This window comes from Ranitomeya imitator, chromosome 3 (genome assembly GCF_032444005.1).
Source record: "Ranitomeya imitator isolate aRanImi1 chromosome 3, aRanImi1.pri, whole genome shotgun sequence".
In the NCBI taxonomy this organism is placed as follows: domain Eukaryota; kingdom Metazoa; phylum Chordata; class Amphibia; order Anura; family Dendrobatidae; genus Ranitomeya; species Ranitomeya imitator.
In genome coordinates, this window is record NC_091284.1 from 450,365,749 (window position 1) to 450,509,927 (window position 144,179).

Below are 144,179 nucleotides of genomic sequence, written 5' to 3' on the forward strand. Positions count from 1 at the left end.
CCGGGTTCTGGTTTTTTGAGGGACACAAGTGACGTGGATTTGCCTGAAACTGCCCCTCAACCAAGCACAACCGCAGATTTGAGAACTGGAACTTTGGCCCACATGGCAGATTATGCCTTACGTATCCTCAAAAGGGACACACGCATAACTAAAATGATGAATGATGACGATTACTGGTTGGCCTGCCTCCTTGATCCTCGCTATAAAGGCAAATTGCAAAATATAATGCCACATGAGAACTTGGAACTAATATTAGCAACCAAACAATCAACTCTTGTTGACCGTTTGCTTCTGGCATTCCCTGCACACAGCGCCCGTGATCGTTCTCACACGAGCTGCAGGGGCCAGCAGACCAGAGGAGTTAGAGGGGCAGAAATCAGAAGTGGCGTTGGCCAGAGGGGTTTTCTGACCAGGTTGTGGAGTGATTTTGCAATGAACGCAGACAGGACAGGTACTGCAGCATCAATTCAAAGTGACAGGAGACAACATTTGTCCAGTATGGTTACAAACTATTTTTCATCCCTTATCGATGTTCTCCCTCAACCGTCATTCCCATTTGATTACTGGGCATCAAAATTAGACACCTGGCCAGAATTGGCAGAATATGCATTGCAGGAGCTTGCTTGCCCGGCAGCTAGTGTCCTATCAGAAAGAGTATTCAGTGCTGCAGGTTCAATACTAACCGAAAAAAGGACTCGTCTGGCTACCCAAAATGTAGATGATCTAACCTTCATTAAAATGAACCACAACTGGATTTCGAAATCTTTTGCCCCACCTTGCCCGGCTGACACCTAGCTTTCCTATGAAAAGGTCTTGCCTGTGGACTATTCTGAATGCCTTTTCCAATCTCGTAATTTTCTGCACCTGATTGTCCAGCATACGACATGTTTACACCTCACTAAATGGCCAAACTCCCCACACGGGGCCGTGGTATCGACACTTGGCGACAGCACCCGTGAGAGTGCATTTTGTCTGAAGAGGTGGGTGAGCCCGCTTTTGGTCGACGGCACTGCCACTGGGTCCCTCCTAGTACAATAAAGTGTCTCTGGCGGTGGTGGTGCGCACCCAACGTCAGACACACCGTTGTAATATGAGGGGCCCTGGGCCTGTACCGCCGGCCACAAGACAGTTCCCCCCCCAGCTCAAACAGTGCTCTACCACTTGCAAAATTATCTCACAGCTCCACCAATGTTTAGTCTATGCGCTGACATCCTTCAATGCCTGCCACTGACAATACCATTGTATTGACATTTTTGTTATGTTAGGCCTTCGATGCCTGTCTGTGGTCACTCCTTCCACTAGGCCTCCACTGACCACACCACTGCTGCCCGTGTACCCCTGGAACCAATTTAAAATTGCCTACAGCCATGTGTTATTATTTTAGGCCTTCGATGCCTGTCTGCGGTCACTCCTTCCACTAGGCCTCCACTGACCACACCACTGCTGCCCGTGTACCCCTGGAACCAATTTAAAATTGCCTACAGCCATGTGTTATTATTTTAGGCCTTCGATGCCTGTCTGCGGTCACTCCTTCCACTAGGCCTCCACTGACCACACCACTGCTGCCCGTGTACCCCTGGAACCAATTTAAAATTGCCTACAGCCATGTGTTATTATTTTAGGCCTTCGATGCCTGTCTGCGGTGACTCCTTCCACTAGGCCTCCACTGACCACACCACTGCTGCCCGTGAACCCCTGGAACCAATTTAAAATTGCCTACAGCCATGTGTTATTATTTTAGGCCTTCAATGCCTGTCTGCGGTGACTCCTTCCACTAGGCCTCCACTGACCACACCACTGCTGCCCGTGTACCCCTGGAACCAATTTAAAATTGCCTACAGCCATGTGTTATTATTTTAGGCCTTTGATGCCTGTCTGCGGTCACTCCTTCCACTAGGCCTCCACTGACCACACCACTGCTGCCCGTGTACCCCTGGAACCAATTTAAAATTGTCTACAGCCATGTGTTATTATTTTAGGCCTTCGATGCCTGTCTGCGGTGACTCCTTCCACTAGGCCTCCACTGACCACACCACTGCTGCCCGTGTACCCCTGGAACCAATTTAAAATTGCCTACAGCCATGTGTTATTATTTTAGGCCTTCGATGCCTGTCTGCGGTCACTCCTTCCACTAGGCCTCCACTGACCACACCACTGCTGCCCGTGTACCCCTGGAACCAATTTAAAATTGCCTACAGCCATGTGTTATTATTTTAGGCCTTCGATGCCTGTCTGCGGTCACTCCTTCCAGTAGGCCTCCCCTGACCACACCACTGCTGCCCGTGTACCCCTGGAACCAATTTAAAATTGCCTACAGCCATGTGTTATTATTTTAGGCCTTCGATGCCTGTCTGCGGTCACTCCTTCCACTAGTCCTCCACTGACCACACCACTGCTGCCCGTGTACCCCTGGAACCAACATCAGAAAATATAAAAATAAGTATTTTGCTTATAAAAAAGAAAATACTGGAGAGATATCAAATGCAGACATTTTAACATTAAAAACAAACACATACAACAAAAATCTGGTACAGTACTAAAAATGGCCACCAGCTACAATAACTTTCTCCTGCAAGTAGTTAACTGAAAGGTTTTTTCAATTTTAAACACAGATATGGCATCCACCGAGTGTTGTCCTGTCGCGTCTTCTTTATATTATTGCCAAGAAGATGCAAAACAATGAAAATAATAAAATCATTATTTACCAAAAAAATAGAGTAAGTCAAAACCACATTGCAAATAAACATTCATTACAAATAAAGAAGCAGGGCGCGTCCGAGGGTGAGTATATACCTAATAAGAATATAATCACCCTCGGACGCGCCCTGCTTCTTTCCGACAGCCTTCCTTCCTAAGAATCAGCCCTTCCGTGGTGTAGAGAGAGGGTTTGTTACACTCCAAGGTGTTCCCCAGGTTGCCTTTCCTGAGCTTCGATCTTCCGGCTCTCGTTTAGTAGTTGTTGGAAACTACGCTGCATTAGGCCTACAAATTGGGTATGGGGTGTAGAGAGATGGTGTGTTCCACTCCAAGGTGTTCTCCAGGTTGCCTTTCCTGAGCTTCGATCTTCCGGCTCTCGTTTAGTAGTTGTTGGAAACTACGCTGCATTAGGCCTACAAATTGGGTATGGGGTGTAGAGAGATGGTGTGTTCCACTGTAGAGAGATGGTGTGTTCCACTCCAAGGTGTTCCCCAGGTTTCCTCGCCAATGCTTCGATCATCATGCTCTCGTTTAGTAGTTGTTGGAAGCTACGCTGCATTAGGCCTACAAATTGGGTATGGGGTGTAGAGAGATGGTGTGTTCCACTCCAAGGTGTTCCCCAGGTTGCCTTTCCTGAGCTTCGATCATCATGCTCTCGTTTAGTAGTTGTTGGAAACTACGCTGCATTAGGCCTACAAATTGGGTATGGGGTGTAGAGAGATGGTGTGTTCCACTCCAAGGTGTTCCCCAGGTTTCCTCGCCAATGCTTCGATCATCATGCTCTCGTTTAGTAGTTGTTGGAAACTACGCTGCATTGGGCCTACAAATTGGGTATGGGGTGTAGAGAGATGGTGTGTTCCACTCCAAGGTGTTCCCCAGGTTGCCTTTTCTGAGCTTCGATCTTCCGGCTCTCGTTTAGTAGTTGTTGGAAACTACGCTGCATTAGGCCTACAAATTGTGTATGGGGTGTAGAGAGATGGTGTGTTCCACTGTAGAGAGATGGTGTGTTCCACTCCAAGGTGTTCCCCAGGTTTCCTCGCCAATGCTTCGATCATCATGCTCTCGTTTAGTAGTTGTTGGAAACTACGCTGCATTAGGCCTACAAATTGGGTATGGGGTGTAGAGAGATGGTGTGTTCCACTCCAAGGTGTTCCCCAGGTTTCCTCGCCAATGCTTCGATCATCATGCTCTCGTTTAGTAGTTGTTGGAAACTACGCTGCATTGGGCCTACAAATTGGGTATGGGGTGTAGAGAGATGGTGTGTTCCACTCCAAGGTGTTCCCCAGGTTGCCTTTCCTGAGCTTCGATCTTCCGGCTCTCGTTTAGTAGTTGTTGGAAACTACGCTGCATTAGGCCTACAAATTGGGTATGGGGTGTAGAGAGATGGTGTGATCCACTCCAAGGTGTTCTCCAGGTTGCCTTTCCTGAGCTTCGATCTTCCGGCTCTCGTTTAGTAGTTGTTGGAAACTACGCTGCATTAGGCCTACAAATTGGGTATGGGGTGTAGAGAGATGGTGTGTTCCACTCCAAGGTGCTCCCAGGGTTTCCTCGCCAATGCTTCGATCATCATGCTCTCGTTTAGTAGTTGTTGGAAACTACGCTGCATTGGGCCTACAAATTGGGTATGGGGTGTAGAGAGATGGTGTGTTCGACTCCAAGGTGTTCCCCAGGTTGCCTTTCCTGAGCTTCGATCTTCCGGCTCTCGTTTAGTAGTTGTTGGAAACTACGCTGCATTAGGCCTACAAATTGGGTATGGGGTGTAGAGAGATGGTGTGTTCCACTCCAAGGTGTTCTCCAGGTTGCCTTTCCTGAGCTTCGATCTTCCGGCTCTCGTTTAGTAGTTGTTGGAAACTATGCTGCATTAGGCCTACAAATTGGGTATGGGGTGTAGAGAGATGGTGTGTTCCACTGTAGAGAGATGGTGTGTTCCACTCCAAGGTGTTCCCCAGGTTTCCTCGCCAATGCTTCGATCATCATGCTCTCGTTTAGTAGTTGTTGGAAACTACGCTGCATTAGGCCTACAAATTGGGTATGGGGTGTAGAGAGATGGTGTGTTCCACTCCAAGGTGTTCCCCAGGTTTCCTCGCCAATGCTTCGATCATCATGCTCTCGTTTAGTAGTTGTTGGAAACTACGCTGCATTGGGCCTACAAATTGGGTATGGGGTGTAGAGAGATGGTGTGTTCCACTCCAAGGTGTTCCCCAGGTTGCCTTTCCTGAGCTTCGATCTTCCAGCTCTCGTTTAGTAGTTGTTGGAAACTACGCTGCATTAGGCCTACAAATTGGGTATGGGGTGTAGAGAGATGGTGTGTTCCACTGTAGAGAGATGGTGTGTTCCACTCCAAGGTGTTCCCCAGGTTTCCTCGCCAATGCTTCGATCATCATGCTCTCGTTTAGTAGTTGTTGGAAACTACGCTGCATTAGGCCTACAAATTGGGTATGGGTGTAGAGAGATGGTGTGTTCCACTCCAAGGTGTTCCCCAGGTTTCCTCGCCAATGCTTCGATCATCATGCTCTCGTTTAGTAGTTGTTGGAAACTACGCTGCATTGGGCCTACAAATTGGGTATGGGGTGTAGAGAGATGGTGTGTTCCACTCCAAGGTGTTCTCCAGGTTGCCTTTCCTGAGCTTCGATCTTCCGGCTCTCGTTTAGTAGTTGTTGGAAACTACGCTGCATTAGGCCTACAAATTGGGTATGGGGTGTAGAGAGATGGTGTGTTCCACTGTAGAGAGATGGTGTGTTCCACTCCAAAGTGTTCCCCAGGTTTCCTCGCCAATGCTTCGATCATCATGCTCTCGTTTAGTAGTTGTTGGAAACTACGCTGCATTAGACCTACAAATTGGGTATGGGGTGTAGAGAGATGGTGTGTTCCACTCCAAGGTGTTCTCCAGGTTGCATTTCCTGAACTTCTATCTTCAGGCTCTCATTAAATTGTGGTTAAACGGAACAACTGCATTTGGCGTACTAGTTGGTTTGGGGCCTACTATCGGTGTCTGCCGCTCCTTGCTGTTCTCCTGGTTTCCTGTCCTGAAATTCCGTTTTCAGGCGCTCGTTAAGTAGTTGTTAATGTTAGACTGCATTTGGCCTACTAGTTGGGTTGGGGCCTACTATCGGTGTCTGCCACTCCTTGCTGTTCTCCTCCACTGAACAAAGCTGTGCCGCCTGTTTACTACTGTTGCCAATTTTGAACTGCATTTCGACTACTTACTGATTTGGGCCTACTCTCTGTGTCAGCCTCTCATTCCAGTTTTCCTCCACTGCAATGCCCCCTGATTAGTCCTGTGTTACCAATTTTGAACTGCATTTAGCCCACTTTATTCTTTGGGCCTATATCTGTGTTTCCTCCTCATCCTGCCCATTGCCCAGCCAGTGATAGATGAGTCTGCTGGTACATTGACCCATAGCGCAACATTTCCCGTGCACGCTACACTGCAAGATTGTGACCCTGCTGAAAGTCAGGTCCCCCTTCCCGTATACCATACCACCTTACACGGGGACAAAGAGGAAGGTGCAGATGAAAGTGCAGGTTCCTTCATCAGGTGGGGGGAGGAATACTAGTTGGCGACGTCACTGGCACAGGGCCTCTCATAGTACGCAAAAGTGTTGCTGCCGGTGGGAGGCGCCCCCGCCGTGCAAACACACCGCTGTACTTTGAGGGGCCCTGTGCCAGTGCCAATGCCAACGAGTGGGCCCCCCCTGCTTGCTCAGGTTCACAGCACTTGCAAAGTTGAAATACTTACCTCTCCCTGCTCCACTGCCGTGACGTGGTCCAGATTTCCTGGGCCCACTAATTACTTGAACCAGCCCTACCCACCACAACTTTAGCCAAATGACCCCCAATTTCAAATGCCTTCCAATTATTATAAGGTAAATTACGCTTGACAAGCTTCATTAAGAAGAATGGATGGTTTTGACATTAAAATGGGCACTCTAGGTGTTTTCCTGGCCCCCACTCACTGCCGACTATGCTGCCCCATTGACTTGCATTGGGTTTCGTGTTTCGGTCGATCCCGACTTTACGTCATAATCGGCCGATTTCACTCGACCCGACTTTTGAGATAGTCGGGTTTCGCGAAACCCGGCTCGACTCTAAAAAGGTCAAGGTCGCTCAACTCTAGTCTTAACCCCTTCCCGACCTGTGACACAGCGTATGCGTCATGAAAGTCGGTGCCAATCCGACCTGTGACGCATATGCTGTGTCACAGAAAGATCGCGTCCCTGCAGATCGGGTGAAAGGGTTAACTCCCATTTCACCCGATCTGCAGGGACAGGGGGAGTGGTAGTTTAGCCCAGGGGGGGTGGCTTCACCCCCTCGTGGCTACGATCGCTCTGATTGGCTGTTGAAAGTGAAACTGCCAATCAGAGCGATTTGTAATATTTCACCTAAAAAAATGGTGAAATATTACAATCCAGCCATGGCCGATGCTGCAATATCATCGGCCATGGCTGGAAATACTAATGTGCCCCCACCCCACCCCACCGATCGCCCCCCCAGCCCCCCGATCTGTGGCCCGCTCCCCTCCGTCCTGTGCTCCGCTCCCCCGTCCTCCTGTCCGCTCCCCCCGTGCTCCAATCACACCCCCCGTGCTCCAATCAAACCCCCCCGCACTCCGATCCCCCCCCGTGCTCCGATCCACCCACCCTGCACACCGATCCACCCCCCTGCACACCGATCCACCCGCCCGCACACCGATCACTCTCCCCCATGCTCCGATCCCTCCCCCCCCGTGCTCCGACGCCCCCCCGTGCCCTGATCTCCCCCCCCTGTGCCCTGATCTCCCCCCCTTATACTTACCGATCCTGGCGGGGTCCATCCGTCTTCTTCCCCGGGCGCCGCCATGTTCCAAAATGGCGGGCGCATGCGCAGTGCGCCCGCCGAATCTGCCGGCCGGCAGATTCGTTCCAATGTGAATTTTGATCACTGTGATATAATCTATCACAGTGGTCAAAATAAAAAAACAGTAAATGACCCCCCCCATTTGTCTCCCATAGATAGGGACAATAATAAAATAAAGAATTTTTTTTTTTTTTCACTAAGGTTGGAGTTAGAACTAGGGTTAGGGGTAGGGTTAGGGGTAGGGGTAGGGGTAGGGTTAGGGGTAGGGGTAGGGTTAGGGGTAGGGGTAGGGGTAGGGTTAGGGGTAGGGTTAGGGGTAGGGTTAGGGTTAGGGTTAGGGTTAGAGTTTCGGTATGTGCACACGTATTCTGGTCCTCTGCGGATTTCTCCGCAGCGGATTTGATAAATCCGCAGTGCTAAACCGCTGCGGATTTATGGCAGATTTACCGCGGTTTTTCTGCGCATTTCACTGCGGTTTTACAACTGCGATTTTCTATTGGAGCAGTTGTAAAACCGCTGTGGAATCCGCAGAAAGAAGTGACATGCTGCGGAATGTAAACCGCTGCGTTTCCGTGCAGTTTTTCCGCAGCATGTGTACAGCGATTTTTGTTTCCCATAGGTTTACATTGAAATGTAAACTCATGGGAAACTGCTGCGGATCCGCAGCGTTTTCCGAAGCGTGTGCACATACCTTTAGAATTAGGCTATGTGCACACGGTGCGGATTTGGCTGCGGATCCGCAGCGGATTGGCCGCTGCGGATCCGCAGCAGTGTTCCATCAGGTTTACAGTACCATGTAAACCTATGGAAAACCAAATCCGCTGTGCCCATGGTGCGGAAAATACCGCACGGAAACGCTGCGTTGTATTTTCCGCAGCATGTCAATTCTTTGTGCGGATTCCGCAGCGTTTTACACCTATTCCTCAATAGGAATCCGCAGGTGAAATCCGCAGTAAATCCGCAGGTAAAACGCAGTGCCTTTTACCCGCGGATTTTTCTAAAATGGTGCGGAAAAATCTCACACGAATCCGCAACGTGGGTACATAGCCTTAGGGTTAGGGTTGGGTTGGAATTAGGGTTGTGGTTAGGGTTAGGGGTGTGTTGGGGTTAGGGTTGTGGTTAGGGGTGTGTTGCGGTTAGGGTTGTGGTTAGGGTTACGGCTACAGTTGGGATAAGGGTTAGGGGTGTGTTGGCGTTAGAATTGAGGGGTTTCCACTGTTTAGGCACATCAGGGGGTCTCCAAACGCAACATGGCGCCACCATTGATTCCAGCCAATCTTTTATTCAAAAAGTCAAATGGTGCTCCTTCCCTTCCGAGCCCCGACGTGTGCCCAAACAGTGGTTTACCCCCACATATGGGGTATCAGTGTACTCAGGACAAACTGGGCAACAATTACTGGGGTCCAATTTCTCCTGTTACCCTTGAGAAAATAAAAAATTGCTTGCTAAAACATCATTTTTGAGGAAAGAAAAATGATTTTTTATTTTCACGGCTCTGCGTTGTAAACGTCTGTGAAGCACTTGGGGGTTCAAAGTGCTCACCACATATCTAGATAAGTTCCTTGGGGGGTCTAGTTTCCAAAATGGGGTCACTTGTGGGGGGTTTATACTGTTTAGGCACACCAGGGGTTCTGCAAACGCAACGTGACGCCCGCAGACCATTCCATCAAAGTCTGCATTTCAAAACGTCACTACTTGACTTCCGAGCCCCGACATGTGCCCAAACAGTGGTTTACCCCCACATATGGGGTATCAGCGTACTCAGAACAAACTGGGCAACAATTACTGGGGTCCAATTTCTCCTGTTACCCTTGAGAAAATAAAAAATTGCTTGCTAAAACATCATTTTTGAGGAAAGAAAAATGATTTTTTATTTTCACGGCTCTGCGTTGTAAACGTCTGTGAAGCACTTGGGGGTTCAAAGTGCTCACCACATATCTAGATAAGTTCCTTGGGGGGTCTAGTTTCCAAAATGGGGTCACTTGTAGGGGGTTTCTACTGTTTAGGCACACCAGGGGCTCTGCAAACGCAACGTGATGCCCGCAGACCATTCCATCAAAGTCTGCATTTCAAAAGTCACTACTTCCCTTCTGAGCCCCGACGTGTGCCCAAACAGTGGTTTACCCCCACATATGGGGTATCAGCGTACTCAGGAGAAACTGGACAACAACTTTTGGTGTCCAATTTCTCCTGTAACCCTTGGGAAAATAAAAAATTCTGGGCTAAAAAATTATTTTTGAGGAAAGAAAACGTATTTATTATTTTCACTGCTCTGTGTTATAAACTTCTGTGAAGCACTTGGGGGTTCAAAGTGCTCACCTCACATCTAGATAAGTTCCTTTCGGGGTCTAGTTTCTAAAATGGGGTCACTTGTGGGGGGTTTCTACTGTTTAGCCACATCAGGGGCTCTGCAAACGCAACGTAACGCCCGCAGAGCATTCCATCAAAGTCTGCATTTCAAAATGTCACTACTTGACTTCCGAGCCCCGACATGTGCCCAAACTGTGGTTTACCCCCACATATGGGGTATCAGCGTACTCAGGAGAAACTGTACAACAACTTTTGGGGTCAAATTTCTCCTGTTACCCTTGGGAAAATAATAAATTGCAGGCTAAAAAATCATTTTAGAGAAAATAAAATTTTTATTTTATTTTCATGGCTCTGCGTTATAAACTTCTGTGAAGCACTTGGAAGTTCAAAGTCCTCACCACACATCTAGATTAGTTCCTTTGGGGGTCTAGTTTCCAAAATGGGGTCATATGTGGGGGATCTCCAATGTTTAGGCACACAGGGGCTCTCCAAACGTGACATGGTGTCCGCTAATGATTGGAGCTAATTTTCCATTTAAAAAGCCAATTGGCGTGCCTTCCCTTCCGAGCCCTGCCGTGCGCCCAAACAGTGGTTTACCCCCACATATGGGGTATCAGCGTACTCAGGACAAACTGGACAACAACATTTGCGGTCCAATTTCTCCTATTACCCTTGGCAAAATAGGAAATTCCAGGCTAAAAATCATTTTTGAGGAAAGAAAAATTATTTTTTATTTTCATGGCTCTGCATTATAAACTTCTGTGAAGCACCTGGGGGTTTAAAGTGCTCAATATGCATCTAGATAAGTTCCTTGGGGGGTCTAGTTTCCAAAATGGGGTCACTTGTGGGGGAGCTCCAATGCATAGGCACACAGGGGCTCTCTAAACGCGACATGGTGTCCGCTAACAATTGGAGCTAATTTTCCATTCAAAAAGTCAAATGGCGCGCCTTCCCTTCCGAGCCCTGCCGTGTGCCCAAACAGTGGTTTACCCCCACATATGAGGTATCGGCGTACTCGGGAGAAATTGCCCAACAAATTTTAGGATTCATTTTATCCTATTGCCCATGTGAAAATGAAAAACTGAGGCGAAAATAATTTTTTTGTGAAAAAAAAAGTACTTTTTCATTTTTACAGATCAATTTGTGAAGCACCTGAGGGTTTAAAGTGCTCAATATGCATCTAGATAAGTTCCTTGGGGGGTCTAGTTTCCAAAATGGGGTCATTTGTGGGGGAGCTCCAATGTTTAGGCACATGGGGGCTCTCCAAACACGACATGGTGTCCGCTAACGATGGAGATAATTTTTCATTCAAAAAGTCAAATGGCGCTCCTTCCCTTCCGAACCTTACCATGTGCCCAAACAGTGGTTTACCCCCACATGTGAGGTATCGGTGTACTCATGAGAAATTGCCCAACAAATTTTAGGATCCATTTTATCCTGTTGCCCATGTGAAAATGAAAAAAATTGAGGCTAAAAGAATTTTTTTGTGAAAAAAAAGTACTTTTTCATTTTTACGGATCAATTTGTGAAGCCCCCGGGGGTTCAAAGTTCTCACTATGCATCTAGATAAGTTCCTTGGGGCGTCTAGTTTCCAAAATGGGGTCACGTGTGGGGGAGCTCCAATTTTTAGGCACACGGGGGCTCTCCAAACGTGACATGGTGTCCGCTAAAGAGTGGAGCCAATTTTTCATTCAAAAAGTCAAATGACGCTCCTTCCCTTCCAAGCCCTGCCGTGCGCCCAAACAGTGGTTTACCCCCACATATGAGGTATCAGTGTACTCAGGACAAATTGGACAACAACTTTCGTGGTTCAGTTTCTCCTTGTACCATTGGGAAAATAAAAAAAATGTTGCTAAAAGATAATTTTTGTGACTAAAAAGTTAAATGTTCATTTTTTCCTTCCATGTTGCTTCTGCTGCTGTGAAGCACCTGAAGGGTTAAAAAACTTCTTGAATGTGGTTTTGAGCACCTTGAGGGGTGCGTTTTTTAGAATGGTGTCACTTTTGGGTATTTTCAGCCATATAGACCCCTCAAACTGACTTCAAATGTGAGGTGGTCCCTAAAAAAAATGGTTTTGTAAATTTTGCTTCCTAGCAAAAAAAAATTTTGTTTCCAAAATTGTGCTGGTGTAAAGTAGACATGTGGGAAATGTTATTTATTAACTATTTTGTGTCACATAACTCTCTGGTTTAACAGAATAAAAATTCAAAATGTGAAAATTGCGAAATTTTCAAAATTTTCGCCAAATTTCCGTTTTTATCACAAATAAACGCAGAATTTATTGACCTAAATTTACCACTAACATGAAGCCCAATATGTCACGAAAAAACAATCTCAGAAGCGCTAGAATCCGTTGAAGCGTTCCTGAGTTATTACCTCATAAAGGGACACTGGTCAGAATTGCAAAAAACGGCCAGGTCATTAAGGTCAAAATAGGCTGGGTCATGAAGGGGTTAATGATAAGCTCAATATGGCGGTATTTTTATAAATGGTGTTCTGATGAATTTAAATATTATCTATATAGTTCTTTGATAGTATTAAAATAGTCATATTTTGTCTTGTATAACATTTCTATTGCAAATTGAACGTTTTTATTTTCCCTGTAATCTAGCACGTTTAGTCATGTGATTGTCCATCCCCTTAAAAGGAAGTGACGTGTGTTGTTTGCACTTGGACCCGTTGAAGCGCACAGCGCGAAACAGCCATTGTCCTCACCTGTTTCCCCGCACCCTCTCATGTTCATTCCCCGCCGCCTCTCCATGTGTACCTGAGCGCTGATTTCAGCGAATAAAGGATTTTTCTGCAACAGCATCGTTGGGGTGAGTGCCGCATTGCTTTTTACATATATTACTGCAAGTGAAGTCTCTGATCCACTGTTTGGTGTGCACCACCCCTGAATGCTTTCATCTGGCTAAGTGTTAAAAGTCTGTATGCCTCAGCTTGCTGAATTGCCTGTGAAGATTTACTTACCTGGTGCCGCACAGTCTCTGTATCTTGGCTTGTTTCGTATCAATACTTTTGGCCACAACTGTATAACAATCAGATTGGTGAAGCCTCGGGAAACTCTCCATTCTACATTGTGCTCAGTCGGTAACCCAAGGTTCCCCTCCCGGTGACGGTTCCTTCTGATGTTCCTGTGGCAGATGTCCTCTCCAAGGATTTTGTGAAGTTGTGGGAGGACAACAAAGCCACTTTAGAAGCATCCTCCAACAGTATGAAGAGACATATAGACAAAAGGCGTCTGGATCCTCTGTGCTTCGGTTCTGGTGACAAGGTATGGCTTTCATCCAGGTACATCAGGCTGAAGGTTCCTTCTTGCAAGTTGGGTTCTCGTTTTATTGGGACTTTCAAGGTGATGAAGTGGTTCAACGAGGTCTCCAATAAATTGAAGCTGCCTCCTTCTCTGCGGATTCCAAATTCCTTCCATGTTCAGTATCTCTACTGAAGTCGGTCATCTTGAGTCCCGTCTTCAAGGATCCCAGTACCACGCCAATGCCAAAAGCCTCAGATGATGTTTTTAATGTGGAGAACATCTTGGCCATGAAGAAGGTGAAAGGCAAGACCTTTTTCCTCGTTGATTGGAAAGGATCCTGAAGAAAGATCCTGGGAGCCTAAGGAGAATATTCACAATACGGTTCTTCTTCGGAACTTCCTAGATGGCTTGAGGAAGAGGGGATGTAAAGGGGGTATTGTTAGCGCCATGGCGGATCCCTGCTCTGACAGGCAGGGTCTCTGGCGAGTCTCTTCACTCACCCATGCTGCAGACAGTTCTTCCTTTCCTCATGGTCGGCATTCTTCCAGCCAGTCCTCTAGCCATGTCCCTAGGGCATGCGTGTGCGCTCCTGCCCTCTTAAAGGGCCAGCACGTGCACTTTCTGTTTCCTCCCAGCCACTAACTGTGGGACATTATGTATATATTACTTCCTCCCCACTGAGGAGGTGCCTGAACAACCTTCTTGTTTCACAGTCTAAGTTGTGTAAGGTTGCATACCAGTACCTGCTGCACTCATTTGCAGACCCTGCTTGCTGAACTCTAATGCAGATCCTGCCTGCTGAACTCTAATACATACCGCGCCTGCTGCACTCTTATGCAGATCCTGCCAGCTGCACTCTAATACAAACACTGCCTTCTGCACTCTGATACAAACACTACCTAATGCACTGATACAAACACTGCCTGCAGCACTCTGATGTGATTTTTGTCTGCTGCACTCAGATGCAAACAGTCTGCTGCATTTTAATACAAACTCTACCAGATGCTCTCCCCAGTCTGTCCTCTGGGTTCAGCTGCTATGCATCCGTTGGTCTGTCCTGGAGTGGCATCTGACGATCATTGGGAGCCAAGTCAAATCTCACCATCAGATGGTCTAGTGAACAGTCAGGTGTTCACTTAGTCACACTCCTCCAGGCTCTCCATGGTCCATGGCACAGTGGTTCCACAAACCACATCTGTGACATCCTCTTAGTCATAGCCGACTTTGTCCCTTTAAGGAGGTCTGCCTTTCGTAGAGCATCAAGTATCACCTGCACCTTGCTCAGATGGCTTACCCAATCCTGGCTGAAGATTACAATGTCATTCAAGTAGGCCACTGCATACCTTTTGTGGGGAGCTAGGATCCAGTCCATGACTCTCTGTAGGGTTGGAGCGCCTTGTAACCCAAATGGCATCCTAGTTTACTGGAAGAATTCTTCTGTTGTTGAAAAGGCAGTCTTCTCCTTGGCAACTTGGAACATGGGAATATGCATTACCCTTTTGTGAGGTCAAGGCTAGTAATGTGCCGAGCCAGCCCTATCCTCTCAATTAACTCATCTACACAGGGCTTTCGGTATGTATAGAACTTATGGACCTCATTTAATGTCCTATAGTCATTACAAAACCGCCATTCTCCATCTGGTTTTGGTACTAAGACTATTGGACTGGACCAGCTCAGCCTCCACTTTACCTTTTTTGAGATCACCTCTCAATGGGCTTCAGGAATCCGAAATGGCTCCAAATGAACCCAGACATTACGCTTCGTCAGACCCTCATGCTCTATGACCTTTGTATAACCTGGCAGTTCCAAGAACAGCTATATGTTCTGCTGTAGCAACTCTCAGCACTGTTGCTTTTGAACACATGACAGCGTCTCTGCTGCCTTGATTTCTCCCATATCAGCTTCAGGCTTGGTAACCAAAAATTCAGTTTCCATGGGCTCCCCATCTCGCCATGGCTTAGTTTGTTTGATGTAACATACCTGGTAGGGCTTCCTTCTCCCTGGTTGGTGGACTTCATATTTGACATCCCCAACATTTTTAACTATTTCGTATGGGCCCTGCCACTTGGCCAGGAATTTACTCTCTACCATAGTTACCTACACCAGTGCTCAATCCCCAGGGTTGAAGTATCTCACCCTCACCAACCTATTGTACACCCTTGACTGCACCTCTTGTGCTTTGAGGAGATGTTCTCTCACGATGGGCATCACCTTGGTAATCCTCTCTTGCATCTGGGCTATGTGCTTGATTACACTCCAGTAGGGTGTAGACTCTGCCTCCCATGTCTTTTTTCTTACTTCGAGGAGCCTACAGAGTGTTGGCCATACAAAACTTCAAAAAGGGAGAACCCAGTAGATGCCTGTGGAATTGTAGTAGACAGTCCCAGTCCTGGCCTAACTTCACTACGACCTTCTATAACATTGTATTCAAGACTTTATTGAACCTTCTTACCAAGCCATCCATCTGTGGATTGTAGATTGAGGTCCAGAGTTGTGCGACTTGCAGGAATTTGCACAACCCCTTCACTTTTTACATAAACGGGGTCCCTTGGTTCATCAGGATCTCTTTAGGCAACCCTGTTCTAGTTAACATATGTACTAACTCTCGGGCGATCACTTGGAGGAATAGCATAGTGGAATGGTCTCCAGGTATTGCAAAGCATAGTCTTGTATCACCAAAATATACTGATGCCCTCTGGCAGACTTGACTAGGGATCCCAGTAGATCCATGGCTATGCAATCGAATGGCATCTCAATAATAGACAATGGCACTAAAGGGCTATGAAAGTGGGCCATTGGAGAAGTCAGCTAACAGGTGGGACTTGACTTACAATAGTTTAGGATTTCTTAGTGACAAGTGGACGAATAAAACTTCAGGAGAATCCATTCCTGGATTTTTGCTATGCCCTGGTGACCACCTAACACATGTATTTGGGCCATGTCTAACACCCTGTGTCTGTATAGCCCTGACACCAGTGTCTGCTCAATTACATCTCCTTTCAGCTGGGTGACCTGGTTTAGTAACTCCCCATTTACACCAAAGTACAGGCAACGTGTGTTAGCCCCGGGTTTTTGAGCAACACCATTAAGTACCGCCACATTGTCAAATACCCCTTTTAGAGTTAAATACCTAAGTTGTGCGGTTTCAAAGTTTCCCCCAAACACTTCCAGCTCAGAGATGTTGGCCACTGGGGATGCGTCTTCATCCTTATCACCAACAAGGACACGAAAAGGAAACCTGTCAGCTGTGGCCTACGATGAGGTTTCTTTGGGAGAGACCTGGCTTTTGTCTGGGCAGCCAGGCGTATTCCCTTTCCCCCACAAGTCCCAAAACAATGCAAAGTCCCACCCTATTAAAATAGGGTACAATGGTTCCTTGGCTACACCCACCACATGGGATATGGTACTACAGTTTGTATATGACCACTCGGGCCACAGGTTTATTTTTAGCATCTCCATGGATACAGCTGACACCCACCATCTTCTCAGGAAGCAGCCGATGAGATATTATAGCCCTCAGTGGGGTTACCAAGCTACCGAAGTCCAGCAGGCCAGTCATTGGCACTCCGTTAACTGTTACGGGGCATGCCTGCGGTCCATCGCCTGGTTGAGGGACAGCACTGCGGGTAGGATATACCACATAAGAGCAGCGCTATCCTACACTGCAGTCCATTGTCTCAGTAGTCATTGGGCAATGGGCAGCTATGTGTCCTGGGGTATGACACCTCCAACAATTTAGTCTATGGATGGGGCCTTGGACAATAACTCAGATGCCTCCTGGGCTCTTGGATGTTCCCCAGATGTGGCTCTATTTCCCCTCTTTTGGGTGTCCACCCACCTTTGAGAACCCCAATGTGGAGATGTTAAATCCCCCTGCTTCCTCAAGGAGCACTTGACTGCCTGGTACCTTTCGATTAGACCCACCAGTTCATTGGCATTCTGGGGATTTCTATGGGCAACCAAGGATTTCACTGGCCTTGGAAGGGAATGTATGAACCTGTCCATGATGACTCTCTCCACCCTCTGTTCTGGGGAAGAAGATTCAGATTGTAACCATCTTTGGACCAGGTGTAGGAGGTCAAACATTTTTCGACCGGGCAGGTTTGTCACCGCAATAGGCCCAATGGTGCACCCACTGTGATCTGACAGTCAGCATTACTCCTAAGCATTCCAAGAACTCAGTCTTCAACTTTACAAACTCCTTTGTGTCCTTAAAGCCAGGTCATAATAGGCCTTCTGTGGTTCACCTGTTAAATATGGCACCAGAACCTCCACCCACTGATCCAGAGACAATTTCTTCCGCTCCACCACACTCTTGAAAACCGTCAGAAACACCTCAACGTCATCCCCAAGGGTCATCTTTTGCCCGCTCCAGATAGTGTCCGGTTCTTTCGGTCTTAGCACTGACCAATAAATAGAAGATCCACATATCTCCAGGTGCAGACATTGAGCGAGATACACGATCTCCATTTTATTTTCCAAACAACACCCCTGGGGTAGGGATGAGTGAGCAGTCATTCCCACGCATCTGTTATGACTGTTTAAACCTGGTCCTGGAAAGGTCTAAGAACTCTCTCAGCACTATACGTGCTAGAACATGCTTCCAAGCTCACATCACTGCAGCTAATTACCACGATGACACATAGCTCCCCTCAAGGACCTGTCCCGTTGCCATGTTACAATATATACAGTAAATATATATATATATATATATATATATATCCTGTATATATGTATATACAGTGCCTTGCGAAAGTCTTCGGCTCCCTGGGACTTTTCAACCTTTTCCCACATATCATATATCAAACATAAAGATACCAAATGTAATTTTTTGGTGAAGAATCAACAAGTGGAACACAATTGTGAAGTTGAACAAAATTCATTGGTTATTTTAAATTTTTGTGGAAATTCAAAAACTGAAAAGTGGGGCGTGCAATATTATTCGGCCCTTTTACTTTCAGTGCAGCAAACTCACTCCAGAAGTTCATTGTGAATCTCTGAATGATCCAATGTTGTCCTAAATGCCTAATGATGATAAATATAATCCACCTGACTGTAATCAAGTCTCCATATAAATTCACCTGCTCTGTAATAAAGTCAGGGATCTGTTTGAAGCACAGAGAGCATCACGAAGACCAAGGAACACAACAGGCAGGTCCGTAATACTGTTGTGGAGAAGTTTAAAGTCGGATTTGGATACAAAATGATTTCCAAAACTTTAAACATTCCAAGGAGCACTGTGCAAGCGATCATATTGAAATGGAAGGAGTATCATACCACTGCAAATCTACCAAGACGCGGCCGTCCCTCTAAACTTTCATCTCAAACAAGGAGAAGACTGATCAGAGATGCAGCCAAGAGGCCCATGATCACTCTGGATGAACTTCAGAGATCTACAGCTGAGGTGGGACAGTCCGTCCATAGGACAACAATCAGTCGTACACTGCACAAATCTGGCCTTTATGGAATAGTGGCAAGAAGAAAGCCATTTCTCAAAGATATCCATAAAAAGTGTTGTTTAAAGTTTGCAATAAGCCACCTGGGAGACACACCAAACATGGAAGAAGGTGCTCTGGTCAGATGAAGCCAAAATCGAACTTTTTGGCAACAATGCCAAGTGATATGTTTGGCGTAAATGCAACACAGCTCATCACCCTGAACACACCATCCCCACTGTCAAAAATTGTGGTGGCAGCATCATGATTTGGGCCTGCTTTTCTTCAGCAGAAACAGTGAAGATGGTTAAAATTGATGGGAAGATGGACAAGACCATTCTTGAAGAAAACCTGTTGGAGGCTGCAAAATACCTGAGACTGGGACAGAGATTTGTCTTCCAACAAGGCAATGATCCCAAAGCATAAAGCAAAATCTACAAAGGGGTGGTTCACAAATAAACGTATCCAGGTGTTAGAATGATCAAGTCAAAGTCCAGACCTCAATCCAATCAAGAATCTGTGGAAAGAGCTGAAAACTTCTGTTCACAAACGATCTCCATCAAACCTCACTGAGCTTGAGCTGTTTGCCAAGGAAGAATGGGCAAGAATTTCAGTCTTTCAATGTACAAAACTGATAGAGACAAAAACCAAGCAACTTGCAGCTGTAATTGCAGCAAAAGGTGGTGCAACAAAGTGTTAAGTTAAAGGGGCCGAATAATATTGCATGCCCCACTTTTCAGTTTTTGAATTTCCACAAAAATTTAAAATTTCGTTCAACTTCACAAATGTGTCCCACTTGTTGTTGATTCTTCACCAAAAATGTACATTTGGTATCTTTATGTTTGGAGCATGATATGTAGGAAAAGGTTAAAAAATTCCAGGAAGCTGAATACTTTCGCAAGGCACTGTATCCCAAGTATCAAAAGTAATGTTGACAAGAGAAGCAAAATTGTAATCCCTTTGTTTGCAATCTCGCTGGTAAAGAAATTCACAGTTTGAAATAATTACAGTTTTAAAAGATTTAAATATAACAATTCATTTTTAAAGAGGTTTTCTGTAATTCTTGTTTAGCTGATTGAATTGTTCCTACTAAAAATTGTTGTTGACGTGCTTATAATGATAGAGAGTAATCCAAATGCGTTTTACTGAATACCAAATTCTTATAATTATATTGAGATTACAGCTGTGAATCTGTTAATCATCGCAAACCTAAATTTGTTCCATTCAAGCTCCCTCTATTATGATATGTGCCACAGGCTAAGCAAGAATGGGATGAATGTCTTGTCAGTGATACAGTTTGCATACTCTTCCATCTTCTAAACATTTCCAGCAGATAATCATCCATAAGAGAACATTATTTTCAGCCTAAGAATGGTTCATTATAAAAATGACGCACATCAAACTGACAAAGCTGTAAATGAAACTTGATAGATGTTGTTTATATCAATCTTGTTCTGGTATAAATTTTCAAAAACAATCAGATGCAAATAAATACTTTGCACGTTGCTGGAATAGTTGATTGCCATGTTTCATATCATGATGACATATGATGTAACCATTTTCTTCATCCAATGGATATTCTCTAGTATTATGTTATGTTGGTAATTCATTATAAGAATTTTTGAAGTCAGTATTGCTTCTGGCTGCATTGCTATCATAAGTGCCGATTTACCAAAGTAATGCACAATGTTTAATACATTTTGGTGACATTAAAAATTGTCACAATGGTGATATTGATAGACATATTCATGTGTTATCTTGAACAACAATTTAAACTACTGATTTTTCAACCATTTGCTGACAATTTTCATTTTTACATGTGCATTTTTGACCTCCATTCTTCCAAGAACCATAACTTTTTTATTTTTCTGACTACATAGCAATATGAGGACTTTTTTTTTGCTACATGAGCTCAAGTTTTAAATGACACCATTCATTTTAGCTTATACAACAGAATACAGATACCAATCTTTATTAAAACAAAGTCTTTATTAGCAAGTATGTAAAGAAATTAAATTAACAAATTACGGTACATCTCCATGACAGTGAAAAAGAGATATACACAAGACAAGAGAGGCACAGGAAATTCTTATAATGCCAGGGCAAGTATAGTTACACCTAAACCAGCCAAGATTTATAATGTAATCTCTACCAATAGAGGCCTTTAAAAGTCACATACATATTTAGACATAGGTCATATAGTTATGGTAGCAGCACCATAAAACTATGTATCTGCATCTAATGCACAAGGGCATAGTATATTTTAGTTCCCAGAGTGATCACAGTATATTTGTATAAAAAGTGTAGATGGTTTAGTTAATAGAAAAATCTGTAAGATATGTAAATTTGTAGATATTCTGTCTCTAACTGGACCCTTATTCATCTGTTTCTTACCTAGCAGAGGATGGAGTCCTAAAATTCAATATAGTGACTACACTCCTCAATGGCTAATTCAGGAGAAGACCATAAAGTATCCTAAAACCATTCCAACATATTATTTATTTAAGCTCTGGAGTAGTGCTACTAATGTAAGGTCCCTGCCCCTAATCTCAGACTTACCAGCCGCTGTCTTCTTTTGTTATTAGTGCCGCTGTGGTAGTCTTGTGTCTGACAGGTGAGTCAGAAGTCACTATTCAATGTAATAGACAAAGGTGGGTTAACCCCTTAGCGACCGCCGATACGCCTTTTAACGGCGGCCGCTAAGGGTACTTAAACCACAGCGCCGTTAATTAACGGCGCTGTGGAAAAAGTCCATAGCGCCCCCCAGAGGCCGATTTTCTCCGGGGTCTCGGCTGCCGAGGGTAGCCGAGACCCCAGAGAACATGATTCGGGGGGTTTTTAACCCTCCCCGCATTTGCGATCGCCGGTAATTAACCGTTTACCGGCGATCGCAAAAAGAAAAAAAAAACGAGATCTCTTTTTAATTTCTCTGTCCTCCGATGTGATCGCACATCGGAGGACAGAGAAAAGGGGTCCCAGGTGGCCCCCCAATACTCACCCAGCTCCCCCGATGCTCCTCGTGTCTCCCGGTGGGCGCCGCCATCTTCAAAATGGCGGGCGCATGCGCAGTGCGCCCGCCGGCCGGCATCGGGAAAATCTTTGGGGTCTCGGCTGCCGGGGGTAGCCGAGACCCCAAAGAGCATGATCGGGGGCGGTATTACCGACCCCTGTTTTGCGATCGCCGGTAATTAACTGTTTACCGGCGACCGCAAAAAAAAAAAAAAAAGCCAAGTGTAATTCTCTGTCCAATGATGTGATCGCACATCAGAGGACAGAGAAATAGGGGGATTCGGGGACCCTAGCATACTCACCTAGGTCCATGGATCCTCTTGCTGCTCCTCCTGGCCGCCGGCAGAAGAACATGGCGGACGCATGCCCAGTGCACCCGCCATCTGTCTCCATCTGCCGGCCGGCAGGAGAACAGCAGTTGGTGCTAAAATTAGGGTTAGGGTTAGGGGTTGGGTTAGGGGTAGGGTTAGGGGTAGGGTTAGGGGTAGGGTTAGGGTTAGGGGTAGGGTTAGGGGTAGGGTTAGGGGTAGAGGTAGGGTTAGGGTTAGGGGTAGGGTTAGGGGTAGGGTTAGGGGTAGGGTTAGGGTTAGGGGTAGGGTTAGGGGTAGGGTTAGGGTTATGGGTAGGGATAGGGGTAGGGTTAGGGTTAGGGTTAGGGTTAGGGGTAGGGCTAGGGTTAGGGTTAGGGGTAGGGTTAGGGCTAGGGTTGGGGCTAAATTTAGGGTTAGGGTTGGGGCTAAATTTAGGGTTAGGGTTGGGGCTAAATTTAGGGTTAGGCTTCTTTCACACTTACGTCGGTACGGGGCCGTCGCAATGCGTCGGCCCGACATACCGACGCACGTTGTGAAAATTGTGCACAACGTGGGCAGCAGCTGTAGTTTTTCAACGCATCCGCTGCCCAATCTATGTCCTGGGGAGGAGGGGGCGGAGTTACGGCCACGCATGCGCGGTCAGAAATGGCGGATGCGACGTACAAAAAAACGTTTCATTGAACGTTTTTTTGTGCCGAGGCTCCACCAAAACACAACTGATCCAGTGCACGACGGACGCAACGTGTGGCCATCCGTCACGATCCGTCGGCAATACAAGTCTATGGGCAAAAAACGCATCCTGCGGGCACATTTGCAGGATCCATTTCTTGTCCAAAACTACGGATTGCGACGGAATGCCAAACGACGCAAGTGTGAAAGTAGCCTTAGGGCTAGGGTTAGGGTTGGGGCTAAAGTTAGGGTTGGGTTGGGGCTAAAGTTAGGGTTAGAGCTGGGATTAGGGTTAGGGTTTGGATTAGGGTTGGTATTAGGGTTAGGGTTGGCATTAGGGTTACGCTTGGGATTAGGGTTAGGTTTGGGATTAGGGTTAAGGTTAGGGTTGTGATTAGGGGTGTATTGGGATTAGGGTTATGTTTGAGGTTAGGGTTGAGATTAGGATTAGGGGTGTGTTGGATTTAGGGTTTTGATTAGGGTTATGGTTAGGGTTGACATTATGGTTGTTTTGGGGTAAGGGTTGTGATTATGGTTAGGGTTAGTGATTAGGATTATGGATCAGGTTGGGATTAGGGTTAGGGGTGTGTTGGGGTTAGGGTTGGAGCTAGAATTGGGGGGTTTCCACTGTTTAGGTACATCAGGGGGTCTCCAAACACGACAGCCAATTTTGCGCTCAAAAAGTCAAATGGTGCTCCCTCCCTTCTGAGCTCTGCCGTGCGCCCAAACAGTGGGTAACCCCCACATATGGGGCATCAACGTACTCGGGATAAATTGGATAACAACTTCTGGGGTCCAATTTCTCTTGTTACCCTTGTGAAAATAAAAACTTGGGGGCTACAAAATCTTTTTTGTGAAAAAAAAAATATTTTTTATTTTCACGACAATGCATTCTAAACTTCTGTGAAGCATTTGGGCATTCAAAGTTCTCACCACACATCTAGATAAGTTCCTTGGGGGGTCTAGTTTCCAAAATGGGGTCACTTGTGGGGGGTTACTACAGTTTAGGTACATCAGGGGCTCTGCAATCGCAACATAATGCCCACAGACCATTCTATCAAAGTCTGCATTCCAAAAAGGCGCTCCTTCCCTTCCGAGCTCTGCCGTGCGCCCAAACAGTGGTTTACCCCCACATATGGCGCATCAGCGTACTCGGGATAAATTGGACAACAACTATTGCAGTCCAATTTCTCCTGTTACCCTTGTGAAAATAAAAACTTGGGGGCTACAATATCTTTTTTGTGGAAAAAAAAAATATTTTTTATTTTCACGACTCTGCATTCTAAACTTCTGTGAAGCACTTGGGCATTCAAAGTTCTCACCACACATCTAGATAAGTTCCTTGGTGGGTCTAGTTTCCAAAATGGGGTCACTTGTGGAGGGTTTCTACTGGTTAGGTACATCAGGGGCTCTGCAAACGCAACATAATACCCGCAGACCATTCTATCAAAGTCTGCATTTCAAAACGGCGCTCCTTCCTTCCGAGCTCTGCCGTGCGCCCAAACAGTGGTTTACCCCCACATATGGGGTACCAGCATACTCAGGACAAATTGTACAACAACTTTTGCGGTCCAATTTCTCCTGTTACCCTTGTGAAAATAAAAACTTGGGGGCTACAATATCTTTTTTGTGGAAAAAAAAAATATTTTTTATTTTCACGGCTCTGCATTATAAACTTCTGTGAAGCACTTGGGCATTCAAGGTTCTCACCACACATCTAGATAAGTTCCATGGGGGGTCTAGTTTCCAAAATGGGGTCACTTGTGGGGGATTTCTACTGTTTAGGCACATCAGGGGCTCTCCAAACGCGACATGGCGTCCGATCTCAATTCCAGCCAATTCTACATTGAAAAAGTAAAACGGCACTCCTTCTCTTCCAAGCTCTGCGGTGCGCCCTAACAGTTGTTTACCCCCACATATTGGGTATCAGCGTAATCAGGAGAAATTGCACAACAACTTTTGTGGTCTAATTTCTCCTGTTACCCTTGTGAAAATAAAAATTTGTGGGCAAAAATATCATTTTTGTAGAAAAAATGCGATTTTTTTTTTTCACGGCTCTACGTTATAAACTTCTGTGAAGCACATGGGGGTTCAAAGTGCTCGCCACACATCTAGATAAGTTCCTTAAGGGGTCTAGTTTATAAAATGGTGTCACTTGTGGGGGGTTTCCACTGTTTAGGCACTTCAGGGGCTCTCCAAACGCGACATGGCGTCCAATCTCAATTCCAGCCAATTCAACATTGAAAAAGTAAAACGGCGCTCCTTCACTTCCAAGCTCTGCGGTGCGCCCAAACAGTGGTTTACCCTCACATATGGGGTATCCACGTATTCAGGAGAAATCGCACAACAACTTTTGTGGTCTAATTTCTCCTGTTACCCTTGTGAAAATAAGAATTTGTGGGCGAAAAGATCATTTTTGTGTAAACAAAAGCGATTTTTTATTTTCACGGCTCTACATTATAAACTTCTGTGAAGCACTTGGGGGTTCAAAGTGCTCACCACACATCTAGATAAGTTCCTTAAGGGGTCTAGTTTCCAAAATGGTGTCACTTGTGGGGAGTTTCCACTGTTTAGGCACATCAGGGGCTCTCTAAACGTGACATGGCGTCCGATCTCAATTCCAGCCAATTCTGCATTGAAAAAGTCAAACGGCGCTCCTTCACTTCTAAGTTCTGCGGTGCGCCCAAAAAGTGGTTTACCCCCACATATCGGGTATTGGCGTATTCAGGAGAAATTGCATAACAAAATTTATGGTTACATTTCTGTTTTTACACTTGTGAAAATAAAAAAAATGGTTCTGAATTAAGATGTTTGCAAAAAAAAGTTAAATGTTCATTTTTTCCTTCCACATTGTTTCAGTTCCTGTGAAGCACGTAAAGGGTTAATAAACTTCTTGAATGTGGTTTTGAGAACCTTGAGGGGTGTAGTTTTTAGAATGGTGTCACACTTCATTATTTTCTATCATGTAGACCCCTCAAAATGACTTCAAATGTGATGTGGTCCCTAAAAAAAATGGTGTTGTAAAAATGAGAAATTGCTGGTCAACTTTTAACCCTTATAACTCCCTAACAAAAAAAAATTTTGTTTCCAAAATTGTGCTGATGTAAAGTAGACATGTGGGAAATGTTATTTATTAACTATTTTTCATGACATATCTCTCTGATTTAAGGGCATAAAAATACAAAGTTTGAAAATTGCAAAATTTTAAAAATTTTCGCCATATTTCCGTTTTTTTCATAAATAATCGCAAGTAATATCGAAGAAATGTTACCACTAACATGAAGTACAATATGTCACGAAAAAACAGTCTCAGAATAAGCGGGATCCGTTGAAGCGTTCCAGAGTTATAACCTCATAAATTGACAGTGGTCAGAATTGCAAAAATTGGCCTGGTCATTAAGTACCAAATTGGCTCTGTCACTAAGGGGTTAATCAACCTCTAATTTCTGTTTTAAAGTAGAGACTGGTTGTCTATTCCATGGGAGCAGGCCACATTACTCCCTACTTGGACCAAAACAAAGGCAATCAAGAGTGTAGAAATTACTTTTGCCCATAGAAGGAACCTAGTCACACTACATTGCTCTAAATTCATAAAGTGCTGTACCTCTAGCTTCCTTCTCGTAAGGGTAATACTACAGTAATTTCCACACTCTTTGGATACCTAGACAGTCCAGTGAATTCAATCCTTCATATACTGGTACAAGTGGATATTTTGCATTTTTTTTCAGAAAAGAAAGACATTTAACACATACCCTATTCTCAGCCTGATGAAGGTCATATTACCAAAATGTTGCTATGCTTCAATCTACACTGTAATACATATTTTGGGATAGTAGGGTAGAAAATGAAATGCATTCAAAAATATTTAATTTTGAGCATATTCTTAGTGTTCTATTCCCTGTACAATTACTATTCAATGTAAGTCATTGAGAGACAACACAAGGCTCACAAATACTTACATTGAGAAATATAACTAGAGATGAGCAAACCTTTTAAGATTTGGTTTGGCTTTGGTGCCGAACTTTGATGTTCGCCGAATATAACCGAAAACCAATGAATTCCATGGGAGGCAAAACCAAACGCACAGACAGCACCTTCAGTGGATCCCAAAAGCAGCCAAAACAGCTCAAATTAGGGGCAGACACCAGGAAAAGTGCCATCAATTGATTTATCAATTGTGCTGTTAATAAATAAAAAAAAAAAAATAGATGCGGGTTCCCCTGTATTTTTGACAACCAGCCAGGCAAAACTGACAGCTGCAGGCCGCAACCCTCATCTGTCAGCTTTAGCAAGGCTGGTTCTCAAGAATAGAGGTATATCCACACCATTTTTTAATTATTTAAATAAAAAAAATGGCGTGGGGTCCCCCTCATCTTTGACAACCAGCAAAGCAAAAGCTGGCAGCTGTGGATTGGTATTCTCAGGCTGGTAGGGGGCCATGGATTTAGCCCCCAGCCTAAAAATAGCTGGCCACAGCTGCCCCAGAAAAGGCACATCTATTAGATGCACCAATTATGGCACTTTCCCCTCTTTTTCCCACTAGCCCTGTGGCAGTGGCAAGTGGGGTTCATGTTTATGGGGATGATGCTACCTTTGTATTGCCGGTGACAAAAGCCCAGAGATTAATAATGGAGAGGAGTCTATAATGAACCCCCTATACCAACCCCACAGTGATACTGTATAAACCACACACCCAGAATAAAGTCCATTATTTAAGTAATGCAGTAAAGAATAGTAATAACGGTCCTAGAAGCACTGGAAATGAGACCAAAACAAGGATTTTAGTGTTGAACCACAACGCGTTTCAACGGTTAAACTGTCTCCATCAGGTGAAAGTAGCTTCCACCTGATGAAGATGGTTTAACCATTGAAACGCATTGTAACAACTCTGCTGGCATCACGGCATGGCCTCTCATCTCTCATACTATCTTACCCACTGCTCCAGGTCATGATGTGGTTTCTGTTTCTTGCCAGCTCCATATTCTGTGCCTCTGCTCTCTGCATGCTTCCTGGCTGTGTGCATAGGGGGCGGCACCTGAACTCACTGGTTCTTATAGGAATCAGGTGCACTTGTCTAATCTGTTCCTAACCAATTACCAAGAAGCCTCCAGTATTTAGTGCAGCTCCACCCAGTGGACTGCGCCTGTGCAATGTGTTAGCTCAGATTGTGTTTAGCTTCGGAGTTTGCCAGGCCTTGCTCTGTGTTACTCCTTCTCTAGAGGCTTTTCTCTTTCCCTTGCCTTGATCTTGTTTGTCCGCCCTCCTGGAGGCAGAATATCCTGGTCCCTGTGTCTTTGTTCTTTTACCTTGTCTTGTTCCATTACTTTGTCTGAACTTTGTGCTACCTCTGTCTCCTTGTCTGTGGTTTTCTTCCCTGCTGTGTCTTTCCTTGCTTCCTTTCTGTTTGCTTTTGATCTGCACTCTTGCGGCTCTTGTGACTTTGCTTGTGCTCCGCTCTCTTGCAGCTTTACCTCAGCTCCGCACTCCTGCAGTTCTGCTCCGTTCTGCTCTGCTCTGCTCCTGTTGCTGCAAGAATCTCTTGCTGCAGCTCCTCTCGACATTCCTTGTGGCTCCGCTCTGCTTAGCTTCTGCAGAAATCTCTTGCTGCAGCTCCTCTTCGCATTCCTTGTGGTTCCACTCTGCTTAGCTTCTGCTGCTGCAGTAATCTCTTGCTGCAGCTCCTCTCTGCATTCCTTGTGGTTCTGCTCTGCTTAGCTTCTGCTGCTGCAGTAATCTCTTGCTGCAGCTCCTCTCTGCATTCCTTGTGGTTCCGTTCTGCTTAGCTTCTGCTGCAGTAATCTCTTGCTGCAGCTCCTCTCTGCATTCCTTGCAGTTCCGCTCTGCTTAGCTTTTGTTGCTGTGCTATCTCTTGCTGCTCTTATCTGCAGCCTTGCACTTCTCTTCCTGTGTGAACAGGTCCCAACCTGTTCCTTCATACTCCTTTCCTTCATACTTCATATCCATACCTGCATCTCCCGTGTGAACAGGTCCCAACCTGTTTCTTCATACTCCTTTCCTTCCAGCTTGCATTCATACCTGCACCTCTTGTGTGAACAGGTCCAAACATGTTCCTTCATACACCACACCAGCCAGCCCTGTGTCTCTGCCATTCCTGCCAGCCCTGTGTCTCTGCTGTTCCTGCCAGCCCTGTGTCTCTGCCGTTCCTGCCAGCCCTGTGTCTCTGCCATTCCTGCCAGCCCTGTGTCTCTGCCGTTCCTGCCAGCCCTGTGTCTCTGCTGTCTCTGCCAGCCCTGTGTCTCTGCCAGCCCTGTGTCTCAGCCGTGCCAGCCTACTCATCTCAGTTTCATCTGTGCTCATCTGCCAGTCCTGCCTGATACCCGCACCTGTCCTAGTGTTCCTGTTCTCCAAGTGGGATCAGCAGCCACAGCCAGACACCACCCTAGAGTAGCACCTGGCAGCTGCCTGCCGCACAAGTCTGACCTCACCATCAGAGGCTCCAGCGAAGACCAGGGCAACGGTCATAGTCATGCCCCTTCCAGGGTTGTTTGGTTTGTGGCACAGTGGGGCCACACCCGCCGAGCTCACGCCCACCAGGCAGGGCGTAACATGACAAGCGTTGTGGTTCAGCATTAAAATACTTGTTTTGTTCTCATTTCCAGTGCTCCTAGGACCGTTATTACTATTCTTTACTGCATTTTGTATCTTCCTAGAAGGTTAATGGCTGGAGCTGCGGTGGACCTTTTGCCTTCAATTTTAACTGTGACCCTCACAGCGCTCTCTAGTGACCACTTTCTTTTCCCTTGAATTTCATTATTTAAATAATGACACAGACACCAATATTGACTCTAATTTAAACTATACGCATGTCAGAGCTTAGTCTATTGACACCAATGTACCTTGCAATGGAATAATAATAATAAATAATAATATTCTTTACCTGTCCAAACTGAAGAGATAATCCATAATGTCCCACAATAATCCTGATGATTTTGAGAGCAGTCACAAATGTGACTGCTCTACTTGGCAGCCGGTTACACACTGACTGGAGCGTGTAATCACCGGAGTTCATCAGCTGAGGAATTCCAGTGATCTCACTTTTGCCATCTCAGCGCTACACACTGCAGGAGTGATTACATGCTCCAGTCAGTGTGTAACCGGCTACCAAGTAGAGCAGTCGCATGAGCGGAGGTGACTGCTCTACAAGTGATCCAAATTGTCTTGGGACAGTATGGATTACAGCGGATAGGTGAGGGATATGGAGGTTTATTATTTTTCCTCTTTTCTAGGTGACATGTTCATCGGGGATTAGGCGTTAAGTGTAATATTTGTTGTTTTCTTATTTTTTACAGTGGACAAGGACATCAAGGATTAGGTAACTGTATACTGTGTTTTTTATTTCAATGCTTATTTCAACTTTTTTTTTTTCACTGAGCACAGGCGCCACCCATCAACCGCCGCGTGCTTACGCTGTTATCAGCTACAGCAGGTGTAGATTCATGGGAGTAGTAGTCTCTCATCAGCTGACGCCTGTAACCTGCTGTAAGCTTTTTACCACAGATCCAAGTCACAGCTGCAGGGTCACGCTGACCTCTGACAGCATGTCACCACAGTGCTCTGACCGACGGTAACGATCTTACCGACAGTAACATTACCGCCAATCAAAGACACAGTGTGCACACAACCTTAGTGGAAACTTGCTAATTTACCTAACATTGGCAGAATTTTGCCAATTTTGAGGAAAATACTAGAGAATCTGAACGTGAATCCAAATGTGCATCATTTGTGCCGACTTTGAGATTGGAATACTTTTTCCGAACAAGTTTGTTTTATGCACTCTCTCTTCTGTTCAGTGAGAAGTTACATTCTCCATACGGTAGCGCAGAAGCAGCATGGCACCGGGAACAGCTGAATGGCTGGTAAGTATAATACTAAGGTCAGAGAACTTATATTAGTAACACCACCTCAGTGCTGTAATGAAAAAAAACTGCTGGAGTGGGGCTTTAAGCAATAAACCAGATGGTCAATAAAGTTACCTGTAATTCATCAGGTGACGTTACCTATTAATCTATTTTTCACCCTAATTATTATTGATACACGAAGAGTCAAAGAATTTGACAGCTCAATGAGGAACCAAGGAACTAGGAAAGTTGTGCCTGTATAGTTGCACAACTCTGAAAGGTGAGCAGAACATATAGTAAAGGTGAAAGCTGCCTAGCTCCAAAAACTACTCTTCAATGTGAGAGACACTTTTTTTTAATCTTTTATATAATAACTTCCAGAATTGTTGGAATTGTCTGACGTTTAGCATTCCACCAGTTTTTAATGCAAAAAAACAATCCTAAACCAGCACTGTGCGCTTCCCACTTTCAGCATAGTATTACCTATATAGTATGCATTTACAGTACCAAAAAGTATTTCTGTAAACGGCTTTGTAGTTACCAGTGTCTTTATTTTAAATATCTCTTTCAGCCATCTAAACTTTCAAAAATTTGTTTACAAAAATATGATGGACATTTCTACCAGTGTTATCACGTTGCAAATGAGAATGAGTTTCCATATTGCTTTGGAGCTATTATTGCAACAAGTAGTTGGTAAATTGAAATATCTTCATGCATTAATCCCCATGTTCTCTCAAAATCTTCTTTTCGATTTCGGCATCTCTTTGGGGGTGCATACACAATACAACCATCACTTTTATTTATTAAGTGGTATAATAGTCAACAGGACATCTTAAAAGTTATTCTTAACCCCTTAGTGACAGAGCCAATTTGGTACTTAATGACCAGGCCAATTTTTGCAATTCTGACCACTGTCAATTTATGAGGTTATAACTCTGGAATGCTTCAACGGATCCCGCTGATTCTGAGATTGTTTTTTCGTTACATATTGTACTTCATGTTAGTGGTAACATTTCTTCAATATTACTTGCGAATATTTATGAAAAAAACAGAAATATGGCGAACATTTTTAAAATTTTGCAATTTTCAAACTTTGTATTTTTATGCCCTTAAATCAGAGAGATATGTCACGAAAAATAGTTAATAAATAACATTTCCCACATGTCTACTTTACATCAGCACAATTTTGGAAACAAATTTTTTTTTGTTAGGGAGTTATAAGGGTTAAAAGTTGACCAGCAATTTCTCATTTTTACAACACCATTTTTTTTTAGGGACCACATCACATTTGAAGTCATTTTGAGGGGTCTATATGATAGAAAATAATGAAGTGTGACACCATTCTAAAAACGACACCCCTCAAGGTTCTCAAAACCACATTCAAGAAGTTTATTAACCCTTTACGTGCTTCACAGGAACTGAAACAATGTGGAAGGAAAAAATGAACATTTAACTTTTTTTTGCAAACATCTTAATTCAGAACCATTTTTTTTTTATGTTCACAAGTGTAAAAACAGAAATGTAACCATAAATTTTGTTATGCAATTTCTCCTGAATACGCCAATACCCGATATGTGGGGGTAAACCACTTTTTGGGCGCACCGCAGAGCTTGGAAGTGAAGGAGCGCCGTTTTACTTTTTCAATGTAGAATTGGCTGGAATTGAGATTGGACGCCATGTCGCGTTTGGAGAGCCTCTCATGTGCCTAAACAGTGGAAACCCCCCACAAGTGACCCCATTTTGGAAACTAGACCCCTTAAGGAACATATCTAGATGTGTGGTGAGCACTTTGAACCCCCATGTGCTTCACAGAAGTTTGCAATGTAGAGCCGTGAAAAAAAAAATCGCATTTTTTCTACAAAAATGATTTTTTGCCCACAAATTTTTATTTTCACAAGGGTAACAGGAGAAATTAGACCACAAAAGTTGTTGTGCAATTTCTCCTGAGTACGTCGATACCCAATATGTGGGGGTAAACCACTGTTTGGGCGCACCGCAGAGCTTGGAAGAGAAAGAGTGCCGTTTTACTTTTTCAATGTAGAATTGGCTGGAATTGAGATCGGACACCATGTCGCGTTTGGAGAGCCCCTGATGTGCCTAAACAGTAGAAATCCCCCACAAGTGATCCCATTTTGGAAACTAGACCCCCCATGGAACTTATCTAGATGTGTGGTGAGAACCTTGAATGCCCAAGTGCTTCACAGAAGTTTATAATGCAGAGCGGTGAAAATAAAAAATATTTTTTTTTCCACAAAAAAGATATTGTAGCCCCCAAGTTTTTATTTTCACAAGGGTAACAAGAGAAATTGGACCCCAAAAGTTGTTGTCCAATTTGTCCTGAGTATGCTGGTACCCCATATGTGGGGGTAAACCACTGTTTGGGCGCACGGCAGAGCTCGGAAGGAAGGAGCGCCGTTTTGGAATGCAGACTTTGATAGAATGGTCTGCGGGTATTATGTTGCGTTTGCAGAGCCCCTGATGTACCTAACCAGTAGAAACCCTCCACAAGTGACCCCATTTTGGAAACTAGACCCCCCAAGGAACTTATCTAGATGTGTGGTGAGAACTTTGAATGCCCAAGTGCTTCACAGAAGTTTAGAATGCAGAGTCGTGAAAATAAAAAATATTTTTTTTTCCACAAAAAAGATATTGTAGCCCCCAAGTTTTTATTTTCACAAGGGTAAGAGGAGAAATTGGACTGCAATAGTTGTTGTCCAATTTATTCCGAGTACGCTGATGCGCCATATGTGGGGGTAAACCACTGTTTGGGCGCACGGCAGAGCTCGGAAGGGAAGGAGCGCCTTTTTGGAATGCAGACTTTGATAGAATGGTCTGAGGGCATTATGTTGCGATTGCAGAACCCCTGATGTACCTAAACTGTAGTAACCCCCCACAAGTGACCCCATTTTGGAAACTAGACCCCCCAAGGAACTTATCTAGATGTGTGGTGAGAACTTTGAATGCCCAAGTGCTTCACAGAAGTTTAGAATGCAGAGTCGTGAAAATAAAAAATATTTTTTTTTTCCACAAAAAAGATATTGTAGCCCCCAAGTTTTTATTTTCACAAGGGTAACAGGAGAAATTGGACTGCAATAGTTGTTGTCCAATTTATCCCGAGTACACTGATGCGCCATATGTGGGGGTAAACCACTGTTTGGGCGTACGGCAGAGCTCGGAAGGGAAGGAGCGCCTTTTTGGAATGCAGACTTTGATAGAATGGTCTGTGGGCATTATGTTGCGATTGCAGAGCCCCTGATATACCTAAACTGTAGTAACCCCCCACAAGTGACCCCATTTTGGAAACTAGACCCCCCAAGGAACTTATCTAGATGTGTGGTGAGAACTTTGAATGCCCAAGTGCTTCACAGAAGTTTAGAATGCAGAGTCGTGAAAATAAAAAATATTTTTTTTTTCACAAAAAAGATATTGTAGCCCCCAAGTTTTTATTTTCACAAGGGTAACAGGAGAAATTGGACTGCAATAGTTGTTGTCCAATTTATCCCGAGTACGCTGATGCCCCATATGTGGGGGTAACCCACTGTTTGGGCGCACGGCAGAGCTCAGAAGGGAGGGAGCACCATTTGACTTTTTGAGCGCAAAATTGGCTGTCGTGTTTGGAGACCCCCTGATGTACCTAAACAGTGGAAACCCCCCAATTCTAGCTCCAACCCTAACCCCAACACACCCCTAACCCTAATCCCAACCTAATCCATAATCCTAATCACTAACCCTAACCATAATCACAACCCTTACCCCAAAACAACCCTAATGTCAACCCTAACCATAACCCTAATCAAAACCCTAAATCCAACACACCCCTAATCCTAATCTCAACCCTAACCTCAAACCTAACCCTAATCCCAATACACCCCTAATCACAACCCTATCCTTAACCCTAATCCCAAACCTAACCCTAATCCCAAGCATAACCCTAATGCCAACCCTAACCCTAATACCAACCCTAATCCAAACCCTAACCCTAATCCCAGCTCTAACCCTAACTTTAGCCCCAACCCTAGCCCTAACTTTAGCCCCAACCCTAACCCTAGCCCTAAGGCTACTTTCACACTTGCGTCGTTTGGCATTCCGTCGCAATCCGTAGTTTTGGACAAGAAATGGATCCTGCAAATGTGCCCGCAGGATGCGTTTTTTGCCCATAGACTTGTATTGCCGACGGATCGTGACGGATGGCCACACGTCGCGTCCATCGTGCACTGGATCAGTTGTGTTTTGGCGGAGCGTCGGCACAAAAAAACGTTCAATGAAACGTTTTTTTGTACGTCGCATCCGCCATTTCTGACCGCGCATGTGTGGCCGTAACTCCGCCCCCTCCTCCCCAGGACATAGATTGGGCAGCGGATGCGTTGAAAAACTACAGCTGCTGCCCACGTTGTGCACAATTTTCACAACGTGCGTCGGTATGTCGGGCCGACGCATTGCGACGGCCCCGTACCGACGTAAGTGTGAAAGAAGCCTAACCCTAAATTTAGCCCCAACCCTAACCCTAAATTTAGCCCCAACCCTAACCCTAAATTTAGCCCCAACCCTAGCCCTAACCCTAGCCCTAACCCTAGCCGTAACCCTACCCCTAACCCTACCCCTAACCCTAACCTAACCCTACCCCTAACCCTACCCCTAACCCTAGCCCTAACCCTAGCCCTACCCCTAACCCTACCCCTACCCCTAACCCTAACCCTAACCCTACCCCTAACCCTAACCCTATCCCTAACCCTACCCCTAACCCTAACCCTACCCCTAACCCTAATTTTAGCCCCAACTGCTGTTCTCCTGCCGGCCGGCAGATGGAGACAGATGGCGGGCGCACTGGGCATGCACCCGCCATTTTCTTCTGCCGGCGGCCAGGAGGAGCAGCAAGAGGATCCAGGGACACAGTTGAGTATTGTAGGGTCCCCAAATCCCCCTATTTCTCTGTCCTCTGATGTGCGATCACATCAGAGGACAGAGAATTACACTTTACTTTTTTTTTTTTTTTTGCGATCGCCGGTAAACAGTTAATTACCGGCGATCGCAAAACAGGGGTCGGTAAAACCGACCCCGATCATGCTCTTTGGGGTCTCGGCTACCCCCGGCAGCCGAGACCCCAAAGATTCTCCCAGTGCCGGCCGGCGGGCGCACTGCGCATGCGCCCGCCATTTTGAAGATGGCGGCGCCCACCGGGAGACACGAGGAGCATCGGGGGAGCTGGGTGAGTATTGGGGGGGCCACCTGGGACCCCTTTTCTCTGTCCTCCGATGTGTGATCACATCGGAGGACAGAGAAATTAAAAAGAGATCGCGTTTTGTTTTTTTTTTTGTTTTTTTTTGCGATCGCCGGTAAACGGTTAATTACCGGCGATCGCAAATGCGGGGTGGGTTAAAAACCCCCCGAATCATGTTCTCTGGGGTCTCGGCTACCCCCGGCAGCTGAGACCCCGGAGAAAATCGGCCTCTGGGGGGCGCTATGTACTTTTTCCACAGCGCCGTTAATTAACGGCGCTGTGGTTTAAGTACCCTTAGCGGCCGCCGTTAAAAGGCGTTTCTGCGGTCGCTAAGGGGTTAATTTATAGTGTGGTGACTTGATATTATTTTCCTGTTGATTGAATGTTCTTCTTAGAGCAAAAGAATAAAAATGTGAGAACCGAGAAGCATTATATTGACAAATATGTGACTAGTTAATTTGATATATGACTTGTTGCCAATGTCTAAAAATAATTTAAAACTGCGAGCTAATAAACAACAGTTCAGTTCCATGGAGACAGTATGTTGAAGAATACAAGTATGTGCAATTATTTCCTTACTTTCCAATAGTGTAGATTCCTCTGGTTTTACTGATTTTACAATGCTCAATATAAGATACTTTTCTGGTGGAAAAAATATGTCAAACGAGTTTTATTTTTCTTTACGTGTTTTATTTAAAGAAAATTATTTGGGGACATATTACAATCATCAGGGCAGGTGAATAGGTTATATGCGACAATATAACGAGTTGAAATTCAACATATATAATATTAATGGTGTATGACGAAAAATACCATATAAACTATATAAAACTATATGAAGGATATGAATACAACATTGGACAGGATAGTGGGGAAAAGAGGAAAGGGAAAAAAGGTAAGAAAAAAAGAGGGAGGGGAGGAGATGAACTTGGATACGGAAGGAAAAAGGGGAAATTAGGGATAAAACAAGGGAACAGAACAAAACAATGGTCCATTGAGAGTGGTGACATGGTAAAGAGCAACAATCTTAAATGATTTCTGCCTGACAAATTCACTGGCTGTAGATCCATATCAATCTGTTATAAAAGACCCTGCATGTGGGAAAAAACTGAATTCCATAATGTCCATTTAGATTTATACTTTGTAAGGGAATTGTTGTTCACGGCAAAAACTAATTCAAAGGTGTTATGTTATGGGAAGCCAATCTGGCCTTAGCATATTGATACTAGGAATGATCTCAGTTTTACTCAGCATTTTGGCAACAGAGAAAATGTGAAAGGAGATTAATTTAATATTTTGAGGAAGTGAGTCAGAGTCCATGGACGAAAGAGAAAGTTGAAGAGACATAATTCATTTGTATTTCCCTATTTTAAAAATTAGATCATAAACCTTCTTCCAAAAGGGTTTTATTTTTGGGCATAATCAAAAATGTGCATTATATTGCCTTTAGATCCACATCCTCTCCAACATGTGTCTGGATAAGGCTGGTTTCACACTTGCGTTTTTGAACGCATGCGTTTTTTATAAAAAAACGCATGGTGCAAAAACGCATGTAAACGCGTGTAAACGCTGCGTTTGCGTTTTTTTTTTAGCAGTTTCCAAAAAAAAAAAAGGAAAAAAAAGGTCACCAGACACAACCAATGGGAATACAGAGGGCGTATATGATTGTCTCTCAATATATAGACCCTAGGGGTACAGAAATGTTCAGAGCTTGCTACTGTTTCCGGTGTCAAGATGGATCTTTCAATGGAGAACTTTTATTTCAAACTGGAGTTCAGCTTCAAGATTTTCCTTGCCTGTGTTTTTGCTTGGGAGCAAGACCGAAACCGCCAAAGATGGAGAAGGAGACAGCGTCGGCATTTTTGGAGGCACGCCATCATTGAAGTGCGTGAGAGCCGTGGAGCATATCACACGCTCTATGCAGAGCTGAATGGCAACCCGGAGAAATTCCAGGATTACACGAGAATGTCTCAAAATTCTTTCCGTGATTTACTGTCTCGTGTCGAATGATTCCATACGGCGACAGGACACACGGCTCCATAGAGCGATTCCACCTGAGGAACGTCTGTTAGTGACATTACGGTACGTTCCCAAACTAAACCAATGACCGTGAAATTTTTGGTTATGACATGTTTTTTATGTTGTTTTTTTCTTTTTTGTTTTTTAAACACACCATTAAAAGAGCCGATTTTAAATGTTTTTTTTTTGTTTCTTTTTCTTCTAGATTTCTTGCCACAGGAGAGAGTTTATCTTCCCTCCACTTCCAATACCGCCCTGGAATCTCAACCCTGTCCGGAATTGTTGTGGACACTTGTCGTGCGTTATGGAATGTACTCCGTGAGGAGTTTATACCAGTACCCACCGTGGACATGTGGTGGGAAATTTTCTTCAACGTGTGTGATTTCCCCAACTGTATAGGGGCGGTGGATGGAAAGCACATCCGCATTATAAAACCTGCCAGAACCGGATCTGAGTTTTTTAACTACAAAAAATATTTTTCGGTAGTTCTCATGGCAATAGCGGATGCGGAGTGTCGCTTCATCGCCATGGACATTGGAGCTTTTGGCCGTGGCAATGATTCCCAGACTTTTAAGAGCTCTGATATGGGTCGTCGTGTGTATGGCAACAATTTTAATTTTCCCACTCCACAGCCTCTCCCCAACACTCAAGGCCCACCGCTGCCATTTGTTATCTTTGGGGATGAGGCCTTCCAGATGTGTGAAAATCTCCTGAAGCCATATTCTAGTAGGGACTTGGACCACACTAGAAGAATATTCAACTGCAGACTGACCAGGGCCCAGAAGAACCGTAGAGTGCGCCTTTGGCATTCTGGTTGCTAAATGGCGCATTCTTGCAACAGCCACCAATCTAAAAGTGGAAACAGTGGACGAGGTGGTCAAAGCCTGTGTGGTTCTACACAATTACCTCATTGCTAAGGAGCGACCACACATTGAACTTGATGAACCAGTTTCACACCCATTGCCTGACTTTCAGCATCACCTGATGCGGTCAACTGCAGCCGTTGGTCTTATGCGGGACCAATTTGCGGCCTATTTTGTGTCCGATATTGGACGGGTGTCATGGCAGGACAATGTTGTTTAAATGTCCTGTTGTATGTTTATCTTTACAAATTATTAAATACAGATACAAATTTTAAAAATTAATAAACTTGAGTGTTGGTTGTGTTGACCATGTCTCCTATCTTTTTCCTCTACAAACAAAGGTTGACCAAAGATGGGCAGTAGATATGTATATCATATTTTGTAATCCAAAACCAGGAGTGGGTGATAGATGATGAGGTAATTTTTTTTTTTTTTTTATCATAATTGACCTCTTGTTGCACTCCCTATTTTGGTTTACAAATAATGATATACAACACAGGCCACATACTTATAATAATGGAAAAAAATGTAGATTTATTGGTAATCTTCTTGACATCATTGCGTCAAGACTGTCACGCTATCTATACCCATCAAGTCAAGTGTAAGAAATAATGAATTCATGATAAACATATACATGCTCATGAATTCACAATTTCTTACACCTGGCCAGGTGAGCATAGATATGTAGCGTGTGACAACCATTGTCCCATCAGTTTGACAACCATTGTCACATAATTTGCTATATAAATAAGAGAATATGGTGAATATACAAGGCAGTACTCAACTAAATAGGTCAGGTGTCTATTTTGACATCTGACCGGTTCAGTTGAGTACTGAACTTGATTTCCACTTTCCATTCCATTTTCTCTTTGTACAGTGACACTACACTAGGTACAATAATAAGAGTATGGAAATAACTAATATTTTTTTGGCCAACTCATATCTGTATACTGAAGAAACACATATAGATGTAGTCTTGTATTTTATACTACTGGAGATATGTTTTGGCCAAAAGAATAAGTGTGTGGCGAAGTTTATTGGTGTGTATTGAGAGCGCTGAAAGACACAATAAACCAAGCATAATTGTTGCAAATAAACCTTTTTTTATTGAGTTTTAACAACCAAATGTATTTTTTGGTACCGCGACGGGTTGTACCGCGACGGCTTGGGGTAGAGTGACGTAACCGGGGGGAGTTGAGAACTGACGCCTGGCTCACCGTGGAGGAGGCAGAGGTGGCAGGAGAAGGGGCAATAAAACTGGAAGGGTCTGGAAGTTCGGGGATGGGGCTTAAAACATGAGGGGCTTGAGACACACTGGAAGGGTGAGACACAACAGACAATACAGACACATCGGTAGGTGATGGGGGAGGAATAGTCAGAGTTTTTTGTGTGTTTTGGGGGTTTTCTTTTGGGTTTTTTTTGGAGGGGGATGTCTTCTTTGGGTAATTGGCTGTTGAGTGTTGGCGGGAGACACGTCAGGATCCGGCTCCACAATAACACAGTCCGTCTCCATTGTGGAGCGCTCGGCAATGTCAGAGTCCAACTGCATCGCAGTGGGGGGGAAAGATAAAGCCCTGCCAGGGTCCTGGTGCCTCGTTGGGGGGGGGAACATAAAACCCTCCCAGGGTCCTGGTGCATTGTTTGGGGGGGGAACATAAAACCCTCCCAGGGTCCTGATGCATCGTTGGGGGGGAACATAAGCCCATACCAGGGTCCTGGTGCATCGTTGGGGGGGGACCTAAACCCCTCCCAGGGTCCTGCTGCATTGCTGGTGGGGGGGAACATAAAGCCCTGGCAGGGTCCTGCGGCATCGGGGTGGGTCCTGCCTGGAAAGCCATGGCTTGGTCCTGCTGCATCGTGGGGGGGCCGGTGCGATACGCCATGCCTGGGTCTTGCTGCATGGGGGTGGGGGCCGTCCTATACGCCTGGCCTGGGTCCTGCTGCATCGGGTGGTGTCCTGCCCGGAAAGCAATGCCTCGGTCCTGCTGCATCGGGGGGGCGGTCCGATATGCCATGCCTGGGTCCTGCTGCATCGGGAGGGGGCCGGACCGATAAGCCACGCCAGGGTCCTGCGTCATCGTGTTGTCAGCGGAGGAGGTCCAAGCCGGAGCAGCGGTTGTCATGGTGGTGGCGGTGGGATGTCCAACAGCACTCGTCATCGCGTTGGCGCTGTAGTGGAGTACACCTGTGGAGGGAATAGAGGTGGCCGTGCAGTGGTATGCAGCAGAGGTAGGAATGGTGGTTAATCGTGACAGTGACGGCACAGTTGGATATGCCGCCACATTACGACTCTGACTCTGCTGCATAACCTGCACAAAAGCAACATTGCAGGCCTGCATCACACTCAGCTGGAGATCAGGGCTAAGGTGTTCCGACATGCCCTGTTGAATTTGATTAAAAAAATGATGAGCTGGCTTCTGGAGGTCGGCTTTAACTTGATCAATGCTTTTGGCGACATCCTGGATGCGGCAATCCAAGAGATTATGGGACACATCCATTCTGTCACCTGAAGCCTTGATTGCTTTGTGTAAAACCGAGCTCAAATGCAAAAACTCGGGCATGAGGGACCTATCCGAAGCCCTCTGTCGCTGCCGGGATGAGCCCACAAAAATGGGTGCAGTGAAAGAGGACTGCGAAAGGAGAAGACCTGATGGGCCAGCCCCCTGGTCTCCAGTGAGTGTGGAAGACCCACCTGCTGCTGCGCTGCTGGATGGCTGGGACGGGTCCGTGGCTGCCGGCTGAAGGACCACTCCAGAACCTGTTGCGACAGTGGTGCAGTGTGTGCTGTGAAAAAAGAACACAGAAAATTCATACCAAAATATTACAAGACGTTACATCCTGTGGAATTTAAAATTACAGATTATGTCAATGCAATACAACCGGAAGCATGTGAGAAATACTTTCGTTCTCATGAGAAGGACCGGTCTTAAAAAGGCCAGCACACGGTGGTATTTGTAGAGCCGGTGCCTTGCTCCAGAACCACTAGCTGCACTCTTCTCTGCACGCAGGTCCTTGTTGAAGCGGTCCTTCATGGAACGCCAACTTGTTCTTATTTTGTCCACTGTGAAATAACAAAAACATATAATGGTCAGAAAAAGTTCTTTGGGCCGTGCTCTCTTGACTGTGTGTGATGACAGAAACTCCAAAAAGTTTCTTTCATCACACACAGTCAAGAGAGCACGGCCAAGGTTTCTGCTGCTTCACACTGCAGTGCAATACTTACCAAATGCATTACGGACCCGTGGCGGGGCATTCTCCCAGCCATCCCACAACGCTTGGGCCACCTCACTCCACAACCGACGTAGCGTACTATTGACTGCGTGCTGTGGATCCCGGCCGTCCCACAACGGGACTCGCTCCTGGACCAGGGTGATCAGGAGGTTGTTATCGATCCGGTCATCATCCCGTTGTGAAACCTAAAAGTAAAAGAAAATCATATAAGTTTGCTCAATCACATTGGGAAACAAGTAAAAAAAAAGGAGATGAGAAAGGGCAGGAATATGAAAGTTAACTTTCAGAAAGGCTCATACAAGAAAAATTAAAAGAAAATCAAGGGTACAGAAAGGAAGATTCAAGAATATTACAATGAGGACAGTCTGCCTTGTATACATACCCGCTGACGTCTTCCCACCAGACCTTGACTCCGCTGCTCCGTCCCTCTCTGTCCCTCAGTTGAAGTGCTCTATAAAAAAAAAAAATCAAATTGTCTCGTGTCAATGTGACAGTCAATACTTACCAAGCTGAAGGATAAAAAACTAACCTCACTGACATGATCCACTTCTGACTGACGTGGCTCAAACTCCTCATCAGATGAAGACTCCGCAGAAGACATTCTGATGCATGTTGAAATAAAAAAAAAGAAATTAGGACATGTAGATACAAAAAATTAAAAAAAATGCATTGGCTAGGATATACTCACATTGCTCTGGGTCTTGTCCACCAATGCGTCCGAGCAGGGTCTTGTCTTCTTTGGAGTCTGATGACAAGTGACCAAAAACTTCCCCCAACCTTCCTTTTATAACCCTGCTGCTATGGGGGAGGCTTATCAGTGTTTAGACAACCTTATCTACAGTCTATTCAACCTTTGTTAAAAAAACGCATGCGTCAAAAAAACGCATGAAAACGCATGTACAAAAAAACGCATGCGTTCCCATTGACGCCAATGCATTTTTGGTCCAAAAAAAACGCATGAAAACGCATGCGTTTTGTTGAGCCCAAAAAACGCCTCTCAAAAATACTACAAGTTGCATTTTGGAAAATGAACGCATGCAGTAAAAAAACGCATGCGATTGAAAACGCGACCAAACGTGTACACAAAAAAACGCATGCGTTTTCAATGTTAAGTACAGGAAAAAAAACGCTGCAGACAAAAACGCAAGTGTGAAACCACCCTAAGACGGGAAAGCAGAGTTGAGCCTGACAGGGGTAAGACACCATCTTGCAAGAATTTTAAAATCATTTTCCTGGAGTTGATATTGTTTTTATACATTAATTTAAAGGTTTGGTGCAAAGTTTCATTAGAATTTTTTTTATTTACATCTTGTTCCCAATTGATTATGTGATTTTGCTTGAAAAATTCCGTGTCTGAATTAAAAAAAGTATATATATTTTTCATATTCCATACTGACAACAAATGGGGATTTCTTAAAAGAGTATTAATAGCCTTAGGTAATACTATGGTGAGTGATATTTTACTGCTAATACATTTTCTAAGATTTAGGAGGTTCAAGTGTTCCTTGTCTGGCAGTGGTTTACCTCCACATATGGAGTATCGGCGTACACAGGACAAATTGTACAACAACTTTTGGGGTCCATTTTCTCCTGTTACCCTTGGTAAAATAAAACAAGTTGGATCTGAAGTACATTTTTTGTGAAAAAAAGTTAAATGTTTATTTTTTTTATGCAAATTGCCTCTTCTGAGAAAAAGAGGACTTAAACTCTATAGCGCCACCTGTTGGAAGTAGCGATCCTACAAGTCACAATCAACCCTTTAACGAGTCGTGCAATATGAAATCCAAATCAGTATCTCAATTCTCAGACATGGTGTTTCGGGCTGTTGGCCCTCGTCAGTGCGAAGCATGAGAACTGATTTGGCTAGGTGAGAGGCTCTGGACTGGGGTCTAAGGGGTAACGTTTCTCCTTATGGAGAGTGACATACCAGCTTAAAAATTTTATGAAACATTCCAAAAATTCCTGTGAAGCATCTGAAGGGTTAATAAACTTATTGAATGTGGTTTTGAAATTGAGGGGTGCAGTTTTTAGAATGATGTCACTTTTGGCCATTTTCTGTCATATAGGCCCCTCAAAGTCACTTAAAGTGTGAGGTGGTCCCTAAAAAAAATGGTTTTGCAAATTTTGTTGTAAAAATGAGAAATCGCTGGTCAACTTTTAACCCTTATAACTTCCTAACAAAAAAAATTTGGCTTCCAAAATTGTGCTGATGTAAAGCAGATATGTGGGAAATGCTATTTATTCACTACTTTGTGTGATATGGCTCTCTAATTTAAGGGTATAAAACCTAAAAGTTTGAAAATTGGAAATATTCAAAATGTTTACCAAATTTCCGTTTTTTTTTACAAATAAACGCAAATCACATTGAAGAAATTTTACCACTATCATAAAGTACAATATGTCATGAGAAAACATTCTCAGAATCACCAGGATCCATTGAAGCGTTTCAGATTTATTACCTCATAAAGTGACAGTGGTCAGTAGGGCTGAGCGAAATGGATCGGTCATTTTCATAAGTCGCCGACTTTTGGCAAAGTCGGGTTTCATTAAACCCGACCCGATCCCTGTGTGGGTCGGCCACGCGGTACGCGACTTTTGCGTTTCAATGACGCAAAAAGTGCCATTCCTCAGCCAATGAAGGTGGACGCAGAGTGTGGGCAGCGTGATGACATAGGTCTCAGTCCCCACCATCTTAGAGAAGGGCATTACAGTGATTGGCTTGCTTTCGGCGGCGTCACAGGGGCTATAATTGGATGTTCCCGCTGACCGCCATCTTACTGCTGCTGATCTGAGCATAGGCAGAGGTTGCTGCCGCTTCGTCAGAAGCAGGGATAGCGTTAGGAAGGGTACATTAACCTCCAAACCGCTTGTGCTGTAGTGATTTCCACTGTCCAACACCACCTTTTGTTTGCAGGGACAGTGGAGGCTACATTTTTTTTCCCTCAGCGCTGTAGCTCATTGGGCTGCCCTTGATGGCTCCCTGATAGCTGCATTGCTGTTTGTACACCGCTGTGCAAACCAACTGCTTTTTTAAAGCACAAATCCTGTTGCTCCTTCCTTTCTGCACAGCTATCTTGTTTGTTTGTCCACACTTTTGACTTTTTTGTGCAGCAGTCCACTCCTTGTTATTGCTGCCTGCCATACTTTGCTGAGATTACTGCAGGGAGATAGTAATTGTAGGACAGTCCCTTTTTTTTCGTTATATCTCTTCAAGCCACTTTCTGCCACAGAAAATATACTCTAATGCAGTGGCCCAGATTTATTCACTAGTCTCCCTGAAGAAAAAAAAAAGGGTACAGATTAAAATTAGCAAATCTGCATCAGTGGCAGTCCTATGTGTGGCATCTGTGTCTCATTTTCTGGCACAGAAAACATACAGTCTAACAGTGGGCCTGATTTCTTGCCAATTCTCCCATAAATAAAAAAAAAATAGTGGGAGATTAAGATTGGCAATTCTGCCTCAGTGCCAGTCGTGTGTGTGGCATCTGTCTTTAATTTTGTGCCACAGAAAACCTAGTGTGTAACACTGGGCCAGATTTTTTTAAAATTCTCCCAGAAAAAAAAAATAGTGGGAGATTAAGATTGGCCATTCTGCCTCTGTGCCAGTCCTGTGTGTGGCATCTGTCTCTCATTTTGTGCCACAGAAAACCTAGTGTGTAACACTGGGCCTGATTTCTTGACAATTTTCCCACAATAAAGTTACAAAAAAGTGGGGGATTAAGATTGTCATTTCTGCCTCAGTGCCAGTCCTGTGGCATCTGTCTCTGATTTTGTGCCACAGAAAATATACAGTCTAACAGTGGGCCTGATTTCTTGCCAATTCTCCCATAAATAAAAAAAAAAAGTGGGAGATTAAGATTGGCAATTCTGCCTCAGTGCCAGTCGTGTGTGTGGCATCTGTCTTTCATTTTGTGGCACAGAAAACCTAGTGTGTAATACTGGGCCAGATTTTTTTTAAATTCTCCCAGAAAAAAAAATAGTGGGAGATTAAGATTGGCCATTCTGCCTCTGTGCCAGTCCTGTGTGTGGCATCTGTCTCTCATTTTGTGCCACATTAAACCTAGTGTGTAACACTGGGACAGATTTTTTGACAATTCTCCTAGAAAAATAAAAGTGGGAGATTAGGATTGGCATTTCTGCCTCAGTGCCAGTCCTGTGTGTGGCATCTGTCTTTTATTTAGTGCCACATAAAACCTAGTGTGTAACACTGGGCCTGATTTCTTGACAATTCTCCCACAATAAAGTTACAAAAAAAGTGGGAGATTAAGATTGGCATTTCTGCCTCAGTACCAGTCGTGTGTGTGACATCTGTCTTTAATTTTGTGCCACAGAAAACCTAGTGTGTAATACTGGGCCAGATTTTTTTTAAATTCTCCCAGAAAAAAAATAGTGGGAGATTAAGATTGGCCATTCTGCCTCTGTGCCAGTCCTGTGTGTGGCATCTGTCTCTCATTTTGTGCCACAGAAAACATACAGTCTAACAGTGGGCCTAATTTCTTGCCAATTCTCCCATAAATAAAAAAAAATAGTGGGAGATTAAGATTGGCAATTCTGCCTCAGTGGCAGTGCTGTGTGTGACATCAGTCTCTAATTTCGTGCCACAGAAAACCTAGTGTGTAACACTGGGCCTGATTTCTTGACAATTTTCTCACAATAAAGTTACAAAAAAGTGGGAGATTAAGATTGGCATTTCTGCCTCAGTGCCAGTCCTGTGGCATCTGTCTCTCATTTTGTGCCACAGAAAATATACAGTCTAACAGTGGGCCTGATTTCTTGCCAATTCTCCCATAAATAAAAAAAAAATAGTGGGAGATTAAGATTGGCAATTCTGCCTCAGTGCCAGTCGTGTGTGTGGCATCTGTCTTTAATTTTGTGCCACAGAAAACCTAGTGTGTAATACTGGGCCAGATTTTTTTTTTAATTCTCCCAGAAAAAAAAATAGTGGGAGATTAAGATTGGCAATTCTGCCTCTGTGCCAGTCCTATGTGTGGCATCTGTCTCTCATTTTGTGCCACAGAAAACATACAGTCTAACAGTGGGCCTGATTTCTTGCCAATTCTCCCATAAATAAAAAAAAAAAATAGTGGGAGATTAAGATTGGCAATTCTGCCTCAGTGGCAGTGCTGTGTGTGACATCTGTCTCTAATTTCGTGCCACAGAAAACCTAGTGTGTAATACTGGGCCAGATTTTTTTTAAAATTCTCACAGGAAAAAAATAAATAGTGGGAGATTAAGATTGGCATTTCTGCCTCAGTGCCAGTCCTGTGTGTGGCATCTGTCTCTCATTTTGTGCCACAGAAAACATACAGTCTAACAGTGGGCCTGATTTCTTGCCAATATTCGAATAAATAAAAAAAAAAATAGTGGGAGATTAAGATTTGCAATTCTGCCTCAGTGCCAGTCGTGTGTGTGGCATCTGTCTTTCATTTTATGCCACAGAACATATACTGTATAAGTGTGGGCCACATTTCTTCAATATTCTCCCAGAAAAAATAAAAAGGGGGAGATTTTATTGGTAGTGTCTGCATCTGCGTCATGTTATGATACGGTGGTCTAGGAGCAACATGGAACGAGCTCTGAAGGAAGTGGTAACTGTACTGACCGCAGTCCCTAAGCTCAACACAACACTAGAAGTAGCCGTGGAATGCTCCTAACTCTCCCTAGGCATCTCGTCACAGCCTAAGAGCTAACTACCCCTAAAGAAAGAAGCAGGAAAACTATCTTGCCTCAGAGAAAATCCCCAAAGGATAGATTAGCCCCCCACAAATAATGACTGTGAGTGGAGAGGGAAAAGACATACACAGAATTAAACCAGGATGAGCACAGGAGGCCAGTCTAGCTAAATAGATAGGACAGGATGGAATACTGTGCGGTCAGTATAAAACACTACAAAAATCCATGCAGAGTTTACAAAAAATCTCCACACCTGACTAAAGGTGTGGAGGGCAAATCTGCCTCCCAGAGCTTCCAGCAAGACAGAATTAATTAACACTGATAAGCTGGACAAACATAGAAAGCACAGAATGGATAAGTCGCCAATCTATGGACAGAAAAGAGCAAGCAAAAACTTAGCTAAGCTGAACCTGTCAGGATAACAGGGAACTCCAAAGAGATGTGAATCCAACCAGGAACAATTTACAAGTGGCACTGGCTGAAGAAAGAGCCAGACCTAAATAGCCGAGCAGAAGAGAAGATAAGTGGAGGCAGCTGATGACAGCTAACTCCAAGGAGCAGCCATATCACAAGAGAGAGCCCAAGAGCAGAACTCACAAAAGTGCCACGTACAACCACCGGAGGGAGCCCAAGAGCGGAATTCACAACAGTACCCCCCCTTGAGGAGGGGTCACCGAACCCTCACCAGAGCCCCCAGGCCGATCAGGACGAGCCAAGTGAAAAGCACGAACCAAATCGGTGCCATGGACATCGGAGGCAACAACCCAAGAATTGTCCTCCTGGCCATAACCCTTCCACTTGACAAGATACTGAAGCCTCCGCCTCGAAAAACGAGAATCCAAAATCTTCTCAACCTCATATTCCAACTCTTCCTCAACCAACACCTGGGTAGGAGGGTCAACCGAGGGAACAACGGGCACCACATATCTCCGCAACAAAGATCTATGGAAAACATTATGAATGGCAAAAGAGGCAGGAAGAGCCAAACAAAAAGACACCGGATTAATAATTTCAGAAATTTTATAAGGACCAATAAACCGAGGCTTAAACTTAGGAGAAGAAACCTTCATAGGAACATGACGAGAAGACAACGAAACCAAATCCCCCACACGAAGCCGGGGACCAACAGACCGACGGCGATTGGCAAAACGTTGAGCCCTTTCCTGAGACAATGTCAAATTGTCCACCACATGAGTCCAAATCTGCTGCAGCCTGTCCACCACAGAATTAACACCAGGACAATCTGAAGGCTCAACCTGCCCAGAAGAAAAACGAGGATGAAAACCAAAATTACAAAAGAAAGGTGAAACCAAAGTAGCCGAACTAGCCCGATTATTAAGGGCAAACTCGGCCAACGGCAAGAAAGCCACCCAATCATCCTGATCAGCAGACACAAATCATCTCAAATAGGTATCCAAGGTCTGATTAGTTCGCTCAGTTTGGCCATTAGTCTGAGGATGAAACGCCGAAGAAAAAGACAAATCAATGCCCATCCTAGCACAAAAGGCCCGCCAAAATCTAGAGACAAACTGAGAACCTCTGTCAGACACAATATTCTCCGGAATGCCATGCAAACGAACCACATGCTGAAAAAATAATGGAACCAGATCTGAGGAGGAAGGCAACTTAGGCAAAGGTACCAAATGGACCATTGTAGAGAACCGGTCAAAAACAACCCAGATAACAGACATCTTCTGGGAAACAGGAAGATCCGAAATAAAATCCATGGAAATATGCGTCCAGGGCCTCTCAGGGACCGGCAAAGGCAAAAGCAACCCACTAGCGCAGGAACAGCAAGGCTTGGCCCGGGCGCAAGTCCCACAGGACTGCACAAAAGCGCGCACATCGCGCGACAAGGAAGGCCACCAAAAGGACCTAGCAACCAAATCTCTGGTACCAAAAATCCCAGGATGACCAGCCAACACTGAACAATGAACCTCAGAAATTACCTTACTTGTCCATCTATCAAGAACAAACAGCTTCCCCACTGGACAGCGGTCAGGCCTATCAGCCTTAAATTCCTGAAGCACCCGCCGCAAATCAGGGGAGATAGCAGAAAGAATCACCCCCTCCTTAAGAATGCCAACCGGCTCAAGGACTCCAGGAGAATCAGACGAAAAACTCCTAGAGAGGGCATCAGCCTTAACATTCTTAGATCCTGGAAGATACGAGACCACAAAATCAAAACGGGAGAAAAACAGGGACCATCGAGCCTGTCTAGGATTCAGCCGCTTGGCCGACTCAAGGTAGATCAGATTCTTATGATCGGTCAGGACCACAACACGGTGTTTAGCTCCCTCAAGCCAATGTCGCCACTCTTCAAACGCCCACTTCATAGCCAACAACTCCCGATTGCCGACATCATAATTGCGTTCCGCAGGCGAAAACTTTCTGGAAAAAAAAGCACACGGTTTCATCAAAGAACCATCAGACTCCCTCTGAGACAAAACGGCCCCTGCCCCAATCTCAGAAGCGTCGACCTCAACCTGAAAAGGAAGAGAAACATCCGGTTGACGCAACACAGGGGCAGAAGTAAATCGGCGTTTATCTCCTGAAAGGCCTCAACAGCCTCAGAGGACCAAATCGTCACATCAGCGCCTTTCTTCGTCAAATCAGTAAGGGGCTTAACCACACTGGAAAAATTGGCAATGAAACGGCGATAGAAATTAGCAAAGCCCAAAAATTTTTGAAGACCCTTCACAGATGTGGGTTGGATCCAGTCATGAATAGCTTGGACCTTAACAGGATCCATTTCTATAGACGAGGGAGAAAAAATAAAACCCAAAAAAGAGACCTTCTGAACTCCAAATAAGCACTTAGATCCCTTCACAAATAAAGCATTATCACGAAGGATCTGGAACACCATCCTGACCTGCTTCACATGAGACTCCCAATCATCGGAAAAAATCAAAATATTATCCAAATATACGACCATGAATTTATCAAGATAATTGCGGAAAATATCATGCATGAAAGACTGGAACACAGATGGAGCATTAGAGAGCCCAAATGGCATCACAAGGTATTCAAAATGGCCTTCAGGCGTATTAAATGCAGTTTTCCATTCGTCACCCTGTTTAATACGAACAAGATTATATGCCCCTCGGAGGTCAATCTTAGTAAACCAACTAGCCCCCTTAATCTGAGCAAACAAATCAGTAAGCAAAGGCAAGGGGTATTGAAATTTGACCGTGATCTTTTTAAGAAGACGATAATCAATACAGGGTCTCAAGGAGCCATCCTTCTTAGCAACAAAAAAGAAACCCACTCCCAATGGTGACGAAGAGGGCCGAATATGCCCTTTCTCCAAAGATTCCTTAACATAGCTCCGCATGGCGGCATGCTCTGGCACAGACAGTTTGAAAAGTCGGCCCTTAGGGAACTTACAACCAGGAATCAAGTTAATAGCACAATCACAGTCCCTATGTGGAGGAAGGGAACTGGACTTGGGCTCATCAAAAACATCCTGGAAATCGGACAAAAACTCAGGGACCTCAGAAGAGGGGGAAGAGGAAATTGACATCCAAGGAACGTCACTATGTACTCCTCGACAACCCCAACTAGTCACCGACATAGTTTTCCAATCCAGCACCGGATTATGTTCCTGTAACCATGGAAATCCCAGTACAACAACATCATGCAGGTTATGCAACACCAGAAAACGGCAATCTTCCTGATGTGCTGGAGCCATGTATATAGTCATCTGTGTCCAGTACTGAGGTTTATCCTTGGCCAAGGGTGTAGCATCAATGCCCCTCAAAGGAATAGGGCTCTGCAAAGGCTGCAAGGAAAAACCACAGCGCCTGGCAAATTCTAAGTCCATTAAGTTCAGGGCAGCGCCTGAATCCACAAATGCCATGACAGAAAAGGACGACAATGAGCAAATCAGGGTCACAGATAAGAGAAATTTAGGCTGTATAGTACTAATGGTAACAGACCTAGCGACTCTCTTAGTACGCTTAGGGCAATCAGAGATAACATGAGCCGAATCACCACAGTAAAAACACAGCATATTCTGACGTCTGAATTCCTGCCGTTCTATTCTAGTCAAAATCCTATCACATTGCATAGGTTCAGGATTTTGCTCAGAGGATACTGCCATATGGTGCACAGCTTTGCGCTCGCGCAGACGCCGATCAATCTGAATGGCTAGAGACATAGATTTGCTTAAACCGGCAGGCGTAGGAAAGCCCACCATAACATCTTTAAGGGCTACAGAAAGACCTTTTCTGAAAATAGCAGCCAGAGCATCCTCATTCCATTTAGTGAGCACAGACCATTTCCTACATTTCTGGCAGTACAACTCTGCCTCTTCCTGACCTTGACACAAGGCCAACAGGGTCTTTTCTGCATGATCCACAGAATTAGGTTCGTCATACAACAATCCGAGCGCTTGAAAAAATGCATCTACATTCAATAATGCCGGATCCCCTGTTTCAAGAGAAAAAGCCCAGTCTTGAGGGTCACCACGCAGCAAGGATATGATGATTTTTACTTGCTGAATGGGATCACCAGAAAAACGGGGTTTCAAAGCAAAAAACAATTTGCAGTTATTTTTAAAGTTCAAAAACTTGGATCTGTCCCCAAAAAACAAACCAGGAGTAGGAATTCTGGGCTCTAAAGCCGGAGTCTGGACAACATAGTCCTGGATACTCTGTACTCTTGCAGCAAGTTGATCCACACGAGAAAACAAACCCTGAACATCCATGCCAAAGCATATATCCTGAACCACCCAGATATCAAGAGGAAAAAAAAAGACAAACCAAAGCACAGAAAAAAAAATGGTTCAGAACTTTCTTTTCCTTCTTTTAAGATGCATTTAATTCATTTTTGGCCACTTGTACTGTTATGATACGGTGGTCTAGGAGCAACATGGAACGAGCTCTGAAGGAAGTGGTAACTGTACTGACCGCAGTCCCTAAGCTCAACACAACACTAGAAGTAGCCGTGGAATGCTCCTAACTCTCCCTAGGCATCTCGTCACAGCCTAAGAGCTAACTACCCCTAAAGAAAGAAGCAGGAAAACTATCTTGCCTCAGAGAAAATCCTCAAAGGATAGATTAGCCCCCCACAAATAATGACTGTGAGTGGAGAGGGAAAATACATACACAGAATGAAACCAGTATGACCACAGGAGGCCAGTCTAGCTAAATAGATAGGACAGGATGGAATACTGTGCGGTCAGTATAAAACACTACAAAAATCCACGCAGAGTTTACAAAAAATCTCCACACCTGACTAAAGGTGTGGAGGGCAAATCTGCCTCCCAGAGCTTCCAGCAAGACAGAATTCATTAACACTGATAAGCTGGACAAACATAGAAAGCACAGAATGGATAAGTCCACAATCTATGGACAGAAAAGAGCTAGCAAAAACTTAGCTTAGCTGAACTGGTCAGGATAACAGGGAACTCCAAAGAGATGTGAATCCAACCAGGAACAATTTACAAGTGGCACTGGCTGAAGAAAGAGCCAGACCTAAATAGCCGAGCAGAAGAGAAGATAAGTGGAGGCAGCTGATGACAGCTTACTCCAAGGAGCAGCCATACCAATAGAAACCACAAGAGGGAGCGCAAGAGCAGAACTCACAAAAGTGCCACTTACAACCACCGGAGGGAGCCCAAGAGCGGAATTCACAACAGCGTCAGTCCTGTTAGTGGCATATCTGTTTGCCACTGAAGCTGTGTACTGTTATACATTGGGCCTGATTTTCCCTGCAGTCTCACCCACCTATAAAGGGATTGAGTTCACCTTGTAACTGGTTTTACCATAACAAATACCGTTAGTTTTTGTTACGTTTTTCAAACAATGAGGAAATCTGGTCGAAGAGGTCGTGGCCGTGGGCGGTCAATGCCAGGTGGTAATGATGGTAGTGGTGGTGGAGCATCAGGTGGTCATGGGAAAAAGCAATATAGCACCTAAGTCTCGAGTTGTTGAGCCAGGTTTGTCGTCTAGCTACACAAGGCCTCGAACGCTCCCTTTTCTGGGAGTAGGAAAATCGCTTTTAAAGCCGGAGCAGCAAGAACAAGTTTTGGCTTTCCTTGCTGACTCAGCCTCTAGCTCTTTTGCCTCCTCTTCTGAAACTGCTAAATGTAAAAGCAGCACGTCGTTAGTGGATGTTCACGGTCAGGGACAAGTCGCTTCCTTGTCTTTTTCACCAAGAACAACAGAGAAGGATGCATCAGGCGACACAACGGGTTACTCCATGGAGCTCTTTAGACATACCGTTCCTGGGTTAGAAAGTGAAATAGTTAACAGGCCATGCCCATTACAAGTTGAATCGGACATGGAGTGCACAAATGCACAGCCACAGCCAGATTACTATGCTGTTCCTTTGACTCAGACCAGAGCATTGCCCTCGCAGTGTACTGATCCAGAATCAGACCCTGATGAGACTATGGTACCCTCTCACGAATGCTATACCACCGGCTTACACAGTGACACAGACGAAGTTGCACACAAGATAGAAGAGGAGGTCATAGATGACCCAGTTGTTGACCCCGATTGGCAGCCATTGGGGGAACAGGGTGCAGGCCGCAGTAGCTCTGAAGCGGAGGAGGAGGAGCCGCAGCAGGCATCAACATCGCAACAGTTTCCATCTGCCAGGCCCGTATCTGGCCAAAAACGCGTGGTAAAACCAAAACCAGTTGTAGGACAGTGTGGCCATCCGGTTAAGGAAGCTCAGTCTGCAATGCCTGAAAAGGTATCCGATAGTAGAAAGAGTGCAGTCTGGCATTTTTTTAAACAACATCCAAATGATCAGCGCAAAGTCATCTGTCAAAAATGTTCAACTACCTTAAGCAGAGGTCAGAATCTTAAAAGTCTAAATACAAGTTGCATGCGTAGACATTTAACCACCATGCATTTGCAAGACTGGACTAACTACCAAATGCCCCTTAAGGTTGTAGCACCCTCGGCCAATGAAGCTAGTCAGCAACGTTACATCCCTTCCCCCACTGTAAGCCCACCATTTCCCGCACCACCTACAGTAAATGTGCAGGTTTCGTCGCCAGGCCAAAGCAGTCAGGGAATCACCAGGTTCGTGGTAGGAAACACTGCATGTAGGGCACCAGCAAGAATACCATCTCCAACCCTCTCTCAGTCTGCCATGTCCACCGGCACCCCCGCTAGTTCCACAATCTGCAGCTCTCCAGTCCAGCTCACCCTACATGACACTCTCGTTAGGAAAAAAAAGGACTCATCCTCGCATCCACGTACACAGGGTTTGAACGCCCACATTGCTAGACTAATCTCGTTAGAGATGATGCCCTACCGGTTACTTGAAAGCGAAGCTTTCAAAGCCCTGATGGACTACGCTGTACCACGCTATGAGCTACCCAGTCGACACTTCTTTTCTAGAAAAGCCATCCCAGCCTCCACCAGCATGTAAAAGACCGCATCGTCCATGCACTCAGGCAATCTGTAAGTACAAATGTGCACCTAACAACAGATGCATGGACCAGTAGGCATGGCCAGGGATGTTACATGTCCATCACGGCACACTGGGTTAATGTGGTGGATGCAGGGTTCACATGGGACAGCAACATTGGTACGGTTCTGCCTAGCCCACGGTCTAGGAAACAGTTGGCTGTAGGCGTTCGCCCCCCCTCCTCCTCCTCCTCGTCCTCCTGCAGAAGCGAGAGCTCGTCCACAGATCGCAGTCGCACGAGCACTCCATCCGCAGCTGCCACTGTTGCACACGAGGTGTCCCATTATGGGACAGCTAGTGGCAAGCGTCAGCAGGCTGTATTGGCAATGAAGTGTTTGGGCGACAACAGACACACCGAGGAAGTTCTGTCCGAGTTCTTGCAGCAAGAAACTCAGTCATGGCTGGGCAGTGTACATCTTGAGGCAGGCAAGGTAGTGAGTGATAACGGAAGGAATTTTATGGCTGCCATAGCCCTTTCACAACTGAAACACATTCCTTGCCTGGCTCACACCTTAAACCTAATGGTGCAGTGCTTCCTGAAAAGTTATCCGGGGTTACCCGACCTGCTCCTCAAAGTGCGCAGACTTTGCTCGCATATCCGCCGTTCGCCCGTACACTCCAGCCGTATGCAGAACCATCAGCGGTTTTTGAACCTTCCCCAGCATCGCCTAATCATCGACGTTGCAACAAGGTGGAACTCAACACTGCACATGCTTCACAGACTGTGCGAACAGAGGCGTGCTGTTATGTATTTGTGGGAGGATACACATACAAGGGCAGGCAGTTGGATGGCAGACATGGAGTTGTCAGGTGTGCAGTGGTCGAAAGTACAAGACCTGTGTCAAGTCCTTCAGTGTTTTGAGGAATGCACATGGCTGGTTAGTGCAGACAACGCCATAATAAGCATGAGCATACCCCTAATGCGTCTGCTGATGCAAAGTTTGACGCACATAAAGGAGCAGGCGTCTGCAGCCGAGGAAGAGGGAAGCCTTGATGACAGTCAGCCATTGTCTGGTCTGGGCAGTCTACAGGATGAGGTAGCGGGCGAAGAGGAGGAGGACGAGGAGGATGATGGGGATGAGTATTTTTTGAATGAGGAAGCTTCTCCGGGGCCAATAGAAACTGATGGCGTTGCAAGGCCGGGTTCAGGCTTTTTGAGGGAGACAAGTGACTTAGATTTGCCAGACACTGCCCCTCAACCCAGCACAAGTGCAGATTTGACAACTGGAACTTCGGCCCACATGGCGGATTATGCCTTACGCATCCTCAAAAGGGACCCACGCATTATTAAAATGATGACCGATGACGATTATTGGTTGGCCTGCCTCCTTGATCCTCGCTATAAAGGCAAATTGCAAAATATCATGCCACATGAGAACCTCGAACAAATATTAGCAACCAAACAAGCAACTCTTGTAGACCATCTAGTAAAAAAGGCACTGTTTGCGCTGGAAAAATCCACTTAGAGAGCCATTAAAAACTAACAGTAATACTAAAATAAATACAGGATAACAAGTTATGCCTTATCGGTACAAAAAAACGATTTACCTGCTACTGAAAAACAAGTAAAGAGAGTAGGAAGATGAAATATAACTACCTTAGGGGGCAGTCCAAAGGGAATATAGCTATCTTCAGTGTATGGAGCTCCAGTCACCCAGAGGAAATAAGGTACAGCCGATGTCCGATGATAGCTGCGCATACACTGCTTCCCAGAGTCATGCGACGTCTTCCAATATAGTCCTTCCACTTGCGACGTCAGGAAAAAGGATGAAGTGAGGTCTAATCCACGAGTTATCCTAGTAGTCCGGACTGCAGGCACTGCCCCGGCCGGTGGCAGAATCTGCCTGCATATACTGGACTTTGTCCACGCTGCTTGACTAAGCCGTTAGGTCAACTGAGTAGCAGGACCTAGTGTGACGTCACAGTCACGTGAGGGATCACGTGACCGGCTACAGGAAGAGCTTAGGGCCAAATCTAGTCCTACGCGTTTCGGAGATACGATCTCCTTTTTCAGGCCAGTATATGCAGGCAGATTCTGCCACCGGCCGGGGCAGTGCCTGCAGTCCGGACTACTAGGATAACTCGTGGATTAGACCGTACTTCATCCTTTTTCCTGAAGCCGCAAGTGGAAGGACTATATTGGAAGACGTCGCATGACTCTGGGAAGCAGTGTATGCGCAGCTATCATCGGACATCGGCTGTACCTTATTTCCTCTGGGTGACTGGAGCTCCATACACTGAAGATAGCTATATTCCCTTTGGACTGCCCCCTAAGGTAGTTATATTTCATCTTCCTACTCTCTTTACTTGTTTTTCAGTAGCAGGTAAATCGTTTTTTTGTACCGATAACGATAAGGCATAACTTGTTATCCTGTATTTATTTTAGTATTACTGTTAGTTTTTAATGGCTCTCTAAGTGGATTTTTCCAGCGCAAACAGTGCCTTTTTTACTAGATTATTTATTTAGTTTACGGAGGGGTGGTACCGTTTTTCTGTTTGCTGCAGGTGCATTTTAGTGGGAGCGCTACAGGTTTTTCTTTTGTGTATTAACTCTTGTAGACCGTTTGATTCACGCATTCTCAGCACACAGCGCCGGTGATGGTTCTCACACGAGCTGCAGGGGGCAACAGGGCAGAGGTGTTAGAGGTGCACAAATCAGAAGTGGCGTTGGACAGAGGGGTTTTCTGACCAGGTTGTGGAGTGATTTCGCAACGACCGCAGACAGGACAGGTACTGCAGCATCAATTCAAAGTGACAGGAGACAACATTTGTCCAGCATGCAAACAATAAAACAAACACACTGGCGCTAAGATAAACACCCCGAAGTAAAGCTGCAGGCACCTGGGCGGACTGTGTGCAAAACCCTGCCAGACAAGAACTAAATCTGTAAAACAAACAAACAAGAGGCGCCGCGCTGCACAAAGGCTATAGCTGTATGGTGAGTAAGTTCCAATGTCCTACCTCACAGACGGAGGCTGACAAATGTCTTGGGTTAGAAGGTGGCTGCCACAGAACTGTATCCTCCGAAGTGTGAGAGGGCTGCAGCGTCAGCAGTACATAACTGAAAAGGGAGCGTCCTCCCGTAGTGCAATAGTCCCCTATACGCTCGCCGCTGGAGATCCCGGCTGACCGCCTCGGCCGATGGCGCCGCCGAACAGTAGCGAAACGAAAAGGGGGCGTGGCTAAACGGTGACGTCACCAGTCCATAAGACGGACACAAACAAGGGCCAATCCCGACGCGTTTCGAGGGTAACGACCCTCTTCCTCAAGGTATGGCTGCCCTGCATGTGCTAGTTGTTTACATAGCCACAAACACCCAGTGTCGTGCACAGCATAACGCCCACCTCCAACAGAGCCCACCCACATATACAAGAATACAAGGATCCAAGCCTGCCCGCTGGACCCTCCCAGATATATAGAAAGCTACTAAACCCTATGGTGATACCCAAATAAAAAACATATAAATGAATGAGAATGCTAATGCTGTGTTGCCAGTTAAAAACAAGGTATACCCCCAACCCCACAAAAATTAAAAACTGCAACCTTTAATAATATCTTTAAAACTGATAACTACATGGAAAAATACCCAACCCTTTTTAAAAAACAACATACTTTAGATGCTTACTTATTTAAAAAAAAAAAAAAAAAGAAAAAAAAAAGAAAAGGGGGGCTGTGATGTTTAATCGTTACTACCAGTGTTCACAGTAAATGTGGACTCCTCGAATAAAAGATGCCCTGTCCCCTCCCCCTCTAAGTAAAATAGACGCTAGTGTGAACAGCACAAGAGCTAATTAAAAAACCCCTGCTCCTGTTTACAGTAACACTGCACATAACAGTACTCCAAATTTACAGAAATCCTTCTCCTTATAGGGCATACAATTCAATCTCAAATTTTAATCCCTTAGGGGCCAAACTATCCAACGTGAAAATCCACTTCGATAAATTTGGAGTACGGTTATGTGCAGTGTTACTGTAAACAGGAGCAGGGGTTTTTTAATTAGCTCTTGTGCTGTTCACACTAGCGTCTATTTTACTTAGAGGGGGAGGGGACAGGGCATCTTTTATTCGAGGAGTCCACATTTACTGTGAACACTGGTAGTAACGATTAAACATCACAGCCCCCCTTTTCTTTTTTTTTTCTTTTTTTTTTTTTTTTAAATAAGTAAGCATCTAAAGTATGTTGTTTTTTAAAAAGGGTTGGGTATTTTTCCATGTAGTTATCAGTTTTAAAGATATTATTAAAGGTTGCAGTTTTTAATTTTTGTGGGGTTGGGGGTATACCTTGTTTTTAACTGGCAACACAGCATTAGCATTCTCATTCATTTATATGTTTTTTATTTGGGTATCACCATAGGGTTTAGTAGCTTTCTATGTATCTGGGAGGGTCCAGCGGGCAGGCTTGGATCCTTGTATTCTTGTATATGTGGGTGGGCTCTGTTGGAGGTGGGCGTTATGCTGTGCACGACACTGGGTGTTTGTGGCTATGTAAACAACTAGCACATGCAGGGCAGCCATACCTTGAGGAAGAGGGTCGTTACCCTCGAAACGCGTCGGGATTGGCCCTTGTTTGTGTCCGTCTTATGGACTGGTGACGTCACCGTTTAGCCACGCCCCCTTTTCGTTTCGCTACTGTTCGGCGGCGCCATCGGCCGAGGCGGTCAGCCGGGATCTCCAGCGGCGAGCGTATAGGGGACTATTGCACTACGGGAGGACGCTCCCTTTTCAGTTATGTACTGCTGACGCTGCAGCCCTCTCACACTTCGGAGGATACAGTTCTGTGGCAGCCACCTTCTAACCCAGGACATTTGTCAGCCTCCGTCTGTGAGGTAGGACATTGGAACTTACTCACCATACAGCTATAGCCTTTGTGCAGCGCGGCACCTCTTGTTTATTTGTCCAGTATGGTTACTAACTATTTTTCATCCCTTATCGATGTTCTCCCTCAACCGTCATTCCCATTGGATTACTGGGCATCCAAAATAGACACCTGGCCTGAATTGGCAGAATATGCATTGCAGGAGCTTGCTTGCCCAGCAGCTTGTGTGCTATCAGAAAGAGTATTCAGTGCTGCTGGTTCAATATTGACCGAAAAAAGGACTCGTCTGGCTACCCAAAATGTTGATGATCTAACCTTCATTAAAATGAACCACTCATGGATTTCGAATTATTTTGCCCCACCTTTTCCGGCTGACACCTAGCTTTCCTATAAAAAAGGTCTTGCTTGTGGACTGGTCTTACTGACTGTTCCAATCTCTTAATTTGCAGCAGCTGTTTGTCCAGCATACGACATGTTTACACCTCCCTAAATGGGCTAACTCCCCCCACGGGGCCATGGTCTCGCCACTTGGCGCAAGCACCCGTGAGAGTGCCGTTTGTCTGAAGAGGTGGGTGTGCCCGCTTTTGGTCGACGGCACTGCCACTGGGTCCCTCATAGTACAATAAAGTGTCTCTGGCGGTGGTGGCACGCACCCAATGTCAGACACACCGTTGTAACATGAGGGGCCCTGGGCCTGTACCGCTGGCCGCAAGAGAGTTCCCCCCAGCTCAAACAGTGCTCTACCACTTGCAAAATTATCTCTCACAGCTCCACCAATGTTTAGTCTATGCGCTGACATCCTTCAATGCCTGGCACTGACAATACCAATTTGTTGACATGTATGATGCTAGTTAAAATAGTCAGGGTCAGTTGTTGTGAATTCTGCTTTTGGGCTCCCTCCGGTGGTTGTAGGTGGTAATGCAGTTGTCTCTGGGCTGCAGTCCTGGACAGGTGTATCTGCTGATTGCAGTTCTGACTGGAGTATTTAGGTTTGCAGGACTCATTAGTCCTTGCCAGTTGTCAATGTTTCTTGGGAAGGATTTGATCTCTGTCTGGCTTCTCCTGCTTAGCTGCCAATTCAGCAAAGATAAGTGTCTGTTTCTTTTTCTATGGCACACAAGCTGTGTGCTTGTTTTTTATTGCATTCCTGCTCTGAGTTTAGTAGTCTCTGGAGTTGCAGATATACGTTCCACGTCTTTAGTTAGATGGAGGAATTTTTGTATAATCTGCTGTGGATATTTTTGGAAGGGTTTTAATACTGACCGCACAGAACTCTGTCCTATCCTTTCCTATTTTAGCTAGAGCGGCCTCTTGTGCTTAATCCTGTTTTCTGCCTGTGTGTGTCTTTCCTCTCCTACTCACAGCCAATATTTGTGGGGGGATGCCTATCCTTTGGGGTTCTGCTCTGAGGCAAGATAGTATTCCTATTTCCATCTTTAGGGGTATTTAGTCCTCCTGCTGTGACGAGGTGTCTAGGGCTTGTTAGGTACACCCCACGGCTACTTCTAGTTGCGGTGATAAGATCAGGATTTGCGGTCAGTATAGTTACCACCTACTCCAGTGAAAGTTTTCATGCTGCTCCAAGGTCACCGGATCATACCAGTCAGTGTCCTATATTGACACCAGTAAATACTTAGCGCCAAATTACTATGTCTGAAACTCAGCAGAGGAGCCCACCCTTGTACCTAAGTATGCCATCCTTTTGTTTTTTGGTTTTGTTGTTTTGTGAGACATTAACATCTATTTTTTGGGGGGAGTACTAACTGTGTCAGACACTCCTTCCAATCGTTCTCCGCTGACCACACCAATGCTGCCTGTGTACCCCTGCCACATAATCGAAGGTGCTTTGAGCCTATCTTTTTTTAATTTTAGGCCTACTAAGTGTGTCTGCGGTCCCTCCTTCAAATTGTCCTCCGCTGACCACACCAATGCTGCCTGTGTACCCCTGCAAGATAATTCAAACTGCTTTGAGCCTATTTTTTAAAATTTTAGGCCTACTAAGTGTGTCTGCGATCCCTCCTTCAAATTGTCCTCCGCTGACCACACCAATGCTGCCTGTGTACCCCTGCAAGATAATTCAAATTGCTTTGAGCCTATTTTTTAAAATTTTAGGCCTACTAAGTGTGTTTGCTGTCCCTCCTTCAAATTGTCCTCCGCTGACCACACCAATGCTGCCTGTGTACCCCTGCAAGATAATTCAAACTGCTTTGAGCCTATTTTTTAAAATTTTAGGCCTACTAAGTGTGTCTGCGGTCCCTCCTTCCAATTGTCCTCCACTGAGCACACCAATGAAGACCGTGTACCCATGCAACCTTTTTTAAAACTGCGTCGAGCCAACTTTGTGGTGTAAGGCCTACTAACAGTCTCTGGCAGCGCCACTCAATACAGCTGTCCTCTTTAAAAAAAATTACCTGCAATTATCAGGTTTTCAGCCTATCGGAATTTTACAACTGCTGTGGGGCTACTAGTTTGGTTGGGGCCTACTAACAGTGTCTGCTGCTCCAAGGTGTTCTCCTGGTTTCCTGTCCTGAACTTCCATTTTCAGGCTCTCGTTAAGTAGTTGTTAATATTACACTGCATTTGGCCTACTAGTTGGGTTGGGGCCTACTAACGGTGTATGCCGCTCTGTGCTGTTCTCCTGGTTTCCTGTCCTGAACTTCCATTTTCAGGCTCTCGTTAAGTAGTTGTTATTAGTTAATATTACACAGAATTTGGCCTACTAGTGTGGTTGGGGCCTACTAACGGTGTATGCTGCTCCTTGCTGTTCTCCTGGTTTCCTGTCCTGAAATTCCATTTTCAGGCTCTCGTTAAATAGTTGTTGAAACAACACTGCATTAGGCCTACAAGTTGGGTCTTTGGTTGTAGAGACGGTGTCTGCCGCTCCAAGGTGTTCTCCAGGTTGCCTCTCCATAGCTTCTATCTTCAAGCTCTCGTTAAGTAGTTGTTGAAACAACACTGCATTAGGCCTACAATTTGGGTCTGGGTTCTACAAACTGTGTCTTCCGCTCCAAGGTGTTCTCCAGGTTGCCTTTCCCTAGCTTCTATCTTCAGGCTCTCTTTAAATTGTTTTTAATATAACACTGCATTTGGCCTACTTGTTTTGTTGGCCCTACTAACGGTGTCTGCCGCTCCTTGATGTTCTCCTACACTGAACAAACCAGTGCCGCCTGTTTACTTCTGTTACCAGTTTTGAACTGCATTTAGCCTACTTACTGATTTGGGCCTACTCACTGTGTCAGCCTCTCATTGCAGTTGTACTCCACTGAGCAAAGCAATGCCCCCTGGTTAGTCCTGTTACCAATTTTGAACTGCATTTAGCCCACTTTACTCTTTGGGCCTATATCTGTGTTTCCTCCTCATCCTGCCCATTGCCCAGCCAGTGATAGATGAGTGTGCTGGTACATTGACCCATAAAGCTACATTCCCCGTGCACGCTACACAGCAAGGATGTGACCCTGCTGAAAGTCAGGTTCCCATTCCCGCATACCATACCACCTTACATGGGGACAAAGAGGAAGGTGCAGATGAAAGTGCAGGTTCCTTCATCAGGTGGGGGGGGGAAACTCGTTGTCGACGTCACTGGCACAGGGCCCCTCATAGTACGCAAAAGTGTCGCTGCCGGTGGGAGGCGACCCCGCCATGCAAACAAACCGTTGTACTTTGAGGGGCCCTGTGCCAGTGCCAATGCCAACGAGTGGGCCCCCCCTGCTTGCTCAGGATCACAGCACTTGCAAAGTTTAAATACTTACCTCTCCCTGCTCCACTGCCCTGACATGGTCCAGATTTCCTGGGCCCACTAAATACTTGAACCAGCCATACCCCCCACAACTTTAGCCAAATGACCCCCAATTTCCAATGCCTTACTATTATTATAAGGTAAATTAAGATTGACAAGCTTCAGTAACAAGAATGGATGTTTTTGCCATTAAAATGGGCACTGTACGTGTTTTCCTGGCCTCCACTCACTGCCGACTATGCTTCCCCATTGACTTGCATTGGGTTTTGTGTTTCGGTCGATCCCCGACTTTTCGCGATAATCGGCCGATTTCTCTCGACTCGACTTTTGAGATAGTCGGGTTTCGTGAAACCCGACTCGACCCTTAAAAACTAAAAGTCGCTCAACCCTAGTGGTCAGAATTGGCCTGGTCAGGAAGTTGAAAACAGGCTTCGGGGTGAAGAGGTTAAAGTCTGATCTTAGTTTTAGAAGATTGACGTGAGTTAATGAAGAAGGATTTTTCTGCTGTTTTTTTTTCTTCAATTTTTATTTTATTTGACATGTCTAAAATTTCCTCTTTAGTTTTCCTCTGGTAAATAGAATTGAGAAAGACAAGAGGGATATATTTCTGAAGTGGTGTTTTATTTAAAGAAATTAATAACAGCTTCTTCTATTTTTCTATTATAAGTAGGATGGTTTAATATAAACGAATTTCCTTTCCACTTTCGGAAATTACTTTTAGGTGGGAATAAATTTATTTTGCAGGATATTATGGCATGGTCAGACCAAGTGATGTTACCAACAGTAGTGTCTGAGAAATTTTGTGTGGATGAGATATCTGTGAGATTAAAGTCAATTCTAGATGATGATTTATGATAATTAGAATAAAAGGTGAAATATTTAGATGTAGGATTTAAACAACAAAAAATATCAAATAGTTTTTCTCCTAATAACCAGTTATTCAGAGTTGCCTCATTACTCCTGCAGGAAGCTGTTGTGTCCAAGCTTCTATCATTGATAATATTAAAAGTCTCCTAAAAGAATAAGAGAACCTTTCTTATGTTTATTGACTTTTTATATTAGTTTATTTAAAAAGGAAATTTGACCCTTGTTGGGGGTGTATATATTTACTATTGTATGCATTACAGATTCTAACTCACAAATTAAAATGTGGAATCTACCCTTGGGATCATTAATCTACTATATAATTGTCTAAGGGTCACTTCCATCTTTCTGTCTGTCCTTCTTTCTGTCATGGATATTCATTGGTCACGGCATCTGTCTGTCATGGAATCCAAGTCGCTGATTGGTCGTAGTAAAACGCCCACGACCATTGCCACGACCAATCAGAGACGGCCACAGTCCGGCAGCAATGTGGCCGCTCTTTCCTCCCGCAGTCAGTGCCCGCTCCATGCTCCCCTCCAGGCATCCAGTCAGCCCTGACACAGGGTTAATGCCAGCTTTATCGGAGCCCAGTGTAACACACTCCAGTTACGCAGCTATTAACCCTGTGTGACCAACTTTTTACTATTGATGCTGCATATGCCTATGCAGCATCAATAGTAAAACGATCTAATGTTAAAAATAATAATAATTAAAAAAAGGTTATTCTCACTCTCCGACGTGCGTGCTGTCCTCGGCAGTGCAAGCGACAGGTTCCGGTTCTAAAGATGCTATGCGAGAAGGACCTTCCATGACGTCACGGTCATGTGACTGCGATGTCATCACAGGTCCTGCGCTCATACCAACCCTGGGACCGGAAGCTGCCACATGCATCGGAGAGTGAGTATTTATTTTTTAACCTGTTACATACGTGGCTGGGCAATATACTATGTAGCTGGGCAATATACTACGTGACTGGCCAATATACTACATGACTGGGCAGTATACTACGTGTCTCTGTGCTGTATACTACGCCACTGTGCAATATACTACATGGCTGGGCAATATACTATGTGGCTGGGCAATATACTACGTCACTGGGCAATATACTACGTAATTGGGCAATATACTATGTGACTGGGCAATATGATATGTGATTGGGCAATATACTACATGGCTCGGAAATATACTACATCACTGGGCAATATACTACATGGCTGGGCAATATATTACGTGGCTGGGCAATATACTACGTGACTGGGCTATATACTACGTGGCTGAGCAATATACTGCGTCACTGGGCAATATACTACGTGGCTGGGCAATATACTATGTGGCTGGGCAATATACTACATCACTGGGCAATATACTACGTAACTGGACAATATACTACGTGACTGGGCAATATACTACGTGGCTGGGCAATATAATACGTGACTGGGCAATATACTACGTGGCTGGGCAATATGCTATGTCACTGGGCAATATGCTACATGGCTGGGCAATATACTACATGGCTGGGCAATATACTACGTAGCTGGGTAATATACTTCGTCACTGGGCGATATACTACATGACTGGGTAATATACTGCGTCACTGGGCAATATACTAAGTGGCTGGGCAATATACTATGTGGCTGGGCAATATTCTACGTGGACATGCATATTCTAGAATACATGATGCATTAGAATCTGGCCACCATCTAGTTTCATTTATATATTGGAATGAGGTGGTGTCTCTAAAAGCTGTTTAAAACATCAGCTTTTTTTTACAAGTGAAGACAATCTAAAGGAATATGGAAAAGATTTATGAACAAATTTGGGTGGATTTTATCCTTGAATTTGATTTCTTGGAAAGTTATGATATCAGTTTTGGACTGACCAGTTTCCCGCCATGCAAAGAACCTTTTCAAGAGACTGTTAAGTCCCTTGACGTTTAAAGAAATAATTTTTAAAGACATATTGGCTAATGAATAAAATTAGAACCCTAGCCAGTGGGAACAAGAAACCATGAAATGCACCTAAAAATACAATATAATCCGTGTTATACCAGAAGACAAAGGTGGAAAACAATTTAAATTTACTACAAAAAAACACACCATAAACAACAGTAATAGAAAAATCTAAATACAACTCAGTCCTTGAAACATCTTAGATAGACTGAGAGGATGGGAAGGGATAATTAATAATAATAATAATAATAATGATCTTGATTTATATAACATATTCTGCAGTGCTTTACAGTTTCAAACACAACAGTCATAAGTAACAACGTTAATAATACAATAATTAAAGCGAAATAAGATGACCCTGCTCGTGAGAGCTTACAATCTACAATGAAGAGGGGGAGATACAAAGTACAGGTGTGTATTTACAGTGATGTATTCACAATGATAATTCTCCAAAATCCAACCTAAAAAAAAGGGCAAAAAGTTAAGCAATGGTCTGCAGATGAAACCTAGAAAAAAAATATGAATGTCCAAAGACATACTGATAGGGAATTTAGATTGTGAGCCCCATCGGGGACAGCGATGATAATTGTATGTAAAGCACTGTGGAATATGATAGCGCTATATAAAAATAAAGATTATTATTAATATTGTTATTATATTAAACTGCATTCTTGAACCTTCCTATGAATGATTTGGATCTATAGAGCAGCTTGGATTCTGGACTTATTCTTTGTCAAAGAGGTTAAATTTTTTCAAAAAGTTCCAACCTTCATTTGTGTCGGTGATTATATGTGTTTTCCGATGAAAGAAAATAATGAGCTTCAATGGGAAACCCCATTTATGTTGGATGTTATTTATGTGTTTATTTATGTGTTTTAGAAACATATACATTACGAATCAATGAATCCTAAATAACCTTATTTCAGAAATCATTAGATCATACTGAACTACAGCTTTTTTACTGACATCCTATCCACCATGTATGATTAATAACTATTCCTTTACTCAAAAAATGCTTTAATTGCTTTCTAAACAGTTTTTCAATTATTTATATATTCTTGAAGACCTGATAAACTTGAAAATCTGATAAATAAATAAAAAAATCGTTTGAGCTTCATAAAACTGTCTATTTGTCTATGTTAATCAATTGGCAAAAAATGAAAATCAATAGAGCTTTATGTGGAGTAACTTTAACTAAAAATAAAAAGTGTTTTATTTAATTTAAAATGGCATGTTTCTGTTATGGAAAAAAATCACACTAAGAAGAATAATTTCTAAACTTTTCAACCTTTTATATTGGTCATACTGTGCTCAAATCTTATGAGAAGCAAACTGAAATTATTATGAGTGGGGACATAAAAATAACTAAACTAAAATAATCTATATATATAATTGTCTAAGGGTTTTTCCGTCTGTCTGTCTGTCTGTCCTGGAAATCCCGCATCTCTGGCGGCCTCGACCAATCAGCGATGGGCACAGCATGGCGACGATGATGTCATAAAGGTTGCCTCGACCAATCAGCGATGGGCACAGTCTGCAGTGAATTCGCCTCAACCAATCAGCGACAGGCACAGTATCAACGTAGATGTCATAATGGTTGCCATGGCGACGATGATGTCATAAAGGTTGCCTCAACCAATCAGCGACGGGGACAGTCTGCCGCGAATTCTGGAATCATCATTGTCCATATACTACGAGGACATGCATATTCTAGAATACCCGATGCGTTAGAATCGGGCCACAATCTAGTGTTATTATAAAAGTATAAACATCGTCTTACACTACTGGATATGGTTGGTTCAGAATTAGCAAATCACATTTATAGTCATGCTAAATGGTAATCAGTAGAGAATGTTAGACGTCAGGATTCTCCTGCTGCGCGGGATAGCTCCCAAGTATTATCTGCTTCTGTGGTCTCCTATTCAGGTCCGGCCGCTGCGAGTGCTGCTCAGCACAGATGTCAGTCCGAGTGTCTTGCTCAGGCTTGTAGTATATGTTTGGTTACCGCTGGCTCTCCAGTCAAGTCTATGGTAACCAGTGATATGAGGTGCAGCCTTGTGCTCTGGAGTCAAAGTCCAGAGATCACCTTACTGAGCATGTCCGTGATGTGGTGTCTTCTCATTGGTGGTTGGACATTAGCTGTTTGGATGATGTGGCAGCTCAGGATTTGCCGACGGTGATGTCTCGGCCAACTGGGCATGAGTGTTAGGGGTGGAGCCTAGCGTGTAAAAGGCTCTCAGTGGTGCACGCGGGCGCGTTAGTGTCATTCATGTTTGGTGTGTGTGGGTGGATATGCTACCACTCAGTCTGCACATGGGTGTGTGTGTGTCTTTGCTCAGAGACTATACATGCTGGCAGGCAGGTTGCACACTGATGCGGTTTTGAACCCTTGGCTCAACACCTGAATCTCTAGTCTTCTTCATGCTTTGGTTGCCAGCCAGGCATAGGTTCTGCAGTGTCAGGACTGGGGTAACTAGCCACTTGGCATAACATCTGTTTTGGTTTTGTGTGCAGTTAGCACAGTCCAGTTACAGAGCAAGCTCAACCCTTATGCTATATTTTTCGATAGAGCGACAGGGTATTGTACCTAGCATCGAAGAGCTCAGCTCTGCATCTGCTTCATTCAGGTGTGCAGTTATCACTGTTTAGTTGCAGAGCTAGTCCAAGCCACGTGCTAATATCTCTGTGATGTTAACAGAGTATAGCACTGCGGATATTTGTGCCATACCTCTCCGTGAAGTAACTGAGCTTGGTATTCAGTGTTCTGTTCACACTGAGTGGCATTAACTCAGTGTGCTCAATGTAACGCTTGCTGTATTCTTCTATCATTTTTCACACTAGCAACAGGGTGCTTCTCTGCACGGTGGACCCCGGTTTGCGATTGCACTTCATTTTATATTTTATTTAGTGCAATCCGCCAGCCCTAACAGAGTTAAGCAAACCTTTCAAGGTTTGGTGCAAAAATCACATGACACACATCGACGCGTTCCACGACTAAGAGTTCACAGGCACTTGAAACAACGTTGATGTGGGTCGTGTGAATTTGTCTCACTGACTTTGCATGTCCACTGAATTTCTTATGTGAATAAAAAATCACAGTTCATAGAGCTGGAGTCTCTTCATTTTTGCATTATCCACACCTTGACAAGGTGCCTCCGGGCTCCAAAAACCCTCAAGATGCAATCACGGTGAGCTGGATTTTATGTTACCTTTCTAACATGCAATAAAACATATATCTCTATTCTGGTTATACACATTACCCATAATGATATTTATTTGATTTTAAACCAGCATACAGCATATGTTGATTTATCTTATACTATTCTTGTGTGGTCCCTGATCATTTTTCCTTATCTTGCTTTAATTTACTTGCATAATTTTTCATATTTATGAAAGTGCGGGCATTCTCTTGTGTGTAGTACCATCAATTACCACCCATTGTTTAATAAAGGTATTTTATTCTTCTACCTAATATCCCACAATTTTTGACCATATGTTCGATGTTCTCTTCTTGGTTTCTAATTGTTATAGCAGGTACACTTCAACTGTGAGAGACAGAATCTTAACCAAAAATCCAGAAAATCACATTGTATGATTTTTACATAAAATTCTGGGAGGATACCTGACGTTTCTCAGAATCATCCTTAGCCCACGAGTCGAGATCTTTCATGGAGCCCCAGACCAAAGAAGATTGACAGTCATAGTGTGTTTCTTCCATTTTCTAATAATTGTGCTGACATTTGCTGCCTTTTCACAAATCTGTTTGCCTATAGTCCTTTAGCCCATCCCAGCCTTGTGCAGGTCTACAAATTTGTGTGCTTAGAGAGCTCTTTGGTCTTAGCCATAGTGGTTAGGTTGGAGTGTGATTGATTGAATGTGTGGACAGTAGGGTAGCAATGCATTCTGTAGAAAAAATTATAAAAAAATAGTTTTATTCAAGCTCTAACACACTATAATTATCTACTATATACTGTAATTGTCTAAGGGTCACTTCCGTCTGTCTGTCCTTCTGTCACGGTTATTCATTCACTGATTGGTCTCGCCAGCTGCCTGTCATGGCTGCCGTGACCAATCAGCGACGGTCACAGTCTGGAAGAAAATGGCCGCTCCTTACTCCCTGCAGTCACTGCCTGTCGCCCGCATACTCCCCTCCGGTCACCACTAACACAGGGTTAATGCCGGCGGTAACGGACCGCGTTATGCCGCAGGTAACGCACTCCGTTACTGCCGCTATTAACCCTGTGTGTCCCCAACTTTTTACATTGACGCTGCCTATGCGGCATCAATAGTAAAAAATGTAATGTTAAAAATAATTTAAAAAAAAAAAAACCTGCTATACTCACCCTCTGTTGCAGCTCGCGCCAGCTGCCATCTTCCATTGCAGGTTCCGGTGGCAGAAGGACCTGCAATGACGTCACGGTCATGTGACCGCGATGTCATCACAGGCCCTGCGCGCCTGCGCGACAAGGACCTGCCATGACGTCACGGTCATGTGACCGCGATATCATCACAGGTCCAGCGCTAATACCAACCCTGGGACCGGAACCTGCTGTGGACTACAAGGGCTCCCTCGGAAAGGTGAGTATATGTTTATTTTTTATTTTTTCACCTGTTACAAACCTGGCTGGGCAATATACTACGTAGCTGGGCAATATACTACGTGACTGGCCAATATACTACGTGGCTCTGTGCTGTATACTATGTGACTGGGTAATATACTACATCACTGGGCAATATACTATGTGAATGTGCAATATACTATGTGGCTGGGCAATATACTACGTGACTGTGCAATATACTACGTAACTGGGCAATATACTATGTGGCTGCGCAATATACTACGTAACTGGGCAATATACTACGTGACTGGGCAATATACTACGTGGCTGCGCAATATACTATGTGACTGGGCAATATACTATGTGACTGCGCAATATAATATGCAACTGGGCAATATACTACGTGACTGGGCAATATACTATGTGGCTGCGCAATATACTACATCACTAGGCAATATGCTATGTAACTGGGCAATATACTACGTGGCTGGGCAATATACTACGTCACTAGGCAATGTACTACGTGGCTGGCCAATATATTACGTAACTGGGCAATATACTACGTGGGCTGTGCAATATATAACATAGCTCGGCAATATACTACGTAACTGGGCAATATACTGTGTAACTGGGCAATATACTACGTGGCTGGGCAATATTCTACGTCACTAGGCAATATACTACGTGGCTGGCTAATATATTACGTCACTGGGCAATATACTACGTGGGCTGTGCAATATACTACGTAGCTCGGCAATATACTACGTAACTGGGCAATATACTACGTGGCTGGGCAATATGCTACGTGGTTGCGCAATACACTACGTCACTAGGCAATATACTACGTAACTGGGCAATATACTACGTAACTGGGCAATATACTATGTGGCTGCGCAATATACTACGTAACTGGGCAATATACTACGTGACTGGGCAATATACTACGTGGCTGCGCAATATACTATGTGACTGGGCAATATACTATGTGACTGCGCAATATAATACGTGACTGGGCAATATACTACGTGACTGGGCAATATACTATGTGGCTGCGCAATATACTACATCACTAGGCAATATGCTATGTAACTGGGCAATATACTACGTGGCTGGGCAATATACTACGTCACTAGGCAATGTACTACGTGGCTGGCCAATATATTACGTAACTGGGCAATATACTACGTGGGCTGTGCAATATATAACATAGCTCGGCAATATACTACGTAACTGGGCAATATACTGTGTAACTGGGCAATATACTACGTGGCTGGGCAATATTCTACGTCACTAGGCAATATACTACGTGGCTGGCTAATATATTACGTCACTGGGCAATATACTACGTGGGCTGTGCAATATACTACGTAGCTCGGCAATATACTACGTAACTGGGCAATATACTACGTGGCTGGGCAATATGCTACGTGGTTGCACAATACACTACGTCACTAGGCAATATACTACGTAACTGGGCAATATACTACGTGGCTGAGCAATATACTACGTCACTGGGCAACATACTACGTCACTGGGCATTATAATACGTGGCTGGGCTATATACTACGTGGCTGGGCAATATACTATGTGGCTGGGCAATATACTATGTGGCTGAGCAATATACTACGTGACAGGGCAATATACTACGTGGGCTGTGCAATATACTACGTGGACATACATATTCTAGAATACCCGATGCATTAGAATCAGGCCACCATCTAGTTACACATAATGATCTTTAAGATCCTTTAAAAAATTGTTTCATTTAGTTGTGTTTAAAAGGTGACACAATGTTAGCCTTTGAACATTAACAGCTGTTAAAATAGGATTTGGGTACTTTTAATACAGAGCAGCAATAAGGGCCCCACCACTCCTTGAAACTCTCTCCAATTTACCTTTTTCAATTTGAAAAGTATATTTAATATTAATATTAGTAATATTTGGCAAAAGTGTGGGATAAAATTTGCGCTGCCACTAAAGTATTTCCAGCATTTTGACTACGATAATGGTGATGTATTATGAGCGTTTGCATGTGTTTGATGAGGGGAGGGGGTTTGCGAAGCTCAGAGGCGTGGTGTGCTTGTATACAGTATTTTTTTCCCTATCTTTGTGTGCACATTTTGACTAGCCAATCAAGGTGCAGGAAACATCCACAATGTCCTGACACGACTTTTGTCATTGGCTGCTTAAATCATATTTCCCTCTCCATATAAAGAGTGGACATCTTATTTTAGTGCCAATTTGACACTGTAACAGTGCAGAGAGGCTCCTTCTGATGCTGGCAGTGCTAGCAGCTAGATTTTAAGTAACTAACTAGCTTGGCAGTTGTTTCTTACTCATATAATGTAGCCAGGCAGTGTCCTGTGTGGCTGTGAAATGGACCTTACAACTATATATATATATATATATATATATATATATATATATATAATATATATTTTGCCATTACTGATGTCCACAGACAAGCACAGCAGGGCACATGTCATTCAAGTGTGTTGTGCACTGGTTTTATTGTGTTACATGCATGAGTCTACCGTTCTAAAACTTATTTTTTCACTAGCTAAATGTGAAACAGCATGCCATCTCACATTTCATCATTTAATGCTGTGGTGATATTGTTCTAAGATTTGAGCTGTTGTGCATGAAGAAATATTGTTTTTGGACAGTTGCTACTGTGATTCACCATGCCATATCTCACCTTGTTATTTAGTGGCAGTGAAATTCCACACTGTGTATAGCTCATGCACAGTAAAAAAATAATATTTTTTTTCTCTTGCAAAACATGATACAACCTGCCATATCCCATATTGTCATTTTATGACGGTGATATGAAAATGTCTGCAAACCTCATGCACATTAAAATAAAATCTGATGGTAAATGTGATACAGCCCACTCTATCCCACATTGTAATTTTTTGGTGTTGAAATTAAGCTGTCTTCAAACCTCACTCACACAAAAAATATTTTTTTTCTATTGCTAAACATGATACAGTCTGCAATATCCCACCAAGTAATTTTGTGGCAGTGAAATTGTTGTGTATGCAGAGCTGTTGCAAATAAAAAAAAAACATTTTGGGGTTTTTTACGAATATAATGCAACAGGGTAAATATGATTTTAAAATTGTTTGAAGCATATCTTCTAGGTTATACAGGTGTAACAGTAACAAAAATATTGTTCAGCTACTAACGTTGTACAGTAGTGGACATCTTACTTTCAAATTGTTTGTAGCAGCTAGTCTATGTTATAGAGGGCTCATCCACAGGCTCTAAAAAAATTATTCTGCTTCTAATGTCATACCACAGGGGACATCTCACTTTTAAATTGTTTGTAGCAGCTAGTCTGTTATAGAGGGCTCATCCACAGGCCAAAAAAATATTCTGTTACTAATCTTCATACAGTAGAGGACATCTCGCTTTCAAATTGTTTGTAGCATCTAGTCTATGTGATAGAGGGCTCATCCACAGCCGCCCCCAAAAATCCTTCTGTTACTAACCTCAATGTATACTAAGCTGCTCCACCAATCGTCAAAGTATACCCATATAGAGCAACAGAGTATTTTTGGCCTCACTGTACTCTTTTGTGTCTTCAAGTTTCTTGGTGGTGTGTGAACAGGTTCCTACAAACTTGTTCAATGTGCAAGTAGCCCATGTGTTTCTGGTCCTATAAAATAGATACTCAGTCTCAATACAATGTGACCACAGAAGATGAAAAGCTCCAAAGCACATGCAATATAACATGCAGATAATTCCTGCAAATAGTCTTGCTTGATAAAAGTGCAATAAATGTAGAGCCAAAATTCCAAAGTGTTACAGGTAGGACATAACAGTCTCTTACCGTTGGGAAAGGTGCACAGTCCTGTCTGTGGAAGATCCAAGGTTTCCTTTTAAGGATGGCACAGTGTGGTAGTAAAATGCTCAGCAGATCTGCAAATCAATATCGGAGAGCTGCCCCGGCCGATGGTGGCTACTCCATAAAGTGTCTCCAGTAGATAGCATGGTTCCAGGTCTTGAGCACCAGATGCAGTGTGCTGAGTTGATCGGTAAGTTATCCAAAAACCATACATATACCTGCTGATGGGAGGATTGCCGTGGGGAGGATAACCCCCCCACGGCAATCCTCCCATCAGCAGGTATATGTATGGTGTTATTATTCTGTCCATGACTCCTGTATGTCCCTTACACTAATGTGCATAGACTTTAATTTAAACCTATGAAATGCACTAGCACCTTATTAAGACCCATAATTGTATTGCTACTATAGTCAGCACACTGTGCTATGTGTCATAAACCCCTTATCTGATTGTGTGACTATTAATACACATAGCGTATGGAATGCACTGACACTTTACTAATATTCATCCTATATTGGTGTAGGTATTATTACAAGTACACCTTATTATATCCTATATCCCTCATTTAACATGGGACTATTGACATCTTTATGAGTTACACCAACATGTATGTATATATATATATATATATACATATATATATATATATATGTATATATATATATATCTATATATATATATATCTTTGACATTGTTGTGTTTATTCAGTGGATATTGTTTATTACAAATCCTGAGCCTGCTGTTGCATGTGTTTATAACACTCATTAAATACTACCTTTTTTACGTATATATATTCGATTGTACAACCTATACATGGATTGCTTTGGGGCAACTCTGCTTTGTTCCCATTTCTCTTGTTTTGTATAAACTCTAAAATATGAATTACTTTGTCTTTTAATTGTTATCAATAAAATATTTTATATTTTATTTTTTGGTTTGTTGATTGGTAAGTGCGGCCAGTATGAAGGACCTGTGTGTCGTAGTGAATCACGTGGTGCCCGCTTGACTGAAGTAAGAGACGGATCACAGTAAGGACCAATAACTGACACATTTCAGAAACAACTGCTTCTTTCTTGATTGCACTGAGCAGTCTTACTCATGACAGAGTTAGGCTATGTTCACATTGCGTTTAGTACAATCCGTTTAACGGATCCGTTAAACGCATGCACAGAAATTCTTTCTTGGTATATCCACATTATCCGCGGGTCTTAGGGGACTCCTGCTGGAACTACTGGAGTTCATCCTCACACATAATTTCTTTGTCTTTAAAGTGTCCTTCTACCTGCAGCTCCAGGGGACAGCCATGGCTGCGTCCTTCACGCCGGCCTATGCTAATCTGTTCCTGGGGCTGTGGGAGAGGGACCTCTTCCTGTCAGACAGGCTGTCATCGATGGACCGTATCCCCTTTTGGATATGGTACATCGATGACATCCTCTTTGTCTGGCAGGGTGAGGCCATTGACCTGGAGCAGCTCATCGGGTATCTCAACTGGAATGATCTCAATATTAGCCTTACTTGTGAGTGGGATAGGACAAAGATCAGCTTTTTGGATGTGATGATTGGCAAATATGATGCGGGAAATGTACGTACGGACATTTTCCGTAAAGCAACGTCAAATAATATGGGAAAACCAGGGATTCAAGCTTGAGGAGGCTAATTTGCATATTCCAGGTGCCTTCTGGGAAAGCGAAGAGTCTCCCTAAGCTAGAAGATCGTTGGGTACAGCCGGGACCAGCTGCTTGGAAAGAATCACCAAACCGCGCGCCTGACGCAGGGAGGATATTAGCGAAGGAAATGAGGATGTCGAGTCCATATGGGTCGAAATTCATGGAGGGAAAAATGGTAACAAAATTCTCATTGGGGTCTGTTACAAACCCCCAAATATAACAGAAACCATGGAAAGTCTACTTCTAAAGCAGATAGATGAAGCTGCAACCCATAATGAGGTCCTGGTTATGGGGGACTTTAATTACCCGGATATTAACTGGGAAACAGAAACCTGTGAAACCCATAAAGGCAACAGGTTTCTGCTAATAACCAAGAAAAATTATCTTTCACAATTGGTGCAGAATCCAACCAGAGGAGCAGCACTTTTAGACCTAATACTATCTAATAGACCTGACAGAATAACAAATCTGCAGGTGGTCGGGCATCTAGGAAATAGCGACCACAATATTGTACAGTTTCACCTGTCTTTCACTAGGGGGACTTGTCAGGGAGTCACAAAAACACTGAACTTTAGGAAGGCAAAGTTTGACCAGCTTAGAGATGCCCTTAATCTGGTAGACTGGGACAATATCCTCAGAAATAAGAATACAGATATTAAATGGGAAATGTTTAAGAACATCCTAAATAGGCACTGTAAGCGGTTTATACCTTGTGGGAATAAAAGGTCTAGAAATAGGAAAAACCCAATGTGGCTAAACAAAGAAGTAAGACAGGCAATTAACAGTAAAAAGAAAGCATTTGCACTACTAAAGCAGGATGGCACCATTGAAGCTCTAAAAAACTATAGGGAGAAAAATACTTTATCTAAAAAAACTAATTAAAGCTGCCAAAAAGGAAACAGAGAAGCACATTGCTAAGGAGAGTAAAACTAATCCCAAACTGTTCTTCAACTATATCAATAGTAAAAGAATAAAAACTGAAAATGTAGGCCCCTTAAAAAATAGTGAGGAAAGAATGGTTGTAGATGACGAGGAAAAAGCTAACATATTAAACACCTTCTTCTCCACGGTATTCACGGTGGAAAATGAAATGCTAGGTGAAATCCCAAGAAACAAAGAAAACCCTATATTAAGGGTCACCAATCTAACCCAAGAAGAGGTGCGAAACCGGCTAAATAAGATTAAAATAGATAAATCTCCGGATCCAGATGGCATACACCCACGAGTACTAAGAGAACTAAGTAATGTAATAGATAAACCATTATTTCTTATTTTTAGGGACTCTATAGCGACAGGGTCTGTTCCGCAGGATTGGCGCATAGCAAATGTGGTGCCAATATTCAAAAAGGGCTCTAAAAGTGAACCTGGAAATTATAGGCCAGTAAGTCTAACCTCTATTGTTGGTAAAATATTTGAAGGGTTTCTGAGGGATGTTATTCTGGATTATCTCAATGAGAATAACTGTTTAACTCCATATCAGCATGGGTTTATGAGAAATCGCTCCTGTCAAACCAATCTAATCAGTTTTTATGAAGAGGTAAGCTATAGGCTGGACCACGGTGAGTCATTGGACGTGGTATATCTCGATTTTTCCAAAACGTTTGATACCGTGCCGCACAAGAGGTTGGTACACAAAATGAGAATGCTTGGTCTGGGGGAAAATGTGTGTAAATGGGTTAGTAACTGGCTTAGTGATAGAAAGCAGAGGGTGGTTATAAATGGTATAGTCTCTAACTGGGTCGCTGTGACCAGTGGGGTACCGCAGGGGTCGGTATTGGGACCTGTTCTCTTCAACATATTCATTAATGATCTGGTAGAAGGTTTACACAGTAAAATATCGATATTTGCAGATGATACAAAACTATGTAAAGCAGTTAATACAAGAGAAGATAGTATTCTGCTACTGATGGATCTGGATAAGTTGGAAACTTGGGCTGAAAGGTGGCAGATGAGGTTTAACAATGATAAATGTAAGGTTATACACATGGGAAGAAGGAATCAATGTCACCATTACACACTGAATGGGAAACCACTGGGTAAATCTGACAGTGAGAAGGACTTGGGGATCCTAGTTAATGATAAACTTACCTGGAGCAGCCAGTGCCAGGCAGCAGCTGCCAAGGCAAACAGGATTATGGGGTGCATTAAAAGAGGTCTGGATACACATGATGAGAGCATTATACTGCCTCTGTACAAATCCCTAGTTAGACCGCACATGGAGTACTGTGTCCAGTTTTGGGCACCGGTGCTCAGGAAGGATATAATGGAACTAGAGAGAGTACAAAGGAGGGCAACAAAATTAATAAAGGGGATGGGAGAACTACAATACCCAGATAGATTAGCGAAATTAGGATTATTTAGTCTAGAAAAAAGACGACTGAGGGGCGATCTAATAACCATGTATAAGTATATAAGGGGACAATACAAATATCTCGCTGAGGATCTGTTTATACCAAGGAAGGTGACGGGCACAAGGGGGCATTCTTTGCGTCTGGAGGAGAGAAGGTTTTTCCACCAACATAGAAGAGGATTCTTTACTGTTAGGGCAGTGAGAATCTGGAATTGCTTGCCTGAGGAGGTGGTGATGGCGAACTCAGTCGGGGGGTTCAAGAGAGGCCTGGATGTCTTCCTGGAGCAGAACAATATTGTATCATACAATTAGGTTCTGTAGAAGGACGTAGATCTGGGGATTTATTATGATGGAATATAGGCTGAACTGGATGGACAAATGTCTTTTTTCGGCCTTACTAACTATGTTACTATGTTACTATGTTACATGCCTCTTCTTGCCATCCTCGCCATACGGTTTCATCGATACCTGTGGGACAGTTCCTCCATCTCCGAAGGATCTGCTCAACAGATGTTGATTTTGAAAAGCGGGCTGTTGAGCTATCGGCACGCTTCACTGAACGGGGGTACAGCAGACGGATTATTAAAAAGGCCTACCATAGGGCCAAATATTCCACCTGTAACCATCTGCTGTATAAACCCCAGGAGAATGTGGTTAGGACTGGATTGGACCAACTTAGGTTTATCACCACGTTCCATCCACAGGCGGTTAGAGTTAGATCAGCACTCACTAAGGCTTGGCCTATCTTACAGGCTGATCCCATCATTAGTAAATTTCTCCCTAAAAGGCCAATACCTTTAAGCGACCTTTAGAAGGGCAAAAAATCTAAGAGATCATTTGACAAGAAGCCACTATATGGAACCTGGATCAAGGACATTTCTGGATGATATCCCATGTTTAGGGGGATGTACCCCATGCGGCTGCTGTGTTGCGTGCCCAAATGTGGATAGGTGTGGTACAATCACTAATTCGAGTGGTACAAAAAACTATACTATCAAAAAACGTATTACATGTACCTCTAGGTACATTATCTACTATGCCACTTGTCCCTGCGGGCTAGTTTACATCGGGATGACAACTAGGCAGCTGAAAGTGAGGATTAGGGAGCATGTCCTGGGGATTGAGGCGGCCACCACTCAAAAGGATGTAACCGTGCTAAGGACAATCCCGAGGCATTTGAAGACCTTACATTAAAGTGACAGCTCCCTTTTTAGAGTGCGTGGCATTGATATACTAAATGTTAACATCTGTGGTGGCAGTCTATTTAAACGCATGGGTCAGTTGGAGACACGCTGGATATGGTCCCTCAACACTGTGCATCCAATGGGACTAAACGAGAATAGTAGCTATGCGCCCTTTCTTTAGTCACCACACTGCTGTGTTGGGTTTGTGTATCCGCATTGTGTGTGTTTTTATTAGTTTTTAATTCTCTTTCCTTGTTATTTAGGACCTTTGTATGGGTATAATGAATTGGGTGTTCATCTTCATCTGGAATCTGGGAAGACTTTGAAGCTTGAAGTTAAAAGGACTGTCATCATATATGCCAATTCGTCGTATTTGGCTATTAAGGGTTATGGGGGGGGGTGTATTTTGTTTATCCTAGATTGCTTATTTATATATTTGGTTTGGTCTTTGTAACCATGTATAATTCCAACAGTATTGCCTTTACATCTGTTGTATATATTTGTTGCATATAGAATATCTATCTGTCCCTTCTACATATTGTTATATCATTAGGCTCACTGTATGTTATACTGCTCTATTTATTCATGGTATAGATAGTTTTCCATAATGCGGCTAGTAATGCACTCCTGCATCTCTTCACATATATATACATATATATTATAACATTTGATATCCCCTGATACCTACACCTTTTTTGTATATCTGTATGGGGGTTATAGCACATCTATCTCCCTTCCTGATCCTTGCGTCCTTATACCGCTTTATTCATATAGTTTCTTCCTACTTCCCTCCACACTAATTCCGCTTTACTGCCCTTTTATTTGCCCTCAATAGAGATGGCATTGTTATACTTACACATTACTGCGCGTGCGCCACTTTGTCGTCGTTGTGTCTGATTCCCAGTGACCGCGCACATACTTCCTGATCACGTGGGGCCTCAAGCGTTTCCGGTCATCGTCTGCCTGGCTCGCTGGGACCGGGCGGAAGTGAGGCAATGCGGGGCTGCGCCGTGTCATTTACGGGTCCCTATTTATTTCCCCATTGCCCCTGTATGTTCATGTGCCCCTTTAGGAAGGTACCAAACTGAAACGTGCATCGGGGTGGACAGGTGTCCCTGCGTTATTTACCATCTTCATCAGGTGATGTGCACGCTCTAACATTATTACAACCATTGCATTTACAATTGGATTTTTGACGAGCTACTGGTATTGGTTGTACTGTTTCTGGTTTTGCCACTGCTATCACATGTTGCACTTTGCACTTTATAGTCTACCTGTATGAGTTTACTTCCATTCAGAGATTACCCTACCTTGGGCTAAGCATGATGTTGGTGACATCCCTTGTCATCTTTTAGCCCTGTTGTGCACTGTTTGTCTGGTTTTTATTCTGTTTAATATAATAAAAGTGTTTTTGATTTTGAATTCCATGACTGCTTGGTGCTTCCTTTCCTGACTAAACTGTGTTTTGCAGTTATCCATATATCCATGCATAGGTGGTGGTTTGATAGATGGACATGCAGGTGTGTGTGTACATATATATATATATATATATATATATATACAGTGGGGCAAAAAAGTATTTAGTCAGTCAGCAATAGTGCAAGTTCCACCACTTAAAAAGATGAGAGGTGTCTGTAATTTAAATCATAGGTAGACCTCAACTATGGGAGACAAACTGAGAAAAAAAAAAATCCAGAAAATCACATTGTCTGTTTTTTTAACATTTTATTTGCATATTATGGTGGAAAATAAGTATTTGGTCAGAAACAAAATTTCATCTCAATACTTTGTAATATATCCTTTGTTGGCAATGACAGAGGTCAAATGTTTTCTGTAAGTCTTCACAAGGTTGCCACACACTGTTGTTGGTATGTTGGCCCATTCCTCCATGCAGATCTCCTCTAGAGCAGTGATGTTTTTGGATTTTCGCTTGGCAGCACAGACTTTCAACTCCCTCCAAAGGTTTTCTATAGGGTTGAGATCTGGAGACTGGCTAGGCCACTCCAGGACCTTGAAATGCTTCTTACGAAGCCACTCCTTCGTTGCCCTGGCGGTGTGCTTTGGATCATTGTCATGTTGAAAGACCCAGCCACGTTTCATATTCAATGCCCTTGCTGATGGAAGGAGGTTTGCACTCAAAATCTCACGATACATGGCCCCATTCATTCTTTCATGTACCTAGATCAGTCGTCCTGGCCCCTTTGCAGAGAAACAGCCCCAAAGCATGATGTTTCCACCACCATGCTTTACAGTAGGTATGGTGTTTGATGGATGCAACTCAGTATTCTTTTTCCTCCAAACACGACAAGTTGTGTTTCTACCAAACAGTTCCAGTTTGGTTTCATCAGACCATAGGACATTCTCCCAAAACTCCTCTGGATCATCCAAATGCTCTCTAGCAAACTTCAGACGGGCCCGGACATGTACTGGCTTAAGCAGTGGGACATGTCTGGCACTGCAGGATCTGAGTCCATGGTGGCGTAGTGTGTTACTTATGGTAGGGCTTGTTACATTGGTCCCAGCTCTATGCAGTTCATTCACTAGGTCCCCCCGCGTGGTTCTGGGATTTTTGCTCACCGTTCTTGTGATCATTCTGACCCCACGGGGTGGGATTTTGCGTGGAGCCCCAGATCGAGGGAGATTATCAGTGGTCTTGTATGTCTTCCATTTTCTAATTATTGCTCCCACTGTTGATTTCTTCACTCCAAGCTGGTTGGCTATTGCAGATTCAGTCTTCCCAGCCTGGTGCAGGGCTACAATTTTGTTTCTGGTGTCCTTTGACAGCTCTTTGGTCTTCACCATAGTGGAGTTTGGAGTCAGACTGTTTGATGGTGTGCACAGGTGTCTTTTTATACTGATAACAAGTTTAAACAGGTGCCATTACTACAGGTAATGAGTGGAGGAAAGAGGAGACTCTTAAAGTAGAAGTTACAGGTCTGTGAGAGCCAGAAATCTTGATTGTTTGTTTCTGACCAAATACTTATTTTCCACCATAATATGCAAAAAAAATGATAAAAAAACAGACAATGTGATTTTCTGGATTTTTTTTTCTCAGTTTGTCTCCCATAGTTGAGGTCTACCTATGATGTAAATTACAGACGCCTCTCATCTTTTTAAGTGGTGGAACTTGCACTATTGCTGACTGACTAAATACTTTTTTGCCCCACTGTATATATATATGCACATATATGGTATAATCATTGTGTTAATTACTGTCCACCACCGATAATGTACATTGGAATTTTGTATGTGCAGAAATGAGCCAAATTTGGTGAAAATTTAGCTTCACGTTAATGCTTGCGTTAACGCACGTGACTGCGCTTATCATTTTGATGTCCATTCATGAAGCATCCATTTGTCTGCCTTCAGGCACTGTAAATAAAGTTTTTTGTTTTTTTGCTCTTTTGTCAGCGTTGGGTGTGTATGGATAACATTCTCCATTTTGAAAGCATCGAGTGAATTTCTGCTAGCAAGATGTTTGTGTCTGAGCTTGTTAGATTTCACTTGATGCAGTTGCGACTTCAGCAGAGAAGGAGTATTTCCCAAAGGAAATATTGGATCCATGAAGTGAATTTTTTACGGAATATATATGGTGCCTTTCACACCCTGTATGTTCAGCTTCGGGATCATCCCTTTAAATTTCAACATTATCTTCGGATGTCCATTGAGACCTTTGATGATCTGCTCTCGCATGTGAAGGATGAGATACATCATCATCGCAGCACTTTCTGTGATAGTATTTGCACGGAGCAACGTTTAGTGGTGACTCTGAGGTAATTATCCTTTCTTTAACATTGTTCTATTGACAAAGACAGGATGTAATTTATCGTGGAGCATGTCTTATAATTATGTACACTTTGGCAATTGTCCGATTCCATTTTAACTTGCCTTTATTTTAGTTGTCCTTTAACCCCTTCATGACCCAGCCTATTTTGACCTTAAAGACCTTGCCATTTTTTGCAATTCTGACCAGTGTCCCTTTATGAGGTAATAACTCAGGAACGCTTCAACGGATTCTAGCGCTTCTGAGATTGTTTTTTCGTGACATATTGGGCTTCGTGTTAGTGGTAAATTTAGGTCAATAAATTCTGCGTTTATTTGTGATAAAAACGGAAATTTGGCGAAAATTTTGAAAATTTCGCAATTTTCACATTTTGAATTTTTATTCTGTTAAACCAGAGAGATATGTGACACAAAATAGTTAATAAATAACATTTCCCACATGTTTACTTTACATCAGCACAATTTTGGAAACAAAATTTTTTTTTGTTAGGAAGTTATAAGGGTTAAAATTTGACCAGCGATTTCTCATTTTTACAACGAAATTTACAAAACCATTTTTTTTAGGGACCACCTCACATTTGAAGTCAGTTTGAGGGGTCTATATGGCTGAAAATACCCAAAAGTGACACCATTCTAAAAACTGCACCCCTCAAGGTACTCAAAATCACATTCAAGAAGTTTATTAACCCTTCAGGTGCTTCACAGCAGCAGAAGCAACATGGAAGGAAAAAATGAACATTTAACTTTTTAGTCACAAAAATTATCTTTTAGCAACAATTTTTTTATTTTCCCAATGGTAAAAGGAGAAACTGAACCACGAAAGTTGTTGTCCAATTTGTCCTGAGTACGCTGATACCTCATATGTGGGGGTAAACCACTGTTTGGGCGCACGGCAGGGCTTGGAAGGGAAGGAGCGCCATTTGACTTTTTGAATCAAAAATTGGCTCCACTCTTTAGTGGACACCATGTCACGTTTGGAGAGCACCCGTGTGCCTAAAAATTGGAGCTCCCCCACAAGTGACCCCATTTTGGAAACTAGACGCCCCAAGGAACTTATCTAGATGCATAGTGAACACTTTGAACCCCCAGGTGCTTCACAAATTGATCCGTAAAAATGAAAAAGTACTTTTTTTCACAAAAAAATTCTTTTAGCCTCAATTTTTTCATTTTCACATGGGCAACAGGATAAAATGGATCCTAAAATGTGTTGGGCAATTTCTCCTGAGTACACCAATACCTCACATGGGGGGGTAAACCACTGTTTGGGCACATGGTAAGGCTCGGAAGGGAAGGAGCGCCATTTGACTTTTTGAATGAAAAATTATTTCCATCGTTAGCGGACACCATGTCGCGTTTGGATAGCTCCTGTGTGCCTAAACATTGGCGCTTCCCCACAAGTGACCCCATTTTGGAAACTAGACCCCCCAAGGAACTTATTTAGATGCCTAGTGAGCACTTTAAACCCTCAGGTGCTTCACAAATTGATCTGTAAAAATGAAAAAGTACTTTTTTTTCACAAAAAAATTATTTTCGCCTCAATTTTTTCATTTTCACATGGGCAGTAGGATAAAATGGATCATAAAATTTGTTGGGCAATTTCTCCCGAGTACGCCGAAACCTCATATGTGGGGGTAAACCACTGTTTGGGCACTCGGCAGGGCTCGGAATGGAAGGCGCGCCATTTGACTTTTTGAATGGAAAATTAGCTCCAATTGTTAGCGGACACCATGTCGCGTTTGGAGAGCCCCTGTGTGCCTAAACAATGGAGCTCCCCCACAAGTGACCCCATTTTGGAAACTAGACCCCCCAAGGAACTTATCTAGATGCATATTGAGCACTTTAAACCCCCAGGTGCTTCACAGAAGTTTATGACGCAGAGCCATGAAAATAAAAAAAAATTTTTCTTTCCTCAAAAATGATTTTTAGCCTGGAATTTCCTATTTTGCCAAGGATAATAGGAGAAATTGGACCCCAAATATTGTTGTCCAGTTTGTCCTGAGTACGCTGATACCCCATATGTGGGGGTAAACCACTGTTTGGGCGCACGGCAGGGCTCGGAAGGGATGGCACGCCATTTGGCTTTTTAAATGGAAAATTAGCTCCAATCATTAGCGGACACCATGTCACGTTTGGAGAGCCCCTGTGTGCCTAAACATTGGAGATCCCCCAGAAATGACCCCATTTTGGAAACTAGACCCCCAAAGGAACTAATCGAGATGTGTGGTGAGGACTTTAAACCCCCAAGTGCTTCAAAGAAGTTTATAACGCAGAGCCATGAAAATAAAAAAAAAAAAAATTATTTTCTCAAAAATGATCTTTTAGCCTGCAATTTTTTATTTCCCAAGGGTAACAGGAGAAATTTGACCCCAAAAGTTGTTGTCCAGTTTCTCCTGAGTACGGTGATACCCCATATGTGGGGGTAAATCACTGTTTGGGCACATGCCGGGGCTCGGAAGTGAAGTAGTGACGTTTTGAAATGCAGACTTTGATGGAATGCTCTGTGGGTGTCACGTTGCGTTTGCAGAGCCCCTGATGTGGCTTAACAGTAGAAACCCCCCACAAGTGACCCCATTTTGGAAACTAGACCCCCAAAGGAACTTATCTAGATGTGTGGTGAGCACTTTGAACCCCCAAGTGCTTCATAGAAGTTTATAATGCAGAGCCGTGAAAATAATAAATACGTTTTCTTTCCTCAAAAATAATTATTTAGCCCAGAATTTTTTATTTTCCCAAGGGTTGCAGGAGAAATTGGACCCCAAAAGTTGTTGTCCAGTTTCTCCTGAGTACGCTGATACCCCATGTGTGGGGGTAAACCACTGTTTGGGCACACGTCGGGGCTCAGAAAGGAAGTAGTGACTTTTGAAATGCAGACTTTGATGGAATGGTCTGCGGGCATCACGTTGCGTTTGCAGAGCCCCTGGTGTGCCTAAACAGTAGAAACCCCCCAAAAGTGACCCCATTTTAGAAACTAGACCCCCCAAGGAACTTATCTAGATATGTGGTGAGCACTTTGATCCCCCAAGTGCTTCACAGACGTTTACAACGCAGAGCCGTGAAAATAAAAAATCATTTTTCTTTCCTCAAAAATAATGTTTTAGCAAGCATTTTTTTAGATTCACAAGGGTAACAGGAGAAATTGGACCCCAGTAATTGTTGCGCAGTTTATCCTGAGTACACTGATACCCCATATGTGGGGGTAAACCACTGTTTGGGCACACGTCAGGGCTCGGAAGTGAGGGAGCACCATTTGACTTTTTGAATACGAGATTGGCTGGAATCAATGGTGGCGCCATGTTGCGTTTGGAGACCCCTGATGTGCCTAAACAGTGGAAACCCCTCAATTCTACCTCCAACACTAACCCCAACACACCCCTAACCCTAATCCCAACTGTAGCCATAACCCTAATCACAACCCTAACTCCAACCCTAACCCTAAGGTTATGTGCCCACGTTGCGGATTCGTGTGAGATATTTCCGCACCATTTTTGAAAAATCCACGGGTAAAAGGCACTGCGTTTTACCTGCGGATTTTCCGCGGATTTCCAGTGTTTTTTGTGCGGATTTCACCTGCGGATTCCTATTGAGGAACAGGTGTAAAACGCTGCGGAATCCGCACAAAGAATTGACATGCTGCGGAAAATACAACGCAGCGTTTCCGCGCGGTATTTTCTGCACCATGGGCACAGCGGATTTGGTTTTTCATATGTTTACATGGTACTGTAAACCTGATGGAATACTGCTGCGAATCCGCAGCGGCCAATCCGCAGCCAAATCCGCACCGTTTGTACATAGCCTAATTCTAAAGGTATGTGCACACTGCGGAAAACGCTGCAGATCCGCAGCAGTTTCCCATGAATTTACAGTTCAATGTAGACCTATGGGAAACAAAAATCGCTGTACACATGCTGCGGAAAAACTGCACGGAAACGCAGCGGTTTACATTCCGCAGCATGTCACTTCTTTGTGCGGATTCCACAGCGGTTTTACAACTGCTCAAATAGAAAATCGCAATTGTAAAACCGCAGTGAAATGCGCAGAAAAAACGCAGTAAATCCGCCATAAATCCGCAGCGGTTTAGCACTGCGGATTTATCAAATCCGCAGAGGACTAGAATACGTGTGCACATACCGAAACCCTAACCCTAGCCCTAACCCTACCCCTAACCCTAGCCCTAGCCCTAACCCTAGCCCTACCCCTAACCCTAACCCTACCCCTACCCCTAACCCTAGCCCTACCCCTAACCCTAACCCTACCCCTAACCCTACCCCTAACCCTACCCCTAACCCTAGCCCTAACATTAGTGGAAAAAAAAAATTTCTTTATTTTTTTATTGTCCCTACCTATGGGGGTGACAAAGGGGGGGGGGGTCATTTATTATTTTTTTTATTTTGATCACTGAGATATAATCTATCTCAGTGATCAAAATGCACTTTGGAACGAATCTGCCGGCCGGCAGATTCGGCGGGCGCACTGCGCATGCGCCCGCCATTTTGGAAGATGGCGGCGCCCAGGGAGAAGACGGACGGGACCCCGGCAGGATCGGTAAGTATGATGGGGTGGGGGGGACCACGGGGGGGGGGATCAGAGCACAGGGGGGAATCGGAGCGCGGCAGGCGTGGAACGGAGCACGGGGGTGTGGAACGGAGCACGGGGGGCTGGAACGGAGCACGGGGGGGCGGAACGGAGCACGGGGGGGTGGATCGGAATGCAGGGGGGGTGATTGGAGCACGGGGGGTGATTGGAGCACGGGGGGAGCGGACAAGAGCACGGGGGGAGCGGAGCACTGGATGGAGGGGAGCCGGAGCAGTGTACCGGCCAGATCGGGGGGCTGGGGGGGCGATCGGTGGGGTGGGGTGGGGGCACATTAGTATTTCCAGCCATGGCCGATGATATTGCAGCATCGGCCATGGCTGGATTGTAATATTTCACCCGTTAAAATAGGTGAAATATTACAAATCGCTCTGATTGGCAGTTTCATTTTCAACAGCCAATCAGAGCGATCGTAGCCACGAGGGGGTGAAGCCACCCCCCTGGGCTAAACTATCACTCCCCCTGTCCCTGCAGATCGGGTGAAATGGGAGTTAACCCTTTCACCGGATCTGCAGGGACGCGATCTTCCCATGACGCCACATAGGCGTCATGGGTCGGATTGGCACCGACTTTCATGACGCCTACGTGGCGTCAAAGGTCGGGAAGGGGTTAAAATCTTAACAATATGTCCATAGTGCTAATTTTGTTTTTGTGATTGCTGACAGATATCTGGCTACCGAAGAATCTTTTGCGTCACTGCATTTTCAATTTCGACTGGGGAAATCAACCATTTGCCAACTAGTTCGTGAAACTTGGGATGCCATTTGGAACAACTTACAAACACTTGTGCTACCAACCCCGACAACAGAAATGTGGCTATCGATTTCCAAACATTGTGAGGATGTGGCTAATTTCACGAATTGTATTGGTGCCGTGGATGGCAAGCACTTTCGGATTCAGAAACCAGTGCATAGTGGATCCCTATACTATAACTATAAGAAATACTTTTCCATTGCATTGATGGCTATTGTGGATGCTAGATACCGTTTTGTTGCTGTGGATACTGGTGCATATGGATGGATGAACGATTCCAGAGTCTTCAAAGAGTCCAACATAGGGAAATGTTTGTACAGCAACAACTTCAACATACCCTCAGCACGACCTCTTCCGGGGACCAAAGGTCCAAGTTTGCCCTATGTTTTAGTTGGGGATGAGGCGTTCCAACTCCGACGCAATCTCCTAAAGCCGTACTCAAGTCGTAGTCTAAACTACACAAGACGCATTTTTAATTATCGCTTGAGCCGGGCAAGACGTTATATGGAATGTCCCGTTTTTTATTTTGACCTTAAAATGGCATATCTTACTAACTTGCATGGAACTGCAACCTGAAAATGTGGACCGTGTAATGAAGGAATGCATCTGTCTACACAATTTTGTTTCCAGACATGAACCCCAGGTGGTTGACCCCGATGACTATGAGTCGAACCTCATGAGCATAGATTCGACTACTGTTTGGTCTATAGTTGAAATAATGAGGATTCGTGATCAATTTGCAAATTACTTCATACATGAAGGTCTTGTTCCATGGCAAGACATACACGTGTAAAAATGTTGAAGCCTGTTGATATTGGTGCATTGTGTGGGGCAATTCCCTTTTTTTATTTTTTTTATTAGTTTATATAACCTTAATCAATTGGGAAAAATGTAATCCATTCAAGAATATGAAATGTTTATAATAACAGTTAAACTTTACTAAAAGTATTTTGAAGACATTGTTAGTCCAACCTGATTGTTGGTAGACATTTTAACATATGAGATCCCATAGGGATGAACAAAAACATACACGATTAACTTGGGTACAAAAAAATTTACACAAACATTTTAAACACAGTAATTGCCAAAGTTTGGTGATTGTTTAAACAGTAATTACAGACTGTGATATTGCGCGGGCGTATTGTCTGCCCAACTGTACGCTGGACTGCTACATTGCCTTTGCATTTCCATACTCGGTTCACCCTGGCCTCTGTATTGTGGTTTGAATGACGGCATGTCCATGGTTCTTGGTCTCAAGGAATTCCTGAGGGCCCAAAAATTCCTCGACTAGGTAATTAAATCTTTGCCTAAACATTGTATTTCTGTTCAGCGGGATCTTTTGGACTACAGGCACATATGGAAAAAGCAGGAGCTTCCACTCATTGGCTGCATATACAGATTCACGGGATTGCAATTCCATAATTTCCCGCCTTAGATCTCTGTGTTCACTGCAACACAGATCCTCTAACTGTTGGAGTCCATCTACAATTATGGCATCGACTTCATCTTTGGCAGATGATTGCTTGCGTCCGCGGTGTGCTTGCAAATGGGCACTGACAACAGGAGCCACAGTACTACTCTCCATTGATTGTGGCTCGCTCAGGCCAGACACATCTTCAGCGCCCATTTGCTGGCTTGTTTCCAGTAGAGATGGCTCCGGTTCCTCTGCCTCTCGAGGCGCAGCGGTACTGCATATCGTTCTATAACAAAAAAAATATTTATTTAAGAGATTTTAATTAAATACTTGTTCGTCTCTCACATCGAAGCTTTTTACTTACAAGCGAGTGCTGGGACGTTTTCTGTAGAAACAACAATTGCTCATAATGAACATAAGGGGTGACACATTTGCCACCAGATCCACTGGGGGTGTTTTGGCTGCTGCGGAAGTCCCGTACAAATAGATCTCTAATGAATCTCCACCAGGTATGGACAGCATCGGCTTCAAAGAAAAAAAACAAAAAAAATTATTTGACAACTTGCAATCTTTATATTTTGCAAGTTAAGTTCAGCAATATTTACCAATTTTTTTCTTAGAGGATGCGGACTTATCCAAATATCGTGGGTCCAACTGGCATATTATTTTCTCCCATAACTTTCGGTTTTTAATAATATCGTGGTGGGAGCTGTCACTGTGATAACATATGGACAGGTTCGCTTCCACTAGTGTTATAAGTGTCTCGTTCTCTATGTCCAAGGGCTCTTCGTCAACCGCAATGTTCCTTCTTTTTTGGCGAGCTGCTTGGACTATGTAAACACAAAACATTATATTAAAATGTATACGTTCATTTTGGGTTGCATAACTTTATGTCATCGCCAAAACTACATTTTATTATTAAGGACAGTTTATCCTAATTTTTTTAATTTTCAAACACTTTTATCTTTTTATAAATTATATTGCAATGTTTAATCATTCATTTTTGTTGGTTGTCCTTGTAGTGTTTGGTTTATGTTATGATATGTATGTACTTTTTTAACCAGTGTTTTAAATGTTGTTATATATATGTTTCTTGTGTTACGGGACCAGCTGCTTCGAAAGCATCACCAAACCAGGGATTCAAGCTTCAGGAGGCTAATTTGCATATTCCAGGTGCCTTCTGGGAGAAGCGAAGTCTCCCTAAGCTAGAAGATCGTTGGGTACAGCCGGGACCAGCTGCTTCGAAAGCATCACCAAACCAGGGATTCAAGCTTCAGGAGGCTAATTTGCGTATTCCAGGTGCCTTCTGGGAGAAGCGAAGTCTCCCTAAGCTAGAAGATCGTTGGGTACAGCCGGGACCAGCTGCTTCGAAAGCATCACCAAACCAGGGATTCAAGCTTCAGGAGGCTAATTTGCGTATTCCAGGTGCCTTCTGGGAGAAGCGAAGTCTCCCTAAGCTAGAAGATCGTTGGGTACAGCCGGGACCAGCTGCTTCGAAAGCATCACCAAACCAGGGATTCAAGCTTCAGGAGGCTAATTTGCGTATTCCAGGTGCCTTCTGGGAGAAGCGAAGTCTCCCTAAGCTAGAAGATCGTTGGGTACAGCCGGGACCAGCTGCTTCGAAAGCATCACCAAACCAGGGATTCAAGCTTCAGGAGGCTAATTTGCGTATTCCAGGTGCCTTCTGGGAGAAGCGAAGTCTCCCTAAGCTAGAAGATCGTTGGGTACAGCCGGGACCAGCTGCTTCGAAAGCATCACCAAACCAGGGATTCAAGCTTCAGGAGGCTAATTTGCGTATTCCAGGTGCCTTCTGGGAGAAGCGAAGTCTCCCTAAGCTAGAAGATCGTTGGGTACAGCCGGGACCAGCTGCTTCGAAAGCATCACCAAACCAGGGATTCAAGCTTCAGGAGGCTAATTTGCATATTCCAGGTGCCTTCTGGGAGAAGCGAAGTCTCCCTAAGCTAGAAGATCGTTGGGTACAGCCGGGACCAGCTGCTTCGAAAGCATCACCAAACCAGGGATTCAAGCTTCAGGAGGCTAATTTGCATATTCCAGGTGCCTTCTGGGAGAAGCGAAGTCTCCCTAAGCTAGAAGATCGTTGGGTACAGCCGGGACCAGCTGCTTCGAAAGCATCACCAAACCAGGGATTCAAGCTTCAGGAGGCTAATTTGCATATTCCAGGTGCCTTCTGGGAGAAGCGAAGTCTCCCTAAGCTAGAAGATCGTTGGGTACAGCCGGGACCAGCTGCTTCGAAAGCATCACCAAACCAGGGATTCAAGCTTCAGGAGGCTAATTTGCATATTCCAGGTGCCTTCTGGGAGAAGCGAAGTCTCCCTAAGCTAGAAGATCGTTGGGTACAGCCGGGACCAGCTGCTTCGAAAGCATCACCAAACCAGGGATTCAAGCTTCAGGAGGCTAATTTGCATATTCCAGGTGCCTTCTGGGAGAAGCGAAGTCTCCCTAAGCTAGAAGATCGTTGGGTACAGCCGGGACCAGCTGCTTCGAAAGCATCACCAAACCAGGGATTCAAGCTTCAGGAGGCTAATTTGCATATTCCAGGTGCCTTCTGGGAGAAGCGAAGTCTCCCTAAGCTAGAAGATCGTTGGGTACAGCCGGGACCAGCTGCTTCGAAAGCATCACCAAACCAGGGATTCAAGCTTCAGGAGGCTAATTTGCATATTCCAGGTGCCTTCTGGGAGAAGCGAAGTCTCCCTAAGCTAGAAGATCGTTGGGTACAGCCGGGACCAGCTGCTTCGAAAGCATCACCAAACCAGGGATTCAAGCTTCAGGAGGCTAATTTGCATATTCCAGGTGCCTTCTGGGAGAAGCGAAGTCTCCCTAAGCTAGAAGATCGTTGGGTACAGCCGGGACCAGCTGCTTCGAAAGCATCACCAAACCAGGGATTCAAGCTTCAGGAGGCTAATTTGCATATTCCAGGTGCCTTCTGGGAGAAGCGAAGTCTCCCTAAGCTAGAAGATCGTTGGGTACAGCCGGGACCAGCTGCTTCGAAAGCATCACCAAACCAGGGATTCAAGCTTCAGGAGGCTAATTTGCATATTCCAGGTGCCTTCTGGGAGAAGCGAAGTCTCCCTAAGCTAGAAGATCGTTGGGTACAGCCGGGACCAGCTGCTTCGAAAGCATCACCAAACCAGGGATTCAAGCTTCAGGAGGCTAATTTGCATATTCCAGGTGCCTTCTGGGAGAAGCGAAGTCTCCCTAAGCTAGAAGATCGTTGGGTACAGCCGGGACCAGCTGCTTCGAAAGCATCACCAAACCAGGGATTCAAGCTTCAGGAGGCTAATTTGCATATTCCAGGTGCCTTCTGGGAGAAGCGAAGTCTCCCTAAGCTAGAAGATCGTTGGGTACAGCCGGGACCAGCTGCTTCGAAAGCATCACCAAACCAGGGATTCAAGCTTCAGGAGGCTAATTTGCATATTCCAGGTGCCTTCTGGGAGAAGCGAAGTCTCCCTAAGCTAGAAGATCGTTGGGTACAGCCGGGACCAGCTGCTTCGAAAGCATCACCAAACCAGGGATTCAAGCTTCAGGAGGCTAATTTGCATATTCCAGGTGCCTTCTGGGAGAAGCGAAGTCTCCCTAAGCTAGAAGATCGTTGGGTACAGCCGGGACCAGCTGCTTCGAAAGCATCACCAAACCAGGGATTCAAGCTTCAGGAGGCTAATTTGCATATTCCAGGTGCCTTCTGGGAGAAGCGAAGTCTCCCTAAGCTAGAAGATCGTTGGGTACAGCCGGGACCAGCTGCTTCGAAAGCATCACCAAACCAGGGATTCAAGCTTCAGGAGGCTAATTTGCATATTCCAGGTGCCTTCTGGGAGAAGCGAAGTCTCCCTAAGCTAGAAGATCGTTGGGTACAGCCGGGACCAGCTGCTTCGAAAGCATCACCAAACCAGGGATTCAAGCTTCAGGAGGCTAATTTGCATATTCCAGGTGCCTTCTGGGAGAAGCGAAGTCTCCCTAAGCTAGAAGATCGTTGGGTACAGCCGGGACCAGCTGCTTCGAAAGCATCACCAAACCAGGGATTCAAGCTTCAGGAGGCTAATTTGCATATTCCAGGTGCCTTCTGGGAGAAGCGAAGTCTCCCTAAGCTAGAAGATCGTTGGGTACAGCCGGGACCAGCTGCTTCGAAAGCATCACCAAACCAGGGATTCAAGCTTCAGGAGGCTAATTTGCATATTCCAGGTGCCTTCTGGGAGAAGCGAAGTCTCCCTAAGCTAGAAGATCGTTGGGTACAGCCGGGACCAGCTGCTTCGAAAGCATCACCAAACCAGGGATTCAAGCTTCAGGAGGCTAATTTGCATATTCCAGGTGCCTTCTGGGAGAAGCGAAGTCTCCCTAAGCTAGAAGATCGTTGGGTACAGCCGGGACCAGCTGCTTCGAAAGCATCACCAAACCAGGGATTCAAGCTTCAGGAGGCTAATTTGCATATTCCAGGTGCCTTCTGGGAGAAGCGAAGTCTCCCTAAGCTAGAAGATCGTTGGGTACAGCCGGGACCAGCTGCTTCGAAAGCATCACCAAACCAGGGATTCAAGCTTCAGGAGGCTAATTTGCATATTCCAGGTGCCTTCTGGGAGAAGCGAAGTCTCCCTAAGCTAGAAGATCGTTGGGTACAGCCGGGACCAGCTGCTTCGAAAGCATCACCAAACCAGGGATTCAAGCTTCAGGAGGCTAATTTGCATATTCCAGGTGCCTTCTGGGAGAAGCGAAGTCTCCCTAAGCTAGAAGATCGTTGGGTACAGCCGGGACCAGCTGCTTCGAAAGCATCACCAAACCAGGGATTCAAGCTTCAGGAGGCTAATTTGCATATTCCAGGTGCCTTCTGGGAGAAGCGAAGTCTCCCTAAGCTAGAAGATCGTTGGGTACAGCCGGGACCAGCTGCTTCGAAAGCATCACCAAACCAGGGATTCAAGCTTCAGGAGGCTAATTTGCATATTCCAGGTGCCTTCTGGGAGAAGCGAAGTCTCCCTAAGCTAGAAGATCGTTGGGTACAGCCGGGACCAGCTGCTTCGAAAGCATCACCAAACCAGGGATTCAAGCTTCAGGAGGCTAATTTGCATATTCCAGGTGCCTTCTGGGAGAAGCGAAGTCTCCCTAAGCTAGAAGATCGTTGGGTACAGCCGGGACCAGCTGCTTCGAAAGCATCACCAAACCAGGGATTCAAGCTTCAGGAGGCTAATTTGCATATTCCAGGTGCCTTCTGGGAGAAGCGAAGTCTCCCTAAGCTAGAAGATCGTTGGGTACAGCCGGGACCAGCTGCTTCGAAAGCATCACCAAACCAGGGATTCAAGCTTCAGGAGGCTAATTTGCATATTCCAGGTGCCTTCTGGGAGAAGCGAAGTCTCCCTAAGCTAGAAGATCGTTGGGTACAGCCGGGACCAGCTGCTTCGAAAGCATCACCAAACCAGGGATTCAAGCTTCAGGAGGCTAATTTGCATATTCCAGGTGCCTTCTGGGAGAAGCGAAGTCTCCCTAAGCTAGAAGATCGTTGGGTACAGCCGGGACCAGCTGCTTCGAAAGCATCACCAAACCAGGGATTCAAGCTTCAGGAGGCTAATTTGCATATTCCAGGTGCCTTCTGGGAGAAGCGAAGTCTCCCTAAGCTAGAAGATCGTTGGGTACAGCCGGGACCAGCTGCTTCGAAAGCATCACCAAACCAGGGATTCAAGCTTCAGGAGGCTAATTTGCATATTCCAGGTGCCTTCTGGGAGAAGCGAAGTCTCCCTAAGCTAGAAGATCGTTGGGTACAGCCGGGACCAGCTGCTTCGAAAGCATCACCAAACCAGGGATTCAAGCTTCAGGAGGCTAATTTGCATATTCCAGGTGCCTTCTGGGAGAAGCGAAGTCTCCCTAAGCTAGAAGATCGTTGGGTACAGCCGGGACCAGCTGCTTCGAAAGCATCACCAAACCAGGGATTCAAGCTTCAGGAGGCTAATTTGCATATTCCAGGTGCCTTCTGGGAGAAGCGAAGTCTCCCTAAGCTAGAAGATCGTTGGGTACAGCCGGGACCAGCTGCTTCGAAAGCATCACCAAACCAGGGATTCAAGCTTCAGGAGGCTAATTTGCATATTCCAGGTGCCTTCTGGGAGAAGCGAAGTCTCCCTAAGCTAGAAGATCGTTGGGTACAGCCGGGACCAGCTGCTTCGAAAGCATCACCAAACCAGGGATTCAAGCTTCAGGAGGCTAATTTGCATATTCCAGGTGCCTTCTGGGAGAAGCGAAGTCTCCCTAAGCTAGAAGATCGTTGGGTACAGCCGGGACCAGCTGCTTCGAAAGCATCACCAAACCAGGGATTCAAGCTTCAGGAGGCTAATTTGCATATTCCAGGTGCCTTCTGGGAGAAGCGAAGTCTCCCTAAGCTAGAAGATCGTTGGGTACAGCCGGGACCAGCTGCTTCGAAAGCATCACCAAACCAGGGATTCAAGCTTCAGGAGGCTAATTTGCATATTCCAGGTGCCTTCTGGGAGAAGCGAAGTCTCCCTAAGCTAGAAGATCGTTGGGTACAGCCGGGACCAGCTGCTTCGAAAGCATCACCAAACCAGGGATTCAAGCTTCAGGAGGCTAATTTGCATATTCCAGGTGCCTTCTGGGAGAAGCGAAGTCTCCCTAAGCTAGAAGATCGTTGGGTACAGCCGGGACCAGCTGCTTCGAAAGCATCACCAAACCAGGGATTCAAGCTTCAGGAGGCTAATTTGCATATTCCAGGTGCCTTCTGGGAGAAGCGAAGTCTCCCTAAGCTAGAAGATCGTTGGGTACAGCCGGGACCAGCTGCTTCGAAAGCATCACCAAACCAGGGATTCAAGCTTCAGGAGGCTAATTTGCATATTCCAGGTGCCTTCTGGGAGAAGCGAAGTCTCCCTAAGCTAGAAGATCGTTGGGTACAGCCGGGACCAGCTGCTTCGAAAGCATCACCAAACCAGGGATTCAAGCTTCAGGAGGCTAATTTGCATATTCCAGGTGCCTTCTGGGAGAAGCGAAGTCTCCCTAAGCTAGAAGATCGTTGGGTACAGCCGGGACCAGCTGCTTCGAAAGCATCACCAAACCAGGGATTCAAGCTTCAGGAGGCTAATTTGCATATTCCAGGTGCCTTCTGGGAGAAGCGAAGTCTCCCTAAGCTAGAAGATCGTTGGGTACAGCCGGGACCAGCTGCTTCGAAAGCATCACCAAACCAGGGATTCAAGCTTCAGGAGGCTAATTTGCATATTCCAGGTGCCTTCTGGGAGAAGCGAAGTCTCCCTAAGCTAGAAGATCGTTGGGTACAGCCGGGACCAGCTGCTTCGAAAGCATCACCAAACCAGGGATTCAAGCTTCAGGAGGCTAATTTGCATATTCCAGGTGCCTTCTGGGAGAAGCGAAGTCTCCCTAAGCTAGAAGATCGTTGGGTACAGCCGGGACCAGCTGCTTCGAAAGCATCACCAAACCAGGGATTCAAGCTTCAGGAGGCTAATTTGCATATTCCAGGTGCCTTCTGGGAGAAGCGAAGTCTCCCTAAGCTAGAAGATCGTTGGGTACAGCCGGGACCAGCTGCTTCGAAAGCATCACCAAACCAGGGATTCAAGCTTCAGGAGGCTAATTTGCATATTCCAGGTGCCTTCTGGGAGAAGCGAAGTCTCCCTAAGCTAGAAGATCGTTGGGTACAGCCGGGACCAGCTGCTTCGAAAGCATCACCAAACCAGGGATTCAAGCTTCAGGAGGCTAATTTGCATATTCCAGGTGCCTTCTGGGAGAAGCGAAGTCTCCCTAAGCTAGAAGATCGTTGGGTACAGCCGGGACCAGCTGCTTCGAAAGCATCACCAAACCAGGGATTCAAGCTTCAGGAGGCTAATTTGCATATTCCAGGTGCCTTCTGGGAGAAGCGAAGTCTCCCTAAGCTAGAAGATCGTTGGGTACAGCCGGGACCAGCTGCTTCGAAAGCATCACCAAACCAGGGATTCAAGCTTCAGGAGGCTAATTTGCATATTCCAGGTGCCTTCTGGGAGAAGCGAAGTCTCCCTAAGCTAGAAGATCGTTGGGTACAGCCGGGACCAGCTGCTTCGAAAGCATCACCAAACCAGGGATTCAAGCTTCAGGAGGCTAATTTGCATATTCCAGGTGCCTTCTGGGAGAAGCGAAGTCTCCCTAAGCTAGAAGATCGTTGGGTACAGCCGGGACCAGCTGCTTCGAAAGCATCACCAAACCAGGGATTCAAGCTTCAGGAGGCTAATTTGCATATTCCAGGTGCCTTCTGGGAGAAGCGAAGTCTCCCTAAGCTAGAAGATCGTTGGGTACAGCCGGGACCAGCTGCTTCGAAAGCATCACCAAACCAGGGATTCAAGCTTCAGGAGGCTAATTTGCATATTCCAGGTGCCTTCTGGGAGAAGCGAAGTCTCCCTAAGCTAGAAGATCGTTGGGTACAGCCGGGACCAGCTGCTTCGAAAGCATCACCAAACCAGGGATTCAAGCTTCAGGAGGCTAATTTGCATATTCCAGGTGCCTTCTGGGAGAAGCGAAGTCTCCCTAAGCTAGAAGATCGTTGGGTACAGCCGGGACCAGCTGCTTCGAAAGCATCACCAAACCAGGGATTCAAGCTTCAGGAGGCTAATTTGCATATTCCAGGTGCCTTCTGGGAGAAGCGAAGTCTCCCTAAGCTAGAAGATCGTTGGGTACAGCCGGGACCAGCTGCTTCGAAAGCATCACCAAACCAGGGATTCAAGCTTCAGGAGGCTAATTTGCATATTCCAGGTGCCTTCTGGGAGAAGCGAAGTCTCCCTAAGCTAGAAGATCGTTGGGTACAGCCGGGACCAGCTGCTTCGAAAGCATCACCAAACCAGGGATTCAAGCTTCAGGAGGCTAATTTGCATATTCCAGGTGCCTTCTGGGAGAAGCGAAGTCTCCCTAAGCTAGAAGATCGTTGGGTACAGCCGGGACCAGCTGCTTCGAAAGCATCACCAAACCAGGGATTCAAGCTTCAGGAGGCTAATTTGCATATTCCAGGTGCCTTCTGGGAGAAGCGAAGTCTCCCTAAGCTAGAAGATCGTTGGGTACAGCCGGGACCAGCTGCTTCGAAAGCATCACCAAACCAGGGATTCAAGCTTCAGGAGGCTAATTTGCACATTCCAGGTGCCTTCTGGGAGAAGCGAAGTCTCCCTAAGCTAGAAGATCGTTGGGTACAGCCGGGACCAGCTGCTTCGAAAGCATCACCAAACCAGGGATTCAAGCTTCAGGAGGCTAATTTGCACATTCCAGGTGCCTTCTGGGAGAAGCGAAGTCTCCCTAAGCTAGAAGATCGTTGGGTACAGCCGGGACCAGCTGCTTCGAAAGCATCACCAAACCAGGGATTCAAGCTTCAGGAGGCTAATTTGCACATTCCAGGTGCCTTCTGGGAGAAGCGAAGTCTCCCTAAGCTAGAAGATCGTTGGGTACAGCCGGGACCAGCTGCTTCGAAAGCATCACCAAACCAGGGATTCAAGCTTCAGGAGGCTAATTTGCACATTCCAGGTGCCTTCTGGGAGAAGCGAAGTCTCCCTAAGCTAGAAGATCGTTGGGTACAGCCGGGACCAGCTGCTTCGAAAGCATCACCAAACCAGGGATTCAAGCTTCAGGAGGCTAATTTGCACATTCCAGGTGCCTTCTGGGAGAAGCGAAGTCTCCCTAAGCTAGAAGATCGTTGGGTACAGCCGGGACCAGCTGCTTCGAAAGCATCACCAAACCAGGGATTCAAGCTTCAGGAGGCTAATTTGCACATTCCAGGTGCCTTCTGGGAGAAGCGAAGTCTCCCTAAGCTAGAAGATCGTTGGGTACAGCCGGGACCAGCTGCTTCGAAAGCATCACCAAACCAGGGATTCAAGCTTCAGGAGGCTAATTTGCACATTCCAGGTGCCTTCTGGGAGAAGCGAAGTCTCCCTAAGCTAGAAGATCGTTGGGTACAGCCGGGACCAGCTGCTTCGAAAGCATCACCAAACCAGGGATTCAAGCTTCAGGAGGCTAATTTGCACATTCCAGGTGCCTTCTGGGAGAAGCGAAGTCTCCCTAAGCTAGAAGATCGTTGGGTACAGCCGGGACCAGCTGCTTCGAAAGCATCACCAAACCAGGGATTCAAGCTTCAGGAGGCTAATTTGCACATTCCAGGTGCCTTCTGGGAGAAGCGAAGTCTCCCTAAGCTAGAAGATCGTTGGGTACAGCCGGGACCAGCTGCTTCGAAAGCATCACCAAACCAGGGATTCAAGCTTCAGGAGGCTAATTTGCACATTCCAGGTGCCTTCTGGGAGAAGCGAAGTCTCCCTAAGCTAGAAGATCGTTGGGTACAGCCGGGACCAGCTGCTTCGAAAGCATCACCAAACCAGGGATTCAAGCTTCAGGAGGCTAATTTGCACATTCCAGGTGCCTTCTGGGAGAAGCGAAGTCTCCCTAAGCTAGAAGATCGTTGGGTACAGCCGGGACCAGCTGCTTCGAAAGCATCACCAAACCAGGGATTCAAGCTTCAGGAGGCTAATTTGCACATTCCAGGTGCCTTCTGGGAGAAGCGAAGTCTCCCTAAGCTAGAAGATCGTTGGGTACAGCCGGGACCAGCTGCTTCGAAAGCATCACCAAACCAGGGATTCAAGCTTCAGGAGGCTAATTTGCACATTCCAGGTGCCTTCTGGGAGAAGCGAAGTCTCCCTAAGCTAGAAGATCGTTGGGTACAGCCGGGACCAGCTGCTTCGAAAGCATCACCAAACCAGGGATTCAAGCTTCAGGAGGCTAATTTGCACATTCCAGGTGCCTTCTGGGAGAAGCGAAGTCTCCCTAAGCTAGAAGATCGTTGGGTACAGCCGGGACCAGCTGCTTCGAAAGCATCACCAAACCAGGGATTCAAGCTTCAGGAGGCTAATTTGCACATTCCAGGTGCCTTCTGGGAGAAGCGAAGTCTCCCTAAGCTAGAAGATCGTTGGGTACAGCCGGGACCAGCTGCTTCGAAAGCATCACCAAACCAGGGATTCAAGCTTCAGGAGGCTAATTTGCACATTCCAGGTGCCTTCTGGGAGAAGCGAAGTCTCCCTAAGCTAGAAGATCGTTGGGTACAGCCGGGACCAGCTGCTTCGAAAGCATCACCAAACCAGGGATTCAAGCTTCAGGAGGCTAATTTGCACATTCCAGGTGCCTTCTGGGAGAAGCGAAGTCTCCCTAAGCTAGAAGATCGTTGGGTACAGCCGGGACCAGCTGCTTCGAAAGCATCACCAAACCAGGGATTCAAGCTTCAGGAGGCTAATTTGCACATTCCAGGTGCCTTCTGGGAGAAGCGAAGTCTCCCTAAGCTAGAAGATCGTTGGGTACAGCCGGGACCAGCTGCTTCGAAAGCATCACCAAACCAGGGATTCAAGCTTCAGGAGGCTAATTTGCACATTCCAGGTGCCTTCTGGGAGAAGCGAAGTCTCCCTAAGCTAGAAGATCGTTGGGTACAGCCGGGACCAGCTGCTTCGAAAGCATCACCAAACCAGGGATTCAAGCTTCAGGAGGCTAATTTGCACATTCCAGGTGCCTTCTGGGAGAAGCGAAGTCTCCCTAAGCTAGAAGATCGTTGGGTACAGCCGGGACCAGCTGCTTCGAAAGCATCACCAAACCAGGGATTCAAGCTTCAGGAGGCTAATTTGCACATTCCAGGTGCCTTCTGGGAGAAGCGAAGTCTCCCTAAGCTAGAAGATCGTTGGGTACAGCCGGGACCAGCTGCTTCGAAAGCATCACCAAACCAGGGATTCAAGCTTCAGGAGGCTAATTTGCACATTCCAGGTGCCTTCTGGGAGAAGCGAAGTCTCCCTAAGCTAGAAGATCGTTGGGTACAGCCGGGACCAGCTGCTTCGAAAGCATCACCAAACCAGGGATTCAAGCTTCAGGAGGCTAATTTGCACATTCCAGGTGCCTTCTGGGAGAAGCGAAGTCTCCCTAAGCTAGAAGATCGTTGGGTACAGCCGGGACCAGCTGCTTCGAAAGCATCACCAAACCAGGGATTCAAGCTTCAGGAGGCTAATTTGCACATTCCAGGTGCCTTCTGGGAGAAGCGAAGTCTCCCTAAGCTAGAAGATCGTTGGGTACAGCCGGGACCAGCTGCTTCGAAAGCATCACCAAACCAGGGATTCAAGCTTCAGGAGGCTAATTTGCATATTCCAGGTGCCTTCTGGGAGAAGCGAAGTCTCCCTAAGCTAGAAGATCGTTGGGTACAGCCGGGACCAGCTGCTTCGAAAGCATCACCAAACCAGGGATTCAAGCTTCAGGAGGCTAATTTGCATATTCCAGGTGCCTTCTGGGAGAAGCGAAGTCTCCCTAAGCTAGAAGATCGTTGGGTACAGCCGGGACCAGCTGCTTCGAAAGCATCACCAAACCAGGGATTCAAGCTTCAGGAGGCTAATTTGCATATTCCAGGTGCCTTCTGGGAGAAGCGAAGTCTCCCTAAGCTAGAAGATCGTTGGGTACAGCCGGGACCAGCTGCTTCGAAAGCATCACCAAACCAGGGATTCAAGCTTCAGGAGGCTAATTTGCATATTCCAGGTGCCTTCTGGGAGAAGCGAAGTCTCCCTAAGCTAGAAGATCGTTGGGTACAGCCGGGACCAGCTGCTTCGAAAGCATCACCAAACCAGGGATTCAAGCTTCAGGAGGCTAATTTGCATATTCCAGGTGCCTTCTGGGAGAAGCGAAGTCTCCCTAAGCTAGAAGATCGTTGGGTACAGCCGGGACCAGCTGCTTCGAAAGCATCACCAAACCAGGGATTCAAGCTTCAGGAGGCTAATTTGCATATTCCAGGTGCCTTCTGGGAGAAGCGAAGTCTCCCTAAGCTAGAAGATCGTTGGGTACAGCCGGGACCAGCTGCTTCGAAAGCATCACCAAACCAGGGATTCAAGCTTCAGGAGGCTAATTTGCATATTCCAGGTGCCTTCTGGGAGAAGCGAAGTCTCCCTAAGCTAGAAGATCGTTGGGTACAGCCGGGACCAGCTGCTTCGAAAGCATCACCAAACCAGGGATTCAAGCTTCAGGAGGCTAATTTGCATATTCCAGGTGCCTTCTGGGAGAAGCGAAGTCTCCCTAAGCTAGAAGATCGTTGGGTACAGCCGGGACCAGCTGCTTCGAAAGCATCACCAAACCAGGGATTCAAGCTTCAGGAGGCTAATTTGCATATTCCAGGTGCCTTCTGGGAGAAGCGAAGTCTCCCTAAGCTAGAAGATCGTTGGGTACAGCCGGGACCAGCTGCTTCGAAAGCATCACCAAACCAGGGATTCAAGCTTCAGGAGGCTAATTTGCATATTCCAGGTGCCTTCTGGGAGAAGCGAAGTCTCCCTAAGCTAGAAGATCGTTGGGTACAGCCGGGACCAGCTGCTTCGAAAGCATCACCAAACCAGGGATTCAAGCTTCAGGAGGCTAATTTGCATATTCCAGGTGCCTTCTGGGAGAAGCGAAGTCTCCCTAAGCTAGAAGATCGTTGGGTACAGCCGGGACCAGCTGCTTCGAAAGCATCACCAAACCAGGGATTCAAGCTTCAGGAGGCTAATTTGCATATTCCAGGTGCCTTCTGGGAGAAGCGAAGTCTCCCTAAGCTAGAAGATCGTTGGGTACAGCCGGGACCAGCTGCTTCGAAAGCATCACCAAACCAGGGATTCAAGCTTCAGGAGGCTAATTTGCATATTCCAGGTGCCTTCTGGGAGAAGCGAAGTCTCCCTAAGCTAGAAGATCGTTGGGTACAGCCGGGACCAGCTGCTTCGAAAGCATCACCAAACCAGGGATTCAAGCTTCAGGAGGCTAATTTGCATATTCCAGGTGCCTTCTGGGAGAAGCGAAGTCTCCCTAAGCTAGAAGATCGTTGGGTACAGCCGGGACCAGCTGCTTCGAAAGCATCACCAAACCAGGGATTCAAGCTTCAGGAGGCTAATTTGCATATTCCAGGTGCCTTCTGGGAGAAGCGAAGTCTCCCTAAGCTAGAAGATCGTTGGGTACAGCCGGGACCAGCTGCTTCGAAAGCATCACCAAACCAGGGATTCAAGCTTCAGGAGGCTAATTTGCATATTCCAGGTGTCTTCTGGGAGAAGCGAAGTCTCCCTAAGCTAGAAGAAGAAAAAAGAATTTTTGCCTGTAGGACATTATTGCAAGAGAGCTTGGCTGAGTAGATTACACAAGAAGGAAAACACACAGCAAGTCAGCAGGATCTAGGAGCAACATGGCAGATGTGACAACCTACATGGTGAGCTGCAGCATGTGCTACATGTTCACAGATCGACCAGAAGAAGAATCCAATTTCACCTGTCAGAAGTGTAGACTAGTGGCCCTTTTAGAAGAAAAGGTGCGGGGTCTGGAAGAAAGAATAGCAACTTTGAAACTCATCAAAGAGAATGAAGACTTTCTAGACAGAACAGAAGCATCTCTACTGGTCACAGAAGGTGCAAAAAGTGTCAGAGAACCTCCAAAAGCAGATGAGTGGAAGCATGTGACCAAAAGAAGCAAGAAGACCATGGAGAAATCACCAACCACACAACTGAAGAACCGATATCAAATCTTTGTAGAGGATGAAGATGGCACACCTAAGAATGAAGCAATACCAGCAAGCAAATAAGAAAAGGGCACACAGCAACAAGTGACAGCAAAAAGTACAGCCAAGAAGCAACGAAGAGTGGTGGTGGTGGGAGACTCACTACTGAGAGGTACCGAAGCAGCCATCTGCAGACCGGACATAACTGCAAGAGAAGTATGCTGCCTTCCAGGTGCGATGATCAAGGATGTGACCGATAGGATACCAAAGCTCTTCAGCTCCAAGGACGTCCACCCATTTCTTCTGATACATGTTGGCACCAATGACACGGCAAGGAAGGACCTACCGACAATCTGCAAGGACTTTGAAGAGTTGGGGAAGAAAGTAAAGGAACTGGATGCACAGGTAGTTTTTTCTTCTATCCTTCCAGTAGACGGGCATGGCACCAGGAGATGGAACAGGATCCTTGATGCAAACAACTGGCTAAGACGATGGTGCAGACAACAAGGATTTGGATTCCTGGACCACGGTGTGAATTACTGGTATGATGGACTCCTCGCCAGAGACGGACTACACCTCAACAAACCTGGGAAACACACATTCGCCAGAAGACTCGCTACACTCATCAGGAGGGCGTTAAACTAGAAGAAGAGGGGACGGGAAAAAAAACATTAGACTCGAACAAAGACGACCCAGGAAAACATACTCAGAAGGGAGGTAAGAACATTTCTAAAACAATCCACAGTGAGGAGATTGGAACAAAACAAAATCCTCTAAACTGCATGCTCGCAAACGCCAGAAGCCTGACAAACAAGATGGAAGAACTAGAAGCAGAAATATCTACAGGTAACTTTGACATAGTGGGAATAACCGAGACATGGTTAGATGAAAGCTATGAGTGGGCAGTTAACTTACAGGGTTACAGTCTGTTTAGAAAGGATCGTAAAAATCGGAGAGGAGGAGGGGTTTGTCTCTATGTAAAGTCTTGTCTAAAGTCCACTTTAAGGGAGGATATTAGCGAAGGGAATGAGGATGTCGAGTCCATATGGGTTGAAATTCATGGAGGGAAAAATGGTAACAAAATTCTCATTGGGGTCTGTTACAAACCCCCAAATATAACAGAAAGCATGGAAAGTCTACTTCTAAAGCAGATAGATGAAGCTGCAACCCATAATGAGGTCCTGGTTATGGGGGACTTTAACTACCCGGATATTAACTGGGAAACAGAAACCTGTGAAACCCATAAAGGCAACAGGTTTCTGCTAATAACCAAGAAAAATTATCTTTCACAATTGGTGCAGAATCCAACCAGAGGAGCAGCACTTTTAGACCTAATACTATCTAATAGACCTGACAGAATAACAAATCTGCAGGTGGTTGGGCATTTAGGAAATAGCGACCACAATATTGTGCAGTTTCACCTGTCTTTCACTAGGGGGACTTGTCAGGGAGTCACAAAAACATTGAACTTTAGGAAGGCAAAGTTTGAACAGCTTAGAGATGCACTTAATCTGGTAGACTGGGACAATATCCTCAGAAATGAGAATACAGATAATAAATGGGAAATGTTTAAGAACATCCTAAATAGGCAGTGTAAGCGGTTTATACCTTGTGGGAATAAAAGGACTAGAAATAGGAAAAACCCAATGTGGCTAAACAAAGAAGTAAGACAGGCAATTAACAGTAAAAAGAAAGCATTTGCACTACTAAAGCAGGATGGCACCATTGAAGCTCTAAAAAACTATAGGGAGAAAAATACTTTATCTAAAAAACTAATTAAAGCTGCCAAAAAGGAAACAGAGAAGCACATTGCTAAGGAGAGTAAAACTAATCCCAAACTGTTCTTCAACTATATCAATAGTAAAAGAATAAAAACTGAAAATGTAGGCCCCTTAAAAAATAGTGAGGAAAGAATGGTTGTAGATGACGAGGAAAAAGCTAACATATTAAACACCTTCTTCTCCACGGTATTCACGGTGGAAAATGAAATGCTAGGTGAAATCCCAAGAAACAATGAAAACCCTATATTAAGGGTCACCAATCTAACCCAAGAAGAGGTGCGAAACCGGCTAAATAAGATTAAAATAGATAAATCTCCGGGTCCGGATGGCATACACCCACGAGTACTAAGAGAACTAAGTAATGTAATAGATAAACCATTATTTCTTATTTTTAGTGACTCTATAGCGACAGGGTCTGTTCCGCAGGACTGGCGCATAGCAAATGTGGTGCCAATATTCAAAAAGGGCTCTAAAAGTGAACCTGGAAATTATAGGCCAGTAAGTCTAACCTCTATTGTTGGTAAAATATTTGAAGGGTTTCTGAGGGATGTTATTCTGGATTATCTCAATGAGAATAACTGTTTAACTCCATATCAGCATGGGTTTATGAGAAATCGCTCCTGTCAAACCAATCTAATCAGTTTTTATGAAGAGGTAAGCTATAGACTGGACCACGGTGAGTCATTGGACGTGGTATATCTCGATTTTTCCAAAGCGTTTGATACCGTGCCGCACAAGAGGTTGGTACACAAAATGAGAATGCTTGGTCTGGGGGAAAATGTGTGTAAATGGGTTAGTAACTGGCTTAGTGATAGAAAGCAGAGGGTGGTTATAAATGGTATAGTCTCTAACTGGGTCGCTGTGACCAGTGGGGTACCGCAGGGGTCAGTATTGGGACCTGTTCTCTTCAACATATTCATTAATGATCTGGTAGAAGGTTTACACAGTAAAATATCGATATTTGCAGATGATACAAAACTATGTAAAGCAGTTAATACAAGAGAAGATAGTATTCTGCTACAGATGGATCTGGATAAGTTGGAAACTTGGGCTGAAAGGTGGCAGATGAGGTTTAACAATGATAAATGTAAGGTTATACACATGGGAAGAGGGAATCAATATCACCATTACACACTGAACGGGAAACCACTGGGTAAATCTGACAGGGAGAAGGACTTGGGGATCCTAGTTAATGATAAACTTACCTGGAGCAGCCAGTGCCAGGCAGCAGCTGCCAAGGCAAACAGGATCATGGGGTGCATTAAAAGAGGTCTGGATACACATGATGAGAGCATTATACTGCCTCTGTACAAATCCCTAGTTAGACCGCACATGGAGTACTGTGTCCAGTTTTGGGCACCAGTGCTCAGGAAGGATATAATGGAACTAGAGAGAGTACAAAAGAGGGCAACAAAATTAATAAAGGGGATGGGAGAACTACAATACCCAGATAGATTAGCGAAATTAGGATTATTTAGTCTAGAAAAAAGACGACTGAGGGGCGATCTAATAACCATGTATAAGTATATAAGGGGACAATACAAATATCTCGCTGAGGATCTGTTTATACCAAGGAAGGTGACGGGCACAAGGGGGCATTCTTTGCGTCTGGAGGAGAGAAGGTTTTTCCACCAACATAGAAGAGGATTCTTTACTGTTAGGGCAGTGAGAATCTGGAATTGCTTGCCTGAGGAGGTGGTGATGGCGAACTCAGTCGAGGGGTTCAAGAGAGGCCTGGATGTCTTCCTGGAGCAGAACAATATTGTATCATACAATTATTAGGTTCTGTAGAAGGACGTAGATCTGGATATTTATTATGATGGAATATAGGCTGAACTGGATGGACAAATGTCTTTTTTCGGCCTTACTAACTATGTTACTATGTTACTATGTTACTATGTTTGTTTTGTATGTTTGATTTTTTAATAAAAAAAAGGAAACAACTAATTAGTTTTTTTTTGGTCAAAAAGGAACATTTTGCGTGATATTTACCACTTCTAGGTGAGGTGAAGACAGACGGCGAGGCTGATTGTTTTTTTCCATTTTCAACAACCTACGGTGTAGTAAAAAAAAATTACAATTCTTGTATCAATTAATTTATGTGTTAAAGACACAAAATGTGTGGCATGTACCTTCTTTGTCACTTTTGCCACTTTTTTGGGGGGTGGCCTGGCAGGTTCGGGATTAGAAGATTCCTATTTGCAATAAAAACATAATTACACGTGATTACCTCAATACACTGGAGTGACACACAACATTATTGTGGCTTTTTATATCGAAAGCCTACCGATTGCGATAAGAAGGCTGCAGACACGCTGATGCTGCTTGATCCCTCACTATCTGACATCTGTGTACAAACAAAACAATACATTTAGTACACACACACATCGGACGGGCACTACACACTCAAATGATGTATACAGAAAAATATAATACATAGAATTGTACTTACATTGCCTCTGATCGCTTACAGGACACATACACTGTGTTGCTGGTGTTTTCAGAATATCTGTTGGCAAAGTATATGCTCCAAAATGGCTTCAATCATATTGCCTGTCACATGACCACATGGACTACCCTCATTAACGCAATCCAACGTATGGTTTAATTTGGACATTTTGCTTGATTTGCGTCTGGCTGCATTAGCAATAGACTTCAATGGCAGAATTAGCGCTTCTGTTACTCTTGCGTTAGCTTGACCAGACCCAAAAATGCTGCAGGCCGCGTTCGAAGGTACGTCATAAAAAACGGAATGTTGCAAACGCATGCTAATTTTGACATGCGTTACGATGCGTCATACAAATGCAAGTCTATGGGTGCGTTACAATGTCCGTTACATTGCATTTTGCCTACTTAAAAACGTGTCCGTTAGACGGACTGCCCTAGCGCAATGTGAACCCAGCCTTAGACTGCTCAGTGCAGTCGAAATGCGTCAACTGGGTCATGTCGACCTTGTAAATTTTTCTTTTGAATGCACTATGTTTTCTTTTGAAAAAGAAAAAGAAAAGGAAAATCCAGTCCTGTTGAGCAGAACTACAATTTTTTCTATTTTTAAAAATAAAATGCTATTTATATGGTCTGTGACAGTTAGGCACTTTTTCAAAAAAACACAACCATGACGTTACTCCCTGCAGAATTAAAGTCAAAGAACAGATTAATAAACCCTTTTGAGGAGGGATCCATAGGAAAAAACTCCTAAGCCATGAGTCTTGGTTGAATTTTTGTTTACAGACTAGATCACCATTGGGTATTAATATTAGAAAATACATCATACTATATATTATTATGATTAAATGTATATTTCATTATTATCTGATATTTTTACATTGTTACCTTTTTGTATTTAATTCTTTTTTTATTTTTTACCTGCAATGACCTGTCTCTTTCAAGATTGGCTTCTTCGGATCATGTGTACGGCAGGATGTGACATAAAATGCTTACCAATTCACAGTTCTACATGCAATGACTAAGGGCAGCAGTCTGAAAATGGTTTGCTTGCAACTGCCCATAGACTTTTTAAAAAATTTCTACAATAAAATGAGTTTTTATGAAGATTTGGATGCTGAAATTCCTTTCTAACCTCTCATTTTTGCAGCACTGCAAGTTTTCCCTGATTTAATCTTCATTTATAGCTGAGCTGAACTTTTTTCATATTTTGTCTAAACTTAAAAAAAATTCATCCTCATCCATACTTACTTTGCATCTGGTAAAAACATATTTTGACACCAGTTTGAAACACAAAATGGCATCACAGTACTCTCTTGCTTGCCTCATTAGGCTTAAGGACTATTACGTTGACAATATTTTAAGCATTTTTATGGAGTCAAAGCAGCAGCTAAATACATTCCATGAACACTTTGGTCAGTTTCATCCCATCATCAACCTAGCATTCAACTATTCTACTACTGAATTAAACTTTCAAGAAAAAAAACAAGTACAGTACCTCTAGTATTCATCTAAAATCTAAATCTGGAGGCCTTGAAGGCAAATGCATAGAGTCTTCAAGTATTATTGCAAATAGAGTCTTGAATAAAATCCATATACCAGCAGGAACAAAGATTTCCAATTCAAGATGTTAATATATTCCTTCCAAAAAAGACTGGATGCTGTAAAAAATGCAAGGGGTACTTCAATAAAGTATTAGTTTGAGGGTAGATTTTTGCAACAGCATTATATTAGTTCTTTATTTTTTTTCCACCCTAAAAAAGTTTTTATACCATTCATAAAACATACATTTAAAGGCAACAAATAGAATTTTAAAGACAAATAGTGGATTCCTGAGTTTGCGATCATTTGAAAACCCTTATTTTGTGATGAGAAAACCCATTTAAACCTACGAAATATCAGAAAAACTATTTGTAAGTGACTTTAGCAGCTATTTTATTACTTAGTAACAACATAAATCTATCTACTCTTAACATGTTTTTTTTTAAATGTGTTATTCAGTACTTAGCCTCATTTTACCTATGCATCTGCTCAATTTTCTAATTTAAAGCATTCATTTAAATAAATATTGAAATTATGAATTTATTTTAAATTAAAAATTGTATTCATTTATAATAAATATAAGTATATGATGGAATTGCACCACTATGTTAATTATTGGAATAACATCAAAGGCAATCTTCTAGATTGTCAGGTTAGATTACACATCAAAATCATTTCTGAATCACGTAACCATGGATGCACAGAGCCGAGAATTGCAAGTGAGAATACAAGGTTTTGATTCAGAAAAAAACATACTGATATTTGAGATATATGCTACAGTTTTACAGCTTGCATAAAAGAAGTTTTCAGAGCATAACATTTTGATGACCTAGGCAGACATACAATAAGTAATAAATGTTAAATCAGTGGGGGTCCAACACTTTTAACCTCACGAATCACCTGTTTTTGACTCTGGCGGTGGTCGGATCTAAACAGAGAAGGCAGCTGAACCGCTCTCTGCTGAGTCCACCTCTGCAATAAGATGAAATGAGTAGCACCTCAGTAGCTTCACTGGCCAAGATGTGAAGATACCACTGTAACTGCGGACTGTCTGTATGGAGTACAACATCATTTCTGCCTTCCTTTTACACGCTTGCCTGCATAGGCATTGGAAGACTATAACAGTAACAGGGGACCAAGACAGAAAATAATTCATGGGGCCCCTGCCGTTACCATGAGACAAGCAGCAGAGTAAGTGACAGAGGAGCCTTAAATCCTACAGGAGCAGAGGATCGTGGGAGTGAAAATAGGCAGATCTAGAGGGACTCTGGTAAGCAAAAAAGCAGGAGAGTGGAGCAGAGATTAGAGACTATTGTATAATAAGGGAAAAGAGGATGAATCAAATATGGAAAAAGAGAGTCCTGGTGGCCCATAAAGGGAGTAGGGAAGAATCTACAATTAAATTACCAATGTCAGACAGAAAACAGTAACTGCTTACAATAATGCTCAGTACTGCAACAGTGAAATAAAATACAGTTTTGATACAATTTTATCTATAACCACTGATAAATGTTTCTATGGGACATGTGACTGAAACCAAATTACGCCTTAGGCATTTAAATTGCAGCTTCAGAAAGGTAGAGCCACCTCTAGATCCACCTGTTGGAAACAGCAATCCCACAAGTCAATATCAACCCTTTAACAAGACTTGCAAAATGACTTAGGAATAACACCAAATCAGTATCTAAATTTGCAGACACTGTGTTTTTAGGTATTGCCCCTTGTCAGTGCAAAGTACAAGATCTGATTTGGCTAGGTGAGAGGTTCCGGACTGAGGTCTAAGGTGTAAACGTTTTCCTTGTGGAGTGTGACATACCAACCCTGGCATGTCAATGTAAAGAGACTTATTCGCCATGCAATGCTCCTCTGGAAAATTAAATATGCTAATTGCCTCTTCAGAGAGGAAGAGGACTAGAACTCTATAATGCTTCCAACACGCTGGGTGTATATATATATATATTTATATATATATAATGTATTTTTTCTTAGAAATTTTAGTGGTTATTGCATACAAATTTTTGAAATCTTTGAAATTTGTACACCTCGATAAAGGTTCGATAATGTTTATACAGTGTTACAGTATTTGCTGATGACCAAGAATGGAGACTAGGTCCATTTTGCATAATTGGATTACCACTTGTTGTGTCTAGCATTTGATTTGTTAGCCAATAATTACTGCATTATATAAAATAGTTGTAGCCATCACACATGCTATAAGTATGCCTGAAGAAGTAGCAGGAACTGCTCCAAAAAGAGTAGCAAATATAGTTTTTAAAACTTATTTTTCTCGGTGTGGACTGTACGTTCATGGGTAGCGCTATAACATCACCTCGACAAGAAACCTCCCTCTTCAACATATCAATATGCCACAACCCTTGGAAACTACTGAATGCTAAGATTTTGTTGCTAAATTCTTGTTGTGTGCTAAGGAATCAAAATCAGGTTAGAAGTATAAGAATAAGTACACATTTTCAGTATTCTGTTAAAGGAATGATCTAAGGGACAAAGCTTTCCAAGGACACATGCCGAAGCAACAGATTGCTATGCTACTTATGAATGCACACCAGACTATTTTATCTGCAAAAGATTTCTATCCAGCCTTTTTTTCTTTCTGCTTTATGAAAAAAGGAGTGTGAATTCTTCCTCAGTTCTTACATATTGATGGTTTGCGGAATTTATTATGTGACTGAGGATGTTCACAAATTATAGAAATAATACAATCTGGATTTACAATTTACAATTGTTTTTCCCTCTTTTGCACGTTATCTAGATAAATTAAAAGGGTATCTGGGAACATATAAATATTAAAGCATGGTCATGCCTATGAGAAATAAAGAAAATTCATAATTTACTTGCTATTAAAATTCTGCTGTGTTCTTGAGCTGGGACATGTGTTTTTATGAGGTATTCCACAGTGCTATATTATATTAGAATAAATAAAGTAATCTTATGTCACAATTCTCCCATATAGTACAATGAGCCTCTGTGGTGCCAATACAAAGAATGGTGTGAGCAGCCAATGAAATACAAAAAGCACCAGTAGCAGATGATAAAGGGGTATGTGAGATATGGCTATTTTGCAAGTTGGGCTATATGATTGACGCATGTTAATTATACAGGTAGCTATCTTTCATTCTGGGGGCTTGCTATAGTGACTCGGGTGTTTTCACTGCCTTTTTTCATTGCATATTTCTATACTATTTCTGCAGTGATGTCAACATTTATGGGCTTATTGTTGGGGAATCATCTGCTACTGGTACTTTGGTTACCCTTCTATAGGTCCACATGTGCATGACCTTGATTTTTCACAATTGATACTCCCATTCTACATAGGCTAACAGCTATTTTATTGTATGCCTACATGTTCACATTTTGCCTTGTTTATATATCATCCAGGGGTATCAGATGGTTACTACGCAAGATTCACATTTTTAGATGTTTTTAATGTCTTGCTCTTGTATGTCCTCGGTACCCAATGAAGTTGTATTTTTGTATTTCATCGGGTGTGCACACCACTCTTTGTATTGGTCTTTTAGTTTATATCTTATTCCCCATACAAAGTGTAGCACTCTGACATCCACGTTCTCTTTTATTATCAGAATTATTGGAGATGCACCATATTCATTAGTTTTCATCTAAGGATGACATTTATCTATCTTGAGACTGATTAGGTACTTTGCAGATTGAAAACTTCAATGCTGAAAATAGGGCATAAATAAGAGCCCCAAAACAGGAGCATATTCTGCCCAAAATATAATAATTTATACGTAAAAATAGATAATATATAATTTTTATTCAAACACAAATATCGCGGACACACAGAGTACCTATCTATAAATGTGAGTTAGCATGCATGGACATAGTCCTTGATGTTTGTGACACTTATCTAACTTATGAATAGGGATTAGGAGACCCGTGGATGTTTGTGTTCGTCAGGTTTTTTCAAACTTCATTCCAAAGTTCGGTTCAGGTGCCAGAACTCTACCAGAACTAATAGAGAACCATGTGCACTACTAAGGAAGATGCAATAGTAGGATCCTACACCATGAAGTAATACAAAATAAGCTAGGCACTCAACTTAAGGATGAATTTTTTGACTTTTAATGTATCAAGGCAAAACGTTTCGGCCGCATCTGGCCTTTATCAATTACAAACTAAACAGGAGCAGATGCTGCGTCTTTCTCCAGGCACGTGTGTACATTCAGGTCCCCTGGCTTGTTTACCATTGGGGTTTTTTTCCCCTTTAGACACCCCATACTCTTGTGAAAGTGACCATACCAAGACGTGCCTCACACTCATGTATAGTTTGTAATTGATAAAAGCCAGATGCGGCCGAATCGTTTTGCCTTGACTACATTAAAACTCAAAAAATTCATCCTTAAGTTGAGTGCCTAGTTTATTTTGTAGAACTCTATCAGAGCCCTATAGAAGTCAATAGGGAGCCAAACTTTACTGCTGTAAAATCCTCTCTTTCTCTCTGAATACCAGTGTTTAGGACTAAACGCTATGTGTCCAGTACGAATACCGAACATCACAGCTCGGGGTTTGCAGAGGACACTTAGTGTCGGTGCTAAACGGCAAAAACGGACTTCTCCCGGAAGTCCAGGGGGAGGGAGGACATATTTTCCAGCTGAAAGTTTCTGGCCCCCGTTGTTTTCAATGGGTTTAAGGTTTTGGTTCAAGTTCAGGTACAGTACTTGTATCTTAATCTAAATTTAGAATAAAGTTTGGGTTGAGTACCAGAACCCGAAATTCTATGGGTCCGCTCATCCATATGGGATATCTTCCTCAAGTTGTTTTATAGTGTCCATTATGTGACACATAGCTTTCACTGCCAGTGCCATTTTTCACGTGCCATTCAAAAGTGCCTCACAAGTACCAGCCATCGGTGCCCCTGTCACATGACAACGGCGCAGTGCATGATCAGCAACTTTCCCTGTCAGTGCAATGCTGAAAGTTTGCATAGTATGGGAATGTTGCTGCATCCCCATACTATACAAGCAATAAGCCTGCAAAGAATGATAGTCCCTTAGTAGGACAAAGAAAAAAGTAAAAAAAAGTAAAATAATTTTAAAAATACTTTAAAAAAATAAAAAATAATTCAAAAAATCTAAAGATATTATGTATATAAATAAATATTTGTATGAAAAAAACTACAAACAATAAATGTACAGATATTTGGTATCTCCGCGTCTGCAATGACCCAACCTATAAAATTGTCCCACAAGTTATTCTTTCTTTCTTTTCTTTATTTTTTTTTATATAGCGCTAACATATTCCGCAGCGCTTTACATTTTGCACACATTATCATCACTGTCCCCGATGGGGCTCACAATCTAAATTCCCTATCAGTATGTCTTTGGAATGTGGGAAGAAATCGGAGTGCCTGGAGGAAACCCACACAAACACGGAGAGAACATACAAACTCTTTGCAGATGTTGTCCTTGGTGGGGTTTGAGCCCAGGGCTCCAGCGCTGCAGTGCTAACCACTGCGCCACTGTGCCGTTAACCCCTTTAGTCAACACCATAAAAAATAAATAAAAAACAAGACAAAAAACAATGCTTTGTCATCATACTGCCAAACAAAAATTGGAATAAAACGCAATCAAAAAGACGGATATAAAAAAAATGGTATCACTGAAAACGTCATCTTGTCCTGCAAAAAACAAGTCACCATCAGCAGAAAAATAAAAAAGTACTGGATCTCAGAATAAAGTGATGAAAAAATAGCTATTTTTTCAATAAAATAGTTTTTATTTTGTAAAAGCGCCAAAGCATAAAAAACCTAAATAAATAAGGTATCGCTGTAATCGTACTGACCCGAAGAATAAAACTTATAACTTTTTACCACACACTGAATGGCATAAACCCCCACAAAAGAAATTCCTGAATTCCTGTTTTTTGCTTGTTTTGCCTCACAAAAATCGGAATAGAAAGTGACCAAAAAATGTCATGTGCATATAAAAACAATTTTTTTGCAATAAAAAGCGTCTTATAGTGTGTGGCAGCAGCCAAACATAAACACCCAATATAAATCTGGTATCGCTGTAATCATGGCGACCCGAAGAATAAAGTTGCCTAATCATAATCACTTAATCAGTTAATAATTTAAGAAAGAATAGAGGTGCAGAGAGATACATAAAATGTATGTATACTAATGCCAGAAGCCTCGCCAACAAAATGGACGAATTAGAATTAATGTTGTTGGAGCATAATTATGACATGGTGGGGATATCTGAAACATGGCTGGATGAGAGCCATGACTGGGCTGTTAACTTGCAGGGCTATAGTCTGTTCAGAAATGACCGTACAGATAAGCGAGGGGGTGGGGTGTGTCTATATGTAAAACCGTCCTTAAAACCCATCCTGCGTGATAATATAGGTGAATTTAATGAAAATGTAGAGTCCCTGTGGGTGGAGATAAGGGGAGGGGGAAAAAATAATAAATTACTGATAGGGGTTTGTTATAAATCTCCAAAAATAATGGAAGCAATGGAGAATATCCTCATAAAGCAAATAGATGAAGCTGCGACTCAAGGGGAAGTCATTATTATGGGGGACTTCAACTACCCTGAAATAGATTGGGGAACAGAAATCTGCAGTTCCAGCAAAGGTAATCGGTTTTTGACAACTGTGAGAGACAATTACCTTTCACAACTGGTTCAGGACCCAACAAGAAAGGGGGCACTGCTAGACCTAATATTAACCAACAGGCCAGACCGCATATCAAATATAAGGGTTGGGGGTCACTTGAGTAATAGCTATCACAAAATAATAAGTTTTCATGTATCCTTTAAAAAGATGTGTAATAGAGGGGTTACAAGGACACTAAACTTCAAGAGGGCAAATTTCCAACGGATGAGAGAGGATCTTGGTGCAATTAACTGGGATGATATCCTGAGACATAAAAATACACAAAGAAAATGGGAGACGTTTATTAGCATCTTGGATAGGACCTGTGCACAGTATATACCTTATGGGAATAAACATACTAGAAATAGGAGGAAACCAATATGGCTAAATAGAGCTGTAAAGGGTGCAATAAGTGACAAAAAGAAAGCATTTAGAGAATTAAAGGAAGTAGGTAGTGACGAGGCATTAAATAAATACAGAAAATTAAATAAATTCTGTAAAAAGCAAATCAAGGCAGCAAAGATTGAGACAGAGAGACTCATTGCCAGAGAGAGTAAAAATAATCCTAAAATATTTTTTAACTACATAAATAGTAAGAAACTAAAAAATGATAGTGTTGGCCCCCTTAAAAATAGTCTGGGTGAAATGGTGGATGAGGATGAGGAAAAAGCCAATATGCTAAATGACTTTTTTTCATCAGTATTTACACAAGAAAATCCCATGGCAGACAAAATGACTAGTGATAAAAATTCCCAATTAAATGTCACCAGCAGGAAGTGCGGCATCGTCTAAAAATCACTAAAATTGACAAATCTCCGGGCCCGGATGGGATACACCCTCGAGTACTGCAGGAATTAAGTACAGTCATTGATAGACCATTATTTTTAATCTTTAAAGACTCCATAATAACAGGGTCTGTACCACAGGACTGGCGTATAGCAAATGTGGTGCCAATTTTCAAAAAGGGGACAAAAACTGAACTCGGAAATTATAGGCCAGTAAGCTTAATCTCTACTGTGGGTAAAATTCTTGAGGGCATTCTAAGGGATGCTATACTGGAGTATCTGAAGAGGAATAACCTCATAACCCAGTTTCAGCATGGGTTTACTAGGGACCGTTCATGTCAGACTAATTTGATCAGTTTCTATGAAGAGGTAAGTTCCGGATTGGACCAAGGGAACCCAGTGGATGTAATGTATATGGACTTTTCAAAAGCTTTTGATACGGTGCCACACAAAAGGTTGATACATAAAATGAGAATAATGGGGATAGGGGAAAATATGTGCAAGTGGGTTGAGAGCTGGCTCAGGGATAGGAGACAAAGGGTGTTTATTAATGGAGCACACTCGGACTGGGTAGCGGTTAGCAGTGGGGTTCCACAGGGGTCAGTATTGGGCCCTCTTCTTTTTAACATATTTATTAATGACCTTGTAGGGGGCATTCAGAGAAGAATTTCAATATTTGCAGATGACACTAAACTCTGCAGAGTAATCAATACAGAAGAGGACAATTTTATATTACAGGATGATTTACGTAAACTAGATGCTTGGGCTGATAAATGGCAAATGAGCTTTAATGGGGATAAATGTAAGGTCATGCACTTGGGTAGAAGTAATAAGATGTATAATTATGTGCTTAATTCTAAAACTCAGGGCAAAACCGTCAATGAAAAAGACCTGGGTGTATGGGTGGATGACAAACTCATATTCAGTGGCCAGTGTCAGGCAGCTGCTACAAAGGCAAATAAAATAATGGGATGCATTAAAAGAGGCATAGATGCTCATGAGGAGAACATAATTTTACCTCTATACAAGTCACTAGTTCGACCACACTTAGAATACTGTGCACAGTTCTGGTCTCCGGTGTATAAGAAAGACATAGCTGAACTAGAGCGGGTGCATAGAAGAGCGACCAAGGTTATTAGAGGACTGGGGGGTCTGCAATACCAAGATAGGTTATTACACTTGGGGCTATTTAGTTTGGAAAAACGAAGACTAAGGGGTGATCTTATGTTAATGTATAAATATATGAGGGGACAGTACAAAACCGGGACAAGGGGGCATCCTCTGCGTTTGGAGGAAACAAGGTTTAAGCATAATAACAGACGGGAATTCTTTACTGTAAGAGCAGTGAGACTATGGAACTCTCTGCCGTAGGATGTTGTAATGAGTAGGGTTGAGCGAAACGGGTCGGCCATTTTCAGAAGTCGCCGACTTTTGGCAAAGTCGGGTTTCATGAAACCCGACCCCTGTGTGGGGTCGGCCATGAAGTCGGTGATCTTCTGAATCTGGAATCAGAATTCCGATACCGATTCCCGATATGTTTAAGATATCGGGAATTGGTATCGGAATTCAGATTTAAGTGTAAAATAAAGAATAAAAATAAAAAATATTGCTATACTCACCCTCGGACGCGCCCTGGTTGTAACCGGGAGCCTTCCTTCCTAAGAATCAGTGCTTGAAGGACCTTTCGATGACGTCACGGCTTCTGATTGGTCGCGTAACGCCCATGTGACCGCTCACGCGACCAATCAGAAGCCGTGACGTCATTGAAAGGTCCTTCAAGCGCTGATTCTTAGGAAGGAAGGCTGCGGGTTACAACCAGGGCGCATCTGTCACGAGATGGTATGGAATATCAAAAGTAGTAGTTTCTCTGCCTTTTAGCACCATAGCTGAGGGAATTCTGCACTCATAACCATGGTGCTGAGAAACACATGGTCGCTGTGACCAACCCTTCTCTTTCTGGCTCTCTTTGCTTCAAGGTGTGAATGGAGCTTTCTTCCAATGCTCTACCCCTCCCCCAAGCCAGGAAGGTCTATCACGCTGTGGCAGCCCAAAGCACCCTCCAGTTGTAACTGGTTTGATAAGACATGCGGCTCTTTGTTCTGTTATAGCAAGATATTGGGCCAACAATTTAGGATAGGAAGATAAAAAGTACCTATTGCTAACCACCTTCGGCAGATCTATTGGCCCCTATAAGCACTAGCTTCTAATTCCACCAGGTAAATAAGTACAGATTTCTCTAGAATGGAGTGTCCCTACTAGCGCGAATCTGGTATCTATAGAGACCAAAGCTTAATACAAGATGAACGCTGGGTGAGTTATGATGCTGGCATGTTCTGTCGTGGAGATACGAGCATTATAAAACTTTGTGTTGAATATGGTATGTTTGAGGAAAGGGGAGGGCGATCGTAACTCAACCCCTTTTGTGAGGTCACGAGCCTGAAGTATATAATCCCCACACTTAACCCAGCCTGCAGTCTGAGTCTGAGTCTGAACCTTACCAGAGGAGCCCTCACTGCCAGACCTCATGCATTGGGACTTTTGGGAGCTCCGCCCACCAGCATGGTTTTGCCTGACATGAACTGAGAACATGTGAGTGTTACCTTTTCTTATTTACTCCCTGTTTATTTCATAATTACCCTTGTATATATTTGCAATTGTCTCATTTGTAACATCTTTATAAAATATTTTTGATAAAGCACTGCCTAATTTTTATGGAATATAATGTTTAATATTAGTTCGTTCTCCTGTTCTAAACCGTACCCTAAGTCTTCTGAAGGGAAATACGCTACTGTTACTGTTGTGTTGGGTTAGCTTCGGACCCGTTTAATCGAAGCTGGTGGCAGCGATAGTGTGCTGACTGTTGAGTGATGCGGTAGCGACTGCGGCGTTGATAATTATTGTTCCTGCCTTAGTGGGAGTAGTTATTGCGTCGTACTGCAGCGTGCCCAATAGCCAGTACATAGCAGGCAGCCTTTCGGGCGACTAATTACCCAGGGTGCAGTACCTAATCTGACCTGAGAGTAAAGGGGGGCGCCAGAGAGCTGCAAGTGTTAAGTGGAACTGTAAGCGGGATATACATAAATCCCTGCAGTTTGTGGTATATTGAAAGCAGTGGGATACCCAGAATAAGCCCATGCTGTAAACTAAGAGGTCAATAGCCTTGTGTGTGTTTTCTCATCCCATTGTTAACAGTGGAGGGATAACTAAGATAAGCCCCCTGCACATATGATAGTTGTCTGTTGGCCTAAAGTCACCCCTGATCGTGACAATTGGGGCCAGCGGTCAGGGGAACCCTGACATTTGGTGGCAAGGTGGTGGGATATTAGAGCATTAGTGATTTGGTTTGAGCAATCATTCCTCTCACTAAAAACTTGCAGAAAGTTCTTGCGAGGACTCTGCGCAAATAAGTTTGGAGAACGAACTCAGTGTTTTTTAGTTGTGAGACAATTGTGTACTGGTAATTATCCCGTCCCATTCTCTTCGTTTTTCTATCCTATCTTTTATTTGGCAACCATGGTTGTGCGGGGAGAAACCTTCTATGAGCAGCAGACGAGAGACACCCTTGTTGCCTTATACAAGTCACAGCACATTGACTTTGCGGGCCAAAACAAAGCCCAACTGGTCGCAGTTCTGGTGCAATGGGAAGCCGACCAAGCCAGGCCACAGAGCCTAGAGGCCGCAGAAGCCAGCACAAGCGAACATGGTGCTGCAGCAGAGGTCCAACCACTGAATACGGGCCCTACTGGCAACCAGGGGGGCGCAGACCTCCTCCTGCAGCTGGCTCTGCATCAAGGCTCCACAGATGACATAGAGAGACGTCTGCAGCTGATCCAGCAATACCAGGAGCGAGCCGAGCGAGAGGCCCAGGCCCAGCGAGCCGAGCGGGAGGCTGAGAGAGCCGAGCGGGAGGCTGAGAGAGCCGAGCGCCAAGCCCAGCGAGAACATGAACTGGAGATGCTCCGGCAGGGGGGGATGCCCTCCACCGCCCAGAGACGTGAGCCCAGCAGCGCTCAGATACCTAAGCCCCGGCCCGATCACTTTCCTGTTATGGAGAAGGACGGGGACTTGGACACTTTTCTGCGGGCCTTTGAGAAAGCCTGCAGACAGTACCGGCTGCCTACAGATGAATGGGCCCGATACCTGACACCAGGGCTGAGAGGTAAAGCTCTGGAGGCATTTGCTGCCCTTCCTCAAGAACAAGATGGTGACTATGAGGCCATCAAGCAGGCTCTGATAGCCAAGTACCAGCTTACACCCGAGGTGTACCGTAGAAAGTTCCGGACCCTCCAACGTGGCCCACATGACAGTTACAGTGATGTGGTGCATGGACTGGGGACCCACTTTGACCAGTGGACCCAAGGACTGTCAGTGACCACCTTTGCACAGCTGCGAGACCTGATGATCAAAGACCATTTCTTTCATCTTTGCCCAGCCGAGGTGCGACAGTTCGTGATGGACAGAGAACCCAAAGACGTGACGAAAGCAGCGCAGATTGCCGATGCCTATGAGGCCAACCGTAGATCGGAAGTGCGGAAGCCAGTCAACACCAGCTGGAGAGGGGGTAAGCCTGCAACCAACGCCAGTACCCCTGCCAGCCAGCACACCAGAGGTTCTGTCCCCGTGGCCAACAGCGCCAGACCTAACACCGAACCTCGCAAGTGTTTCACCTGCCATCAGACTGGTCATATCAGTCCCTCCTGCCCAACCAAGCAGAAGAACCCCCAGCCACGGCCCCAGGGCCTAATGCAGCAATTCTTTTGGTGGGTGGTGTGGTTGGGAGGGTGTGTGACAACGTACAGCCCGTCACTGTGAAAGGCCATGTTGCTACAGGCCTCAAGGACACCGGGGCTGAACGAAACCTCATCCGACCCGAACTGGCAGCCCCTGAAGAAATCATTCTGGGGAAAACCCTAACTGTCACTGGGATTGGGGGCATCAGCTGTCCCTTACCAATGGCCCGGGTTTATATTGATTGGGGTGCCGGGAGCGGGGTGAAGGAAGTGGGGCTGTCTGATAATTTGCCCACTGATGTTTTGTTGGGGACTGAATTGGGGAGGATGGTTGCATACTACGTCCCTGACACCCCTCCCCAATCTACTAATGAGGGTAAAGTTAACCCTGATGATGATGATGATGATGGGAAATCGCATGTGTTACCTGACCATGCTTTATCTTGTAATGATGCATCTAATAACCATTTTTTCCCTAGGATTGATGGTGAAAATGTTGTACCTGTGCCAGCTGAACCTGATAATGATTTTTCTGTGAAGGTTAATGTGTCCATAGGTACAGGCATGCTCAGCCACGTCGCTCTGGGGAGTGAGACGGCTGAGGAACCCCTAACAGAGGCAAGTGTCGGTGCTACAGGAAATGGGGAGATGCATGGGAACCGTGAGGAAGGTGACGCCATGAAAGTGACCAGTGCCACCGAGGAAGGTAACTGGCCCATAAGTAGCACAGCCCCTGGAGTGTTGGGGGTGGATGGGGAGGTAGAGCCCATAGTAGCATCGGCTGATGGGTCTGTAGAAACCCCCGGGGAGACAGCCTACGTAGCTGCTGTCACCCGCAGTCAGAGTGCCCGGAACGCAGATAACTGTCGGCCTTCCGGACCCTCCTCAGTCATTACTGTGACTGAACCAGAGGTGGACCCAGAGCAGGTCCAAGAGGGTTCCCGTGGGGAAGGGACCCTGACGTCGCTTTTGGCTTCCCCTAGCCAGGAGTTTCAGGCCGCTCTGCACACAGATGCGAGCCTAGAGAGTTTAAGACAACTTGCCGGGACGCTCTTCTCCGAGACTGATAAGGAGAAGGTGTTCTGGGAACGAGGAAGGTTGTACCGGGAGACAGTACCCGGAGAATCACAAAAGGAGTGGTTGAGGGAAAGACAGCTGGTCGTCCCACAGCAATTCCGGGGTGAGTTGGTGCGCATTGCCCATGAGATCCCGCTAGCTGGACACTTGGGGATCAGCAAAACTAAGGCCCGGCTGTCTCAACACTTCTATTGACCTAAGATGGGGACAGATGTGTCAAACTACTGCCGCTCCTGTGTCACCTGTCAAAGAGTGGGGAAGGCGGGGCCTGCTCTTAAGGCTCCCCTGATCCCGTTGCCAGTGATAGAGGAGCCTTTCCAGAGGATCGCGGTGGACATTGTGGGCCCGCTGGCCGTCCCCAGCAGCTCTGGAAAGCAATACATCCTTACTGTGGTAGACTACGCTACCCGGTACCCAGAGGCAGTAGCTCTGTCGTCAACTAGGGCACATAAGGTGGCGGATGCCCTGTTGGCCATCTTTTCACGTGTAGGGTTTCCCAGGGAAATGCTTACTGATCAAGGGACCCAATTTATGTCTCGCCTAATGGAGGCTCTCTGTAAGAAAATGCAGGTGAAGCACCTGGTATCGAGTGCGTATCACCCACAGACCAATGGCTTGTGTGAACGCTTCAATGGTACCCTCAAACAGATGCTACGCATGCTGGTTGAGACTCAAGGGCGCGACTGGGAGCGGTACCTCCCACACCTTCTGTTCGCTTACCGAGAGGTTCCGCAGGCCTCGACGGGGTTCTCCCCCTTCGAGCTCCTGTACGGCAGGCGAGTTCGGGGACCCCTTGGGTTGGTAAGAGAATCCTGGGAAGAGGAGCTGAACCCTTCTGAAGTGTCCATAGTGGAGTATGTCATGCGCTTCCGTGACAAGATGCAGACCTTGACGCAGTTGGTGCATGACAACATGACGCAGGCTCAGGCTGATCCAAAGCACTGGTACGACCAGAAGGCCCAGGAGTGGACCTACCACCTGGGTCAAAAGGTGTGGGTGCTAGTCCCCGTACCAACGGATAAGCTTCAGGCAGCCTGGGAGGGCCCGTACGTCGTCCACCAACAGCTCAACCCGGTCACTTACGTGGTCACGCTTGACCACGCTCGGGGTAGGCGAAAGGCCTTTCACGTCAACATGATGAAGGCTCATCACGAACGTGAACCTTTCGTCCTACCGGTCTGCAGCTTGCCCGAAGACGGTGAGGAAGACACCCTCCTGGACATGCTGGCCCAAGCCAAGGCCAATGGGTCCATTGAGGACGTGGAAGTAAGCGCCTTGTTAACTGAACCCCAGCGGTTGCTGTTGCAAACCACACTGGAACCCTTCCGGGTCGTGTTCTCCAACCGACCTGGGAGGACTAAGTTAGCAGTCCACGAGGTAGACACCGGGAATCACGCCCCACTACGGCGAACACCCTATCGAATCTCTGACCAGGTGCAGCAGACTATGCGCCAAGAGATCGATGAGATGTTACAGCTGGGGGTGATTCGACGGTCAAAGAGCGCGGGGGCATCACCTGTAGTTCTCGGGCCAAAGAAGGACCAGACCACCCGGTTCTGCGTGGACTACAGGGGGCTCAACGCCATCACAGCCTCGGATGCGCACCCAATGCCGCGCATCAAGGAGCTGCTTGAGAAGTTAGCTGGCGCAGATTACCTAACAATAATGGATCTGAGTCGAGGATACTGGCAGATTCCCCTGAGCCCCGAGGCGCAGGAGAAGTCCGCCTTTATCACACCCTTTGGACTGTACGAGTCCACGGTCATGCCCTTCGGCATGAAGAATGCCCCTGCCACTTTCCAGCGGATGGTCAACCTCCTGCTTCAGGGACTGGAGAAGTACGCCGTGGCGTACTTGGATGACATTGCCATCTTCAGTCCCTCCTGGGAGGAACACCTGCAGCATCTCGAGGAGGTGCTCAGGCGAATTCACCAAGCAGGACTGACTATCAAGCCGGGAAAGTGTCAGATGGGCATGAGGGAGGTTCACTACCTGGGGCACCGGGTAGGCGGGAACACCCTGAAGCCAGAGCCTGACAAAGTGGGAGTGATCGTGAACTGGCCCACTCCCGTGACCAAGAAACAGGTGATGTCCTTCTTGGGCACTGCAGGGTACTATAGGCGCTTCGTACAGCACTATAGTAGCCTGGCAAAACCTTTGACGGACCTCACCAGGAAGAAGCTACCCCACATCGTCAACTGGACAGATGGCTGTGAGGGGGCCTTCCAGGCGTTGAAAACCGCACTGTGCAGCGCCCCTGTGTTGAAAGCAGTCGACAGCAGTCGACCGTACTTGGTGCAGACCGATGCCAGCGAGTTTGGCCTTGGTGCTGTGCTCAGCCAGGTTGACTCGGAGGACCAAGAGCACCCCGTGTTATACCTGAGCCGGAAGCTTTTGCCGAGGGAAGTGGCCTACTCCACCATCGAGAAGGAGTGCCTGGCCATAGTCTGGGCCCTGCAGCGCTTGCAGCCCTACTTGTACGGTCGCCCCTTCACTGTGGTGACCGACCACAACCCTCTGCGCTGGCTAAACGCCATGTGTGGAACCAACGGCAGGTTGCTACGCTGGAGCCTTGCCCTTCAGCAGTTTGACTTCACCATTGAACACAAAACGGGCAGGGAGCATGGGAATGCAGATGGACTGTCCCGCAAGGGTGAACCTACTGAGGTGCTCATGGAGGCATACCGTCGGGTTCTACCTCCCTAGCGCACACCAAAAGGGGGAGGTGTCACGAGATGGTATGGAATATCAAAAGTAGTAGTTTCTCTGCCTTTTAGCACCATAGCTGAGGGAATTCTGCACTCATAACCATGGTGCTGAGAAACACATGGTCGCTGTGACCAACCCTTCACTTTCTGGCTCTCTTTGTTTCAAGGTGTGAATGGAGCTTTCTTCCAATGCTCTACCCCTCCCCCAAGCCAGGAAGGTCTATCACGCTGTGGCAGCCCAAAGCACCCTCCAGTTGTAACTGGTTTGATAAGACATGCGGCTCTTTGTTCTGTTATAGCAAGATATTGGGCCAACAATTTAGGATAGGAAGATAAAAAGTACCTATGGCTAACCTCCTTCGGCAGATCTATCGGCCCCTATAAGCACTAGCTTCTAATTCCACCAGGTAAATAAGTACAGATTTCTCTGGAATGGAGTGTCTCTACTAGCGCGAATCTGGTATCTATTGAGAGCAAATCTTAATACAAGATGAATGCTGGGTGAGTTATGATGCTGGCATGTTCTGTCGTGGAGATACGAGCATTATAAAACTTTGTGTTGAATATGGTATGTTTGAGGAAAGGGGAGGGCGATCGTAACTCAACCCCTTTTGTGAGGTCACGAGCCTGAAGTATATAATCCCCACACTTAACCCAACCTGCAGTCTGAGTCTGAGTCTGAACCTTACCAGAGGAGCACTCACTGCCAGACCTCATGCATTGGGACTTTTGGGAGCTCCGCCCACCAGCATGGTTTTGCCTGACATGAACTGAGAACATGTGAGTGTTACCTTTTCTTATTTACTCCCTGTTTATTTCATAATTACCCTTGTACATATTTGCAATTGTCTCATTTGTAACATCTTTATAAAATATTTTTGATAAAGCACTGCCTAATTTTTATGGAATATAATGTTTAATATTAGTTCGTTCTCCTGTTCTAAACCGTACCCTAAGTCTTCTGAAGGGAAATACGCTACTGTTACTGTTGTGTTGGGTTAGCTTCAGACCCGTTTAATCGAAGCTGGTGGCAGCGATAGTGTGCTGACTGTTGAGTGATGCGGTAGCGACTGCGGCATTGATAATTATTGTTCCTGCCTGAGTGGGAGTAGTTATCGCGTCGCTGCAGCGTGCCCAATAGCCAGTACATAGCAGGCAGCCTTTCGGGTGACTAATTACCCAGGGTGCAGTACCTAATCTGACCTGAGAGTAAAGGGGGGCGCCAGAGAGCTGCAAGTGTTAAGTGGAACTGTAAGCGGGATATACATAAATCCCTGCAGTTTGTGGTATATTGAAAGCAGTGGGATACCTAGAATAAGCCCCTGCTGTAAACTAAGAGGTCAATAGCCTTGTGTGTGTTTTCTCATCCCATTGCTAACAGTGGAGGGATAACTAAGATAAGCCCCCTGCACATGTGATAGTTGTCTGTTGGCCTAAAGTCGCCCCGAATCGTGACAATTGGGGCCAGCGGTCAGGGGAACCCTGACAGCGTCCGAGGGTGAGTATATTCCTAATAGGTATATACTCACCCTCGGACGCGCCCTGGTTGTAACCCGCAGCCTTCCTTCCTAAGAATCAGCGCTTGAAGGACCTTTCGATGATGTCACGGCTTCTGATTGGTCGCGTGACGCCCATGTGACCGCTCACGCGACCAATCACAAGCCGCGACGTCATCGAAAGGTCCTACAAGCGCTGGTTCTTAGGAAGGGAGGCTCCCGGTTACAACCAGGGCGCGTCCGAGGGTGAGTATAGCAATATTTTTTATTTTTATTCTTTATTTTACACATTAATATGGATCGCAGGGCCTGTTCCTCTCCTTCAGATGTCGGGGTCATCACGACAATACCCTTCATCCACCAGTCATTCCAAATCAGATTAAAAGCATGTTGGTACCGGATAAGAATGAGTCAGACACAATGCTGGTTCAAACTCATTGCATGCTCGTGTGTAACGTCACAGCAACAACTGAACTTTATTTCCTGATGCACAACATTACATGATCTATTGGGGGAAGGTGTGCAGAGGGCGGGGATAGGCAGGGGTTAAGCAATGTATCTAGTATTCAGTCTTTCTGATTGGCTCTGACATCATCTGATGAATCTTTCTTTGTCCACATCTTGTCCACATCGCTTTAAGTATCATTTCCAGAGAAATGATACTTGTCCTTCTGGAATGTGTAACTTGCTTCTTCAGCAGGGCGAATCTGGGGCAAAGGTGAATACTTGCAGCCATCTTAAATACAATTACATATGCATTGGCAAGTATAAAGGGAAAAACTTATTGTTTCACAGCATAAGAATATATAAAAGTACAAAAGAGTATAAAGACATATATTTTTACCTTGACAATCCCCCCTAAACACTAAGTTTTTCCCTAAGAAGAAAGATCCTTCGAGACTGTCCATGTGATGGGGAAAGGGGAGGTGGATTTCTTCAACCAGACACCTCAGAAGCTCTCCCCTTGTGAGAGGCCTCCACAGGCAGCTGAACCCTTCACTAGCTTCACATGGAGTTCTCCCGTTGTCCCTAGACTAAATCACAGCATCATCTGAGAGTAGAGGGGTTTTGTCTATCTTTTTGAGGGGGACGTACTTGGGGATCTCCCCTGGATCAGTGCCATCGCACTCTAGTGGGTCTACTTCTTGGTTGAGGAAGGTGCCAGTCGGAGTTGCCTCAGTGATAACCTTTTTATACAGGGGAACAACACAACAGAGAATTATCGATCCAACTACAAGAAGGGCAATCAGTACCAGACAAGCTTGTTGGAGGAATCCTTTGAGCCCACCCAACCAACCGGAAAAGAATGATGTGTCTACTCCTGCATTAGTTTTTAATTCTGCTGCTAACCCATTTATCTTTTTAAGGGCTATCATGGTCTTTCCATTTACCCCAGAGTTCTGAGGGATATAGGTACAACATTCCTCTCCCACCATCCCACAGACTCCTCCTTTCTCAGCTAAGATCATATCAAGGGCTAGTCGGTTTTGGAGGGTCATTCTAGTGTTAGGGCCCAATTCCTCAACTATACCCTGGAAGGCATCACAGATAAAATTGACAAACCTTTGTTCACTGTAATACATGTAATTGATCCAATCAACATTTTTATTAATATGCACTTGTGGATTATGGAAGCAAAGCTAGCATAGATCTGGTTCTGGGCTTTAAATTGGTCAGGCACCCCCCTTGGCACTCCAATGCCATCGACATATACCAATGGATCTTCTTCATAACTCATGTGGAGCTGATCAAGACTTCTCCTCTTTCTGGTATATTCATCAGGTGTCTCTGGATCCCAAGGTAAAATCTTTAATCTGCATAGCTAGTTTAACAAGGGTGCATTGACCTGTCCAGGCATTAGGCAACCTAGGATGGAGCTTACCATCTCCACAGAACCAATAAATATCGTACATATACTGTGTATGATTAGCTAGCAAATCAGTATCTAGGGAACTGTTCTCTTTGCAGAAACCTGTCTCGAAGACCCCTACTGGTGTACCTGTAGTGTCATGGGAATTATAGCAGGTATAATTATCAGCTAACACAGTTATCCCTCCTGGGACCTCTAGTTTAGGTGCTTCATGAATTAGTGGGACATAATCTGAGCAATCAGTGGGCTTTAGACCCCTCAACAGATTCATAACACAGGCAGTGGTATTGTCATCAGGAAAAAACAATGTATGTGTGTATAGATGTGTATTCGCTGCAGCACAAGCAATACGTCCTACAGAGATATTCTGGACTTGTACATTGTATCTTACCCATTCTAACCATAAATTTTTCCTTGGGGCTGTTTGTGTTTCTATGGAGAAAACTTCTAACACATATATAATACTGGATGATTCCCTCTACCACCCGTTGAGTCTCGGGGCACTTGACTACATTGCAGAAATCAAATCACCAGATATTTACCGGGGCCGTTAGATTTACCCAGAGAATAGTGGCACCGGAATTCTTATTTACAATAGGGGCCGAAAAGGTAGGGGCGAGGATAGCCCCATCCCCAGGACCAAAAACAACAACAACAACATTTTTCTTTAATCACTGCTGCGACTAGGCGCTGGTCCGGTCTCTTTTACAGTGTGAAGCGTGGATTCAGGTGCTCTTTCCTTCAAGTTTTACTGACATGGCTTTTCACGACCATAAGACCACCAGGCTTCAAATTGTGACCAATATCGGTTTCTGCTGAATCTGGAAGGGAAGAAGAAACTAAAACATGGGTGTTAGCAACATTTCTACTAAACTGAATAACATATTGAACAGCACGGTCAGTTTCCTCTATAACTACTGAGACTGAAAATTTACAACTGAGAACCTAGCACCAAACAATATCTTATATGGGGACAGGCCATGTTTTGCAATAGGGGTAATACGAATGTATAAGAGCCCTGGCCATGGAGCCGTAGTCTCCTGCATCAATTTGGTCAATTGTCCCTTCAGTGTGCCGTTCAGCCTCTTAACTTTCCCACTGGATTGTGGATGGTACAGAGTATGGAGGGTTACAGTGGATCCAAGCATTGTCAGAACCTCCTGATACACATGAGAAGAAAAGTCCGGGCCTTTGTCACTTTCAGCAACTTCTGGAACACCATATCTGCATATAACTTCCATCACCAGTTTCTTTGCTGTGGTCTTTGCAGTCACGTTGGTAACAGGGAATGGTTCTGGCCAATTGGAGAACATGTCGACAACCACCAGACAATATTCATACCTTCCAGACTTAGGCAACGTGATGTGGTCCTGTCGTCCACCTGGAGCTTTTGGAAAGAATAATCGGGCTTAGCAAGATGCTTCGGGGGGTACACGTTGAAGTTGACCAGGATTGCAGGTCTGACAGATACCTCGATGTGTGGGCCCATGCGCCCACATGGCAATAGCAGGGTACATCTGCTTAGGGAGACACACAAGTTGGTCCTTTTTCCAGCGACCATTGTCCATACGTGCTCCATCAGCTTTCCACTGCTTCACTTCTTCCTTTGGAGACATTCTCTGCATCGTCATTAAGTGGTCTTGCGGGGTCCGGCAGAAAACCTCAGTCTGTCGTAGATCATCAGGTTCCTGTAGAGTCAGTGTTTCTTGTAACTGTTTACGCTGAGAGAGTGTGGTCACCATAGCTGGTATGGGCTGTTCAACAGGCAGAAGAGCAGCGGCTTTTGCTTGCATATCCGCAAAGGCGTTACCAACAGTCTGTGGTCTGTTTCATAGTACCGTGCTCCTTTACTTTGATAATGGCCACCTGAGTAGGTAATTCGATTGAGTCCATGAGGGTTTTAACAGCTTCAGCATTCTTCACTGGAGTCCCGGCAGTAGTAACAAATCCTCGATTGGCTCATAGGGCTCCGAAATCATGAGCAATACCAAATGCATACTGTGAGTCCGTATATATTAGTCCGCCTGTCTTTGGCCAGAACACATGCAGTAGACAGAGCCTGAAATTCTGCTTCTTGTCCTGACAGGGAGGGAGGGAGGGAGTGCAGCTGCGTGCACTACAGTATCTTCCGTAGTAACAGCTTATCCGGTGTGGAATCTGCCAAAATCATCACCATATCTTGAACAGTCTTTCAGGGCATTGTAGAGAAATTGCATTATGCGGGATGCGTCCGGTATTCACTGACAACAATAAGTACATAGTCCAAGGAAACGCTGGAGCTCAGTCTCATCTTTTGGAAATGGAAGGGAGCTGACGGCTATTTTTCTTTCTTCTGTGAGGTGTCTAGCACCCTGAAGGAGACAGTGACCCAAAAATATCACTTGACCAAGGCAGAACCGAAGTTTCGAGGCCGAAACCCGACAGTTCAGATCTGCCAGATACTTGAGAAGACTAACAGTGGCAACAATGGCTTCCTGCTCTGTCTGTGCACACAAGAAAAAAATTACCAAAAATTACCCACATACTGAAGCAGCGTAACATAAGGATATTCTAACAGCCAGGGTTAGAGACACTATCCCCCCCTTATTATTTTTTTTTTTTTTACAACTGATTGGGAAAGGGCGTGTAAGATACACATCTCATTATACTCATCTGCATAGGGGTTATATAACGTAAGGACCATCTGACCATCATCTTGGCTCACCAACTCTCTAGGTCTGCTCAGGTGCACTTATACGTCCATCATATTATCTTTGTCTGTATAATGGGAAAGGTTGGTTCTCAGGGTCAGCCAATTATTTTAGCGTAGCTAGCTAGTCAGAGGGCTTCCAGGGATAATACTCCTGTATCTGTCTTACACTACCTGATGTGGTTGGTTCTCTGGTGGTGGGGGTGACTAGATGACCGGTTGGGGGTGACATGACATGCTGGTCTACAGCTCCTTCCCAAAAGGATTACTGTCAGCTTACTCCCAAAAGTTAATGTCCCCACTACCCACTATCCTGTGTCAGCTTCTTATGTCACTACATGTGATCTTATCTGGACAGGATTCAGCGTAATTCACTTAGGTTCGGTTGCAGCAAAGATTATACAAGTATTTCTCCAGTCTGGGTTTGTCTGACCGCAATATTTACAAGTCCATCTGTCTTGTCGTGGTCTGAGAATTAACATGGCGAGAGAGATTTCCAGACACAGGGTTAAAATGGATATTGGAGCGTAAGACAGGTTTTGTGTAGGGGAGGGGGGCTGGAGCTGGAGCCCGGCCACTGATAAGGAACAAGCTGCGAGCTGTGTCCTTGTAGCTGTGGCGGGGGCTGAGAGCAGTGGGGCTAGAGAGTGAGTGAGGATCGCTGCAGCTGCTGATACAGACTGGGTTAAGTTCTTCTGGAAACTTTGGCCCCCCTTTCTCTGGCCCGCAGCACAAAGAGGAAAAATCACAAACAATTTGCGCAGGGGTTCACCCCTCCCATCGGATATAAACACAGAAATAAGAATTTACAGCATTCCTCAACACAAAAGAAGAAAAACAACAACGCAGCTATTTGACTCCCCCCTCCCATCGGGTGTTTTCACAGATCTACACAGAGTAACGGATTACAGCAGTTCTCAGACTCAATTAATTTCTACAAAACCTTCACACAATTCATATACCAAAACACCTTAGAAAAAGCAATGATTGAGGTATTTTATAGCCAAACACAGGCTCTGCATCCTCTCATCCTCCCTCTCCATCAACCTCTTTCCATCCCTCATTCTTTAAACCTCGCGCAACTCGCAGATGAGCTTGGGCTTGTTCTAACAGTCCTTCATCTTTCAACATTCTTGACTGCCTTCTTGCCCTCCCGTGACTCTACTATTGTCTTGACTTCCACAGCATCCTCACTTAACTGGTGGGGCACGCTTCTGCTTCAAGAGCCACAACATGACTCACAGAATACTACGCCCTGCTGCAGCTCAGGATCGCTGACAGCGGTAACAACACAGGTTTCCCATCGAAAAAAAACCACGGAGCCTCTCGTTCGACGTGCTGTCCCTAACCTCTGAACACCAGTGATTAACAGTCTACCCTGTCACGATATTCTAACCAGTCGGGAGGCGGTCTCCTAGTGAGAGCCCTCCACAGAAAAACAGGTGGTCCCCTCTCGGGACGTCTTAATTACCTAGTTGGTACAATATCACAGAGGCTGCGTCTCCTGTCCCTTTCTCAAAGCCGCCCCCAATCTACAACTTCTCAATCTTTCACTCTATCACTACTAGGCAATAGTCATGGGTAGGGTGGTTGAATGGAGTACAATGACCGGTGGAGGAGGTGTGGTGTACACGAGGACGCGCAGAGTGCGACGTCTCTCAGTTGCTGGTTCGAAGCGTGGCACGGGATCGCGCTCGGTCTCACCACTCGACCGGTCACTCCCCAGACCCAAGGAGACCACAGACTAACCAATAATGGCTGAAACACTAGCAAGTGTGACACATACATAGTATGTGATCTCCACTTACCGTGTTTGGAGGGTGATCAGTCCTCGAGGTCAGCCACTACGGGTGTCGTCCACGGACGTCCAGGCATGGGTCCAGGGGGTCTCGGATCGCGGGCCACGCCCCACGTTGGTTGCGCCAAATTGTCGGGGTCGTCAGGACAATACCCTTCATCCACCAGTCATTCCAAATCAGATTAAAAGCATGTTGGTACCGGATAAGAATGAGTCAGACACAATGCTGGTTCAAACTCATTGCATGCTCGTGTGTAACGTCACAGCAACAACTGAACTTTATTTCCTGATGCACAACATTACATGATCTATTGGGGGAAGGTGTGCAGAAGGCGGGGATAGGCAGGGGTTAAGCAATGTATCTAGTATTCAGTCTTTCTGATTGGCTCTGACATCATCTGATGAATCTTTCTTTGTCCACATCTTGTCCACATCGCTTTAAGTATCATTTCCAGAGAAATTATACTTGTCCTTCTGGAATGTGTAACTTGCTTCTTCAGCAGGGCGAATCTGGGGCAAAGGTGAATACTGGCAGCCATCTTACATACAATTACATATGCATTGGCAAGTATAAAGGGAAAAACTTATTGTTTCACAGCATAAGAATATATAAAAGTACAAAAGAGTATAAAGACATATATTTTTACCTTGACACAGGCATTGGGAACCATTAGAAACCCAATGCACTGCATTGGGTTTCGTGTTTCGGCCGACCCCGACTTTTCTATAGGATCGGCAGATTTCATTCGACCCGACTTTTGGAAAAGTCGGGTTTCATGAAATCCGACCCGATCCTATAAAAACAAAAGTCGCTCAACCCTAGTAATGAGTGATTCATTACTTAAATTTAAGAGGGGACTGGATACCTTTCTGGAAAAGTATAATGTTACAGGGTATATACACTAGATTCCTTGATAGGGCGTTGATCCAGGGAACTAGTCTGATTGCCGTATGTGGAGTCGGGAAGGAATTTTTTTCCCCAATGTGGAGCTTACTCTTTGCCACATGGTTTTTTTTGCCTTCCTCTGGATCAACATGTTAGGACATGTTAGGTTAGGCTATGGGTTGAACTAGATGGACTTATAGTCTTCCTTCAACCTTAATAACTATGTAACTATGTAACTATGTAACTTATACAGCATGAGGAACAGCGTAAAAAATAAAACCAATTCTTCACCTGCTGTTGATTTTTTATTCTTCCTCTGAAATACGTGATCATACGGGACTTCTGACAGAAGATTCCCTATAATGAGGCAGATAGAGGCACTGTGGATGCTGTCTGACCTGTGATCAGGCAATGTCTGTCTTTTTAGGATTACAGAAAAGTTCAGTCGGCCACAGTTTTGTGCAGTTCTGAAAAGAAGGACACCACTGAGCAGAGTCCATACAGAGTCCAGGGTAACTCTACTACCTCATTATAGTGAATGGATTCCTCAGAGTTTCATCTGAATCACGTCACTCAGATTTAGATGGAATCCCCAAAGTAAGTGCTCATTGTAGAGCGCCGGATAACTATGATCCCTAACATTATTTAAAATGATCCCAATAAAAGCTTCAACTCAATCCTCAAAAGTAGCAAGCCCTCACTCATAGCTCCATAACCCTCCAAAATAAATTCAGCAAATTCTGCTATTCCAAATACAAATTTCCCCCTACTTGCTGAGCCCCCAAAGTGTACTTAAGCCACATATACGAGGGGCGATCCAAAAGTAATGATAATCGGTTATTTCTATTGCACACAGAAATTAAAATAAAATGTTTTCTTCTCTCTTAGGTACCCACTAGTCCAGGAAAAAAAAAATAACTTAAATAGACCACGATTCCCAGGAGCTACATTAATTTGAATATGAACTGCCGAGGAGTGAACATCAAAATGGAAATAAACTAGCTCAGAGCTGTCATCAAATACCTCTGCTTGAAAAAAATGACTACCAAAGACATACACAGCGACTTGGTGGAAACATTGGGGGACTCTTCTCCTCCATATTCCACAGTTGCATGCTGGGCCAAGGAATTTAAGCTGGGAAGAACATCAACGGAAGATGAACATCGTCAAGGACGCCCATCCAGGTCCCTCAATGAAGAAAACGTGAAAAAAGTTGAAGAAGTTGTATTGGCAGATTGAAGAGTGACTATCGGGCATGTAGCTGAGGTCACAGGGATCTCATATGGCAGTATTCAAAGAATCCTTGCAAAAGAATTGCATATGAGAAAGGTCTCCGCGTGTTGGGTGCCAAAAATGTTAACCGACAAGCAAAAGAAGAAACGAGTTGACATTTCAATAGCAAATCTCAAAAAGTTCCAAGCAGACAAGGAAAATTTTTTGTCACGTTTTTTGACCATGGACGAGACCTGGATCCACCACTTTGATCCCGAAACTAAACAACAATCGATGACATAGAAACGAGCCGACGAACTGACACAGAAGAAATTCAAAGTGTCAAGCTCAGCAGGGAAGGTTATGGTGTCCGTTTTTTGTGACGCTGAAGGAATTATTATGGTGGACAATTTGGAGAAGGGAGCCACTATTACAGGCTCCTACTACGCAGAACAAATAAGAAGATTGCGGGAGGCTATCAAGGAGAAAAGGCGCGGCAAACTGCGGGCTGGAGTGCCGTTTCACCAAGATAACGCACCGGCTCACAAAGCTGCAGTTGCCATGGCTACCATTCAAGAAGCGGGCTTTGAACTGGTGGAACACCCCCCCTATTCACCAGATCTAGCCCCCAGTGACTTCTTTCTCTTTCCTCGGCTCAAGGAACACCTCCGGGGTGAGAAATTTGACGACAATAGCGACGTGATAACCGCTATTGGGGATTTTTTGAGGGTCAAGATCAAGAATTTTTTTCGAAGGGAATTCTAAGTTTAGAAAAGAGATGGACTAAATGTATAGACTTGTTAGGAGACTACGTAGAAAAAAAAATTGACTATATTCATTGTGTTTAGTATTGATTATCATTACTTTTGGATCGCCCCTCGTAGAGTCCACATGTTTGGCATTTCTGAAGCGATGAGAGCCCACCTAACTTATCAGTGGATACAAAAACAAGAAAAAAAAATGACTAAAAAAGTCGCAGCCAGCTCACCAACCAGACCATCGAAAGCGGAGCACAGGAGCCCGTCCTGATCCAGACGTCCAGCAGCAGCACTTCCAACAAAGTAGACACTCCAGCTCCAGCAAGATGGATAAAAAGTTGCAAATTTTATTAATCCAAAGTGGCAATAAAAGTAGAAAAATTCCTTACAAAAAGTGGACCAGACAGGTGATTGTAAGAATAAGGCTACGCGTTTCGACTTATAGCGGGCTTACTAATGCCCATGCAGCTCCAGGAATGAGCGCGCTATATCTCCCATACAGGCTTAAGACACGCCCCCCATATCACATGACAGGTTCGTAAGGTCCTAGAGCTACAAATGTCTGAACATATTAAAAATAGACTATAACATACACAACATACTAAAACACTAACAATAGTGATACATAATTTCACTTTTCTTGTTCATGCCTGCAGGATAACGAGTATTTAGATTGTAGATCCAAAAAGCCTCTCTAGTGAGCAGGCGTCTCCTTGAATCTCCTCCACGATGTGACATATACACTTTCTCAATACCCTGCACCCTTAGAGCGGTGATATCCCCATTATGTTGTAAATTAAAATGTCTCGATACCATAGAGATATTTTTATTTGTATTTCTTATATTGGGGTTAATAGCGTCTCTAATGTGTTCAGTTATTTGAGTTTTTAATTTACGTGACGTACACCCTATATAAGAGATCTGGCATAATATGCAATCTACCTTATATACCACATTTTTCGTATGGCAATTTATAAAACTATTTATTTTATACTCTTTGGTATTATCCGAATTCTGGAAAATGTTACCTACTTGTATATGTGCACAGGTGCTACATGCAGAGGTCCCACATCTAAAAAAACCCTTACATTCCAGCCATGTACTGGATCTGGGTTTATTGGAAACAGAGGAAGAATTTGGGGCAATTGAATCACCAATAGTACGTGCCCTTCTTGCTACCACATTTATTCCATCCTTCAAAATATCCGACAATATTTCATCCTCATATAGGATAGATAATCTCCCCAAATTACACAAAGGGGATGGTTTTCCGGCGATGCGTCCCATTATATCGGGAATTGGATCTATGTCGGAGCATTTATGTGAGTGGATGGACTCACTATTACAACCCCTTGTCATGAGAATGCCGGGATATATCAAAGACTCGAGGGCAGTTCTAAAAACGCTTTCGGACTGGACTTGGAAAAAAGAGTTTAGTTGGTTAAGTTGCGATGTCGTGTCTCTTTACACGAGTATACCGCATGATATAGCTATGCAAGCTGTCGAGTTCCATCTAAAAGAATATGGAGAATACTCTGAGGATTTGATTAATTTTTCTTTGCAGGTTTTATCCTTCCTCACGCAAAATAATATTTTTTCGTTTGACAACGAAATATATGTCCAGAAGTCGGGAGTCCCTATGGGAGCTAAATACTCACCGTCTCTGGCCAATTTAACCATGGCATTTTGGGAGCAAAAATTTATGTTCTCTGCCGATAATCCTTTTGTTGAATGCATCTCCTGGTATGGCAGATACATTGATGACACCCTCATTATTTGGGGGAGCGATGTGTCTGCCATACCGGGATTTGTAGAATACATTAATTCTAATGATTGCGGTATCAAGTTCATTTTTGTTTGTGATCAGTTTAATATTTCATTTTTGGATCTGGATCTGTGCGGATGTGTTGGGGAGAAAACTATAAGTAAGACGCATACAAAACCCATTAGTGGGAACACATTGCTGCATGCGGAGAGTAGCCATCCAGCCCACACAATTAGATCCATACCTGTGGGAGAATTTATTAGGTCCAAACGCAATTGCAGTGGGGAGGAGGATAGACAGAAGGAATTTAATAAATTAAACAACAAATTTAAAAACCGTAAATACCCTAGTTGGACTTTAAGAAGAGCCGCAAACGTAGTCAATAGAAAACGGAGGGAGGATTTATTAGTTCCAAATAGTGATAATCTATTAAGAAAGAAGAAGTATGACAAAAAACCTTATGTGTGTTTGCAATTTTCCTCCCAATTCAATCAAATCAAAGGTATTATCAACAGGAGATTATCTATCCTATATGAGGATGAAATATTGTCGGATATTTTGAAGGATGGAATAAATGTGGTAGCAAGAAGGGCACGTACTATTGGTAATTCAATTGCCCCAAATTCTTCCTCTGTTTCCAATAAACCCAGATCCAGTACATGGCTGGAATGTAAGGGTTTTTTTAGATGTAGGACCTCTGCATGTAGCACCTGTGCACATATACAAGTAGGTAACATTTTCCAGAATTCGGATAATACCAAAGAGTATAAAATAAATAGTTTTATAAATTGCCATACGTAAAATGTGGTATATAAGGTAGATTGCATATTATGCCAGATCTCTTATATAGGGTGTACGTCACGTAAATTAAAAACTTGAATAACTGAACACATTAGAGACGCTATTAACCCCAATATAAGAAATACAAATAAAAATATCTCTATGGTATCGAGACATTTTAATTTACAACATAATGGGGATATCACCGCTCTAAGGGTGCAGGGTATTGAGAAAGTGTATATGTCACATCGCGGAGGAGATTCAAGGAGACGCCTGCTCACTAGAGAGGCTTTTTGGATCTACAATCTAAATACTCGTTATCCTGCAGGCATGAACAAGAAAAGTGAAATTATGTATCACTATTGTTAGTGTTTTAGTATGTTGTGTATGTTATAGTCTATTTTTAATATGTTCAGACATTTGTAGCTCTAGGACCTTACGAACCTGTCATGTGATATGGGGGGCGTGTCTTAAGCCTGTATGGGAGATATAGCGCGCTCATTCCTGGAGCTGCATGGGCATGAGTAAGACCGCTATAAGTCGAAACGCGTAGCCGTATTCTTACAATCACCTGTCTGGTCCACTTTTTGTAAGGAATTTTTCTGCTTTTATTGCCACTTTGGATTAATAAAATTTGCAACTTTTTATCCATCTTGCTGGAGCTGGAGTGTCTACTTTGTTGGAAGTGTAACTTATGAGTGCGTGTCTCCAGAAGCATGAGTTGGGCATAATGTACTGGTCACTACTCCGGCAGTTTGCAATTTTCACCCGGCAATATTCATTGCTGCTTGTTTCTGGAAAATAGCCATGGAGTCAAAATTGTCACTACACCTCTAATTCATATATTTTTTTACATTTTGTAGCAGAAATAACATTTTTAAGCTACACATTTACAAGGTTTAACTAGATATCTCACTGTTGGCTTGCAGTATTGTGGTGTGATTAACTTAGAATAATGTTTTTTATTGTTTTGCAAACAATTGTAAAAATACACAAACAGGTAAAGTAAAACACTATTGGTACAAAGATTCATCTGAAAATACCAGAAACCGAGGGTCTTGAAGGTATATATTACCCAACAGTATAATCAACATATATTGGGCATTACTCATTAAGCTATTAAATTTAAAGAATTCTCAGGAGTTATCAACATGGATTTAAATCCAAAGTATAGATAATAAACTGAAGTTGGAATAAGATAGAAATACAAAGGACACCTCACTGGGGAGAAAGAAGAGAAAAGAAAAATTAGTGTGGTTAAGGTTTTGTCCTACCCATTAAGTGAAAGCAAAACCTGAGTTTATGTTCTGAAAATACTTTTTGAATAAATTTGTAAAGTCAAAAGAATCATGAAAAGGAATGCAAGTTTTTCAGACATAACACACTTGTCCAAGGTGCATTGGTTATCACAGAAAAGCTTTTCCCTTTGTATGACATGGTTTACCTGTCACAAGGCTGTCACGTCCCCCTGGAAGACTTGGAGTAAGATGGTCACGTTGGATAATGAATCATAGTCCTCTTTAGAGATAGTGTGATTCTTGTCCTAATTTAAATCGATTTCCCTTTTCTTCAATACCGAGAGGGTTAAGGACTCTTTCCATGCTGGCTGAGACCATATAGACGTTTTGTTCTCAGCTGCAACTGGCTACCTTTTACTTCCTCTATATATACAGGCTCTGGTCGTTTCATCCCTGCTGGTGAAAGATTCGTCTTCATGTGCTGTTTGCTAAAGCTAAGTAGTTGAAATTTAGTTTATTCCTCCCTGTCCCTATCATCCTCCCTATTGTTGGTTAGTTCTTTTGTATTATAGAGGTTTTCTGTTTTCCCTGTTTTTTCCCTGTTTTGTCTTTGTGTCCGGTTTATCTTTCATTTTTCTCACATGCCTCATGGGGTGAAGAAGGAGAGAGATTATGGTTTTTATAGGAGCATAGTAAGGTCGAAGGCTCGGGCCTTTACCTTTTAAGAGTACCCCCGGGACTTTTGGATTTTCAATGGCTATAAGTCATAATCATCAACATTAGCAGAAATAAACACTTTAAATAGATCACAGTGTTTGTAATGACTTTATATAATATAAGAGCTTGACTTTTTGTATTGAAGAACTGAAATAAATTAACTTTTTATAATATTCTAATTTTGAGTGAAGCACATGTATATTTGTCCTCTTCCTACAGAATATTTAACCTGTAATTAAAGAAAACATGACAATAAGAATATGATTATATCTGTTAAAGAAAACTAGCAAAACCCCATTATTCATGTGACCTATGCGGACTCAGAATCCTAAGGATAGTAGTCCATGCACTTCCTCTGCCGGATACATAAGTATTTTCTAAATGTTCTCCTGAGCAGGATCGGCCACTGGTAACTTTAGTGACCAGACAAAAACCCTGTTCACTCCTCAGGTGATATATTCTCTGCCATCTCCGTTTCCCAGTATCTGGCAAACAAAAAGACATTGAGAGGCACTTGACCATACCTACAACTTGTATCTGTGAGAGTGACTAAGTGTTCAGAACTTTTTTCCCAAATAAATACTACAGTGGTGTGGGCTCCTCTGTAAATCAATGGATTGTAGGATGCAGAAATAAAAAGATAACTGGAAGTAAGACATCCATGATAGTGGTAAATCTCGATTGGATCATTTTAAGTCTCAATAGGTCATTCATTTGGAACCCCTAAGAAATTGGCATGGTAAGGTTGTCAACTTAAAGGGCTTGATCAGGTACAAAAATAAAATTTTACCATAGGCTTGTTTATATTAACCCCTTTCCGGCCTTACACGTATAGGTATGTCTGAGGCCAACTCACTCTGTTTGCTTCGGGTTCCATCGATGAGTCTACAACTTTTCCAGCACATGATGTCATCAGCTGACATGTGCCCCTAACAGCCACAGGTAGAATCGTGATCCACCTGCAGCTGTTAACCTGTTAAATGCCGCTGTCAATTTAACATGATCGGGCCGGAATGCATCTTAATCCTTGCCCATCGCCGCTCATGTCACATGACCGTGGGTCGATGATAGGTTAGCATGACAAACTGGATTCTGCAGGAGACCCTTGTGGTTGTCATTGCCAGATAGGTATGCATGTCATCCAGCAGCTGGCATTCAGAACAAGTGATCGTTTTAGCTTCACACAGCAGGGCTTCAGGCCTGCTAAATGTAGCATGGGCGATTGGATGATCGCAGCTTCTAGTCTATGAGGAAGACCAATGAATCAAGTGAAAAGTAAAAAAAATGTAGAAACTATATATATATATATATATATATATATATATATATATATACACACATATATTAAAATTTAAATCACCACTCATTCGCCCCATTCAAAATAAATTAATAAAAACATAAAAAATACACATATTTGGCACTGCCTCATTCAGAAACATCTGATCTATCAATAAGTAAAAAAGAATTAATCCGATCGGTAAATGGTGTAATGAGAAAAAAAGACCAAAACTCCAGAATTACATTTTTTGTCACCGCAACATTGCTTCAAAATGCAATAACGGGTGATCAAAAGATCGTATCTACAGCAAAATTTTATCAATAAAAACGTCAGCTCAGCATGCAAAAAGTAAACCCACATCCAACCCCTGATCACAAAAAATGGAGACACTACAGTTCTTGGAAAATTACAACTTTTTTTTCACCACTTAAATAAAAAAGATCCTACACATTTTTGGTATAAACGAACTCGTAATGACATGGCTAATCACATTGGCAGTTCAGTTTTAGTATTTAGTGAACATAGTGAAAAAAAAAACATTTGTAGAAATGCACTTTTTCTAAATTTCACCGCACTTTCATTTTTTTTCCTGTTTTCCAGTACTCTATATGGCAAAACCAATGGTATTGTTCAAAAGTACAACTTGTCCCACAAAAAGCAAACCATCACATGGCCATATTGATGGAACAATAAAATAATTATGGCTTTAGGGAGAAGGGGAGCCAAAAAGGGAAACTCAAAAAAAGGAAAAACCACGGTGGTTAAGGAGTTCAAAAATTACAAACAAAGGTATCCAAACAAAGGAGAGTTTCCTCTCCTTCAGACCCTGGGAACCATAGTATCCCATTGCACTGCATTGGGTTTCGTGTTTCGGCCGACCCCGACTTTTCTATAGGATCGGCCGATTTCACTCGACCCGACTTTTGAGAAAGTCGGGTTTCGTGAAACCCGACCCGATCCTATAAAAGTAAAAGTGGCTCAACCATAGTTTGGAGTATAGGTAGTAATTCAAATAGATTATGATTTTTTAGAACTATGTGGGGTTCATCATTAATTGTTGTCCACTGTGATTATACATAAATTGCTTGTCAGACCCAGGACTGATGCTTTTTATATCAGGTTGTTTGTCCTGGTTGTAAACATTTATAAATAATTTTACAGTATTGTGCATTAATTAAGTACAT